Source organism: Selaginella moellendorffii, unplaced genomic scaffold, assembly GCF_000143415.4.
Source record: "Selaginella moellendorffii unplaced genomic scaffold, v1.0 SELMOscaffold_29, whole genome shotgun sequence".
In the NCBI taxonomy this organism is placed as follows: Eukaryota; Viridiplantae; Streptophyta; class Lycopodiopsida; order Selaginellales; family Selaginellaceae; genus Selaginella; species Selaginella moellendorffii.
In genome coordinates this window covers 528,699-630,576 of record NW_003314290.1, presented here as the reverse complement: position 1 = coordinate 630,576, position 101,878 = coordinate 528,699, and the positions used below count along the sequence as shown (strand labels likewise).

The 101,878-nt window shown below is 46.7% G+C and overlaps 13 protein-coding genes and 2 long non-coding RNA genes across 23 annotated transcripts; 4 read left to right on the top strand and 11 right to left on the bottom strand.

The window, feature by feature from the left end:
- Window positions 1–3,892: 3,892 nt before the first annotated feature.
- Window positions 3,893–4,526, bottom strand: LOC9645630. The gene is made up of 2 exons (XM_002975833.2): window positions 4,408–4,526; window positions 3,893–4,355 (listed from the first exon to the last, which is right to left on the bottom strand). Exons 1-2 carry the CDS (start codon window positions 4,499–4,501, stop codon window positions 4,078–4,080), a joined length of 372 nt encoding a protein of 123 aa, XP_002975879.1. The 5' UTR covers window positions 4,502–4,526; the 3' UTR covers window positions 3,893–4,077.
- A 45,810-nt stretch (window positions 4,527–50,336) lies between these two features.
- LOC112348471 lies at window positions 50,337–50,966 on the bottom strand. Its single transcript, XR_002993051.1, has 2 exons — window positions 50,917–50,966; window positions 50,337–50,858 (listed from the first exon to the last, which is right to left on the bottom strand). It is a non-coding gene; the product is annotated as an uncharacterized LOC112348471 (long non-coding RNA).
- A 54-nt stretch (window positions 50,967–51,020) lies between these two features.
- Window positions 51,021–52,803, bottom strand: LOC9645629 (alcohol dehydrogenase 1). Its single transcript, XM_002975832.2, has 10 exons — window positions 52,733–52,803; window positions 52,538–52,671; window positions 52,434–52,474; window positions 52,039–52,367; window positions 51,892–51,974; window positions 51,755–51,830; window positions 51,644–51,708; window positions 51,489–51,584; window positions 51,267–51,428; window positions 51,021–51,205 (listed from the first exon to the last, which is right to left on the bottom strand). The coding sequence occupies exons 1-10, from the start codon at window positions 52,764–52,766 to the stop codon at window positions 51,086–51,088; spliced, it is 1,140 nt and encodes a 379-aa protein (XP_002975878.2). The 5' UTR covers window positions 52,767–52,803; the 3' UTR covers window positions 51,021–51,085.
- A 6,163-nt stretch (window positions 52,804–58,966) lies between these two features.
- Window positions 58,967–59,365, bottom strand: LOC112348473. The gene is made up of 2 exons (XR_002993053.1): window positions 59,196–59,365; window positions 58,967–59,141 (listed from the first exon to the last, which is right to left on the bottom strand). It is a non-coding gene; the product is annotated as an uncharacterized LOC112348473 (long non-coding RNA).
- A 63-nt stretch (window positions 59,366–59,428) lies between these two features.
- Window positions 59,429–59,779, bottom strand: LOC9646013 (transcription factor bHLH140). The gene is made up of 2 exons (XM_024681057.1): window positions 59,697–59,779; window positions 59,429–59,647 (listed from the first exon to the last, which is right to left on the bottom strand). Exons 1-2 carry the CDS (start codon window positions 59,759–59,761, stop codon window positions 59,470–59,472), a joined length of 243 nt encoding a protein of 80 aa, XP_024536825.1. The 5' UTR covers window positions 59,762–59,779; the 3' UTR covers window positions 59,429–59,469.
- Window positions 59,780–64,877: 5,098 nt separating this feature from the next.
- LOC9645625 lies at window positions 64,878–67,583 on the bottom strand. The gene is made up of 8 exons (XM_024680776.1): window positions 67,491–67,583; window positions 67,090–67,425; window positions 66,424–67,035; window positions 66,183–66,365; window positions 65,620–66,126; window positions 65,398–65,460; window positions 65,222–65,242; window positions 64,878–65,003 (listed from the first exon to the last, which is right to left on the bottom strand). Exons 1-8 carry the CDS (start codon window positions 67,581–67,583, stop codon window positions 64,878–64,880), a joined length of 1,941 nt encoding a protein of 646 aa, XP_024536544.1.
- Window positions 67,584–68,529: 946 nt separating this feature from the next.
- Window positions 68,530–72,111, bottom strand: LOC9645624 (EVI5-like protein). The gene is made up of 18 exons (XM_024680966.1): window positions 71,901–72,111; window positions 71,775–71,844; window positions 71,235–71,705; window positions 71,013–71,180; window positions 70,846–70,959; window positions 70,732–70,790; window positions 70,607–70,673; window positions 70,508–70,559; window positions 70,360–70,452; window positions 70,220–70,303; window positions 69,782–70,161; window positions 69,665–69,726; window positions 69,546–69,615; window positions 69,410–69,490; window positions 69,254–69,355; window positions 69,029–69,198; window positions 68,859–68,982; window positions 68,530–68,780 (listed from the first exon to the last, which is right to left on the bottom strand). The coding sequence occupies exons 1-18, from the start codon at window positions 71,957–71,959 to the stop codon at window positions 68,613–68,615; spliced, it is 2,394 nt and encodes a 797-aa protein (XP_024536734.1). The 5' UTR covers window positions 71,960–72,111; the 3' UTR covers window positions 68,530–68,612.
- Window positions 72,112–72,255: 144 nt separating this feature from the next.
- Window positions 72,256–75,051, bottom strand: LOC9646012 (imidazole glycerol phosphate synthase hisHF, chloroplastic). Its single transcript, XM_024680967.1, has 18 exons — window positions 74,975–75,051; window positions 74,845–74,927; window positions 74,697–74,791; window positions 74,538–74,641; window positions 74,318–74,487; window positions 74,124–74,238; window positions 73,956–74,014; window positions 73,835–73,897; window positions 73,684–73,782; window positions 73,562–73,624; window positions 73,455–73,517; window positions 73,321–73,403; window positions 73,157–73,265; window positions 73,048–73,101; window positions 72,870–72,995; window positions 72,698–72,803; window positions 72,468–72,634; window positions 72,256–72,417 (listed from the first exon to the last, which is right to left on the bottom strand). Exons 1-18 carry the CDS (start codon window positions 75,030–75,032, stop codon window positions 72,358–72,360), a joined length of 1,677 nt encoding a protein of 558 aa, XP_024536735.1. The 5' UTR covers window positions 75,033–75,051; the 3' UTR covers window positions 72,256–72,357.
- Window positions 75,052–75,949: 898 nt separating this feature from the next.
- On the top strand, window positions 75,950–77,911 carry LOC9645623. 5 transcript variants are annotated; one of them, XM_024681026.1, is made up of 12 exons: window positions 75,950–76,021; window positions 76,070–76,134; window positions 76,188–76,263; window positions 76,322–76,394; window positions 76,451–76,502; window positions 76,550–76,608; window positions 76,671–76,743; window positions 76,800–76,851; window positions 76,920–77,006; window positions 77,075–77,168; window positions 77,244–77,642; window positions 77,687–77,900. In XM_024681026.1, the coding sequence occupies exons 1-11, from the start codon at window positions 75,957–75,959 to the stop codon at window positions 77,334–77,336; spliced, it is 789 nt and encodes a 262-aa protein (XP_024536794.1). In that variant the 5' UTR covers window positions 75,950–75,956; the 3' UTR covers window positions 77,337–77,642; window positions 77,687–77,900. The 5 variants fall into 5 exon arrangements, with proteins under 5 accessions (XP_024536794.1, XP_002976048.1, XP_024536793.1 ...); XM_002976002.2 differs by having other exon boundaries at window positions 76,550–76,611; XM_024681025.1 differs by having other exon boundaries at window positions 77,075–77,642; window positions 77,687–77,911.
- LOC9646011 (glucose-6-phosphate isomerase, cytosolic) lies at window positions 77,789–81,344 on the bottom strand. Its single transcript, XM_024681019.1, has 24 exons — window positions 81,187–81,344; window positions 81,012–81,099; window positions 80,891–80,956; window positions 80,749–80,825; window positions 80,606–80,687; window positions 80,503–80,550; window positions 80,285–80,440; window positions 80,107–80,203; window positions 80,014–80,056; window positions 79,890–79,957; window positions 79,753–79,837; window positions 79,649–79,697; window positions 79,525–79,597; window positions 79,405–79,465; window positions 79,289–79,355; window positions 79,182–79,238; window positions 79,073–79,126; window positions 78,887–79,015; window positions 78,762–78,825; window positions 78,634–78,707; window positions 78,527–78,580; window positions 78,314–78,472; window positions 78,142–78,249; window positions 77,789–78,085 (listed from the first exon to the last, which is right to left on the bottom strand). Exons 1-24 carry the CDS (start codon window positions 81,300–81,302, stop codon window positions 77,987–77,989), a joined length of 1,974 nt encoding a protein of 657 aa, XP_024536787.1. The 5' UTR covers window positions 81,303–81,344; the 3' UTR covers window positions 77,789–77,986.
- A 56-nt stretch (window positions 81,345–81,400) lies between these two features.
- Window positions 81,401–88,811, top strand: LOC9645622. Of its 3 annotated transcripts, none has more exons than XR_002993047.1 (17): window positions 81,401–81,513; window positions 81,569–81,899; window positions 81,967–82,342; window positions 82,398–82,469; window positions 82,525–82,587; window positions 82,644–82,844; window positions 82,899–83,438; window positions 83,493–84,251; window positions 84,302–84,616; window positions 84,664–84,819; window positions 84,866–85,170; window positions 85,222–86,065; window positions 86,132–86,839; window positions 86,893–87,255; window positions 87,310–87,348; window positions 87,407–87,765; window positions 87,814–88,811. XR_002993047.1 is itself a non-coding variant. In XM_002976001.2 (17 exons), the coding sequence occupies exons 1-16, from the start codon at window positions 81,456–81,458 to the stop codon at window positions 87,593–87,595; spliced, it is 5,319 nt and encodes a 1,772-aa protein (XP_002976047.1). In that variant the 5' UTR covers window positions 81,401–81,455; the 3' UTR covers window positions 87,596–87,605; window positions 87,664–87,765. The 3 variants fall into 3 exon arrangements, 2 of the variants coding, with proteins under 2 accessions (XP_002976047.1, XP_024536784.1); XM_002976001.2 differs by lacking the exon at window positions 87,814–88,811 and having other exon boundaries at window positions 87,407–87,605; window positions 87,664–87,765; XM_024681016.1 differs by lacking the exon at window positions 87,814–88,811 and having other exon boundaries at window positions 87,407–87,605; window positions 87,654–87,765.
- Window positions 87,658–89,018, bottom strand: LOC9646010 (ribonucleotide monophosphatase NagD). 2 transcript variants are annotated; one of them, XM_002975824.2, is made up of 6 exons: window positions 88,942–89,018; window positions 88,820–88,889; window positions 88,475–88,634; window positions 88,328–88,409; window positions 88,066–88,282; window positions 87,658–88,005 (listed from the first exon to the last, which is right to left on the bottom strand). In XM_002975824.2, exons 1-6 carry the CDS (start codon window positions 89,005–89,007, stop codon window positions 87,686–87,688), a joined length of 915 nt encoding a protein of 304 aa, XP_002975870.1. In that variant the 5' UTR covers window positions 89,008–89,018; the 3' UTR covers window positions 87,658–87,685. The 2 variants fall into 2 exon arrangements, with proteins under 2 accessions (XP_002975870.1, XP_024536789.1); XM_024681021.1 differs by having other exon boundaries at window positions 87,658–88,282.
- Window positions 89,019–89,041: 23 nt separating this feature from the next.
- Window positions 89,042–91,154, top strand: LOC9645621 (serine/arginine-rich splicing factor RS2Z32). Its single transcript, XM_024681020.1, has 6 exons — window positions 89,042–89,275; window positions 89,746–89,785; window positions 89,872–89,967; window positions 90,037–90,260; window positions 90,331–90,390; window positions 90,442–91,154. Exons 1-6 carry the CDS (start codon window positions 89,067–89,069, stop codon window positions 91,103–91,105), a joined length of 1,293 nt encoding a protein of 430 aa, XP_024536788.1. The 5' UTR covers window positions 89,042–89,066; the 3' UTR covers window positions 91,106–91,154.
- Window positions 91,155–91,192: 38 nt separating this feature from the next.
- LOC112348465 (pentatricopeptide repeat-containing protein At2g33680-like) lies at window positions 91,193–97,106 on the top strand. Of its 2 annotated transcripts, XM_024681017.1 has the most exons (4): window positions 93,584–93,687; window positions 93,751–93,812; window positions 93,892–93,961; window positions 94,017–97,106. In XM_024681017.1, exons 2-4 carry the CDS (start codon window positions 93,754–93,756, stop codon window positions 96,855–96,857), a joined length of 2,970 nt encoding a protein of 989 aa, XP_024536785.1. In that variant the 5' UTR covers window positions 93,584–93,687; window positions 93,751–93,753; the 3' UTR covers window positions 96,858–97,106. The 2 variants fall into 2 exon arrangements, with proteins under 2 accessions (XP_024536786.1, XP_024536785.1); XM_024681018.1 differs by lacking the exons at window positions 93,892–93,961; window positions 94,017–97,106 and adding an exon at window positions 91,193–91,295 and having other exon boundaries at window positions 91,350–93,687; window positions 93,751–93,808.
- A 21-nt stretch (window positions 97,107–97,127) lies between these two features.
- Window positions 97,128–98,852, bottom strand: LOC9645620 (peptide methionine sulfoxide reductase A1). The gene is made up of 2 exons (XM_002975823.2): window positions 97,657–98,852; window positions 97,128–97,548 (listed from the first exon to the last, which is right to left on the bottom strand). The coding sequence occupies exons 1-2, from the start codon at window positions 98,032–98,034 to the stop codon at window positions 97,297–97,299; spliced, it is 630 nt and encodes a 209-aa protein (XP_002975869.1). The 5' UTR covers window positions 98,035–98,852; the 3' UTR covers window positions 97,128–97,296.
- Window positions 98,853–101,878: the final 3,026 nt, after the last annotated feature.

The following is a 101,878-nucleotide window of genomic DNA, read 5'->3' as shown; positions in this document are numbered from 1 at the left end:
AGTGGGGCTCCCAAACCGACTTGAGGTTGGGACTGGGACCGAGGGGCCTTGGGCGGGAGTGAGTATGGACTTGGTTGGTGCCAAAGGGGCCATCCAAGGAAGTGCTCAAGAGCAGCTCCCACTCCCGAAAGGGAAACCGATTGCGGTGCTCCCGGCTCATGTGGAGTGGTGCCCCACTTGAGTACCATGCGGCTCATTGGTCCTCGCCCTTCCTAGGGGCTTGGGCCTTCCTTCGAGATGGAAGTGGGGGGGTAGAGGTACCCATACCGGGCCGCTAGGCCACGGTGTTTCGCCCCGGCGTCCCGAAGCAAGTGTTGCACTCAAGACTTGGGATTTAGAGGGTCCCATGATCAAGTCTTGTGGTACCAAGGGATGTTAGGAACCTAGAAGCTTGGTGTGCTTGGCTGCTTGTGCTTGCGGGGAGTGTAGCCGAACCTTAAGTCCAGTCTAACCCGGGGAGGGGGATTGGGAGAGATTGGGAATCCGTGGATGGATGGCTAATGCTCCGTTGCTCGTGCAATGAGTAGTTGAAACCAAGTAGGACCAAGTAGGAGTTGGTACCATAGGCGAGAACCTTGGCGAGGGAACTTAGCAAAAGCCAAGGCAGTGTCGGACGGATAGACGAGGTAAGCTAACAAATTGGAAAGGAAAAATTTATGGTTTACAAAGAACTCTATACACTCTAGCACCTTGTTATTGGGGATGACAATAATATAGTAATCCTTCACAACACTATGATCAGTTTATATGGTTTTATCCAACAGAAATTCTACAACATGGTTTGTTGTAACACAAATTATCCAAAAACCAGAATATATACCATGTACTTGGCCAATTGAAAAAGGGGTGAACTTGATGAATTTGGAGCTTCAGAATTTGGTTGAAGCATGCTTTAAATTTGAAGAGAACACTTTATAGCCACCTATTCTTAAGAAGTTATGAAAACAAGAAATAATAAATGTGTGAAGATTACAAATATTTGGTCAAAGGAAGCAAATGCAATATACTCAAAAACATTATAGTTGAAGGTAGAAGTTAAAAGTATCAATATCAAGTAGCAGTATCGTCATCATGAATATAAAATTCTCAGTTATGGAACTGATATTGTAAATAGGAAGGTTTACAACATCAAAATCAACCAATTCCCAAGTTGCACTTGCATATACTTCTTTCAATGTTAGACTTTTATCAAGTCTTTCATCCCTTGCAAGCATTATATTTTGTATATTGTATACTTCTTAGGATAGATCCAAATGTTTAACTTTGGATTTGTCTAAATATGAAATATTCATGATATTGAAAGAGAATTAGATATTGGTATTATATTCGAATTTAATATAAAATAAATAATTTTTTATTTATAAATTACATCTAAAATAACATATAGCATTTTTATAATAGGGATTTTATGTAATAATAATAGATTTAATATAAATATACATTATAAATTAGAGGATGCTTACATAAATAATTAGTATAAATACTAAATATTAAATATTAAAATAATAATTTCTTCTGTAAACAAGTTGATAAGGCAAAACGTCTATTAAATATCAACTATTGCTACTAAGATTAGATACTGGTAGTTTAGACAAATCTAAATATTAATAAAATTATTAATTTGATTTAAAATACCTATTTAATAAAAATATTACTACTAAAACCTTAATAGAATATTCTTTAGTGTGCCAGAATATTCACAAAATATTTTTGTCAATGGCAATGGCTCCCTTGGCATTGGCAGATCCCCCTGGGGAGATGGACAATGGAACATAGATTAGTCCTCACGTCCTGCACCCCAAAGGCTCCATCCCATCCCTCCTAGACATAAATCTATAGCCGGCACTGAATAATTCATGTTGCTGCTCCACAGAGATGACCTTGCTGCCAGGACACATGGCACACAACACCCCTAGCTTCCATATCTCAAGGTAGGGGTTGAGCTTGCCAACGGTCCAGCGCTTACCACAGTGCACATCTCGCAGTTGTTCCATGCCTGCCAGTCGAGATCGTTGTCGTGCTCCACACGTGCAAACACCGCTTCAAAAGATTACAGCATCCTCCTTAACTCAAGGCTCATCCGCTACCAGCCATGATCTTCAAAGCTCGAATTCATAACTTTGATTGTGAGACTCCAGAAAGAACATGAACCCAAGCTTCGTGAGAAAAGGTATTGCCAAAGATTATGCCAAATGGTCGACAGGCCAAACCACTTTTGAGCTCACGAGCTCAATGCATACCAGGAGATGCAAGGTCAAAACAGTCAATGTAAAGTCAATAAAAGTCGATAATGTCCTCAAAGCTTATTAGAAAAATACAAAAAAAACTCACTTCTGACCCTGTCGAGTTCAAAACAACTTGTTGCGACGGTACCTGAGAACCTAATCCTCGTATCTGAGCAAGCAATCTTTGCAAGGGCCTTGATGAGTTCCGCTGGATGATCTTCACCATCTCCGCCTTGTATCCATGCCTGGAAAAAGAAAAATCTTGAGACAATAGCAACAGGGATGGTCCAAAATTGAGCTCCACATTCTGTCATTTCCAGAATGTTCTCCTGTGCAGTTGTTCTGAGCATGATCGATCAAGCTGCCAAACCTTTGGCTCGTCCAGTCCCAGTATCGCTGCTTAGTTTGGTTTGACAATTTAGTTTGGAAACTAAAAAGAACTAGAGGTCAGGCAGAACAACACAATCGTCAAACCTCCAGTACCATGTTGCTGTGCTTCTTGGGATCGTGCAAAGGTTGAGCACTCACTTGTTGTTCCTGAAAGGTATTGTCCACAGTGCCAGACGCTGCCCGAGCTCCTCTCCTACAAGGACGCCTACTTCCATAGCCCCGACTCCAAGGTCCAGATCTTGCTGGCTCTCAAGTGCTACTTGAAGACGTGGATGAGGCAGATGGTGGCGGTGTTGTTCGAGCAAGACAAAGGTGATGGTATCGCTGCGAGAGCCATCTCGTTTGGGGACGGCGTTCAGGAGTGTGGCAACCATGTTGTACTTGATCTCTACTGCATCAAGACATAGTTCCAGGATAGCGCTGGCTATAGAGCTTCTTTAGAAAGCTCGTGAGGTTTGATATAAACCATTGAGGAATATATATCCAAAATATGCTTAGATGCTCTAGTTTTGTATAGCAAATAAAAAACTAGTTCACTAGGAGGGACAAAGTAGAGAGAAAATATTTGAGATATTCGTTAGTGTTGAAATTATATGATTTCATCATGACAGTAACATCTTAGAAGAAATATATAGTGTACAGAATTATAAATTTGATCTTTTGGAGGTACTACTCCCATTTTCCTTCACATAAGAACTAATTGGTTTCTCTTTGCTCTAGATATTTCCTTGAACACAACTCAAAGCAATGTGCCATCCAAATCTGTGATAGCATGGTTTTTCATTTTTGTCTTGGCAACTTTTTCTAATCACTAGAGCTAATATTACTGTGCCAAAACTATTTCTCATTAATGATCAGAATTAGAAGAAAAGAAAAGAAAAATTTCTGTCAGCAAACACCAATCCATTGAACATTTGCTCCTAAATATTGAAACAAACTCTTGAAGTTATTTAAAGACACTAAACATTCTAAACAAAATTAATCTGGACCGTCAGATAGAAAAATATACTGCTGATAAATATACAAGCATAGAAATATCTGTTTAAAATATTGCAGATTTTTCAATGCCAATTGTATCCTTGACAAATTTACTCACTCCTAGTTGAATTTGTCAGTATTTAGGATTTGGGAATATTGAGGGACCAGCTCCCTTTCCACCTCATTGCACGGATGCATAGGCCTCAATCAGCTTTTTATGAAGTCCCAGGCTTTGCTGGGAGCTGTGCATGGAGCCAATGTCAAAAAATTAATGTGAGCACATTCTTGGGAGATTTCTATTGCTTGGTATGATGGCTGTATGCCATGTATTGTAAGAGTGTATATGGAGCGCATCCACGATGAAAACATAGATACTGCATTTACAGATTCCACTATACGAATCTGGATTTATGTCACTACACACCACTTGTCTGGGATCCATGCCGTCAGATCTTATTCGAGGAACACCACCATGACCTTGTGATCACACGCCATTTTCCGATTCCATGTTGTCATCTATGGTGATTGGAAAACCAATTTCGTCGTCTGTTGGGAGAGCAATGTTGGCGTTGTATCGGCAAGTCTTATTACACCTGATGAAGCCGACTTTGCAACAGTAAGTCCCTTGCTCGCAACAATAGTTACAACCACCCAATTGATTACGGAGGCAACAGTAGTACTTCTTGTTGGGATTGCACTCCTCCACACAGGTTGCACCGCCAAGTGGGGTAGGTATACTGAGGCAGCAATCCTTCTTACCAACTGCGCATAAAGATTTCATTCAGAACAATGGCCAACATGAAATTATACTTACGTTTGAAAGGCGTGCATACTTTTGCTGCGTTAGAGAGCCCCACAATTACAAGTGCCATTGCAAGCAGCAAGAGAAGGCGGAATGAGGCAGCCATGAGTTGATAACAAAGAGAATGAAGAACAAAGAACGAAGTGCAAAGGTTCTTGCTCCCATTTAAATTCTCACTCGGGAGCCTCTGCAGCCGTTGGATATCTGGTGCAGCAGCCGTCAGATCCTGGACCATTGTCAAAGAAAAAGATAGATATTCTGTATAAAATAGTTTTGAATCAGACTGGCGAACCTCCATCTTTATCAACCAGTAAATGATTTTTTAACATTTTGTATGTTGGGTGCCACGCATGCCCTCCCTGCCATCATGTAAAAATTTATACGAAAGAGTGGTCCCAGATTGAGCATCTCTTGTCAATCAAACTCAATAGAACACTTAACCATTGATCTCAATTTGACACTAACCACAGGAATATTCCAAGAATATTCCATGATTGGTGGGATTTATAGATGCAACATCTTGAAGGGTTGGGAGGTTGGCGTAAAGTTCATTCTTTGTTTGTTTCATTGGTATTGAAGTAGCATGTTTTTTTAAGGATGGCAGAAGAGCAGAATATAAATCCTAATGAGGAATATACTGTTAGTGAGGAAGAATCTCTTAATGATATTATTGCGTGGCAAGGTTATTAGATTTTTGAGGTTTAAAGCAACATTAAGGAAGTTAAGGATTCTATCAATCTCATTAAGGATTTCCTACTTCACATAAACTTTTAAGAGTTGAATCAATTTTGTATTCATAATTAGTATTTGTACATTAAGCATGTCAAGGGATTATGGTATTGTGGAATGAAAGTCATCATTGGATGTTTGTGATAGCAAGGAAGTTGATTCTTGGTTAAAATTGTAAGAAAGTTGTTGCTATAAGGATAAAGTAAAAATTGATTTTTTTGTGATAAAGTTTATGGGCCATGCTTCTTTGTAGTGGAAGAACTACATCAAAGCTAATTTGAAGCTGACTCCTTAGAGTGAGTTGATAAAGGTTTTTCACACTTTGTTTGTCAAAAAGTTTGAAAAGGTTAAAACCAATTACTATAGATTATATAAGGGATTTTGTTTTTAAATGCATATTACTTGCAAGTTTTGTGATATTTGTGATATTTGCTTTAGTCTCACAAGCATCTATAATGAGCTGTTAAAGGTGCAATATTTCATCAAAAGTTTGAGCTCAATGGATGTGCAATAGAAGGTTAAGAGGGATTTTCTAGCAATGTTAATTGATATTATTATTAAGGCTCAAATCTTATTGCTAAAACCATCAATCAACTTGGTCAACTCTAATCAACAGGATGGTTTATAGGGTAGTCAACATGATGACTAGCTAGCCAATTCATCATATTCGGGGAAGAAACAACTATTGCTATATCATAGCTCGAAGAATGGAAATGGCAATGAGGCTAAAAAACTTCATTTGGATCAACGACGAAAGGATAAAATGGAAGGCAATTGTTTTTGTTGTCAAAAGGTTGGACATCAAGGCAAGGATTGTCCTCTTATGAAGGAATCCAAGAATGCTAAGGTGAATGTGGTGAAATCCATCATGGATACAACTTAAGCATCTGTTGAAATGGCTCTTCCATACCTTGTGGTGAAAGTTCAAGAACTTAAATCTTGAGTTCATATTAACTTTATAAAGTTTAATGGTTCTATGTGTAATCAACTTGTGAAAACTAAAGGGGACATTCAAGGTAGTGCAATTAGTATTCTTTCAAAGGGGACATTCAAAGTAGTGCAATTAGTATTCTTTTCAATCTAAGTGTTATACATAACTTTTTGAGCTCTAAGGTGGTGAAAAAAACTTGGTTTGCCTATGGAAAAGAGCTCAATAATCTATGAGGTGGTTATAGCATATGGATGTAACATTCATATTTACAATGAATGAGCTCCAAATGTTCTTTTGACTATTCAAGGGATTTTTGACTATCCTTTATTCCAGTTTATGTATTTTGGTCACACAGATGTTATTCTTAGGAAGGAATAGTTTTATGACATGAAGTTAGGGATCAATTAGGAGCATAATGTTCTATATATTGAAGTTGGTGGCATTGTGAAAGAGATTTTCGAGACAGACAATAGTGATACTCCATTGATTAATGCTTTAAAATTGGTGACATGCACACATAAAATAACTAACTCTTTTGTATTGTACCCGTTTCTTTCTAATATAATCATGTCTGATTTGGAGTATATTCATGGGCATAAGGCTTATATAAATTGCATTCAAAAGGAGTTCCATAACATTTTTCAAAATGAATTGCCTAATGGTTTGCCTTTCGAACATGGAATTGGTTCTTGGAACTATTCCTTATCAGTGCCAACAAATTCATACTAATCCCACTAAAGATGAGGAGATTAATAGGCAATTTATTAAGTACCTTTAGAAAGGGTGGTTATAGATAAGTAAGTCTCTTTGGGCTGCTCCAATAATGATGATCAAGAAGAAAGATGGTATATGGCATCTTTGTGTGAATTATAGGGGTTGAATATATTCCCAATTCCTCGTATTGATGATTTCCTTGATCATCTTCATGGTGTTTGATATTTTTTAAAGATTGATTTAAGGAAAATGTATCATCAAATTTATATCAAGCTAGAAGATGTTCTAAAGATTGCATTCCATATGAAGATGGGTCATTACAAGTTTTTGGTGATGCCATTTGGTTTGACAAATGCTCCTGTAATGTTTTAAAGGTTGATGAATCAAATTTTACAGTCTTACAAGGAAAGTTTACAATTGATTATTTTGATGATATCTTGTGTTCAACTCTTTATGGAGGAACATGAGATGCATATATGAAGTGTTTTGCAACTTTTGAGGGACAATAAGCTTTACTCAAAGTTATCTAAGGGTGACCTTTTTTTAGAGGAGATTGGATATCTTGGGCATTTAATTTCAATGCATGGAATGAGAGTTGATCCCACAAAAGATCCAAGTCATAGTTAATTGGCCTCATGTAAACCTTTATAGTAGTGATATAGGCATTGTTCGTAGTGTTGCTCGATTGATGATCAAATCATTATGATATTTATATTATATTTACGTAGTTGTGAGCAATGTGTTTACAACATTATTTAGTCAAATAATAATCAACCCCAAAGTGGTTGATAGTGATGCTAGTCTATTTGCAACAAGTAGCATTGAAATAACTTTGATTAAGTTCTCGATGGTGATCTATTATGCTAAGTTTAAGTTAGTACTTTAATTCCTTAAGAATTGCCCATTGAGTTTTGAGAAGGTTATAGCATTTATTTGTTGTAGTTTGTCGGTGGATTAATTAGCACTTAGAGTAGATTATTGCATAGGAAAAGTGTGTAATTAAGACATTAGTATTGTTAACACTTGTGTTAGTGGAAGTGACATTGTTATATCAAATGATGAGTTGTCTTTAGAAGTTGATTTTTCATGTTAGTTTTTTTCTTGTTGGTGTTTTAGCTTCATATTACATCTTGAAGATGAATGAAAAAGAGTGTTAGTGCAATATGGATATCCAAAGATATAATCTTTATAATTGAGTCTTAAATATTTATTTGCATTTTGCAAATGTCAGTCGAAACTATGGGCATGATGTTCAATGTTTAAGCATACTATTAGATTATGAGAATTTGTGTTGAGGTGAATCTTTTTGAAGTTGTAGGTAAGAAGTTGATTAAGTCTTGAAAGTTTGTATTTCTAGAATGAGAGTTATTTTTTTTCTAAGATGGAAAATTTTTCTACAAATTTTCTTAGACTTTTCCAAAGGCTGATCTATTAATTATTTTGTTTGAAAACCATTTCATTTTTATGAGTCATTGCAAGCTAGTTGAAATGGGTTAGAGTTGACTTCTATTGACTTAATCCTTAGTAGTTAATTTGTATGCTGTGGTTTGAAAGAGATATTGACTTTTGGGGATAAGCTCTATTTCGTTAAAGTGGGAATTGTCATTATCCCACTTGTAAAATAAGGTTTCCAAACCTTTATATAGTATATAAATATAACAAAATTCAACTGCATTGAGGCACATGCCATTTTATTTTAAACAAGGAAATGTCTACTCAATCACTTCTCCTCCCCCTGCCACTGCTTCACCTCTCTCTTCTCCTTGTCATCGTCGTCCAATTTCTTTCCATCCTTTTAATATTGGCTTAGTTGCTCTGAGTCTAGGTGGAGCCCAAGTCCCCATTCAATCTTTACTTTCCCCTTATTAATAAAACAACTTCGTAGACTTCCAATAACATGTTGTAACACTTCTAGTATAATGCAAATCCTCTCAAAGAATTGTCTTTTAATATTAATACAATGGCATGGAACCCCATGCCATAATAAGTTACATTTTTAAATAAATACATGCCATCTCAGACTGTTATTTTTTGCCTCCAACGCCTATACAATAATCTTGGAATTTCATCACTCTCCACACTATTAGGATTTAAACCCAATAGTAATGCCATCTCTTCTCTAATACGTCCACGCTCATGTTCAGTGGTCGAAGAACCCATCCGGTTGAGCAGATTATAGAGATGCGGATAGTGCTTGGCTAGACAATATACATGCCATAAATGATGACTGGTGTTTGTCCGATCAAATGGCTTCTGATATACCGTTCCATCTGCCATTTGGTTGATTTTTGCAGCCACCTCCTGGACTGGCCGGTTCTCTATCACCATCGCTTCAAGCCGTTTTGCAAGGTCCCCCAGAACATACGGTTTCTTCTCCCTAGTTTCCATACTGCAAGAGATGGGGTGCACTGCATATGTGTGCGTGTTCATTGCAGTTTTAATCGGCGAGTCATCGATGATGAGGATTTCACTTGACCTAGCAGTCCGGTTCATCACTACAGCCTCTGGCTTGACGAAGATGGGCTTGCTACCCCTCACATGGACCATAGTCAAGCAACCCTCCTGCATTAGGAGAAAGTCAAATGGTAATATTACTCGTGTCTGATCGTGCATCATCTATAGCAACGTTAATGCATTGTGGCGCATCATGGATGTCCAAACTCCTAATTGCAAATTGAACCCGGCCCTCTGTTTTAAGTGTCGCATGGTCATTATTAGATCCCGCAGTTTCTTCCGTGTGATTAATGTGAATCTGTCTCTTTTGACCAACTTGCGACCGCAGGTTTTGGAGGGTGCAGTGACATTCGAGGACGAGCCACGCTCATGGGAGAAAAGGACACCGTTCAGATCAAAAAAGATACAGTACTTTCGCCGTGACTCTGAAATGAAATGCGTCAGCATAAAAAATGGTACAAGTCAATTTTACCATCTACAATATTAGCGAATGGTGCTCCCGATGGTCGTTCAGAGGGTTTTGGTCGAGGAAACGTGAAGGGCGGAAATACTCTCCTTTGCAATGTGGGGTCAATCGCATCCGATGGCGTGTGGGCACATGCCATTTCAGCTGTAGACTCTGGTACAATTGGCTCAACAGTGGCATGGGGTGGTTCCGATGGCGTGTGATCACACGCCATTTCAGCTGGTGGCTCCGTTGGCAAAGTGGACATGACCGAACAGGCAGCAGGGGTGGTGTAGGGAGGTTCCAATGGCGCGTAGTCAGACGATTGGGCACACGTTGAGTCCGTTGGAAATGAGGATACGACCGGCTCGGCGGCTGGGGCGGCCTCATGCGGGTCCAATGGCGCCTGGTCACCGTCAGTTGGATACGTGGACAAGATTGACTCAGTGGTATGGGCAGCATCAAGTGGAGCGTGGTCAGCTTGCTTGGCGTTGATATGGATAGTAGCCTCCACCAGCTCTGATAACTCTTGCAGGCAAGTAGAGTCCACTGGCGGATCCATATGCATGTCCAAATATCTCCCTTCGATTGAGATGGTATCCTCCCTACTGGCTACTAAAAACAAACTCATTAGCACATTGAATCGACTATACTGTATTTACCATCAACTGCTATTGGGCGCACTGCTGATTTTGAAGGATTGGACATACGTTTCGACCCTTGCTTGGCACTATCCTTCCTCGACACTAAAGGCTAGAGTTTGTATCTTAATTCAACTGAATAATCTCTACTTACCATTTCTTCTGCGACCTACATGGACAATATTAGAAATGGTAAAAGGTTAGGAATGGATGTACTATTATTTACCTGATGGTTTGTCTTGTATGACCTTCCTCCGCTGCTCTTTGGCCACCTCAGGCTGGCTATCGTCGTCATCATCGTCATCGTCGTTATTGTGATCGTCACCATTGTGAGGACCATCCAAGTCCTCTTCGTCCTCCTCTTCTTCGTCCTCCTCTTCTTTGTCCTCCTCTTCGTCCTTCTGCTCTTCTTGCTCATTATCTTTCTCTGGCTCCTCATCCCCCTCCTGCATTTCTTCCATAGGCTGCTCAGGCTGGATGGCCTGTTTTTCCAGGACCATCTTGGGAAAATCATCTGGCCGAGTCTCCATATCAAAATACAAGACATCCATAGCCTGTTTTAGTGCTTGACCTAGGACCGTATCCTCACCCGACTGTCTTAACATGGTTTCTGCACATTCTTGCACCCTTCAAAGACGACGAGCTGAGAAAAACGTGGCCCTGACTTGAAAAGCATCCCTCATCCATTGTACCTCTCCATTGAGATTGGGGAAGGGGAGTCCGCCATAGGAATCTGAGTCAGGAGGTGGTGACTGGCTCCTTTCACTCAGCCCTTGATCTGCAATGAATGGCATGAGCACACACGCCATAACCGCGAGGCATTACCTATCATCTTTTCGTTGCCCTTCTTCCTTTTCGAATCAAACGCCTCGGATCCCGACGACTGTCCAACGTGCTTTCGCTTTTTATGACCACTGTCAGTTTGAGCTTGGCTGGTGCTTGCCTGTTTTGCCTTTGAAGAAGTGTCTCCTGCAAGGAATGGCATGAGACCACACGCCATTGCAAATATAATTTGTACCTCCTTTTTTCCTATTGCTTGTCTGTTTGTCCTTCTTCGACGTGCCACCAGTGCGCTTTTCAGTCCTCGTGTCTGAATATTCACAACGATCTATAATCAAAATGGCGTGAGGCCTCACGTGACCTTACCTTGTGCAGGTTGTGAGCTCGGCCTAACATCAGTAGCTGTTAACGCCGTTTCAGCATCTGGGGGTGGCCACGCTCCTGCATACAGAGCTTGTGAGATAACATTTAAACTTAAAGTGCGTACTCACCAGGTTCGCAGAGAAGATACTGTTTTTCTTTGGCAACTGTAATTATATGCTCCATTGAAGTCACCTCTTCAATAGAGTTTGTCATCGCAACACACGGAACACCCTTGAGTAGTGCGGCTCGAAAGAATAGTCTGCCGCAGTTGTACTCGACAACGCATTTGCCCTTGGAGTCACCCGCTATTGCGTTGAAGACCCAGCTGAGCATTTCCCATGCTGCACCTGGAGCTTTCATTGGATTCGAAAGCTCCATAGCCGTCTTCAGTTCCTCAGGCACGGGTAAATTGACCTCCCTCAGATCAATTCGATCGGCCTTGTTGAACGAAGTTGGGAAGTCACTCCAGTCCCACTTTGCTGCAGGACCAACAACAAGGGCGAGTGTGAAGATGCGGACATTCGTCGGTATCTTCTTTTTAGCCATTATCCCATGGATCTCCCGCATGTCCTTGCCTTTCAACCGAGCCTTCACCTTGTTCAAGGCCTTCCAGAACTTGTGATAGGATTCGGAGTCGTAGATCATATAGTGGACTGAAGATTCCACCTTTGCAAGTCCCACCATTAAGTCAATGATGGAGCTGACTTCGTCTGCATGAGTGATCTCTTCGTTTGTGAAGTCCATCACACAAAAGATGCTCTTGACCTGCTCATCTCCACGGGAAACGATGCTCCTCCACCTTTGATCCTCATCCGAATTCACGTATACCCGGTAAGGTTCTCGATAGGCCTCTGCTGCGGGGTCGAGCTGTTTCTGAAGCCGGCGGTCGACATCCCTCTTAATGAAATTTGGATATTGATCCAACTTCTCAGCTTTACTTTTCGTGGCATCCCGCAGCAGATCGATGAACTTGGGGGCCCCCTTCACGTACTCGTCGATGTCTTCATTTGACAAGTCCAGCTCTTCCATCATCTCTTGCGTGGTGTCGATGCTCACCCTCTCCACGGCCACTTGCTCGAAGATCCAATCCTTCAATAGCGCACGAGCTCTCAGAGTCGTGCACAAGTCCTCGTATGTCACAATATGGCCGGGAGTCATTTTGGTCTTGTTGAAGACTACCTCACCACGTAGAAGAGCATTAGCCACTGTCAGAAGGTCGTCGTCGTTTAGAGACCGCGAGAGACGCAAGGCGTTGAGCTTCAAATCATTGGGCTTCCGGCCGTCCTCCACACCCATTGAGTTTAGCAACTCCCCATCATGGTACCTCCTCAGCACATCTACCCATTTGTCAAAAACAACTTTTGTCGCGAGTAGAATGTTATGGATGCTGAGTGTGTCATTGACCCCCAGTGTTTTCGAGAGAAGACTCGAGAATTCCTGCAATGGAAATGGCGTGAGGCCACATGCTATGCCACATGCAACGAGGCTTACCTGCCAGGCGCTAGTTGCTAGTGCACGTCCTTGTCCTGGTTTTTGTGGCTTCTTCAGTTGAACCCAGAGCTTCCGTGTTCGTGCCAATGTCTCGTGCAGACCCGATTTGTAGCACGTTTCTTGCTTGACATTCTGCGCGTGGGAGATGGATATGATAGATCGGAGGGGCGAGTTGCCTTTTATCAGGCGGACAACTCTTGTCTTGAAGACTTTCTTCACCTCCTCGCCCACCATAATATCCAGAACTATCTCTTGCATCGCCAAGCTAGAATGCTGCCCGGAGACGGCATAGAACCGGATGTTCTGATCGTCTAACACCTTCCTATTGATCAAGTTTGGAAACCTCGTCTCGCCCTTCATTGTTTGGTAGTAGGGGATCACGTCTGCGATGTCGGGTGTTACTGGACTTGCCAGCATCTTCTGCTTCAGTTTCTCCACCCACTCATCAGATACTAGCCTGTGGTTGTATTTGCTTTGGATGTCGATACGGCTCACGTCGATTGTATATACTTTGTTGGAATAGTAACAAGTACTATTATCTGCGACGATTTTTGTTGCCTCTTCTTGCTCTTTCTGCTCTTTGCGGCTCTTCTTTTTGGTGGGTGTAGTGTTCGAACCCGAGGCAATGGCATCACCGAGTAGCTTCTTTTTTGGAGCAGCAGAGTCGGACGTCGGCTTGAGCTTGACCACCCTTTTCAGCTTCGGGGTAGTTTCCAGATCGACCCCCTTCCCCTTCGCTTCGCGAACTGGAGGCACTCTCAACGGCTCAATGTTGGAATATAGTTTTTGAACATCGCCGTAGGTGAGGTCCGTGGATTCCATGTGATCTTCATAGACCCGCAGCGTCTTTGAAATTGTGGGCCTCCTGGACAACCTCTCCCTAGCTCCCTCTAGGAATTCCTCATAGCCGCTGCCCCCCTCCGGGAAGCCGCTAGGATGTGCAAGGTGGATCTTGAAGGCGGATGCTGTCTCTACCACAAGTGCCAGTCCATATTCTTGCATGGAACTGCATGGAGTGTCTGTCACTTGGATGAGGATCCCCATGCATTCTTTTCTCCCACCATCTGTGTTGTACAGCATCAGATCCTCGCCTTCCATCCCGAAAGTCCAACTGGTGAGCTCCTCCCCCTTCTCTGCATCGACATTGACAGTGGCTGGAAGAAGAACGCAATTCCTCACCTGTTCAGAAATGCACAACAATTAGAGCTGACAGATGAAAAGCTAGCAGCTGGAAATAACGTGAGGCCACACGCCATTCACCACTGCATCAGATGTCTTGAGGCTGCATCCTAAGATGGCGTGAGGCTACACGCCATCTGTAACCGGACTGCACTCGAGAGCCCAATCGGTGCATGCCAATGTTGCTACTGAATGGCATGTGGCCTCATGCCATTTTCTACTTGGCCTAAAAGACTTACCATTTGAAGCCGAATGGAGGCCGTGACAATCGAGGCTGGACTCGCTGGCGAATGTGCACTGTGTGTGCAGCAGATCGTAGCAGCAAGGCTACTCTGCCACTTACAGTTGGAGAGTGGCGCTGAAATCTCCCGGGACGCCAAGTGGGCTGCGTGTGGGTGGCGGAGTGGGCGGCGGAGTTGGCGGCGAAGTTACAAACTGGGTGTGTCTTGAAGTGGACGCCGATGCACACGAGCGCGATGCAAGCGCGAGTGTGATGCAAGCGCGAGTGGACGCCGATGCACACGAGAAACCTGTAGAGAAGTGAGCGTGATCGCGAGTGGGAGCGCGATGCGAGCGGGAGCGCGATGCGAGCGGGAGCGCGAGTGTGATGCGAGCGCGAGCGCGAGTACGAAGCAAAATGCAAAACCTAACCTCACACGCGCGAAATGTCACAACGGTTGGTAATCCCGCCACGTCATCATTCCTCGGACTTGGGCGCCACCATTAATTTCTGGATTGCCGTGCGCATGCAAGCACGTAAAATCCAAAAGAAATCCGCAACGTCATCATTCCTCAGACTGCATGCACGCGAAATCCAAAAGAAAGATCATGATTGGGATATCATTTAATACCCTCGCTATATTTATACCATGCATGATTGGATATTCCAAAACATCTTGTATTTCCAAAAATGGCAGATGTTCAGCTAAATAAAGAAATTCTATCTGTTTCTATTTTTCTTTCAAATCAATATTATAGCATGTGGGCTCATGCAATTTTGAACCAAAGAAACCCAAAAAACGTTGGACCCAAAATATTTTGAAAAAACCCAAAAAACCCTAAACATTTTAAACCCAAAAATCCAGGCGTCTATTCCTTGAATGGCGTGTGGGCGCATGCCATTTTCAGGGCCAAATGCTGAATGGAGAAAAATTCCCTTTCAGTGCAAATGCTGCAAGAGGCAGATGCCGAGCACAAAGGACTGTAACTACCTCACATGACATAGATAAACTTTTCTCTATTTGGGAAAGATAAACTTTATAGCGTGTGGGCTCATGCAATTTTGAACCCAAAAAATGCACCAAAAAATTCTCGGCGTCATCTGGCGTTATCTCTTGAATGGCATGGGGCCGCATGCCATTTTCAGGGGCACATAGGAGTATATTCCTAGGATATTCTGACACGCGCGAGATTTTTTTGAGTTTTCTGGAGATCCAACCGTTAGATCGCAACTAGATTTTACAGAATAGTATACAATGTCTTTCTTGATGACCCTGCAAAGAAGCATCTCGATCGGACACCACATGAGACCACACGAGCCTTACAATGTTTCAGGGGCATTTGCCATAGATCCAACCGTTATTTTACTCCAAGATTTTACAGTTTGGTGTGCATTGACCTTTCCATCGACACTGCAAAGGGACATCACAATCAGATGCGAGATCACAAGAAACTAACTTCACTAACTCTGGTTTCACCAAGATCTACGTAAGGAGTTATGAAATAAAAGGACCCTCTCTATTGAAATGTGTTTATGGTCCTAGGGGCATTGTGACATATCAAAGGATTTTGCATTAAGTTCTGTATTTGCATGTTTATCAAGTTACTGAATTGCTAAACCCTAAACCCTAAACCCTAAACATGTGGCAAATGTTGCGTGAAGAAAGATGCCCTTTCTGGGCAAATGCTGTAAGAGGCAGATGCCGAGCAGATGTATCTCAGGCTAGCGAAGGGGACAAACAAAAGCTAGCTATAAACATGACGGGATGCAAATAGATTACTAGGCTGGTCCTGCGAAAATCAAAAACCATAATTGAAAACATTGAAAATGCAAAAAGAAAGGTTTATAATATTTTTGAATTTTAAGCAACCAAAGGAATGTAAGTAGGGCATGTGTTTGTAAGTTTAAAAATGCCTCAACCACTTAAATTCCCAAGTAAATAAAGCTGTTTCTATTTTTGGTACAGGTAAACTTTATAGCGTGTGGGCTCATGCAATTTTGAACCCAAAAATGCACCAAAAAATGCTCGACTAGCATTATTCTTTGAATGGCGTGTGGCCTTATATTGCCATAAATGGACGTACACACAGAGCATAATTATTCCTTTACACGGCGAATAATCTTGGCGCGGATCGCTGACATGGCATGGCAAAGTTCGAATCACTGACATGGCACAGCTGGATCGAGGCAAGGACATGATGTGACAAAGTTCAACCTCCGACAGCAAAGTCTAGAAGCTACTCAGTTTGAAATTTGTCAGAGGAGTCATAAGATCTGGTTTGTCAGAGGATTTGATGTGACATTCAAGCGTGTGTTATTTTTGAATTCTCGAACTCATTCCTAGGTCTATCATTTTTGTGCGCCGTGTTCTTGGTTCCGCTGAGCGCAGTGAGCGCTGCTTGTGTAAGCGGCGTTGTGGGCTGTGGTTTATGCGTCTACGAGCGGTTGCGGCATTGCGAGCGCCATTGCGAGCGGCAGTTTATGCGAGTGGCAGTTTGTGCGAGCGGCGCTACGAGCAGTTGCGGTGTTGCGAGCGGCACTATCTTTGGTGTGGCTACCGCTTCCTCTTGATATTCGGCACTTGTGCTTCCTGGTATGTTCGCCATGGACGCGATATTGACCACTTCCAAAGATAGCGTGAGGCCTCATGCCATTAGTGGTACTACTAATGGTATGAGGGCTCATGCCAATTTTGTGAATGCAAAATTTCACGTGGGTGTCAATAGCATGTTTGAATAATGGCATGTGGCCTCATGCTATTGAGGTTGTTTGGTATGTTATGATTTAGGCCATTCTCCAATCATTTTTTGTATGGTCTTAACTTCTTTTCTGCACTTTCAGAATGGCCTTCAGGGTTGGGGAAAAGGTTTACATTTTGAATGGTGGGAAGAGAGTTGCAAAAGGGACCCTTGTGTCTATGGATCGGAACTTTGTTATACACTGTCAAAGGCTTGGGGAAGGCAATGCTGCTGTATCAGTAGAGACTGTCTTCGATGGGAATGTGGTCGCTATTGAACGAGGAGAGATGGTCGTCGGGGTAAATGTTGTTGTTGCCTTGAAAAATCTTCAGAAGAAAGCAGATGTTGGGGACAGCGCAAGTGCGACGCATGTTCCCTCCGTGGATCTTAAGAACCGTGCTACATGGATTCAGGCGAACGTGTTTCTAAACAACCCCGAGGGGGAGGTGGTAGCTGAGGGCTTAGCCACAGTTGTCGATCCAAGAGATTCGGTTGCTAATCAAGAATTGGGCTGGGATGATATTGGAGTTGTGATTTTAGAGGTTGTTGACACAGAAGAAAACAGTCTAACTATTGGAAGCATTGTGCGGTGGAAATTGAGGCACTTAGTGTTTGAGAATGTGAAGGATTCACAATCAAACACCACTACAACTGATGACAGAACATCTCTTCATGGGAAAAGAAAGTACACCTTCCTAAAGCGCAGCCAAAGGGATCTGAGCAACGAACCGAAAAGGCAGAAAATGGCGATGGAGGTTCGAATGGTCTCGACAGTTGCTTGTTGCAAGAGGAGCTGCTGTCAACATGCTGATTGGGATGCTATTGAAGAGGAGAGAGCAAGATACAAAACATTGTCCTGGAAGGCAGCTCGCAATTTTGTGTATGAGGCATTACGGTCATCTGTTGATGCTTCAGAACATCAGGTGGGGGGCATGGTCTTCCAGAGGGGTTTGGTCTGCATGAAGGCATGGAGAATCATTTATGGAGTCCCTCGAACCACATTCTACAGAATCAAAACTGAGTTCGAGGAACAAAGGGTTCAACAGGCAGTCCATGGGAACGACGGTACGCACAAAACCAGGGGTCATGTTGTATATAGAGAGGCAATCTTCAAGAGGTTTGTTGAGACATGTAGCGAGCAGCAACCAGATAAAACCCGCCTCTTGGAAGATGGAACACGAGACACCCAACGAGTTCTCCCTTCCATGTATACCAAGGGGGCCATATTGGAAGATGTGAATCGGGAACTCCAGAGTAATGGCTACAGGAAGCTAAGCCAATCTAGATTTAGTAGATTGTGGAGCAACAGGTTCAGGGATGTGAGTATAGGAAAGTACTTCAGCTTTTCAAAGTGTGACGAGTGCACTGCTATGAAAATGGCTTTGTCAAAGAATTCTTGCAGCGCTCAAGAGCGAGAGACGTTGGTTAGAAGGCGGCTCGACCACAACATCGAGCAGAGAAGCTGCAGGACTGCATATTATCATAACAGGATTCTCTCCATGGAGAGACCTGACTCTTACCTCTGCATCATCCACGACAAAATGGACCAGAAAAAGACGTGCTTACCTCGACTCAATCCTGCCCCCAAGGCAATCTCTTCATCCATGCAGCTACCTGTGTCTCTGTTTGGCATAATCGCTCATGGGCATGGTGCCCAGAACTATGGGAACTTCTTTGTACCTCTATGGGGTGGCGGGGGTGCAAACATGATGATTGCGTCCCTAGCAAAACACTTAAGGTCTCTGCAAAGTGCGCAGACTGAGCTAAACGGCCAACCCTTGCATAAGGCCCTTGTCGATCGAACCCCATACAGGGTTCAGCTGGAGGAGGAGCAAAGGCTTGCAGTATCGCATGGGGCCCCATGCCATCCCAGTGAATATGTTGGCCGTCAGATTGTAGGGTTATCACGTGAGGCCTCATGCCATTCCGACGAGGCTGGTCGCCCGGTGAATGCACAGCCTCATCCAAACGAAGCAGAATCTCAAGGAAGTTCTTGCGGCCGATGTGGCCTTCCACCCCATCTTCTGCTCCAAACAGACAATGCTGGCAGTGAGAACAAAAACATGTACGTCTTCGCGTACTTGGCGATGCTTGTTGCCAAAGGCATATTTGAAACGGTTACACTTGGCTTTCTCATGGTTGGGCACACTCATGAAGACGTCGATGCCATGTTCAGTCACCTGGCAGAGTCCCTCCGGCGATCCAATGTCCTCACCCTCCCACAACTCTACGATGAATTCCAAAATTGCATCAAAGGCACTGTTGAAGCTGCACTTCTCACAGAGGTTCCAGACTTGAAGGGGTTTGTAAAAGGCTACATCAGGGACGGATCCGAAACGCTGATTGGCCACTCCAAGCCTCTTCAGTTTCATTTCAGCATGTGTGACGGTGCTCCAGTGATGAGGTACAAGATGAGAGAATGGGACACAGTGTGGCTGCCAGTGGACGGCATTGAACTCTTCAAGAGAGATCCCATAACTGGGGAACCTATGATTCCTCAGGGTTCCCCACGGCCGATGCACCCGGATGGACTCAAAGACCAGGAAAGTATAGTGGCCGGGATTAGACAGCATATTGCCTTCTGGAAGAGGGGGTTGGTGTTTGGTGGAGAATCCTATTTTCAGAGGTGCAAGCCTTTGCTCGAATACTGGGAGAAGATTATAAAATGGGCCGGTTGTATATGAAGAATTGGAAGAGTCTTTTTGGCCAGAACCCAGAGCACCAGATAGTAGCGGAACAATGTCGTCTGGAAATGCAGTGACAGATAACAATGTTGAGGATCACTATTGTGGGCCGAGGAACAAGAAGCCGGATTCAGCATTCAATCCAGTACAGGTCTGCAAAGGAATGGTCGTGCTTGTCAGACCCAGTAATAAAAAACAAATGATATGGGTGGGGCGCTGCATCACTGATGCAGAGGAGGACGCGGAAACTAACTCCTTCAATGTAACTGTGGAGTGGTTCAAGCCAAGTTCCGGATATACGAAGGATTGCCTAGAAAAGAGATGGGTGCTGAATCCAAGGGATCCCAGCATGAGCATATCGGTGGATAATATTGTGCATGGTTGGATGCGGAAGCAGAGTGCCACCATCACCTTGCCAGACCATGCAAGAGATGCAGCAAGAGCATTCATAACCCGGGTTCAAGGTGAGATTCATTAATATTCCTTTACTAAGTTTCTAATGTATTTTATTTCAAGGTGAACAATCCGAATCTGAATCAGAGGAGGCCTGATATAGTGTGTGAGGTAAAACAAAGATGATGTGACATATGCATTTACCAATCACACGTGCATAAATCTAATAATATGGCGTGTGGCCCATATTAATGGCACATAAACCCATATTGTGGGCTTACGTACTTTATGTACCATCATTCCCTTGCAGCATGTGTGTTGGTTTCCTTTTATAACACAACGAACTCCATATTTTAGGGTGAAGAGCGTTCTCATGGCAAGCATAAAATCTGTAAGTGAGGCAGAAAAGGAAACGGAGAAGGAGATAGGTGAAGATGTAGAATATATAAGTCTTCCAAACTCCCCGTACTATACTCCAGGTGATCATTTTTCTGAACAAACGGCAACATTAACAACTATCGAGAACGCCCCAGTAACGTCAGAGACAACAATCCAAAGCAAAACAACTGACCCGGAGAAGGATGATAGTACCGCTAAGAGTACCAAAAAGGAGGTGTCCACTAGCGCTTAGGCTTATAATAGCGTGTGCCCTCATGCCATTTACTTGATCACCAAATACCTTTTTCCCTTTGCACTAGTATATCTTAATACCGGTCTGAGAAATAGAATGGCATGTGCCCTCAGGCCTTTTACTAAATCACCTTTGAAAGAAATGCAAGCCTCTATGTTGTAAAAAAAAGGTACTAAAGAAATTCCTTAATAATATGAATGTTATTTAGTTTCATGAAAATACACTAAGGGTGGTCAAATGAGTTAAATGACTTCTCCAGACTAGCAATGCCTCTTGCTACACCTTCACAATTAGATTCGTTAGAAAAAGATAACATTGAATAATATCTAAATGTTCTCACCATTAAGTGATATGTCTGGCTAATAGGAATGACGTTCATCTTGGAAAGCTCACCACACGCTCAATGAACAAACAAATAGTGTGTGCGCGCATGCCATCGCTCTTCTTTAGCTTCAGATTCGGCTTGTTCACCTTGACAATGAGATTTATTATACAACCAGATGGACTCAGTCTGGACATAAAGTCACCGCGCTAGTCACCATGCCCCAGATATGTCTAGCCCCTGGACAAAAAACATATAATTTCACGTCATTTTCAAATACTTGAAAATTTGTACCTAGTCCCATTTTACTGAATAAATCCCACTTTAACGAAATAGAGCTTATTCCCCTTTAGTCACTTAACCACACTTTTGACCACTTAGAGGAGTTTCACTCACAACCTTCATAAGTTTTATTCCCGATTTGGGGATATGCTAGGTCCATAAATAGCATCTATACCACTAAGCTTTTGTACTTGGTCCATGTGCTCCACGTGTTTAATCCCACGATAGACACCCAAAGGTACCACTAATATATTAGCCTGTCATGCTAGGGCTATATCCATTTAGCTTTGTCTTGTGGGTAGTCTAAGACCACCTATTCTATAGGCTCATTTCCCAAAAATTGGGCCATCCATCAATGAGTGGTTATCCCTTGACCACACTTTAGCATCCTTAGGATGTCTGGAGACCCTTCCTTAATATCCCTTCTTTGCTCCCCACTAAGTCCCTTTTTGTCCATAGTCGTGCTTGTCAACACCACCACTGGGTTAGGGTTCAAAAGCCCAACCAGTAAGTCTCATTGACCTTTAAGACTTCTTTGCCATATGACCGTATCCTTGGTTAGTATACAAGAGGACTATTCCTTTTTTTTTTCACAGTCCAAGACTTTGGGATGACATTTCGAAACACTGTGGCCCAACACAAGTCTTGTGGGTACTCTCCCCACCTTCTGCCTTTGGGTGCTGTAGTTATGTGGCTAGAGTAAGATTTTGATGAGCCATACCAGGTATCCAAGTAAGTAGTGCCACCCACACTTGGATTGGGAGCACTAACCATTTGATCTTCCAAGGGAGCTAGAGCTCTTAAACACTTCACCAACTCAGACTTGGCCCCGGTCTTGGCTCTAGTCTCAATCTTGGTCTCTGTGTTGGTCTTAATTTTGGTTTTTGTCTCAATCCCCATTTCACACTCCATCTCGGACTCCTTCTCGGAATCCTTCTCACACTCCATCTTGGACTCTTTATTGAACTCCTTGGAGTCCATCTCAAACTTCTTCTCAGACTTAATCTCGACACTTTTATGTGTCATAACACTTGCCATATGTTAGTCCCTCTTGTGTACCTTTTTAGAAACTTGTTCACCAATTGCTTCATACTCATTCCTTGAGCTCTTTATTTGGAGTTTTACTCTTGCTCTCAACTTTCTAAGTCAAAGCTTTTGGTCCAAAATATTATGTTTGTTGGACTTCCACTTCGACCACTACTATATGGCACCCTTTTGCCTCCATTTTGGGGCTTAGGGATTTGTGTCTCACACTTTGCTAATCTAATATTTTATAAGGTTCTAGCTTCATGGTTACTTTTGAGGTGCCACCACACTTGAATACAACTTTTTATATTCACATCATATTCACAATGACTGTCTTTGCAAGTGTTATTCTGACACTTCATTATCCTTCATTCTATGTGGGTTATGTGGGCACTTTAGGACTATGCTTCCATATGATGAGAACATTTATTCATCCTTTGAATATACCCCCCAACTCCTAGTTATTCCAGCCTTTATTAAAAGTGGCCCTAGATACTATTTCAAGGACATATGTCCTTATTTGTATTTGACCTCTTATAGTCATTAACTCTAATCTTAAACTTATGAGCACCATCCTTAACCATATGAGGATACTCTTGTGACTCTTTTATTCTTTCGAAGTCTTTATCTTTCCCGTAATCCCAACTATAGTTGTTTACCACAACCATATTACCTAGTTTGCTTAGTCAAATGCTTATATAAATCACATTCTCAACTCTCTAAGGGAAATCTTTACTATTCCTAAGATCCCAAAATCATTCCCTTATTGGCCCTTTTCTATTCACGACATTACTCACATGTTCACGTATGAACTCAAGTTGAGAGTCATGCCCTCTTAATATGCTACTCCTCAAGGATAAACACACATTAAAACCTTCTTATGCTAATATTAAATGGTGATATATTTAACAACTAATAAAAGTTAGAATAAGGAATAGCTCCAATACCAAGTTGTAAGTGACTAAGTTTTCTATTCTACTTCTTGGAGGAGTCTCATTCACAACCTTCATAAATCCTATTTGCAATTTAGGGACATGTTAGCCCCATGAATGGCATTTATACCATCTAGCCTTTGCACTTGGTCCAAGTGCTCCAAGTGTCTGATCCTATAACAAATACCCCAAAAGTATCATTAATATTTCAGCCCATTACACTAAAGCCATATCCATTTACCCTTGTCTCATTGGTACTCTAGGACCACTTGTATTATAGTCCCATCTCTCAAAGATTAAGCCATATATCCATGAGTGGTCATCCCAGGACCACACCTTTACATCCTTAGGATGTTCAGAGACATGGGGAGCACCCTGTCCCTTCTTTAAACCCTCTAAGTCCCTCTCTATCCACAGCTATGCTTGCCAACACCACCACTCAATCAAAGCCCAAAGGCCCGACCACTAATTTTCACTAACCTTTGACTTCTTCACCACATGATCATGCCTTTAGTCACTATGCAAGAGGATTGCTCTTTTTCTTTTTTATAATCTGGGACTTTGGGATAACCTTTCAAAACATTATGACTTTATATGAGCTTTGTGGATACTCTCCCTACCTTCCACCCTTAGGTGCCCTAGCCATATGGCTAATGTGAGGTTCTAATAAGCTATGCTAGGTATCTAAGTAGATAGTGCCACCCATACTTGGACTAAGAACATTGACCATTTGATCTCCCGAAGGAACTAGAGTTGGCTCTTGAACATTTCACCAAGTTATCTCACTTATCTATCTATATACACTTTAGTCTTGGACTCCTTAATGGTTATATCATCACCTAATATATAAGTATAGCCTTCCTAAGTCACACTGGCCTTTCCTAGCTAAACTCCAAACTTGTTCCATTAGAGTTCAACCCCCACACTCACTATTATACTTTTGGAACCCCCCACAACCTAACATCCCTTGGTAAAACAAAATTTGATCATAAGACCTTTAAATTCCAAACTTTAGGTGCATCTCTTGCCTCGAAACCCCAAGGGAACACTATGATCTAATGGCTGGGTATGGGTACCCTTATTCCCCCAGTTTTGTCCCAAAGGGAAGGCCCAACCCCCTAGGAAGGAGCGAGGACAGATGAGCCATATAGTACTTAAATGAAGCACCACTCCACATAAGCTAGGAGCACCATAGTTGATTTCCCTTCAAAGAGTGGGAGCTACTCTTGAGTGTTTCCTTGGGTGGCCTCTTTGCCACCATTTGACCTATATTAATAATCAGACTTAGTCTTGGACTTGATCTTATATTTAGCTTCAGACTCAGTTTAAGACTCAGACTCCAACTTGGTCTTGGACCCAATCTTGGATCTTGGATCTTAGTCTCAGACTCAATCTTGAATTTGGTCTTGGAGTTTGTCTCGGACTCGATCTTGAATTTAGTCTTATCCAATGAACTCTTTATTATTTCGGTCGTCATTTCAAGGATCCTTTAGCCTGCGATACCTTGAGGAGTTGATTCCTTATATTGAGGTGTTACTTTTTTGTTGGACAAGTATATAACTCAATGATAAAAGTTTTATATTTTGGTTTTGTGAAGGCAAGTTGAAAAGTAATTGTTAATTGCTTTACAACTAGTGATTGTTTGTAATCTTCATTAAGGATTTGACACTTGTTTCACTCAATGATGATTTAGCAGTGATGAGTTTGTTTTACCAAATGGTATTATGAAGGATCGTATCGTTATCTTTACATGGTTTTCTATATTGGCATGTTAATTCTACCTATATCAATATCATTTGGTTATGTTTAATCTATGGTATTAGATTTTATTGAGTTTTGGTGATTCACTCCTTAATGAAGTGTTATTTATAGTTAAGTATTGTTAAAGGATTGGTTTTGGATACTAAACAAAGTATTTTTGACTTTGGTTAATTTGGTTGTTAAAGAGTTTTGAATGGTAATTCACTTTTTCTTTCTTCTAGTTTTATTTTGGTATTTATGGCATTGAAGTGATGCCTTGTTGTTGATATTATTAATATTCATATTCAAATGGAATAAGATGTCTCTTCATAAGATTAATATTGAATTTTATTAGTCTCAATACAGATAATATTAATGATTTACCTATGTGAGGTCCAAGTGTACAACTGATGCCATATACTAATCTTAGTGTAGTGGGATTTTGGTAGTTGTTGAATTGGTTTCAATTTGGACCATTCGCTCTTGTATATAAGTTAAAGTTTTTAGGTTAATTGATATGCACATTTTCTGTATTCCCTTTTTATATTCCATGCACTCACATTGGTGGATGTGAGGGGCACCTTTGATTATCCCTGAGGAGTGCTTGAACTTGGGATTTTGGTTTAGTTCTAACTTTTGCATTGTCTAGATCTACCTTTTTCATTTCTTTTCTTTTATTCTTTCCTTTCAGGATTTTGGTTTAGATCTAACTTTTGCATTGTCTAGATTTATCTTTCCTTCTAGCTTTTTTTCATTTCTTTTCTTTTACTCTTTCCTTTTCGTTCATCTTCATGGCAGATTAGTAGTCTCCTTTTCCTTTGACTCTGGAGTAACAGTTGGTACAATTGCTTAATGCTATGTGGTTGCAATTGAATGACCAAACTCAGTTGATGGTGGCATTCTCGGCACATGGTACAACTCCTCTTGCTCTTGGTGCCAATCCTCACATTCGGCTGGAGTTCTTTCACAAAAATTCTAAGGATGATATATACTATTGATTCAATCACTTTATGGTGATTGCCATATATCATTTTGAGGATGATGCTCAATGTTTGCGTGAGTTTCCTATGTGTCTTCAAGAGATGGCGTTGCAGTGGTACAATGGTTTGAGCGCAACCATTCGTGGGGATTGGAGTGTTCTTCCGAATGTTTTCGAATGCACATTTGGATATGCCGACGATTATGATGATGCCTTCTAACAATTATATCATCTTCATCAAGGGTCATCTGATTTGGTGATGCAATTTAGTGTTTGTTTCCGAAGCCTCTTGTTTCGTGTGGAGCCAAATATGTCGGAGTGGATCAAGTTAAGAATGTTGTGGCCAGCACTTCGTCAAGATTTTGTCGATCTTGTGTATGCACTTGCTCCCACCACCCTTAACAATGCTCCTCGCTTGGCATAACGTTATGAAACTGTGAGACACAAATCCCTAAGCCCCAAAGTGGAGCCAAAAGGGTGCCACGTGGTAGTGGCCGAAGCAAAAGCCAAACGAGCATAACACGTTTGGACTAAAAGGCTCCGACTTGAAAGGTTGAGAGTGGGAGTGGAACTCCTAACGGAGTGCTCAAAGAATAAGCATGAAGCAAGCAATAAGCGAGGCTCCAAAAAGGGACCCAAAAGGACCAACACATGACACGTGGAAGTGTCCGAGATGGAGTCCGAGATGGACCTGAGTTGGAGTCCGAGGTGGAGTCCGAGATGGAGTCTAAGATGGAGTCCGAGATGGACCCGAGATGGAGTTCGAAACGGAGTCCAAGATGGAGTCTGAGAAGGACCCGAGATGGAGTCCGAGGTCAAGACCGAGACCGGGACTGAGACCGGGACCGAGACCGAGACCGGGACCGAGACCGAGACCGAGACCGAGACCGAGGCCGAGGCCGAGACCGAGCCCGAGCCCGAGTCCAAGTCTGAGTCCGAGCCCGAGTCCGAGTCCGAGTCTGAGAGGGTGAAAGCCCAAAGCGTTCGTCTCCCAGACCCTGGGGGGTTTGGTGAGCTCCAAAAGTATAGTAGGGGGGAGGACTGCAGTGGAGCCAGTTTGGCCAAGAAAGGCCAATTTGGCCCAGGAAGGCCAGACCTAGTGTTGGGTGATGAACTGACCACTAGGAAGTCCAAGACTAGAGTGAATATGGACCGACAAGCGGGGTAGCTTGGTGAAGTGTTCAAGAGTCGGCTCTAGTTCCCCTGAGAGATCGATTGGCCGATACTCCCAGTCCAAGTGTGGGTGGCACTACCTACTTGGATACCTAGTGTGGCTCAACAGAACCTCACTCTAAGCCCATGGCTAGAGCACCCAAAGGCAAAAGGCGGGGAGAGTACCCACGAGGTTTGCGTAAGGCCACGGTGTTCCGAAATGTTGTCCCAAAGGCCCAAACTGTGGAAAGGAAGAGGAGTAGTCCTCTGGTGTAGTGACCAAGGATACAGTCATGCGGTGAGGAAGTCCCAGAGGACCGTGGGCCTTAGTGGTCGAGCCTATGGGCCCTGATCCAGTGGCAGTGTTGGCGAACACAGCCAAGGACTGAAAGGGACTTGGTGGGGACTAGAAAGGAAATATTGAGGAAGGTTATTCCCCATGTCTACGGGCATCCTAAGGATGCTAAAGAGTGGATCTGGGATGACCACTCACGAACGGATGGCCTAGTCTTGGAGAGACGAAATTGCAATGCAGATGGTGTTGGACCACTTATGTGACCAAGGTGATTGGGCATGGCCTAGGGTATGTTGGTGGTGCCTTGGGGTGTCGGTCATGGGACCGGACACGTGGAGCACTAAGACCAAGTGCAAAGGTTGAGTGGCATGGATGCCATTCTCGGGGCTAGCAAGCCCCAAATCCTAAGTGGGACTTATGGAGGTTGTAAATGAGACTCCTCGAAGTGGCCAGAGGTGTGGTTAAGTGACTAAAGTAGAATGGAAAAATTTAATCATTTACAATGTGGTATCATTGTTGTTCATTAGTTCAACTTTTATTGGTACTGAAGTATATTACCATCAAAAGGTCCTAGGAGTGGGCTTGTCCTTGAGGAGTAGCAAGTCGGGAAGACATGGCTCTCCACTATAGTTCATGTGTGAACTTGTAGGCAAGGTGATGGATAGAAAAGGGCCAATGATGGAACAACTTTGGGATCTTGGGAATAGTGCAAGGTTTTTCTCATTGAGTTGAAGATGTGATCCAGATGAGCGTTTGACTCAGCAAATTGACTAATGTAGTTGTGGTAAACAACTATAGTTGGGATCACAGGGAAGATAGAGACTCCAAAATGATAAAGGAATCACAAGATTACCCTCATGAAGTTGAGGTTGGTGCTCATGAATTTGAGACCAGAAGTAATAACCATGAGAGGTCAAATACAGAAAAGGACACAAGTCCTTGAAATGGTAGCTGGAGCTACCTCTAATAAATGCTGGAACAACCCAAGGAGTTGGGGGTGTATTTAGAGGATGAGTTGGTATTCTCATCACATGGACAAGTGGTCCTAAAGGGCAAAAAGTTGCCCCTAGAGAACAAATCAAGTGTCGGAGTAACACTTGCAAAATATGGTCCTTGTGAGTAGGACATTAATACAAAGAGTTGTATTCTAGTGAGTTAGCACCTCAAAAGTAGGACCTTATGGGTCGTCAGATTAACAAAGTCCAAAAAGTTGAATGACTCCAATAGAGTCAAGGAATAATCCTAAGGGCTTGAGGAAAGCATTTGGACTAAGGTGTGTGGTGCCCTACGAAGGATGGGGAGGATCTTGAGATCCAAGTATGAGAGCAGTATGTATCTCATTGATGGCAAAAGATGCCATGCTAAAGTCGTGGGAAAGAGTTTCTCGGAAGAAAACAACTTTGACACAAAGTTGTGCATGAACTCTATGGTGCAGTGCTAATGGATAATTGGCCTAAGAGACAACCATATTGGTCTTGGCAAAAATACCTGGACACAAGTAAGAAGTGTTATAAAAGTAGGCTCGTGGAGCCGATGGTGTGGAGACACCGAAGGTGCCAAGGCGTGCTGCCTTGAGGTCAAGTTGGTGGGTTCATGAGAACCCCTTCCAAAGGAATTCCAATGGAAATGGGAATAGCATAGCCTAAGCTGGAAAGCATGCGGTTAGAGTGTGGTGACCTAGATAATGATGGAGGTGTGGAAGCAACAACAATGAGTTGTAAAACTTGACAACTATGAGGCAACTAAGCAAAAGGTGCAAAATAATTCATAAACTGGTAGAAGGCAACTACCTAAGACTTCTTATTGGGATAAGGAAGTTTGATATACCCTTATAAGGGATAAATTGCTTATGTTGTGACATAGTAGGTCAATGTCGAAAAGGGGATGCTCATTGTCAGAGAGGCCATCATTGGGACACCCAAACACTCTAGAACACCAAAAGGGGGTATTTGGTGTCATGAGGATAATGGATAATGCCCAAGGGACAAAGTCTTTAGTGAATGAAGGATAGGAGGTGCTATCCAAATGTCCAAAGTTGTGGAGACAGAAGAAGTCTGTCTACCCAAATTGGACAAAGCCAAAGAGGGATTTAGGCAAGGCTAGTGATGGGCATATAAAGGCCCATAAGTAGCAACGGTGATCCTAGTGTGTGGGATTACAAGGTGAGCAAACTCAGATTGAGGAACCACTCCCTAGGCTGTCGGGTAGGTTCATCCCTATGAATACTTGCCAAGGCATGGTAGAAAGTGCAAAGTTATCTTCCTAGTCTGGAGGAGAATAACCGAAGGAAATGTATGAGGCCAAAAGGCAAGTAGTATAAGGATAGAACCGAACCATAGGAATTGACAGGCATGACCAAGGGTGGTTATGTAAATTGGGAGTGGAGAATCAAGTGAGTGCTCAAGCATGTTGTTACTAGCGACCGGGATGCCATAGAGAGTCTAAAACATGGGATTGTCCATGTTAGACTATATGGTAATTGGCAAGCTTGCGAAAGGAAAGGCCTTAGCAAGCCAAGGAATAGAGTTCCTTGAACGTTCCCCTAGGTAGATAAGTACCTAGTCAGCCAAGTGTAAATGGTTCATAGAACGCGTGAAATTAGAGTGGCACAGCAGAAGCATGGTCTTGAAGCTTGCCATGATACGAGACTATCAAGATTGGGGAAGTAGTTCCCGAGTGTTCAAAGAGAGGGTTTTGAACGAAAGTCGATGGTTAAAGACTTTCACGCTTATGTATGAACCATGTTACGGTGGCCGAATGACTTGCTAAGTGAGAGTGGCAAGTCGGGGGGAACAAATCCCTTAGTTGAAGGTGCTAACTTCAAAAGGGGTGGCCCATGGGGCCGAGCATGGAGGAGTCCATGCATAATCACAGACTTGTCAAGCGAGAGGACTTGGCAGTACAGAGGAACTAAGTTCCTAAGTTGTGATCTATAGCGCGCTTTAAGTATAAGTTGGTGCACCAGCGTGGGAAGTCACGCCAGGCATCTTGTGCGATGCCATCCGTAGATGCATATACGGAGGTTGGGTTCGAGTCCTGACCCTCTAGTGCTTGGGTTCTGTGAGACACAAAATCCCTAGGCCCCAAAGTGGAGCCGGAAAGGGTGCCACGTGGGAGTGGCTGAAGCGAGAGCCAAACGAGTGTAACACGTTTGGACCAAAAGCTCCGACTTGAAAAGTCAAGAGCGGGAGTGGAACTCCCAACGAAGTGCTCGAGGAACGAGCACGAAGCGAGCAAAAAGCAAGGCTCCAAAAAGGGACCCAAAAGGACCAACACATGACACGTGGAAGTGTCCGAGATGGACTCGAGTTGGAGTCCAAAGTGGAGTCCGAGATGGACTCGAGTTGGAGTCCGAGGTGGACCCGAGATGGACCCGAGATGGAGTCCGAGATGGAGTCCGAGGTGGACCCGAGATGGACCCGAAATGGAGTCCGAGATGGAGTCCGAGATGGAGTCCGAGATGGAGTCTGAGATGGAGTCCGAGGTGGACCCGAGATGGACCCGAAATGGAGTCCGAGATGGAGTCCGAGATGGACCCGAGATGGAGTCCGAGATGGGCCCGAAATGGAGTCCGAGATGGACCCGAGATGGAGTCCGAGATGGACCCGAGATGGAGTCCGAGATGGAGTCCGAGATGGAGTCCGAGATGGAGTCCGAAGTCGAGACCGAGACCGGGACCGAGACCGAGACCGGGACCGAGACCGAGACCGAGACCGAGACCGAGACCGAGATCGGGACCGAGAACGAGACCGAGGCCGAGGCCGAGACCGAGCCCGAGCCTGAGTCCGAGTCCGAGTCCGAGTCCGAGTCCGAGTCCGAGTCCGAGTCCGAGTCCGAGTTCGAGTCTGAGAGGGTGAAAGCCCAAAGCGTTCGTCTCCCAGACCCTGGGGGGTTTGGTGAGCTCCAAAAGTATAGTAGGGGGAGGACTGCAGTGGAGCCAGTTTGGCCAGGAAAGGCTAGTTTGGCCCAGGAAGGCCGGACCCAGTGTTGGGTGATGAGCTGCCCACTGGGAAGTCCAAGACTAGAGTGAACACAGACCGACAAGTAGGGTAGCTTGGTGAAGTGTTCAAGAGCCGGCTCTAGTTCCCCCGGGAGATCGACTGGCCGATGCTCCCAGTCCAAGTGTGGGTGGCACTACCTACTTGGATACCTGGTGTGGCTCAACGGAACCCGCTCTAAGCCCATGGCTAGAGCACCCAAGGGCAGAAGGCGAGGAGAGTACCCAGGTGGCTCGCGTAAGGCCACGGTGTTCCGAAATGTTGTCCCAAAGGCCCAGACTGTGGAAAGGAAGAGGAGCAGTCCTCTGGGGTAGTGACCAAGGACACAGTCGTGTGGTGAGGAAGTCCCAGAGGACCGTGGGACTTAGTGGTCGGGCCTGTGGGTCTCGATCCAGTGGCAGTGTTGGCAAACACGGCCAGGGGCAGAAAGGGACTTAGTGGGGACTGACAGAGGGATATTGGGGAAGGCTATTCCCCTTGTCGGTGGGCATCCTAAGGATGCTAAGGAGTGGATCTGAGATGACCACTCACGGATGGTTTGCCTAGTCTTGAAGAGCCAAAACGGTGATGCAAGTGGTATTGGACTACTAGTGTGGCAAAGGTGATTGGGCATGGCTTTAGCATAACGGGCTGCTATGTTGGTGGTACCTTTGAGTGTCGGTCATGGGATCGGACACGTGGAGCACTTGGACCAAGTGCAAATGTTGAGTGGCATGGATGCCATTCTCGGGGCTAGCAAGTCCCAAGTCCTAGATTGGACTTATGGAGGTTGTGAATGAGACTCCTCCAAGTGGTCAGAGGTGTGGTTAAGTGACTAAAGTAGAATGGAAAATTTAGTCACTCACAATTTGGTATCGGAGCTGTTCCTTAGTCCGACTTTTATTGGTGCTCAAGTATATCACCACTAGTGTTGGCATCGGAAGGTCCGAGGAGTGGGCCTATCCTTGAGGAGTAGCAAGTCGGGAAGACATGGCTCTCCATTACAGTTCATGTGTGAACTTGTAGATGAGGTGGTGGATAGAAAAGGGCCAATAATGGAACAACTTTGGGATCTTGGGAACAGTGCAAAGTTTTCCTCATTGAGTTGAGGATGTGATCCGGATGAGCATTTGTCTCAGCAAATTGGCTAAGGTTGTTGTGGTAAACAACTAAAGTTGGGATCACGGGAAAGATAGAGACTCCAAAACAATAAAGGAGTCACAAAATTATCCTCATATAGTTGAGGTTGGTGCTCATAAATGTGAGACCAGAGGTAATGACCGTGGGAAGTCAAATACAGAAGAGGACTCAAGTTCTTGAAATGGTAGCCGGGGCTACCTTTAATAAATGCTGGAACAACCCAAGGAGTTGGGGGGTGTACTTAGAGATGAGTGGTATTCTCATCGCATGGACAAGTAGTCCTAAGGGGCAAAAGTTGCCCCTAGAGAACAAAATCAAGTGTCGGAGTAACACTTGTGAAAATAGTCCTTTTGAGTAGGACAGGAATGCCAGAAGTGTATTCCAGTGAGCTAGTGCCTCACAAGTAGGACCTTAAGGGTCTGTGGATTAACCAAGTCCAAAACTGCTGATGACTCAAGTAGAGTCAAGGGATGGTCCTAAAAGGACTGATGGAAGCATTTGGACTGAGGTGTGTTGTACCCCACAAAGGATGGGGGGGGATCATAGGATCCAAGGATGAGAACAGAGGGTATCTCATCGATGGCAAAATGTGCCATGCTAAAGTTATGGGAAAGGTGTTCCCAGAAGAAAACAACTTTGACATAAAGTTGTGTGTGACCTCTATAGTGCAGTGTTAACGGATGGTTGGCATGAGAAAGAGCGGTGTTGGTTTTGGCAAAGACTTAGACACGAAGGGGAAATGTCATAGAGGTAGACTCGTGGAGCCGATGGTGTGGAGACACCAAATGTGCCAAGGTGTGATACCTTGAGGCTATGTTGGTGGGTTCATGAGAACCCCTTGCCAAAGGAATCCCAATGGAAATGGGAATAGCATAGCCTAAGCTGCAGAGCATGCAGTTGGAGTGTGGTGACCCAGATAATGATGGAGGTGTGAAAGCACCAAGCAATGAGTTGTAGGACTTGACAACTATGAGGCAACTAAGCAAGAGATGCAAAATAACTGGTTGAACGGGTAGAAGGTAGCTACCCAAGACTTCTTAATAGCATAGGGAAGTCGGATACACCCTTACGGGGGATAAGTTGCTTGTGTTGCGATATAGTAAGTCAATGTCATAAAAGGAAATACTCATTGTCAAGAAAGCCATCATTGGGACACCCGAACACTCTAGAACACCAGAAGGTGGTGTTTGATGTCGCGAGGGCAATGGATAAAGCCCAAGGGACTAAGTCCCTAGCGAATGATGGATAGAAGGTGCTATCCAAATGTCCAAGGTTGCGGAGACAGGAGAGGACTGTCTACCCGAGTTGGACAAAGCCAAAAATGGAATTTTGGCAAGGCTAGTGATGGGCATGTAAAGGCCCATAAGCAACAATGTAATCCCAGTGTGTGGGATTATAAGGTGAGCATACCCAGATTGAGGAACCACTCCTTGGGCTATTGGGTAGGTACATCCCTAAGAATACTTGCTAAGGCATGATAGAAAGTGCAAAAGCTATCCTCCTGGTCTGGAGGAGAATAACCAAAGGAAACATATGGGGCTAAAAGGCAAGTAGTATTGGGATGGAACTGAACCATAAAAATCGAAGGGCATAACCAAGGTTGGTTATGCCAGCTGGGAGTGGAGAATCAAGTGGGGGCTCGAGGGTGTTGCTGCTAGCAACCGTGATGCCATGGAGAGTCTAAAATATGGAATTGTCCATGTTAGACTATATGGCAACTATAAAGCTTGCGAAAGGGGAGGCCTTAGCAAGCTGAGGGACAGAGTTCCTTCAAGGTTCCCAAAGACGATTCTAGGTAGCGTAGTACTTAGAAAGGCCGAGTGTAAATGGTTCATGGAACGCGCGAAATGAGAGTGGCACAGCAGAAGCGTGGTCTTGAAGCTTGCCATGAGGCAAGGTTATCAAGGTTAGGGAAGTAGTTCCCGAGTGTTCAAAGAGAGGGCTTTGAACGAAAGTCGATGGTCAAGGACTTTCACGCTTATGCAGGAACCATGTTACAATGGTCGGAGGACTTGCCAAGTGAGATTGGCACGTCGGGGGAACAAAGACCCTAGTTGAAGGTGATAACTTCAAAAAGGGTGGGCCATGGGGTCGAGCATGGAGGAGTCCATGCATGATCACAGACATGTCAAGTGAGAGGACTTGGCAGTGTAGAGGAACTAGGTTCCTAAGCTGTGATCTGTAGCGCGCTTTAAAAATAAGTTGGTGCACCGGCGTGGGGAGTCACGGAGGTTGGGTTCGAGTCCCGACCCTCTAGTGCTTGGGTTCGAGTCCCAAATCACTAGGGCGTGGTGATGGTTTGGAATATGAGGACACTCATATTTCGGTGGTCATGGACTCTCAGTGGGGAGACTGGTTTGGGCACACCGCCAAGCGAGGGATGCCTTGGAGTCGTGATGCACGGTTAGATTGCTTAGTGTGAAAGCTCAGCATATCTAACTTGAACGCTTTGGTGCAAGTGGCACCAAGGACGTGGTGAGTGAGATGGGGACACCTAATCTCAGTTGCTATGGACCCTTGGCCGGAAGGGCTGGCTTGGGTGCACCGCCAAGTGTGGGGGATGCCCCCGGGGTCGTAGTTAACAAGTTAAAGGTCTGGAAGACCTAGTACCTATTGGCAAACCTGTTAAGGTGCTGAGGTGAGATCACTAGATGATCTTGTGGCCAAATAAGGACAAGGTCCTTGTTTGGGTTAAGGAATAAGGTTTCTAGTTCAAAGTGTTGATTTGAACTATTGATGATGGTGTGGCTGTGAGACACAAAATCCCTAGGCCCCAAAGTGGAGCCGGAAGGGCGCCACATGGTAGTGGCCGAAGCAAGAGCCAAACGAGCGTATCACGTTTGGACCAAAAGCTTCGACTTGAAAAGTCAAGAGCGGGAGTGGAACTCCCAACGAAGTGCTCGAGGAACGAGCACGAAGCAAGCAAAAGGCAAGGCTCCAAAAAGGGACCTAAAAGGACCAACACATGACACGTGGGAGTGTCCGAGATGGACTCGAGTTGGAGTCCGAAGTGGAGTCCGAGATGGACCCGAGTTGGAGTCCGAAGTGGAGTCCGAGATGGACCCGAGTTGGAGTCCGAAGTGGAGTCCGAGATGGACCCGAGATGGAGTCCGAGATGGAGTCCGAAGTGGAGTCCGAGGTGGACCCGAGATGGACCCGAAATGGAGTCCGAGATGGAGTCCGAGATAGACCCGAGATGGAGTCCAAAGTGGAGTCCGAGGTGGACTCGAGATGGACCCGAAATGGAGTCCGAGATGGAGTCCGAGATGGACCCGAGATGGACCCGAGATGGAGTCCGAGATGGAGTCTGAGATGGAGTCCGAGATGGAGTCCGAAGTCGAGACCGAGACCGGGACCGAGACCGAGACCGAGACCGAGACCGAGATCCGGACCGAGACCGAGACCGAGGCCGAGGCCGAGACCGAGCCCGAGCCCGAGCCCGAGTCCGAGTCCGAGTCCGAGTCCGGAGCCTGAGAGGGTGAAAGCCCAAAGCGTTCGTCTCCCAGACCCTGGGGGGTTTGGTGAGCTCCAAAAGTATAGTAGGGGGAGGACTGCAGTGGAGCCAGTTTGGCCAGGAAAGGCCAGTTTGGCCCAGGAAGGCCGGACCCAGTGTTGGGTGATGAGCTGCCCACTGGGAAGTCCAAGACTAGAGTGAACATGGACCAACAAGTGGGGTAGCTTGGTGAAGTGTTCAAGAGCCGGCTCTAGTTCCCCCGGGAGATCGACTGGCCGATGCTCCCAGTCCAAGTGTGGGTGGCACTACCTACTTGGATACCTGGTGTGGCTCAACAGAACCCGCTCTAAGCCCATGGCTAGAGCACCCAAGGGTAGAAGGCGAGGAGAGTACCCAGGTGGCTCGCGTAAGGCCACGGTGTTCCGAAATGTTGTCCCAAAGGCCCAGACTGTGGAAAGGAAGAGGAGCAGTCCTCTGGGGTAGTGACCAAGGACACAGTCGTGTGGTGAGGAAGTCCCAGAGGACCGTGGGACTTAGTGGTCGGGCCTGTGGGTCTCGATCCAGTGGCAGTGTTGGCAAACACGGCCAGGGGCAGAAAGGGACTTAGTGGGGACTGATAGAGGGATATTGGGGAAGGCTATTCCCCTTGTCGGTGGGCATCCTAAGGATGCTAAGGAGTGGATCTGAGATGACCACTCACGGATGGTTTGCCTAGTCTTGGAGAGCCAAGACGGTGATGCCAGTGGTATTGGACTACCAGTGTGGCAAAGGTGATTGGGCATGGCCTTAGCGTAACGGGCTGCGATGTCGGTGGTACCTTTGAGTGTCGGTCATGGGATCGGACACGTGGAGCACTTGGACCAAGTGCAAATGTTGAGTGGCATGGATGCCATTCTCGGGGCTAGCAAGTCCCAAGTCCTGGATTGGACTTATGGAGGTTGTGAATGAGACTCCTCCAAGTGGTCAGAGGTGTGGTTAAGTGACTAAAGTAGAATGGAAAATTTAGTCGCTTACAGTGGCTTGGTCAAGGTGACCAAGTGGGAAAAACACCTTAGGGAAATGAGTTATGTCATTGCGATGGCATAGTGTGTCCAAGGAAAGTAGTCTCTAAAGAGACCCATGGGAGGGTCATAAAGTTGAGCCATGGATAGAGCCCACAGCAGAAGATGCTAAAGAGACTTACGAGGGGTGAACACCCTAGTCTTGGCAAAGTAGAGCCTTTGCTATGGAATCAAAAGAATACCTCAAGGAGGGAGGTAGAGATTCAGGGTTGCTTGGTGCAACAATCAACGGATAGGAGCAAAAGATAAGTGGCCAAGATAGGGCCGTGGAATCCCTTGGAAGGAATCCAAGTGGCAAAGTTAGGCGAGGAACACTAATGTGTTCGATGCTAACAGCTTGTGGGAAAGGAAGTGGACTTCCAAGGATGGATTCCTAAGTGCTCCAATTTGGCGAAGTAAAAGCTCCAAGAGAGGGAGCGGTAAGGTAGCCAAAGGATAGGGCCATGAACAGCCCTAGCACAAAGAATGATAACTGGAACTTAGTGCCCCAGGGTGGCACGAAATAGAAGAGAGGATGATGGTGCCCTCGAGTAGAGAACTTCCTAGGATGGGAAGTGGAGTTGCACAAAAGGTGCAAGGCAAGGTGTCGGAGACACCTAGGAAATTGACTCCAAGAAGTCAAAATTCAAAGTTCCAAAGTGCAAAGGTTATATCGATGGAAATTGAGACTACTCGAGAAGGAGTAGTGGGATTGACTTAGAGAAGGGTCTCTAAGAGGTTTAGCGAGAACCACTACATGTGGTCCAATCAGTCTCTAAGTTGGGGAGACTACCCTCCTTAGAGGATAGGCAAGGCATGGTGAGCTTTTGGTGTCAAACCATTGAGGCATATGCAAAAGGCATGGTGAGCCTTTAATGTCAAACCATTGACAAATATTGGCTAGGTGCCAAGGATGGAAATGGTAACACATGCGAGTGTTACTTTACAAAATGGTTTACCGTTCGATGAGGACATCGAACTTCGTCTATGGGTGGTGGAGTTGTGAGACACAAAATCCCTAGGCCCCAAAGTGGAGCCGGAAAGGGTGCCACGTGGGAGTGGCTGAAGCGAGAGCCAAACGAGTGTAACACGTTTGGACCAAAAGCTCTGACTTGAAAAGTCAAGAGCGGGAGTGGAACTCCCAACGAAGTGCTCGAGGAACGAGCACGAAGCAAGCAAAAAGCGAGGCTCCAAAAAGGGACCCAAAAGGACCAACACATGACATGTGGAAGTGTCCGAGATGGACTCGAGTTGGAGTCCAAAGTGGAGTCCGAGATGGACTCGAGTTGGAGTCCGAGGTGGACCCGAGATGGACCCGAGATGGAGTCCGAGATGGAGTCCGAGGTGGACCCGAGATGGACCCGAAATGGAGTCCGAGATGGAGTCCGAGATGGACCCGAGATGGAGTGCGAGATGGTCCCAAAATGGAGTCCGAGATGGACCCGAGATGGAGTCCGAGATGGACCCGAGATGGAGTCCGAGATGGAGTCCGAGATGGAGTCCGAAGTCGAGACCGAGACCGGGACCGAGACCGAGACCGAGACCGAGACCGAGACCGAGACCGAGATCGGGACCGAGAACGAGACCGAGGCCGAGGCCGAGACCGAGCCCGAGCCTGAGTCCAAGTCCGAGTCCGAGTCCGAGTCCGAGTCCGAGTCCGAGTTCGAGTCTGAGAGGGTGAAAGCCCAAAGCGTTCGTCTCCCAGACCCTGGGGGGTTTGGTGAGCTCCAAAAGTATAGTAGGGGGAGGACTGCAGTGGAGCCAGTTTGGCCAGGAAAGGCCAGTTTGGCCCAGGAAGGCCGGACCCAGTGTTGGGTGATGAGCTGCCCACTGGGAAGTCCAAGACTAGAGTGAACACAGACCGACAAGTGGGGTAGCTTGGTGAAGTGTTCAAGAGCCGGCTCTAGTTCCCCCGGGAGATCGACTGGCCGATGCTCCCAGTCCAAGTGTGGGTGGCACTACCTACTTGGATACCTGGTGTGGCTCAACGGAACCCGCTCTAAGCCCATGGCTAGAGCACCCAAGGGTAGAAGGCGAGGAGAGTACCCAGGTGGCTCGCGTAAGGCCACGGTGTTCCGAAATGTTGTCCCAAAGGCCCAGACTGTGGAAAGGAAGAGGAGCAGTCCTCTGGGGTAGTGACCAAGGACACAGTCGTGTGGTGAGGAAGTCCCAGAGGACCGTGGGACTTAGTGGTCGGGCCTATGGGTCTTGATCCAGTGGCAGTGTTGGCAAACACGGCCAGGGGCAGAAAGGGACTTAGTGGGGACTGACAGAGGGATATTGGGGAAGGCTATTCCCCTTGTCGGTGGGCATCCTAAGGATGCTAAGGAGTGGATCTGAGATGACCACTCACGGATGGTTTGCCTAGTCTTGGAGAGCCAAGATGGTGATGCAAGTGGTATTGGACTACTAGTGTGGCAAAGGTGATTGGGCATGGCCTTAGCATAACGGGCTGCTATGTCGGTGGTACCTTTGAGTGTCGGTCATGGGATCGGACACGTGGAGCACTTGGACCAAGTGCAAATGTTGAGTGGCATGGATGCCATTTTCGGGGCTAGCAAGTCCCAAGTCCTGGATTGGACTTATGGAGGTTGTGAATGAGACTCCTCCAAGTGGTCAGAGGTGTGGTTAAGTGACTAAAGTAGAATGGAAAATTTAGTCGCTCACAGGTTCGAGTCCCAAATCACTAGGGCGTGGTGATGGTTTGGAATATGAAGACACTCATTTTTCGGTGGTCATGGACTCTCAGTGAGGAGACTGATTTGAGCACACCGCCAAGCGAGGGATGCCTCAGAGTCGTGATGCATGGTTAGATTGCTTAAAGTGAAAGCTCAGCATATCTAACTTGAACACTTTGGTGCAAAGGGCACCAAGGACATGGTGAATGAGATGGGGACACCCAATTTCAGTTGTTATGGATCCTTGGCCAGAAGGGCTAGCTTGGGTGCATCGCCAAGTGTGGGGGATGCCCTCGGGGTCATAGTCAACAATTTAAAAAGGGTCGGGAAGACCTAGTTCCTATTGGTAGACCTGTTAAGGGGTCAAGATGAGATCATCAGGCGATCTTGTGGCTAAACAAAGACAAAATCTTTGTTTGGGTTAAGGAATATAATTCCCAGTTCAAAGTGTTGATTTGAACTATTGATAATGGTGTGACTTGGTCGAGGTGACCAAGTGAGAAGGACACCTAAAGGGAAATCAATTGTGCCAATACGATGGTATAGTAAGTCCAAGAAAGTAGGCTTGGGGGGAGACCCATGGAAGGGTCACAAAGTTGGGCTGTGGACGAAGCCCGGAGCAAAAATTGCTAAAGAGACCTACTAAGGGTGAGCACCCGCTAGACTTAGCAAAGTAGAGCCTTTGCCATGGAACCAAAAGGATACCTCGAGAATGGAGGTAGTGATCCTATGTTGCTCAGTGCAACAATCAATGGATAAAAGCAAAAGACTAGTGGCCAAGTGTGGGCTATGGAGTTCATTGGAAGGAATCCAAATGGCAAAGTTAGGCATGGAACACTAGTGTGTTAGATGCTAACGGATTGTGAGAAAGGAAGTGTGCTTCCAAGGATGGATTCCCAAATGCTCCAAGTGGGCAAAAGTGAAAGCTTCAAGGGAGGGAGTGGCAAAGTAGCCAAAAGATAGGACTGTGGATAGCTCTAGCACAACTTACGATAGCTAGAACTTGGTGCCAAAAGTGGCATAAAATAGAAAGGAGGACAATGGCGCCCTCAAGTGGGGAGCTTCCTAGGATGGGAAGCGAAGTTGCACAATATGTGTAGTGAAAGGTGTCAAAGACACCAAAGAAATTGACTTCGAGAAGTCAAAATTAAAAAGTTCCAAGGTGAATTGGTTATGTCAATAGAAGTTGGGACTACTCGAGAATGAGTAGTGGAATTGAGTTAGAGAAGGTGTCTCTAACGGGTTTAGTGAGAACTAAACCAATAAAAGGGAGCAAACCACCCCAGGTGGCCGAATGAGTCTTTATGTTGGAGAGACTATGCTCCTTAGAGGATGGACAAGGCATGGTGCACCTTTGGTGTCAAACCATAGACAAATATTAGCTGGGTGCCAAGGATGGAACTGGTAATACATGCGGGTGTTACTTTATAAGAGTGTTTACCGTTCGATGAGGACATCGAACTTCGTCTATGGGTGGTGGAGTTGTAAGACACAAATCCCTAAGCCCCAAAGTGGAGCCGAAAGGGTGCCATGTGGTAGTGGCCGAAGCAAAAGCCAAACGAGCGTAACATGTTTGGACTAAAAGGCTCCGACTTGAAAGGTTAAGAGCGGGAGTGGAACTCTTAACGGAGTGCTCAAGGAACGAGCATGAAGCGAGCAATAAGCGAGGCTCCAAAAAGGGACCCAAAAGGACCAACATATGACATGTGGAAGTGTCCGAGATGGAGTCCGAGATGGACCTGAGGTGGAGTCCGAGGTGGAGTCCGAGATGGACTCGAGATGAAGTCCGAGATGGACCCCAGATGGAGTCCGAGATGGACCTAAGATGGAGTTCGAGATGGACCCGAGATGGAATCTGAAAAGGACCCGAGATGGAGTCCGAGGTCAAGACTGAGACCGGGACTAAGACCAGGACTGAGACCGGGACCAAGACCGAGATTGAGACCGCGACCAGGACCGAGACCGAGACCGAGGCCGAGGCCGAGACTGAGCCCGAGCCCGAGTCCAAGTCTGAGTCCGAGCCCGAGTCCGAGTCCAAGTCCGAGTCCGAGTCTGAGAGGGTGAAAGCCCAAAGCGTTCGTCTCCTAGACCCTGGGGGGTTTGGTGAGCTCCAAAAGTATAGTAGGGGGGAGGACTGCAGTAGAGCCAGTTTGGCTCGGAAAGGCTAGTTTGGCCAGGAAAGGCCAGTTTGGCCCAGGAAGGCCAGTTTGGCCCAGGAAGGCCAGTTTGGCCCAGGAAGGCCAGACCTAGTGTTGGGTGATGAACTGACCACTAGGAAGTCCAAGACTAGAGTGAATACGGACCGACAAGCGGGGTAGCTTGGTGAAGTGTTCAAGAGCTGGCTCTAGTTCCCCCGGGAGATCGATTGGCCGATGCTCCCAGTCCAAGTGTGGGTGGCACTACCTACTTGGATACCTAGTGTGGCTCAACGGAACCTCACTCTAAGCCCATGGCTAGAGCACCCAAAGGCGGAAGGCAGGGAGAGTACCCACGAGGCTTACGTAAGGCCACGGTGTTCTGAAATGTTGTCCCAAAGGCCTAGACTGTGGAAAGGAAGAGGAGTAGTCCTCTGGTGTAGTGACCAAGGATACAGTCATGCGGTGAGGAAGTCCCAGAGGACCGTGGGACTTAGTGGTCGAGCCTATGGGCCCTGATCCAGTGGCAGTGTTGGCGAACACAGCCAAGGACGGAAAGGGATTTAGTGGGGACTAGAAAGGAGATATTGAGGAAGGCTATTCCCCATGTCTGCGGGCATCCTAAGGATGCTAAAAAGTGGATCTGGGATGACCACTCACGGACGGATGGCCCAGTCTTGGAGAGACGAAATTACAATGCAGATGGTGTTGGACCACTGATGTGACCAAGGTGATTGGGCATGGCCTAGTGTAACAGGCTGGTATGTTGGTGGTGCTTTGGGGTGTCAGTCATAGGACCGGACACGTGGAGCACTGGGACCAAGTGCAAAAGTGGAGTGGCATGGATGCCATTCTCGGGGCTAGCAAGCCCCAAGTCCTAAGTGGGACTTATGAAGGTTGTGAATGAGACTCCTCCAAGTGGCCGGAGGTGTGGTTAAGTGACTAAAGTAGAATGGAAAAATTTAATCACTTACAGAAACGTCACCTCTTCCACTTCTTGCTGGACATTCTTCAACTCCACTTTCTATGGGTGATGGTCCTATTTCAATGAAGGTTGATGCTGCTATTGCTTGAGTCTAAGGACAAGGGTGAGGACGTGGTCATGGCTGTGATGTTCGTTGTTGGGCATATAATGAAGTTGGTCACACTTATTAGTGTTATTGGCATTTTCCAAATTGGTGGCCACCATTTCCTAGGTGGAGACCTTGGCGTCAAGAACATTCTGTTGGTGTTATTGCAGTAGAAGGTCTGGATACCAAGATGCATCCGGGAAACGAAGAGTCATGTGAGTAACTAAGGGACCTTGTGCAAATAATTTAATGACCTCTCCATCTTTCTTTCAGGAGTATTATCAAGGGGTTCACTCGGCACCAGTTCATCCAATGTTTACTTTCTAAACTTATTTTTATAACAAGTGGTCTCCTATTATTCTCTCTATGTTGGTTGATATAGGTTCAAGTTTATCTTCTAGTGCTCGACCTGTTGCCACATGTTGCTGTCTACACTTGTGTCGTGCAGCGGAGCTAGTTTTCATTCTTTATGTCAACAGTCGTATACATGCATGTGCACAAAGTGAGGCGGACTTAGTTGTGTATGTGGGTGATCTCGAGCTTGGGTTGCAGTCATCGTAGGTGGTGCCGAGTTAAGCTTTTGACCTCATCCTTGCTATGGGTTGGTTGCAGCACAACATGCCAAGTGTGACTTTGAGGCCTCTCCCTTTTGCCTCATACTTCCTTATATTTCATCCATTCCTCTCACTTTCGTACCTCTTTGTCCCTCTGCTTTTACCTCTGCTTCCATTACTTTTGTCCCTCCACTACTTCCTCCTATGTTTCAGTCATGTTCCGCTTTTCCCTTTTTTGATCCCTTCAATAGTCTTTGTGTTGTAGCGGTTGACCGATTCATGAAGAAATATTCCGATCTCTTTGAATTTGACCTATCGTCTGGGGCCAAGATTGCCACACGTCATCCGATTTCAACCGGGGATGCTCAAAAAATCAAGGTTCCTGTTCATCGTCGGTCACCCAAAGAGATCAAGATTTTACATGCAAATGTCAAAGAGATGTTAGAGAAGGGTGTTATTCAAAAGTCATGAAGTCCTTGGGCATGTGAACCTCATTTACCTGATGGGAGTATTCGTTTCAACATCAACTATTGTCCATTAACAAAGTGACAATTCCAAATGTGTACCCTCTTCCTCACATTGCTGATCTCTTGGATCGTCTAGGGCGAAGTCATTGGTTCACCAAGCTAGATCTTGCTTATGGGTACTGGCAAATACTGATAACTAAAGAAAATATTCCTAAGATTACTTTTTATACACTATTTGGTTTGTATGAGTTCTTAATGATGCCGTTTGGTTTGAACAATGCTTCAGCAACTTTTTAGTGGATGATAGACGAGATTCTTTGTGATATGCCAAAGGTGACTGCTGACTTCATTGATGATGTCTTGATCCACTTGGAGGGGATGTGGGAGGAGCACATCCATGATGTTTGTAAAGTGTTGGATTAGTTACATGACATTGGTTTAAAGCTGAAGTAGTCGAAATGCATGTTTGGGTCCAAAGACAAGGGTTTACAAATTGATCTTGATAAACTTATAGCTATTGTAAAGTTCCCTACTTTGAAGTGTGTAAATGATATGCAGCACTTCTTGGGTAAGGTGCAATATCTCGGTCATTTTGTGGATCATCTTTCTGATTGCATTGCACTATTGCGAGCGTTATTGAAGTCATCAACGTCATCTTTCATCTGGTCTCCAGATTGTGAGCAGGCATTCATCGATCTCAAAGAGCTATTGATGACTCCTCCAGTTTTGGCATATCCTGACTACACTCGACCTTTCATTTTGCACATAAATGCTTTTCATATTAGTCTTGGAAGTCTTTTGATGCAAAAAAGCCTAAGTGTGTTTGGTTAGTGCCATCCTATTGCGTATATAAGCTGTATATTACAATTAGGCGGAGGTGAACTACTCCATGACAAAGAAGGAGTGTTTAGCAGCAATTTGGGGTTTCAAGAAACTTCATGCATATCTACATGGTTCTCAAACATTACTAAAAGGTGATCATATTGTTATTACTTCATGTAGCGCACCTTATCTCTCTCCTCTTAAGCCAACTGGAAAAGGGGCAATTGTTTGTGAGAGAGCCCTTAGTGGCTATTTTATCCCCATTTATCCCCCAAGGTTCCAAAGATCCACGGTGACAGTATATCTAAATCTCATCCCATGATCATATGCGCTACACTCACCCCCCCTTTAGAGATGTCAATGTCTTCATTGACTATCGACTAACAACCCCTACTGAGCTAAGGGAACCAACACCTCCATTTCCGCACTGAATTTACCAATCCTTCCATTGTGTAGACCAGTTATTCCATGTGAGGCAATTAGTCATCCATCCATACCGCAGTCCCACGATACCTTCGTCCGTGAATACTCCACACAAGAGGAAGGACATACGCATGGATGCCAATATGTATGATTTTAAATTTAGGGGTAGGAATATACCTTGCTCAAGGGTATAATATATTTTAAGTAGCCACTAATCAATGGGAATCGAACCCATGCCATTTGCTCTAATACCAACTATAGCGCACCTTATCTTTCTCCTCTTAAGCCAACTAGAAAAAGGGCAATTATTTTATGAGAGAAAGCCCTTAGTGGCTATTTTATCCCTATTTATCCCCCAAGGTTCCAAAGATCCATAGTGACAATATATCTAAATCTCATCCCATGATCACATGTGCTACACTTCATTATTGAAGCGAAAGAACTTAGTTAATTGTATTACTCGATGGGCTTTGAAGCTTCAGATATATAATTTTGATGTTGTTTATTGCCTAAAGAGTTTTATGGCTAATGCTAATGCCCTTTCTTGAGCTTCTCTTCCTTCTCCACTCTCTTCTCATGTTTCTGACGAGCCTATTGTTCTAGCATTTGTGGATTTTCTAGACGAGGATTCTGTGCTATCGGCAATTGTTGTACTTGATGTTCAGTGTCCACAAGGTGTAGAGCAAGATCTACCTTCTCTTAATGAGGTCCGCGAAGTTCAAAAAATTGAGCCATGGATTTGAAAGCTTTGAGATGGGTTTGAGAATCTTATATCACTTGTTGATGACTTGCCATTCTGGTATTTATATCCTCAATATCACCTTGAAGATAGCCTTCTTTATTTTGTGGGGATGGATCCTGATGATCATTTATAGCTAATGGTGCCTTTTGTCTTTATTCCATAGTTTCTCTATGCCTACCATGATTCTCCTATTCTAAGCGGGCATATAGGACATCATTGTGTGACCGAGAAGCTATGCAAGTCTTTTTATTAGCTGGAGATGTGACATGATATTATCTGGTTTGTGCGTAGTTGCATTTGGTGCCAAACTTGTAATACTCCCTCTCGTGTTGTGAAAGGACAATTAAAGTCAATTGCAGTTTCCCATCTGTTTAAGTTAGTGGTATTTGATTTTATAGGACCTTTTCCACAATCGACTGCCGGCAATGAATATGTTATTATTGCTTCTAACTATTTGACTTGTTGGGTGGAAGTCGGTGCTCTTACTAGTGCCTCTACAACTACTATTGGATACTTCCTCCTCAATCGAGTGGTGTTCTAGCATTCTTGTCCGGAGCAGATTCTTTTAGATAATGGTCCCGCATTTATGGCTGAAGCATTTTATATTTTGACGTCTCGATTGGGGATATGCCACACTTTCACAAGTGTTTATCATCCACAGTCAGACGGTTTAGTGGAATAACTCATTCGGACATTCAAATAAATGATCGCAAAGTACGTGAACTTTTAGCATTTAGATTGGGATGGTTATTTGCCGTCTCTTCGGTATGCATATGTCACAGGGGTGCAAAGTTCTATTGGTGTTTCACCATATAAACTCCTATATAGTCATGATCTAATATTACTAGCAGAGCTAGGTTTACCTTTGAAATTGCCACAAGCTGCTAATGCTAGGTCATGGGATTAGTATTTGATGAGCATTCTTCCACTTGTCAGAGCAAAGTCTACGAAACACTTAGGCTATGTACAAGTGGGGCAATAATGGCACTACAACTGCTATCATCGTCCACCTGTGGAGTACAAAGTGGATGACTTGGTGTTAGTCTGTTTTTCCCATCTTACAGTACGTGGTTTATGTAAGCGGCTCCTTGCTCAATGGAAAGGACCGTATCATATATTGTGGCAAGTTGGACCACAAGTTTATGAGGTTCGGCATGATGTCCAGCAAGCCGATCCTTCAGAAATTGTGCATTTGCAACCATTAAAACACTTCATACAAAAGGATCAGAAACAATTGGTACCACCTAAATCCACCAATGCCTCCTCCTAACATTCCTTTAGATCTTGGCCTATCTACAAGAGAACTCTAATAGTCTTCCATTATTCTAAGAGAAGGGGATGATGTGAGGTCCAAGTGTATAACTACAATGCCATATACTAATTTTAGCATAGTGGGATTTTGGTAGTTGTCGGATTAATTTCAATATGAACCACTCACTCTTATATATAAACTAGGGTTTTTGGGCTAATTGATATATACATTTTTTGTATTCCCTTTCCATATTCTATGCACTCACACCTATAACTTTGTATTATTAATATTTGTGCATTTATTAGTTAGCAATTATATATTAACATTCTAATGAATTGAGTGTCAAATTTGAAGTAGTTATATTCTAGACAAGATTGTTTATTAGAAATTAAATTTTAACTTTTCATTAAAAAGTGATTTAATGATAAACTATACTAACTTTATAAAAAGTTTCTTAATGAAGAATATGTCTGCATCAATTTAAAATCCAATCACAATAAAGTTATGCTCTACAAATGATTACTAAATGATCTTTCATAAATCCATCTTTAACAAAATATAACTCAACACTCACACACTTGGAATACAACAAAAAAAAATGCAAAATTGCAAACCTTTTCTCTCTCCAAAAGATTGCACACCCATCCAGTGGCAGTGCCAATTCGACACTGATGGTTTCAGTACAAAAGAAGAGGGAACATACCTTGAACATCCTGGCATATCCTCTCTTCACTAGCTCGCCTTGCAAATCTGCAAAGCAATCGACCTCCTGAAAATATCATCAGTATAAACATGCTACAAGCAAAAAAACAAAACAAAGTTCTTTTAACAGTACCTGTAAACAAAGAATGTCTGGTGACCAGTACTCGATTTCTTGCACCAAGCGCACTTTTCTCCAGTCCCATTTCACATAGCGCATTGGGATGTGATAGTAGAGCTCAAGATAATGCTCCCGAGCATTGTCGGCAGCTAGAATGTTGTACAAGAGAAACATGAACCTTTCTGGAAGGAAAAAGATCCAAAAAAATGAGAAAAGAAAGGGAGAGAAAGAACAACGAAAGAATTACCTTGAAAGGTGCTTGGTTGAGCTTTAGAATGGAGCCAGCGTCAAGCATAGATGCCGGAAAACGTGTGAAACTTAAAAAACGTAACGTTTTAAATGCGTTCAAATACGCTGTTCTAAACTCCCAACGCGTTTGCACTATTTGCAAAAAGAGACAAAGGTTTCTTTAGGGTTTCTTCAGAGGAATTGGAGGACGCTGCGAATGCTGGAGCTGGAAGCATGTGATACGAGCAGAGTGGCACTGGACATTTAAGTATTGTCATGAGATTCACACTGGGGGAGCAGACCGAGTGCGAGCACATCTCGCTGGAGTTCGGGCAAGAGGTGTGAAAACGTGCAAGGCAATGAGGGAGATCCCTTATGAAGTTCTTAAAAAGGCTCGCAGCAGTTTTTCCGATTCCGAGCAGCAAACCGCACAGGGTTCAAGGGGGCCAGCAGAATCTATGGTGGCAAGCATGGAGAACTGGTCCAGTGCTGGGACAAGCAGAGCAGTGAAACATAGATCCTCGGATGGAAATTTGGTGACATTTTTTGATACTGCTTCGGCTGAGGCATTGGATGATGCTGTTGCAGAGTTCTTCTTTGCCGAGAACATCTCCTTCAACACAATCTGAAGAGACAACTTGAAGAGAATGCTGAAAGTTGCTGCAAAAGTGGGGTGTCTAGCGATTGACAACCTCATGGGATATAGAAGTTGTGAACAACTGAGTTACAACGAATTTACAACAACATTCAGAAGCGGCTTGAAGATGTGCGGCTAAGTTGGAGGACATATGGTTGTACCATTGTCACGGATGGCTGGTCTGATATCAAGAAGCGGTCTCTTATCAACTTCATGGTCAGTTCTATGAGAGGCTCAATTTTCCTAAAGGTTGTGGACAGCAAGAACGCAAAGAAAACCGGAGCATGGTTGTTTGAGCAGCTGAAACAAGTGATTGCCAAGGTTGGCACGGAAAACGTTGTGCAGGTGGTGACAGACAATGCAAGCAACTGCGTGGTCATGGGGGGGCTTTTGCAGCAGGAGTTTCCACAGATTGTACACGTTCGTTGCGTTTGCCACGTTATGGACTTGCTGTTCAAAGATATTGGAGCTCTATCTTAGGTGCAGTCTTTCGTCGATGGCTGTGCAAAGACAGTTACCTTCATCACCTCAAAGCCACAGGTTCTAGCTCTTTATAGAACTTTCTGCAAACGGGATCTGATAAAGCTTGTGACCACGAGGTTTGCTTATATTTTTCTCATGATGTCTCAGCTTCTGGAGATCACGAATCTCTCTGGGCTTCGAAGAATGGTGGTGAGCCAAGAATGGGAGCAACTTGACTGGTCTAAGAAGCCGGAGGGCCTGGAGCTGCGATCTCATGTTCTCGATGACTCGTTCTGGGAGCGGTGCGAGAATTTGTTAATTTTGCTCAGACCTTTACTTTGAGTTCTTCAGCTCGCTGATTGGGAGGGGGCGACTTCAAGCCTCATCTTTGAAGCTGTTGATCAGCTGATTGAGAAGATGGATGAGGGAGCTCGAAACAAAATTTATGCACATGAGGAAGTGGGACAAATTAAGGATTTCCTACTTGAATCACACGGTCTGAAGGAGGCAGGGTGGTATCAAATGCACAACTAAATCATGGAGCTGCTTTTGCTCTTCATCCTCTGTTTCTACCCGGAGAACGACAAGCTGGACAATGAGGCACGCGGGAACTGGCTGGAGTACATGCATGTTTATAGCGGAGGTGATCTGGACTTGCAGCTAGATGCACAGATGAGGATGCTAGAGATTGATATAAACAGGAGTTGGAGCCTCATTGGAAGAGGATTTTGGATCTACAAGAAGCTTTTGAGGAACTAAATCAGGCTGCTAAGGAGTTTAGCATCGATGAAGGAATGGAAGATGATTCAGAATTGGAAGACAACTAAAACAGCTTCTTCTTTCATTTGTTTTAGTATGTTATTTGGTTAGGTTTTATTATCAAACTTTAGTAAATATTAGTGTTTTCTTAATCATTTTAGGCTTTAACATGTAAACGTTGGATTGTCCTGAAAAGAAACGTTTTAAACAGCGTTTAAACGTTAACACGTGGGAACGTTTGCACGTCTAGCTGCAACTATGGCGTCTGAATATCATCCTGCCTCACAAACCTCCCACCTTACCAATTCCTATTGTCTCTTTGGTTCCACGAAAAGGCCGCCTTGCTCCAGTTCCAGGCCCTTGAGAAGTCCTGCGCGTTCCATCGCCAATATATCGCCAATATGTTTAGTGGCGCCTGTGGAAACTCGCGAGGAAAATCGTCTGGTTTTGATTCCTCCACTGCTGCTGCTGCTGCTGCTGGTACTGCTGCTGCCGCTGGTACTGCTGCCAGAATGGATGATTCGCATTCCTCCACTCGGATTGCTGTTGCTGCTGCTGCTGCCACATTGCTGCGGGATTCGCCGCCAAACCCTCTTCCAAGATAGACGAGTCTTCCCCGACGCTACATTCCAAGAGCCCTAGCGATGGATCGGAGCCGCGACGCCATGGCAACTGCGAGATCCTGGCTTGGAAAGAAGGAGCAAATTGGAGCTAGCAAAAGCGAATGGCGTCGAGCGTACCTTGGGCGTGGGCGCTGCGGTGGGGCGGCCTAGCGCAGAGAGACTAGATATCCCAATTAAGGGCAAAGGGTTTTGGGTTTTGCCACGTATGACACAACACCGAATGTTAAACGTGCTATTAAACCACGAATTATTAAAATCGCAATGTCAATGTCTATACAAAGATTTTTTACACGGCATTTGCGTCGAGCACGCATCTCAAACACTTCCCCTCCTCCATAAGAGTCACAGCGTCGTTAACTTTGGCCAATGGAAGCTTGTGTGTGATAAAATCATCGAGGTTTAGCTCCTAGATCAATCATGAATACTTAGCCCAAACCATGTAAACCACATAAACGATCAAATGTTACCTTGTTCATGTACTTTTCCACTAGTTGATTGAGCTCCGACCTTCCTTTGTAGCCCCCAAACCACGTTCCCGTGAGCCAGCGTCCAAAGAGGAAATTTTTGGGACTCACGGTCAGGACTTTGGTGCTTTCGTCTAAACCCGCCGCAACAGTGACTCCCCAGCCCTGTTATAGACAAAACCATAGAAAGCTACGTAGGATCTACTAACATCTCTGCAAATTCACCTCATGAGCGCTCTCCACAGCATCACGAATGAGATTTACATTCCCAACGCACTCGATGGTGTAATCAGCTCCTCCATTGGTCATTTCTCGAATCACCTTAAAAGTTTTGATGAGCTTTTTGTAGCGAGAAAGACATATAGCTTAACGCAAATTACCTCTTGCACTGGTTTGTCATGGTCTTTTGGATTGATCGCATCCGTCAAGCCAAACTTCGCCTTTCCTATATAGCATGGTGAAAAAACAATCTGATATTTCCGCTGCAATACCTTCTTCCAGCTTTGAAGGATTTATATCTATGCCAATAATGCGCGAGGCACCAGCGATCTTAGCACCTTGTGCAGCCTACACAAACAAAACATGACTCGTTTGAAAACCAAAGCCTCAAAAATGACCATTCACTCACAGCAAATCCAATAGTTCCGAGACCAAAAATTGCTACTGTGGATCCTTTCTCTACTTTCGCAGCTTTTGTCGCAGCACCAACACCTGAAAGAAAAAAATTAAAAAATTTTACTGCCTAGAAACATAAGCTAAAACTTCCAAGAGTTACCTGTAGTGACACCACAGCTGAGTAGACAAATCTTCTCGAGAGGAGCGTCCTTATTTACAACACAAATGCAAGCTTGATCCACAACAGTGTACTGGCTAAAGGTTGAAGTTCCCAAAAAGTGGTATATAGTCTTGCCATCCTCTGTAAGAAATCTGCTCTTACCGTCGCTCACCATCACCCCTCTCTCCGGATCGATTCCATACTTTTGGCAAACGTTGGTCTTCCCGGATTTGCAGTAGTCACACTCTTTGCACTCTCCCGTGAACAGTGTGAGTGCGTGATCTCCTGGTTGAACACCCTTCACATCTTTGCCTATGCTCTCAACAATTCTAGACCAAAAAAAAAAACCCTCCAAGTTCAAGGAAATCTCGAGAGTTTCGACAGAGTAGACTCACCCAGCTGCTTCGTGACCGAAAATGCGAGGGAATATGTTGCCCTGATTGAGAAGAGGCAAGATCAAGACAAGAAAAAAGGGAGGAGAAAAGGAAACTTAGCTTACATTCTTCCAGAGGGTGATGTCTGTGCGGCACAGAGAGGTGTGGACGATTTTAAGACGAACTTCGGTCGATCCCGGTGGCGCAACCTGGATCTTCTCGATGACCATCGGCTTCCCAGCTCCATGAGCCACAGCAGCTTTGCAAATGGAAAGGAAAGAAGAGTGTCAAGGATCAAAAAGGAAATGGAAGACCGTTACCATAGCAAGCGATCATCTTTCCTTCGCTTTCCATGGCGTGCTTGTATTTCGAATGAACAGAACGAAGAACTTTTTTGATAGACCCACCACGACACCACCACTGCCCATTTAACAGACCATGCACATTGACACGTTGCCTCATTTAATTAAGTAACACTTGGCCTATCTATGATTAATTATACGTTTAAAACCCTTGCCTCACACAATTAACACTATTGTTCTTCCCACGCCACAGTCACGGGATGGAGCGCTTCCTCCCCAAACGAGGCTCTAGAATCGCCATCTCGCTCGTAAAACATCACCACCATCTGCCTCAGCTGCGTCTTCACGTACAACTTGATCACCAGGAAGATCGGGACCTTGGAGCCGGGGCTCTGGAAGTAGGGGTCCGTGTAGGAGAGGAGCTCGGGTAGCGTCGGCACTGGCCGATGTCGAGGATGAAGCGCGAGCATGGGCGATTCGTCAGGTACTTCCCCTCATCGGGCTCGAGCTGGTAGAGATCGGCATGGAAGGCTTCCATGGCGAGGAGCTTGGCGAGATGGGCAAATGGAATGTAGAGTAGTCCCCACGTCCTGCGCCGCAGAGGCTCCATCCCATCCCTCCTGGACATAAATCTATCCCTCACGTAGCCGGCGACGAACGATTCCGCTCCACAGAGATGACCTTGCCCGCGGGACGCATGCACGACACCCCTAGCTTCCATCTCGAGGTAGCGGTTGAGCTTGCCGACGGTCCAGCGCTTACCCACGGTGCACTCCTCGCGGTTGTTCCACTCCGCCTTGCGCCCCACTGCCTCGAGCGCGAGCGCAAACACCGCTTCAAAAGATCGCGGCATCTAGTTTGGTTCGACAATTTAGTTTGGAAACTAAAAAGAACTAACAACACAATCGTCGATCACCTTAAAGGTATTTGTCCATATATTAGATTTCTACATATAATTTCATATTTATCATTTATAATTTTTTATTTGCTAAGCATATTTTGGACAATCTAAATACTTAATCTCTACACGAACTTTCTAAAGAAGCTCTATAGCCAGCGCTATCCTGGAACTCTGTCTTGATGCAGTAGAGATCAAGTATAACATGGTCGCCACACTCCTTTTGAACGGCGTCGACATCGTCACTGCCACCCTCATCTCGTAGCACGGAATGCCCGGTCGATCGCATTCCACTCCGCCATGCCCCACTCCAGTCAATGGAATCCCCTGCTCCTCCAGCCACGCCACAGTCACGGGATGAAGCGCCTCCTCCCCAAACGAGATGGCTCTCGCAGTGATACTCGCACAGTGGCCTCGCTCGAACATCACCGCCACCATCTGCCTCATCCGCGTCTTCAAGTAGCACTTGAGGGCCAGGAAGATCTGGACCTTGGAGTCGGGGCTATGGAAGTAGGCGTCCTTGTAGGAGAGGAGCTCGGGCAGCGTCTGGCACTGTCCAACGTCGAGGATGAATCGCGGGCATGGGCGATTGACGAAGCACTTCCTATTGGAGGGCTCGAGCTGGTTGAGAGCGGCATGGTACGCTTTCATGGTGAGGAGCTTGATGCTTCCCTTGGGCAAATGGAACGTAGAGTGTCGCCCACGTCTTGCGCCCCATGGACTCCCTCACGGGCTTCATCCTATCCTTGACGTAGCCGGCGACGAACGATTCATGTTGACGCTCCACGGTGATGACCTTGCCGCCGGGACGCATGACACACGACACCCCTAGCTTCCATATCTCGAGGTAGCGATAGAGCTTGGCTATGCTCCAGCCCTTACCCACGACGCACTCTTCACGCTCGTTCCATGCCTGCCAGTCGAGGTCGTCATCGTGCTCCGCTTTGACTGCCTCGAGCGCGCGCGCAAACACGGCTTCAAATGATCGCGGCATCCTTAAACCCGAGGCTAGGGTTTACGAGTTTTGTAACAGTTTCCCATCAAAGGCCTGGCTAAGGATCCCTCTATTAGCTATAGAGATTTCCAGTTGTTAGTCGCGATGGCCCCAAGAATGGACAGGTAAATGGACATGAAACTTTTCTTCCTTCACTAACTCGGTCAAGAGGATTATCGTAATCACTGCATCCTGATCAAGGTACCATAGCATGCAATTTACATTTGTTTTTTATATACTAACTCTGTTTGTTGTTCAGTCTTCGCAGCTCAGGACTTGCACTCTTTCTTAAGGACACAGGCCTCGACACGGACATCGTCAGCTTCTAGATTCTGTTGCCATCGCAAAATGATTCATGGTACACATTTGGTTCGTATTTATCCACATATCTATGTTTCTTACCTTAGAGAATCCTACGTCTGAGGAGCTGCTGCTTCCATGTGTACCGCAACAAGCTCGCTTGTGTATGAGAGTCTTTGTTTCACGGTACAGCGATATGAAACAATAATTCTTTGTTCATGTGTTCAAGATTTTACGTACATCATCACCGAAGGCTGGAGAATCCACACCTAGATCATCAACAGCGGCCTGGGCAAGGATCTCTGTAAATTCACCTCATGAGCTCTCCACAGCATCGGGAATGAGATAACGCACTCGATCGTGTAGAAGGCCTCCCCTGTTCGAATCACCCGAAGTTTTGAAGATATCGTAAGTGTTATGTAGCGAGGACATAGAGGTCGGACGCAGTTTACCTCTTGCACTCGCTTGCCACGGTCTTTTGGATTGATCGCATCCGTCCTTTCCTAGATAGCAAGGTGAAGAAAAACGTTGATGCATACCTTCTTCCAGCGTTGAAGGATTTATCGATGGCAATTTTTCGCAGCAATGTTAGCACCTTGTGCAGCCTACACAGACAATATGAAACTCCACAAACCAAAACAAAAAAGAATAAAAAAAGCCTTGAAAACACTTACAGCAAATCCAATAGTTCCGAGACCAAAATTCTACTCTCGCGGCTTTTGTGGGAGCACCAACACCTGGAAGAGAAAGACAAAAACCAATCACTCCCTGGAAGACAAGCAAGAAGTTACCTGTAGTGACACCACAACCGAGGAGACAAATCTTCTCAAGAGGAGCGTCCTTATTTACAACACAAATGCAAGCTTGACCCACAACAGTGTATGGCTAGACGTGGAAGTTCCCAGGAAATGGTAGATGGTCTCGCCATCGTGTGAGAAAATCTGCTCTTGCCGTTGCTCACCATCACCCCTCTCTCCGGATCAATCCCAGACGTTGGTCTTTCAGGATTTGCAGCAGTCACAGTCTTTGCTCTAAGGGAGTGAGTGCGTCATCTCCTTGTTGAACACCCTTCACATATTTGCCTATGCTCTCAGCGATTCCAGAACAAACTTCCGACTGTCAAACGTTAAAGGAAATCTCGAGAGCTTTACAATAGCTAGTAGACTCACCCAGCCGCTTCGTGACTGAAAATGCGAGGATATATGTTGTCCAGATCGAGAAGAAGCAAAGAAAAAAAGGAAATCATCGACAGCAGCCTGGGCAAGGATCTCCATCTCGTCCAAATGTATGCAAATGCGGAAGAGGCCAGGGGACGAGGCCATTGTCCACGACCATGATGCGTCCAGTAGAAAACGTTTGGAGGTTCCATCCTCTCGAAGAGATACCACTGGACGAAGCTCGACATGGTGGTGCTCCTCAATCTCGTCAGCGCTTACTCGAGCCTGGGCTAGCTCGGCTGGACCATGGAAAAGCTCAGATCCAAGCTCGGATCATGTACCGCAAGGCGGCCGGGAGCCTCGGCGACGCGACTTGAAGTTCTTCCAGGACATGGCTGGCGACCAGAGCCTGGTCTCGTGGACGGCTTGATCTTTTGCTCGTCACTCCTCTGCTACCATCTCCCGGAAGAAATCCAGCGCGAGGTCCTCACGGCCGTGGAGAGCAACTTTCGTCCGATCGAGATGGGGCACTGCAGCACAGCAGCCACCAAAAGCTTGGAGCTGAGGCGTTCGTCAACAGTCAAACCGTTAGTCAAGTGTCGTGATGCAAGAAGATATGTAAAACCCCTTTTGGGGCTCTAGGGTTTTAGGATGCCGCGCCAATCGTTCGAGGCTGTGCTCTATCGGGCGCTTGAGGCAGCGGAGCGCAAGGCGGAGCACGACGACGACCTCGACTGGGAGGCATGGAACAAGCGCAAGGAGTGTCTGGTAGGCACGGGCTGGAGCATGGACAAGCTCCTGGTCTACCGCGAGCGATGGAAGCTAGGGGCGTCGTGTATCGTGCGCCCCATCGGCAGGGTGATCGCGGTGGAGCGCAAGCACCAATCCTTCGTCGCGGCGTACGTGAGCAGGCGCATGGAGCGACCGGCGCCGTGGGTGTGGACGGTGCAGCGCAAGCGATTCGCCTATCCTCCCACTGGAAGCATCAAGTACGTGACCGTCCAAGCCCACCACGAGGACCTCTACCGGCTCGAGCCCCACGATGGCAAGGACTTGACCACTCGCCCATGCCCGCGCTTCATCCTCGACGTCGGACAGTGCCAGACGCTGCCCGAGCTCCTCTCCTACAAGGACGCCTACTTCCATAGCCCCGGCTCCAAGGTCCAGACCTTCGTGGCGCTCAAGTGCTACCTCAAGTCGCAGATGAGGCAGATGGTTGCTGTGGTTTTCGAGCGAGACGAAGTTGATGGCAGCAGCGTCACTGCCAGGAGTGCCGTCTCGTTTGGGGAGGAGGCGCTGAATCCCGTGACTGTGGGGTGGCTGGAAGAGCAGGGAATTTCGGTGTGCGGGGTCGGGCATGGCGGGATTGCGTGCGACAGCGAGGGCATCCCAAGCTACCAGATCAAAGTTGACACCACCAGAGTGCTCGAGGGTGCTGGCGACGATGCCGACGCCATTCGGAATCACTGTGGCGACTACTTCACGTTTGATCTCTACGCCATCAAGTATGAGCTCCTCACAACTAGATAGTCTAGACGTGTCTTTTCATCTCTACACCAGCTTAGTCTTTTACTCATACCCGTGTTTTGCTTGTAAGCTATTATCTATGTATCTTTCATACTCCTCTCTTGCCGCCAAGACATGAACAAAGGACAGACTCTCTCGATTCAGAATAAAAGGCGTTGCGAATGAATTGGATTGCAAACAAGCTTGGCTCTGCCGAGTCGCTTCGAGCTGAAGTCGTGAAAAGCGAAAAGAAAAGACGTAGGCCTTGGTCCGAATTCACTATCCATAGCGGTGGACTGCTCTCTGAATCCGGTAAAGATCGAACCGATACACCGCAGGGGGTACAGCATTGCCGAAGATCCACTGCGACAAGATAGGAACCGAATATATCGCCATCCCGGGTTGGGAGCACACGGGATCCCTGACCTCAATCCCGGACCACCTGTTGGGGTTTCTGGGCTTGAAGCCATGAAACGCCAAGGTCGCCATGGTCTCCCCCACAAGATATGTGGCATATGGGCCGAAGGAGTAGCCGTGAAACGGTTCGGCCAGGCCAAGAGCATCTTTTCGGTAGAAGACGCAGACCATTCTATCCGGGAAGTGATCCCAGACTTTAATGCCCATGGAGAATCGCATTGCTGGCTCGTTCTCGAGCGCGGATTCACATCGGTCAAGCAGGCTCTCGAGGCTTTCGGAGTTGGCGATCTGAAAAAACCAGTGATGGATGGCGGGACTTTTAGCGCTCTGCCGGCGACTGGATCCGGACTGGATGCAATCGAGATCCTAGCAACCCGCCGGGCCTTGGAAACAATGAGAGACGCCTCCGGAGTTCCAAGCTTCGAGACCGCTGCACGGAGAAGCGATGAAAGGCGGGCAGGCTCCGCGGTGATCCGGTAGCTCGAATCCGGCCTATCGCGCCATGGATATCTGGACTCGCCAAGCCTTGAAAAACGCCTCCGGAGTTCCAAGCTTAGCACAGCGCTGATCGCTGCCGGCGGACAAGTGATGAAAGCCGGGCTCCGCCAGTGACCGGATGAGATCCCGCCGCTCGAATCCGGTCTCGTCTAGCATGCGATAGTTGAACTCGCCGAGCCTCGGCAACGATGAAGAACGAGCAAAGCGCTCATCGCTGCGGGGAGAAGTGATGAAAGGCGGCGACTTTCAGCTCTCCGCCGGCGACTGGATGATCCGGGAGCTCGAATCTGGCCTAGCGACTGATATCGGAGTGCCCGCGGAGCCTTGGTCCGAAGCTCCAAGCCTAGCAAACCGCTGATCTCTGTGGTGAGAGGCCTACCAGACGCTAGAGAAGCTGGAGATGGAGCGCTGGTTCCTAACCACGCATTACCTTCCATACATTTCCACCCATACCTCCAACGCGAAGAGAGGAAGAACAAGAATCCCCAACGAATATGCTAAGATCCTTAAAACAGTTAAAAAATTTTAAGGGTCCTTAACTTCGAGATGAATGCTTTAGCTGCTTGAAGCACGAGCTGCCTTAGAAGCCTGTTTTCCACCTCCTGCTTGAAGTCCATCCGATCCAGCCTTTTCAGACACTAGGACGTGCTTCTTTGCCTGCACATCAATCGACATTTCAGTTGGATATTAGAAAGAGCTTTCGAGGCAAACCTTTGCGTAGAGAGGCAGAACACAACGCAGCGCAGACGTGAGTCGCCATTGCTGTGCTTGTCAGGATGGAACGCTACACTGGCTTCGCATCCCCTGCCTTTAAGTCCCAGCTCCATTCTTCCCCTGTAACTTCCCTTCTTCGAAGAACCCGAGTCTTCCACCGTGCTTATCACCTCGGAGAATCCTAAAGCCAAGGTAGCTGCATCTCCTCGTTTGGTGATGATGCAAGCTTTGAAGCGGAAAAATGGTGCGAAATCGAGAACAGAGCATCAGCCTACAGCCAGTTTGGCATCCATGGGTTCATGTTGGGCCCAAGGACGGATAGACGTGAGGCAGCCGTAGAGGAAACGGCTCCAGCATCGCACACCTTCTTGTGCCTTCTTGTTGCTTCGTCACCAGCAGCTTTGTAGATTGCAAGATTCACGCCGCCACCACCACCACCTTTGAGGCGCCTAAAACAAAAGATTTGCGTTCGAACACTAAAGCAGAAAAACATCTCACCAGTTTGCAGCGTGGGCCTCCAGTGGAATGGATGTCTCCATAGAGCAACGAACATGGGAGAGCATGCATGTCCGACCATCACAGGGCTGGGGAGTCACTGTTGCCGCGGGTTTCGACGAGAGCACCAAAGTCTTGAGCTTGAGTCTCAAGCAAGCAGTGGAAAGCGCTGGTCCAGAACTTGAAGAAGGTGATGGATCGGTATCTCAAGTTTCCGAAGAGGGCAAATTCCCTACAGCAGTAGAAATCAACGTCAGTTCTAAGAAGATATCTGTAGATTCACCTCATAAGCTCTCCACAGCATCAGGAATGAGATAACGCACTCGATCGTGTAGTAGGCCTCCCCTGTTCGAATCACCCGAAGTTTTGAGAAATCGTAAGTGTTATGTAGCGAGGACATAGAGGTTGGACGCAGTTTACCTCTTGCACTGGCTTGCCACGGTCTTTTGGATTGATCGCATCCGTCAAGCCAAACTTCGCCTTTCCTAGATAGCAAGGTGAAAAAAAAAACGTTGATGCATACCTTCTTCCAGCGTTGAAGGATTTATCGATGGCAATTTTTCGCAGCAATGTTAGCACCTTGTGCAGCCTACACAGACAATATGAAACTCCACAAACCAAAACAAAAAAGAATAAAAAAAGCCTTGAAAACACTTACAGCAAATCCAATAGTTCCGAGACCAAAATTCTACTCTCGCGGCTTTTGTGGGAGCACCAACACCTGGAAGAGAAAGACAAAAACCAATCACTCCCTGGAAGACAAGCAAGAAGTTACCTGTAGTGACACCACAACCGAGGAGACAAATCTTCTCAAGAGGAGCGTCCACAAATGCAAGCTTGACCCACAACAGTGTACTGGCTAGACGTCGAAGTTCCCAGGAAATGGTAGATGGTCTCGCCATCGTGTGAGAAAATCTGCTCTTGCCGTTGCTCACCATCACCCCTCTCTCCGGATCAATCCCAGACGTTGGTCTTTCAGGATTTGCAGCAGTCACAGTCTTTGCTCTAAGGGAGTGAGTGCGTCATCTCCTTGTTGAACACCCTTCACATGTTTGCCTATGCTCTCAACGATTCCAGAACAAACTTCCGACTGTCAAAATTTGAAGGAAATCTCGAGAGCTTTACAATAGTAGACTCACCCAGCCGCTTCGTGACCGAAAATGCGAGGATATATGTTGTCCAGATCGAGAAGAAGCAAAGAAAAAAAGGAGAAGAAAAGGAAACTAGCTTACAGTCTTCCATATAGTGACGTCTGTCTGTGCGACACAGAGAGGTAAGACAAACTTCGGTCAGTCAATGGAAGATCTCTCGCGCTTGGCGATGATCGTTGCCCATCGTCCAGGTCCCAGGATCGCGTTCCAGGATCTCATCGTGAATTTCCTCCGCGTCCCACAGATACCCGGCCTGGGCGCACGCTGTCACGGCCAGATTCCAGGCGACCTCGTTGCGCTGCGGCATGAGATCAAAGACGCGCTTCGCTCCATCAAATCGCCCGGATTTCCTCCAAGACCGTGGAGAAACCCTACCAAGATCATCGTCCAAGAAACCACGCTATTCTACGCGTTCTTGGCATACTCTGGATGCCTTCTTCGGGCAAATGCCGTGATAAACACACACAGGTCAAGATTAAGCACTACCACAAGAATCCCGAGCATTGGCAGCCATCCGCCATCGCCTTCCTCGGGAGATCAATCGCAGGAGCAAGGTAACAGAAATTTCGTGAGTACTAATCGACGAACTAACTGAAACGACAATGGAGAAGCTCTTGGAGGCAATCTGTAGACCTCGTGGTACCGGAGAAATTCAATCTTGATCCAGTAGAGATCAAGCGTCCACAGTGGTTGAGAATGACCTCCGTATCTCCGCCACCCTCGACCACCTTGGGGCCGATTCAAGAAACAATGATCACAGTAACATAGCATGCTGTTTTTCTTTTTTATCTACTAGCTCTGTTTGTTGTTCAGTCTTTGCATGTACTCTTTCTTAAAGACACAGGGACATCGTCTGTTGCCATCGCAAAATGACTCTTGGTAAACATTTGGTTCGTATTTATCCCCATATCTATGTTTCTTACCCTAGAGAATGCTAGGAGCTGCTGCCTCCATGCGTACCGCAACAAGCGTGCTTGTGTATCCAGGACTGAAATCTTTATTTCTTCCTTTCAAGGTATAAAACCGTTCTTTGTTCATGTGTTCAAGATTTTACGTACATCATCACCGAGATCTTCGACAGCGGCCTGGGCAAGGATCTCCATCTCGTCCGTTTGGGGAGGAGGCGCTGAATCCCGTGACTGTGGGGTGGCTGGAAGAGCCGGAAATTTCGGTGTGCGGGGTCGGGCATGGCGCGATTGCGTGCGATAGACCAGATCAGAGTTGACACCACCAGAGTGCTCCAGGGTGCTGGCGACGATGCGGACGCCATTCGGAATCACTGTGGCGACTACTTCACGTTTGATCTCTACGCCATCAAGTGTGAGCTCCTCACAACTAGATAGTCTAGACGTGTCTTCTTATCTCTACGCCAGTTTAGTCTTTTACAGTGATCCCAGACTTTAATGTCCATAGAGAATCGCATTGCAGGCTCGTTCTCGAGCGCGAATTCACATCGGTCAGGCAAGCTATCGAGGCTTTCGGAATTCGCGGTTTCAGCAATTCCACGGGGGGAAAGTGCTTCGGCTGCGAGGGAAGAACAGACATCTGGTTCCTTGTGAGTGTCGTTGAACCACGACACTTCCAGTGCCACACCAAGGTCATTCGTGAGGATCTCAAAGTCGCGGCAATATCCTCATGGAGTTGGTCAGGCATTTCAAAGCGCGTCAACTCCCGGCCAAGCCTCAAAACCAGTGATGGATGGCAGACACTCTGCCGGCGACTGGATGATATCGGGCAGCTCGAATGCAGCCTAGCAATCGAGATCTGAATCCGCCGGGCCTTGGAAACAATGAGAAGTGCCTCCGGAGTTCCAAGCTTTACCGCTGCACGGAGAGGTGATGAAAGGTGGCCTCCGCCGGCAGCTGGATGATCTGGTAGTTCGAATCCGGTCTATCGCGCGATGGATATCTGGACTCGCCAAGCCTTGAAAAACGCCTCCGGAGTTCCAAGCTTAGCACAGCACTGATCGCTACGCGCGGAGAAGTGACGAAAGCCGGGCTCCACCAGTGACCGAATGAGTTCCCGCCGCTCAAATCCGGTCTAGCAAGCAATATTTGAACTCTGCTGAGCCTTGGCAACAATGAAGAATGAGCAAAGTGCAGATTGCTACGGGGAGAAGTGATGAAAGGCGGTGGACTTTCAGCTCTTCGCTGGCAACTGGATGATCCGGCAGCTCAAATCTGGCCTATCGGAGTGCCTGTGGAGCCTTGGTCCGAAGTTCCAAGCTTAGCAAAGCGCTGATCTCTGTGGTGTGAGGCCTAGCAAACGCTAAGCTGGAGATGGAGCACTGGTTCCTAACCAAAACTTGCCTCAACTCTCCATCACCTTAGATGATTTACACTGTAATTCATGAGCTTGCCATCCAGCCCCACTATTGATTGCATTGCTTTGCATGGCTCCTCAAGATTGTAATTCACAAAAGTATTGTAATAGTTCGCAAATGTGATTGCAATTATTGAAAATTATTTATTAATTAGTCTTTTAAGATATTCTTCTTTTATTGCCATAGTATTGTTAGACTTTTTATCATTCTCTGCACAAACTACTTGATAAACTGTTTAACACATGTGCATTTATACCCAAAAGGCACTAAAGAATGAAAATTTAAGTTGTTATTTAACAAAACTCATATTGTTAGTTTTTATTTGCTAGTGTTAAGAGCTCCCATGATATATTTATAAAATGTAAAAATTATTATAAATATAATTGTCAATTTAGCACCGTTCCATATTTTCTGAATATACTTATAGTTAAACCACTGTTCAATTTGATGTAGCCAGTCTTACAACTTGATAATATCATTCTCCATACTCTAGAACATTGAATTTACCTTTTTGTGTCAAGAATGACAGCACAGAGTTAGCTAGTGTTGGTGGTGCCAAAGGCTGAATAAGTGGCAAAATATTTCTGTAGCAAAATATGAGATCCAATACTCTAAGTGGGACAAGGAATTGAGAGAGGATTCCCCACCACTGGAATTCCATTAGGATGGATGGAAAATTAAAATCAACCAGCACATGTGGCCCATCTCCATTCCCACATGAGAGCCTACCATTGCTATCTTCCCTGGAATGGAAGGCTCTGATACTATGTGAATCTAACTAAATATCAATTGATAAGGAAAGAGAGGTAATGAGAAGGTGGAGTGTATGGAAAATCTAGCATCCCCCCTCCACCTTAGTGAGGCCTTTTATATCTGGTGGAATAAGTGCTTAGCATTGTTATATGTGAGTCAGACATCAAGCACCTCACATATCCCCCTGTGTGGTGGTAAGGAGGTCCTCTACCTCTAGCCTGTTGGCACCTTCCTCATACTTCACGTCATGGTCTAGGACATGGAGCTGCTGGCTACTTCACCCCTAAGAACACCTTCATGCTTATCAACACATACTCTTTAGGAAGAAACCCCGTGTTGTGGGATAACCTGCTCAAATTTTGGCTAGAGAGGTTCTAAGAATCCACCATGAGAATCAAGGTGATGGCGTCCTCGTTGCTATTTGATCCAGAGTACTAGATGGTGTCCTTTGGAGAGGCTTCTTTGGGGACATGCATGATGTATGGTGTGTCCACTCTGGTGTATGCATTTGAGTGGGCGAAGCACATGAGCCTGGCATATAACAGTGTGATTTTGGACAAGCCACTCAAGCTCATGGCAACACCTTGGCTAGCACCACTGACTGGCTCTGTACGACACGGGGGCCACATGCCATACAGGAAGAGAGGCAAAGACAATGTAGCTTTAGCCTTTGGTAGCATTTTTTATTTGTAAATGGTGGCCGTTGATGGTAGGGTTCCATTTCTGGTCGTCCAATTCCAATGGTCAAAATTTAAAATACTTGGCCGTCTGATTTCAACGGTCACATTTTCTTAGGTTTCGGAACTAGCCAATGGGACTTGAGAGCTGTGCATGGAACAACGTTTGAAATTGAGGGAATCGGATCGTTTATCTCTGTGGAGGTTTTGCTTGACGAACACTGTGGATTGGATCGGCTGAGTTGAAGTTCATGCTCTCTGGATCCATTGCGTAGTTTTTCTAGAACTTATGTTGATCACACAGCTTTTGGAACGCTCTTGGCTGCAACACAGTGGCAAAAACTTTATGTGGGGGCTTGATGGAGGCGATGTTCATGGCCGCAGCTCTATCTAGCGTCAAGCAAAGCTGACAAAACAGTTTCTTTCGCTTACTGTTATTCCTTTCATTTGTAGATTCCAGGCCATAACCAGGGCTTCACACACATCCTTTCTCAGCCTTTGGCATTAGCGGTGACACAAAGCTACTAGAATTGTAACTATTGCTTCCTTCCATCGATTTGCTTCTCACACAGGGTAGTAACTCATCTCGTGAACAGGAGGTGATAGTGTTACTTCTAGTCTTACCAAGCCTCTAAAACTGTTTTTCTGAATCAGCAAAGTTTAAAAGCTACAAACACTCAGTATATGATCATCCTTCCTAGCTTGCAATTACACCATCAATCGGTGTAGAAAGTTGTGTATGACCAAACAAACCTCTGGAACCACCAGCAACCTCTGTTTTGTAAGATATCTCCACTCACTTCTTGCCTTGATGACGTTAGAGCCACTGTCTCTCCAGCCGATAAAAATCTGCCACCGAAGTTCTATCACTCCGGACGGAGATCATCACGTAGTGTTAAGCCACCGGCTTCAAGCTTTGATCCATGCCTGATCCCGTCCACTGCACATCCTGATGCATTTGCATCGAAAGCTGGAACTCAATGAGGCAGGAGCCCTCTCTTCCTCCACCTCCTCCTGATCACCGAGAGGAAGTAGAGGAAGAAGAGGAAGAGCAACGCAACCAGCAGCCCGGCAAGGATTGGAAGAAGCAGCGGGGTTGCCGCCACAGCCGTCGCTTGCAAGTTGAGATCACTGGAGGAAGCCTGTTGAAGATCCACATTGCCGCTGCTGCCGCCACCTTCGACTTCCAACAGCGAGTTCAGGAAGGCATCACTGCTGCTAATGCCTTCTCCTTCAAATAACTCGATGAAATCACTGGCACTGCCGCTGCCGCTGCTCACCCCGATGTCATACACTAAACTCTGAGAGCTCGATATTGAAGTCCCTTCAGCTTCTTGAAACGTTTCGGTGTTGATCCTCTTGGCCTTCCCGCCATCCTCGCCCAAGCTTCGAGGGAACCACCGCCACATAAAAGGTGGTGGCGATGCTGGTGGTGGTGAAGCATTGCTGCTAGCCTCCTTAGTGTCACCAGTGCCGCCAGCCAGTAACTTCTGAGATGGAAATCCTTTGGCTGCATGGGACTTTAGCACCTGTTCAATGTCCATCTTAGTACGAATATATCTGGTTCCTGTCAGCAGAGGCATACCTTGTAGGATGACTCGTCGGCCATTGCTGCTGCAAGTTCTTCTATATTCTTGTATGGAAGCCTCCTGTGCATTCCCACACCATCACCTCGCAAGCTCCGCCAAAAGACTGAAGCTGGTGGCGATGAAACATCAGCTTGCCTCAACAACTTTCGAGATCCTGCTGCTGCATGAGACTTTAGCACCTGTTCAGTGTAGATCTTAGTACGACTACATATCTGATTCCTGTCAACAGAGACATACCTTGTAGGATGACTCCTCGGCCATTGCTGCCACAAGTTCTTGCCCTTCACTATTCTTGTCTGGAGGCCTCCTGTGCTTTCTCACGCTGCTGGTGCCATCGCCTCTCAGCCTCTGCCAAAAGACTGAAGCTTGTTCTTCTCCATCTTGTTGTGTGCGCAGTGGAGCTATGAAGCGGAACAGAGAAGGTCCATTCTCGTTGGAGACGAAGATAGGAGGACCTGGCGCTGCTTCCAGAAGCATCCGTCGGGAACTGATAACTGGGAATCGATGCCACCCCAGGAAGTTTTTGAGTTCTTCCCATAATTCCTGGGACGTCACCTCGTCCTCCTCCAAGCCCGCGTTCAAAAGCCTACTCCACATTTCTTCTTTTATCGACTGAAGAGTGGTCGGTAGCTTCCAAGTCCACTCTCCAACTAGCTTCTTGAGTTCCTCCACCTCCAGATGCATTTCGGCTCTGGACGGTAGCTGCACCGACGGGAATGTCCAGGTCCGAAAGTAGCTCTGGATATCCTCCCAGCTCAGGTTGTCGTCGTCGTCGTCGATTGCAAGCGTCTTGCCACCGAGAGAAGTATACCGAACTGAATCCACAGCGCCAACCATGACCGCCTCTAGCTGCAAGAGAAGGTTGGTGCGGTTCCAGGCAAAGCATCTAAGCTCTCGAGTTACCTCTTGCAAATCATGGTTGTCATCCTCGAGCACAGGTAACGGTGGTGGATCATACTCGGGAACACTTGATGCTGCTCCGGCTATAACTGCCTCGAGGTGCGAGGGTGGTGCTGGCGAGGACGAATCCTCCAGCTCGATTGGAGCAACCGGCTGCAAGAGAAGATTAGCTACATCTGGAGTTACCTCTTGCAAGTCATGCTCGTCATCCTCCTCGAGTACAGGTGCATCATACTCGGGAACAGTTGATGCTGGTTCACTGCTGGCGATCACTGCCTCGAGCTGCGAGGACAGTGCTGGGAAATCCTCCGCTTTCTTGTCCGCTGTTGCGGCAGGAGTCTGCCCGCACGCGAAAAATGTCAAGGAACAAGAAAAAATGACAGAAACGAGCGAGCTGTGCACACCTCAAGGAGGAGGACCTTCAATCCTGTTGCCTGTGTGCTTGCCTGTGCTGGAGCGCGTCGCAACCAGGAGAACGCCAATGCCAGAGCTTCCATCGCCGCCAATATAATAGGGCAGGGTTACTATGTAAAGTATCGATTTAGAAGATCGTGAGACAAAGAATATTATCGAAGGAATATATGTATAGAGATTTGCTCTCAAGAGCAAATCTGGAGAAAATTCCAATCGTGAAAGTTAAAGGAAATCTCGAGAGCTTTAAAATAGTAGACTCGCCCTGGACCGAAAATGCGAGGGAATATGTTGTCCTGATCGAGAAGAAGAAAAATCAAGACAAGAAAAAAAGGAGAAGAAAAGGAAACTTTGTCTGTGCGACACAGAGACGTAAGAAGATCTCGCGCGCTTGGCGATGCTCGTGGCCCCTGCAGTGGAGATCGTCCAGGAGATCACGTCCTTTGCCGGCATTCTCTCGAATCTGGCCTCGATCCAGGTCCCAGGATCGCGTTCCAGGACACGCTGATGCATCGCATCAAATAGCCGATCGCCCTGGCCATGGGCGGATCATCTCGTTCCAAGAGACGAGATGATCTCATCGTGGATTTCCTCCGCTTCCCGCAAATGCCCGGCCTGGGCGCACGCCCAGATTCCAGGCGACATCGTTGCGCTGCGGCATGATATCAAAGACGCGCTTCTCTCCATCGAATCGACCGGATTTCACAAACCATGACAAGATTATCGTCCAAGAAACCACGCTATTCCCGGACATTCGCTCAAAACGCGTTTTGGGCATACTCTGGATGCCCTGTTTGGGCAAATGCCGAGACAAGCATATTTCACACCACGACGTCGCGGATGGGCATCCTATCAAACCAAACAGTTTTTCATGAGAGAAGATTTAGATCTACTCTGGAAAATCAAAGCCGATGGACGTGCTGGTATGATCTTTTCCTGGCTATTATTTTGGTGTTAAGATCTTAGCGCTTAACATCCTTCTATCTCGCGGCGAGCGCTATTGCGGAACTCGATCCTACTGCATCAAGCGTAAGCATGCCAAAACTGTAATAACTATCTATTGCTCAATCAATTCTGTACAAAGAAGCTTCGAAACAGAGAATGTTGGAAGGTTTCTAAGCCTTGACATTGTCACTCACCTCCCCTGCCTTGTCCTCGGCACCAGCACTAGTTGCCGTGTCCTCCTCTTCGCAAGGCTTGGACAACGTCGCTTCCTCTTCCGCTGGTTTCTCCTCGCGCGCTCGATCACCACTTGGCTCGGGAGATGCCTGGTTCTTTGGTAGCTGCCAGGGAACGAACAATTCAATCTCTCTTTCGAGCCGGGAGAGAAAAAAAAAAACGAAAAAACAAGAAAGATATACCTTGCTCCAGCTGATCCGCGAGAAAAGGCCCGGCTTGCGCGCTGGCTCCTCCTGAGAGTCTGTCGATTTCCCAGACTCTACAGGGCTGCTGGGCTTTGGCTTTGATGTAGCAGCCTCGGTGCTCCTGTAAGGAAGACAACTAAATTCACGTACTAAATGTTGGTGTTTACCTTGGTGAGGAAAGAGGCCAGGACCATTTAGAGGGCTCCTCCTCCTTCTGGCGTCGGAGGTTTCCGGTCTGTCCGGCCTCGTACTGTAGAGTTGCTTCCAGCATTGTCTCGGCCATCACTGCTCTCTTTTCCAGAGCCGCAAACTTGTCCATCAGCTGCTCATATTTTTCCTGTGAATTTAAAGATTCAGTAAAACTGGACGACTTGCTAGCAATCTGGTGTTACCTGCATTACTGTGGCAGCATGCCGTTGTGCCGCAGCATCTTGCTCGGCAAAACACCGCGCGTCTTCAGTAAGTTTCTGCTCTTGTTCAATTCTCAGCATAACCTGCAAAGACATTACGGAATTTCAATTTCTCTTCCAGTTTCTAAGATGACTGACCTGCACCATGGCCTTTTCTTGCTCCTGCTTGTCAGATAGCATCTGTTTAACAGTAGAAAGTTCAGCTTCTAGGCTTTCCACCTATACACGAGCTGAAGTGAGAGAGAGAAAAAAAGAAAACTTGGATCTCTCGAACCTTTGCAGACAATTCTCGCCTGTTATCGTCTTTGACGATTTCCATCAAAGCCACGTCTAATTCCTCTGCCCTGTAAAACCACTTTGTACACTCTTGGAAAAGTCTAGGCAGGCACTCACCTGGCCGTTGCTCTTTTCTTTTCCTCGAGCGCGAGACACAGCTCATTTTTCAGCCAGGCCACCTAAACACCATAAACAGTTAGTAAGAAAATAGGTATTAAAAGAAATCCAGCGTACCTGCTCTTCCAAGTCAGCAGGATCCTTCTCGTCAATTTCTTCGTCTTCCTCGTCTATTTCTTCAATATCACCTGACTCAGCAATGATTTCCGCCGTGGTGATTTCCTTGGTAGACGTGTTCAGTGAGCTAAATTTCCTTGAGAGCTTTTTGACAAGAGCGCCTTGGGAACTCCTCCATAAACGAAGCTCGGCTGCTCGTTCATCAAGAGTTGCTAAAACGATTGGCCGGTATTTGGTCCGAAGCGCCTCCAGCCGTTCGATTTTTTGAAAACCCATGCAAGCGGTCAAGACAAGCTGACTGCTATCAAATGTTGCACCGGTCACTGTTTGCATCACCGAGATACAATCGCCAGCGTCACGTGAGGCCAGAAGAGCAGGAGCTGAGACAGGTTAAGAGATTAATAACGTTGATATTCATTACAGAAAGCAACTTCTAACCATGCAGCTCCAAAAGAGCAAGAGCAGTGCGAAAAAGCATAGTTCGGTTGCCTTCAAAAAGCAAGACATCCCATACTCTCAAAACTGCACAAGTTAATTTTCATCAGCGGAAAGAGGAAATGCATTTAAATTGTACTGACCACTTTCCCAAGGTAGGACGTTCACAAATATAGATAGGAACCAGGGTCCACTCATCCACGATATTTGAACACCAAGGGATTCAAAATGCGAAACTGTAAAAGTGCCACTTGGCTCAATACCCGAAGAGAATAAAGCTCAAACAAGTACTTAGCCTCGGAAACTGTTCTCGAGCAAGCTCTTCAAAGACAAGTTGGTCCACCTGCAAAATTCTGTTATACGGTGCACCACGATTTCTGTCATAAAAACCTGTGCTTCTAAAAGCTTTTCGGAGTAGTAGCCTTGGAAGTACTCGTCTATGATACCGGTCAATGTCCTGGTACACATGCATAACAACTCGACTTCTAAATCGAAATTGAAAGAGCTGAACATACCAGAACGCATTTTCCTCCGGCATCAGCAAAAGAAGCAACCCAGCAAAAAAATTCATGGCCTGCAAGTATTCAAGACGATCTTTTAACACTTAAGGCTACTAATCTTCAACCAACCTGACAGTATCCAACATCAGGATTATGTCGTGCGTATGCAGTCAAAAGCCTGCGCAATGCGTTCCGACCATCTTCATCTAGAGCTGGATGACCAGGAAAAGTTCGCGGTAAGTCCTACACCAGAAAACATCGAACTGAATTTACATTATACTATCATGGTATAGTACCTTTTCAATTTGGTTCACATATTTTTCTTGTGCTGGAACAGAGGGAGGTTCGTCATGGTGTGTATAACCATTAGCATTCCCATTTCCATTGCTTGATGGCTTTTCCAACAAACGCTCATAGTGTCCTTCAACTCTCCTTGTCTTGGTGCGAACAAACACTTGCCAAAGCTGCCCGAAAGCAAAACGAAACTGAGAACGTACGAAAACAAGAAACAGAGTTACCTCCCCTCGCAGAGCCATAGGAACGCCGCCTCGAACAAGGAACTGCAGCTCTTCTCTCCATGGACTTTCTTTTCCATGAATGGCCGATTCGCTGTCTGACTGGTCACTGGAAACTAAAGAATCAGCAACAGCATCCGACTTGTCCACGTCGTAAAACTCATCGTCCGAGTCATCAATATCAGATGCTCCGCTATCTGTTTTCCGGGTCTTCAAAACGTCCCCATTTTCTAGTGGTTTGGTTGCATGCTGCTGCCTGCCGGCATTAGTCGCAATTCCTTGTTCCACAATGTTGAGAGACGGCCTTAATTCACCCCACCTCTGGACAACTCTATTTTCACCGTCAGGCTTCGCATTAACTTCACCGTCTGATGAAGCGTCCTTTTCAGCTCCTTTGGTGGCTGAAAAATCCGCAGCATCACCGTAAGTTCTCAGGAAATGCTCCCAACGCTCAGATCTTTCGGCTTCTTCTTCCTACACAACTCGCTAGGATAAGTACTTTGAAAGAGTAAACTAGAAAAACGCGTTAAAACTACAAAGCACCTTGTAAATCGATGTGAACTCCCGATACCTTTGCAAATGCTGTGGCCTCAAGATGAATCCATACATATCCCTGGATCAAGAAGAGTTCATGAGAAAAAATCGATATCTACCTGCATTGCCACATACCTGCTCAGTTCCAAGGGCGCGGATCCCTTCTTTCGCGCCCTGCTCATCGCCTTCCTCATTGCAGCCTCCTCCTATAGCTGCATTTCCCCGGAATTCCTCTCCGCAAGCGCCGGAAGAGCGAATTCCCGCGGAAGAACACGAAATTTCCCAGATCCGCTACTCTGCCATCGCTAGCGGGCACACCATGGCCGGCGCAGCTGCAATGCGGGGATGGATTCACCTGGAGCGAGCTCTAGAAGGACGAATCCGGGCTCCAAGACGCCGGCGATGGTGATGGATAGAACCCTAGCCCTTGCCAAGCCCGTGTGATGAATGGCGCTGGCTCTAGGTAGAAGGCAAAATACTCGCAATGGTCTAGTGTAAATGGGCGTGTCCTCAAAACGAGGGCTTGTAGGTAAACAAAGCAAAGCCTACTTTTAAGATAGTGGCTAGCTAGCAAAAAATGCGGCGACACACTTTAAAACCGCGTTTCGATTCCTGCCCGTGACATATGCTCTTTCACCAAAGCTATTGGAACCTGGAACAAACACCTCGTTGGAGACAAAGCTTTACAAAGTAAAGACTTACTTCCTTTCTGTGAAAGATCCCTGCGGCCAAAGCCGCCGACGCTGGCGTCTCGGAGAAAACATCTGAGAAGTGATCCACAGTCCCGGCACCGCTGCTTGCAATCACCGGGATTTTCACGGCCTCGGAGATTAACTTCACGAGCTCCAAGTCGAATCCTTCACCTCGGCCTGTTTAAGCTTAAGTTGCGTATGAACATCCGTTCAAAGAATAAGAATTCTCTCGGTACTTACCGTCGCAGTCGATGCAATTAAGAAGGATCTCTCCGGCGCCGAGTTCCTCCACCGCTTTTGCTAGCTCGAAAGCTCCGATCGGCCTGCCTTCCCTGCCACCATTAACCTGTGAAAACCAGCTTTGTAAGTACGAAAGATACGAAGAGATGGAAGACTAATAAAAAAGGCGTACCGTGCACTGGTACCAAGCGAATTGCTCGCCGTTAGGCCCTGGACGAGCCACTTTGACAGTCTTGTAAGGTACTTCGCTCGGACTTTTAACAAAAACCTTGCGTGGATCTATGCTGACCACCACTGCCTGCAACAGTATGAAAGATTCGTCCGACCGTCACGCTGAGAAATTTTAATACCTGGTTGCCGTAAACATATGAAATTTGCTCCAGGCTTGTGTTTCCGGTCTTTTGCTGGGAATGAAATGGTGTTAGCAGATAAATGAGTGGATTTATGCAAGAAAATCACCCCAGATTTTATGTACTCCTCAGCGGCGTAAACGGCATCGCTCCCGATGGATATTTTATCCGCGCCGGATCTAAAGTATTCCGCTGCAACCTCTAGACTGGAATAATATCTGAAAAACCACAATCCAATGATTCTGTGAAGTTTTAGAAGCACTGAAATTTTACCTTCCATCCTTGTCGGTAAAATCCTTGATTCCTCCCCCAACTGTTAGAGGAACAAAAACCTTCTCAGACGCTTTTCGTAAAACCTGGTCCAATGACATAAAAGTTTGTTGTCAGTTTGCTGTTTCGTATTTTACCTCCAACATTGGTAAGTCCCCCAGAGGAGAATTTCTGAAGCCGGTTATGTTCAAAAATGTTACCTGAAAGATGAATGAAAACGTATAATTCATCGCAGGCAGCTTACTTCATCGGCCCCATCCATATAATAAGAGCTGGCCAAATCTACGGGTTTTCCCAAATTGCGCACCTAAACCCAGCGTTGATATCCCGTTTTCAACAAAACAAACTTTCAAACACGAACACTACCTCTCGTGTTTCAGTGTGTTCTCTCACATCGTATTGATCACCCTTCGTGACCACAAGATCACCTCTATCATTCGTTCGAACGTCAAGGCAAGCAATCACCTGTTAAGTGAAGAATGATTAGAATGATATCCTAATGGCTTGTCTACCATACCCGTTTGGCCAATTGCACCGCTGTCTTTCCTGGCTCTGCTTCTTCTGCTTGTTTCGCGACTCTCTAAAACAAACTCTGATGTAAGAGCTGCTTAAAAGTAAGAAAACTTGTTATAAGTCACCTCTGCTGCTTCAGACTGCCCTCCTCCAAGAAATCTTCGAATAATGTTAAGCCCGGTTACTGCAAAAGAGACATTCGCAAATCTGAAAGTCAAAATGCCCACTCATCGCCTTAGAGACGAGGGCGCTCGGCGTTACACGAAACCCGTGCTCGAAAGAATGTAGCTAACCTCCACTCTTCTCGGGATGGAACTGAGTGCCATGCACATTTCCTTTTCTTACTGCAGCAATAAAGTCTGTTCCATACGTGCTCGTAGCGAGAACCCAGTCTTTGTTCTCGGGAGTCTGTAAAAAGAAAAATTGAAGTTGCAGAAAGACAAGAAGAAAACATGGCTAAAAGAATAAAAAAGAGTGCAAAGAATACCTCGACTGCTCGGTACGAGTGCACAAAGTAGACATGGCGACCTTTGACGCCATCCAGTATCGATGCATCTTGCTTTAAGTGAAGAGCATTCCACCCGATGTGTGGAACTTTGAGGCCCGAGGATTCATCGAAGCGTTTGATGCCACCGGGTATGACACCAAGCCCCTCCACTGTCATGCATCGTGTTTAAGACTGAAAGCATGAATTTTGAAAGACTCACCGTAGCCAGTTTCTTCTCCATACTCAAACAAGAGCTGTAAGCCCAGGCAGATGCCAAGGAAAGGACGATCTTCCTGGACATACTCGCGTAGAGCTTCGATTAGACTGCAAGATTTTAAAGAGATAAGTCTCTAGATTTCAGGAAAAACACGAAACGTACCCTCTGTTTTTGAGAGAATCCACTGCAGCCCAGAAGGATCCGACTCCTGGAAAGATCAAACGCGTAGCTTTCTCGATGTCCTTGGGCCCAGTCACCTAAATTCGCAGAGAAAATAAGGAAATGCTGGCCGTGAAGGAAAAGTCCTTACGTCTTTGATGTGAAATCCCATAAGCTGGATCGCATTCCGGACGCTTCTAACATTCCCGGCCCCATAATCCAGCAAAGTAACCTCTAGCAGAGCGTTTGCGTGAGCTAGCTTGACGATGGATGAGGCTTACCGGGACGATTTTGGCCGATTGGCGTAGCTCCAATGGCGCAACGCGCGCCTAGCGCCATGCTCTGAGACTTAGGGTTCTTCTTTCCCAAGGGTTTATGAGGTTTGTTTAATGAAACACGCATTTTAATTTATCAGACACTACTAATAAATTTTCCAAACTGTGCCCTAAGCATGTATTCTACCAATTAAATTAATTTTGCTCTAATAGTGATTTAATGCATAAACGCTCGAGATCTATTGGAGGGATTTTTGCATAAAAAGTTGAATCTCTCAGTCTTATTGCACCACTCGTATCATAATCTATATGAAAACAATTGATTCCACACGCTAAAATCCGTGATTTTTTTCATTCGCAACCAAGAATTAAAATATCTTTAAAACTAGAAACACCAATTTGCAACCTCAAAGCTTCTGCAAAGCCCAAAATCTTCAGGAGGCACCCTAGCCTTCCAAAGATTATAGATAATTGTTATTTTTATTTGAAAACATTTTTATTGATAGAGGGAGCTAGCTATCAAACTCCATCTAGCAAGGCACACAGCCAGAGCAATTGCAAGAGAGTGGCCATGGATTGCAAACTCCCGCCTGACATTTCATGCACCTGTAGGCATTTGGAGCCACAAGCTCAGGATGGCAAGACTGGCAGTATGCAGTGCATATCCCATTGAGCTTTGGGCAGAAATCCACCTGATTATTACATTTTGGTGGCGGTGGTGGTGCCTGAGCCATGACATTAGCCACAAACATAAAGCACACCAAGAGAGTGGTAGCAAGCTTGAAGAAAGAAGCCATGATTTTCGTAATGAGAATTCCAAGCAAAACACTTGCATTTTATTCTCGATTATAGGGTCTTATCGATCTACCACAAGATTCAATCGCATCCAGAATAATATTTCTAAGATCTTTTAAAATTTCAAAATTGAAGTAAAGACCTTTACTTTACTCCATAATGCCCTAGTGAAGAGCCCTAATTATTTCTCGCGATGGATTGGCAGTGGCGCTTCCTGATGGTTGCATTTTTGGTGTCGCTCAGCCACGGAGAACCTTTGTAAGCTCTTCTATGCACCTCTCTTTGCGCTTGAAGTGTTTTCTCCAGAGGCGATTCATCGTTTAGCTGCAATAACACGGTCCAAGGTCCTCATCTTCTCGCTGACAGCCAAGGTATGGCATTTTCTCTCGTTTTTCTCTTTAACTTCTTTCTGGTTGGGATGTAGGATATGTTTGTAGCGTTAGAAACATTGATTTTGGGAGAGGATGCTGTCCAGAAGAGGGGCAACAATTCTCTTGCTCGTAAGTGGTGTTTCCTTTTGATTTCTCAATATCTGGATCCTTGAATTTGCTACGACAGAGGCTGTAACTTAGTTTCTCAGTGCTGTAACACTTTCGAGTACTGCGTTTCTTGCTGCTTGGATCCCATTCATGTAAGACCAAGCGGAGGTTTTTCGCCTTTCTTTCTTATTATCTATTGTGCTTGCAGACGTCCAAGGAGTTTGCGCTGAGCTCCAAATCCGCGAGGCAACTTACTGCTGGTAAGACTAATTTGTGTCAAGAGGATCTAACGTTTTCCTCTCTATAGCAAATTTTGTATCAGTTTTTGAGTACTGTACTGGAAGATGTCGCCACAATTCTGGAAGTGTGGTATTTCATTTCTAAAACTTTCCTCGATCTCTTCCAGTACTGATCTCGAAGTGCTACAGGTGCATGAGAATGCGTACACTAGTGAGTATCATCACTGCTTTTTTACTCAAACGAACTTATCATCTGGACGCGGTAAAAAATTATTTACTTTGCAAAGAAATGTTTTGAGAACCTTGATGTTTTTGTAGATCACGGAGTTGAAGCAGGCGAGAACACAGATTATTCACTGATAACTGGCAGGTAAAAAATCCTCTTTGTTTTTTTTTGCCGATTGTTATATCAACTTTGTGTAAATACTAAATACACAGACGTGGTCAGTCTTGCGATGAAGCATGTCGTCAGAGAGGCAAGAAATGCAAGGCCTCTATCCTTCCTTTGATCAACGAGTGCTCTGTGTAAGTCCTCCATAAACCTTCTCGAAGCTCAAACTCTTGTCGCTCTAAATTCTTAATTCTTGAAACAGGCTCCAGAAGAGCATGAATTGCAAGGGCGCTTGCATCTCCGGATCGGGACCAGACCTGCCATCGGAAGTTGTGAGCTCGGCTCCAAGACACCTCGTAAGATCTTTCCAAAAACATCTTTTTTGTTTGCTCGTTTTTTTTTTTCTTCGTTTTCAAAAATTTTCTTTACAGCATCCAGGAGCATGCGTATTCAATTCCAAGAACACATTGCTTTCATGCCAGGGTGCTCATCGTTACACAAAGAGGTTATGCCCGTGTGGATAGATAAAGGGACGGGAATGGTCCCAGAGCGTTCTCTTGGTCGGGTTGAGGTGCTACTTGTGATGGAGTTGTAGAGAGCAAAGCCGCGCCAGTCGGAGACGCTATAGAAACTAGGCAAAGCAGTCTCGCCACAAGGTATCTGTTAAGTTCCAGAGGTTGCAGCAGAAAAACAAGCCTCTCCGTCGAGAGCTCCCTTCACTTGGACTCCTGCTAGTGTGGAATTCAGCGCGGTGCTCCATGGCATAGCAGCATGAAGAGTCCAAGGCATCGTCTCCATAGCTCCACCAGAAGGCAACTCGCGCTCTTGAGGTAAGTTGCATTTCCTACTATTCTTCTAACTCGGTTGTCCACAGTTCAGGGTCTGAGCGAAGGACTACCATGTGGATATTGAAGCTCGCTCTAGAGGTACTTTCATTTCTTACATGGAGTGGCTCATTTTGAGCGGTGAGAGCAAATCACAACAACAAAAATCTTCTTATTTTACAGGAGAAACGAAATGAAAAGCTTTCTCCATTGCTTTTTTTCTGTAAAACAATGAGCCAGCACTCCGTTCCTTGATGAAACTTACGTGATGTTCTTTAATCTTCTTTCTCAGAGAACAGCAGAAATCGTGCACTGCTTCATTCATCTGGTTTTGTTTGACGTGATGTTGTTTAGTCCTCGTCCTCGAGAGCCACGGGAGACTCCGGGCCGACGAGAATGTTGGAAGGAAATACATCCTGTGGTTCTGGGTACAGTAGCTGGGTTTTCCCCTGAACAACCACCCAACAAAAAGTTATGGTGTCATGCTTAATCCAAGTCCTCTCACCTTTAAATAACGGTTGAGCAGCGTTGTGGTACTGTGATTAAATCCTTGTACGGGCTTTCCTTTCGTTCGTGAAGCGTTCATCTGTGTGCGAACTCGGGATGCAAGCACCTGAAAATGAAAAGGTCGGATTTTCGATTGGTTTCAGTCGAGAATGATGGGAGGCCAAGTGTACCTTGCCGAGTTCCACGCCCCACTGATCGAAGGAGTTGATTCCCCAGATAAATCCCTGCACTGCGATCCGGTGCTCATACAAAGCTAGAAGCTGGCCAACTGTGTATGGCTTTAGAGTTGGTAGCAGCATGCTCAGGGATGGACGGTTGCCGGTGAAAGTCTGCAAGAACAAGGTAACTGTAGAGCCGCAAGGAAAGAACCTTCAGGAACTTACTTTGTGAGGAATCAAATAATCCGGGACACCTTCCGCTCGAAGTTCCTCGGGGGTCTGAAGAAGAAACATTTAGACCGTGAAAGAAACACGAGAGATTCCTTACTGACCTTGCCATAAGCCAACGCATCTGCTTGGGCGAAAAAATTGCACATAAGCTCGTCGTGGTTACTGACAATCTCATCTGAATGTTTGAATCGTCAGCCTGCGGTAACGAGAGTAATAAAAATCTTCTTACTTCTCAAAAACACTGATTGCTGGCTTTTGATGATTCCAATGAAGTCGCATGGAACAACTCTACCCTGGGACGCACGAGAACAAGTCAAAAGGGCAAGAACATACTACTTGAATTTTATAGCATACCTGGTGGATTAATTGGTAGAAGCTATGCTGACCATTGGTCCCTGGTTCTCCAAAGTCAATCTCTCCTGCCTCATAATCGAGTACTTTTCCATCAATCGTGACTCCCTTGCCGTTGCTTTCCATGCTCACCTGTAAAAAGGCAAGGCACAATTGTTTACTTTATAAACATGGAGAAGAAGTACGTACTTGCTGGATATGTGGAGCCAATTTTTGCAAGGCTTGACAATATGGCAGGATAGCCTACATGGTTGATCATGCAGCAATTTAGCTCACATAGAATGCTGTGGGACCGTACCAGTGCGGGACATCCAAGAAAACTCGCATTCCATACGCTCAATAGACCCAATAGAACCTGAAAATGACACTTCATAAGTTCTACACTGATATCAGCAATATACTTACAGGCAAGTTATTCTCAAAAGGTGCGGTACGAAAATGCTGGTCAATGCTCCAAGCTCCCTCGAGGAACCTATAGTGCAAGTTTGTAAAACCCTGTTGACTAGACAATGATAGCATACTTGGTAATGTTCTCAAATCCATATTGTAGAGACAATGGGAGCACCCCAACAGCACTGCATACTGAATCGACCGAGACATTAGTTAAAAGCACAGGAGGCTTCTTGCTCAGATTTACTCACCACTATAGCGACCTCCAACCCAATCCCAAAAAGCAAACGCATTTTCAGGGTCGATGCCAAACTCTTTCACGAGCTGTCACAAGATCACGCTACAAAGTTCGCAAAAGGAAAATTTTAATCGCACCTTCACGTTTGTACTGACAGCAACCATGTGCTTAGAGACTGCATTTGACCTGTAACATCAGACATCAACCAGTCACACAATCCAGCCAGTGTTAAAACACATACCCAAGCGCCGATGTGATCCAGGACCGCACAGTCCTTGCATTCAACATAGTTTCCGCGGTTGTGAAGGTTTTGGAAACGATCACCACTACAAAGTGAGAGAATAATTAACTATACAAACTTCAACAAAACGCACATACCAAGGGTTGTTTCTTGCTTCAAACCATTCAAAGCCCGTGCAACGTCAATAGGATCTACATTTGAAAGGCTGCGCTTAAACAAAAAAGAAACGCTTAAAAATCTTAAACGCAAGAACATACTTACAATCGAAGTTTTCGATTACGCGCAGCTTTGGCAGTCTCAGGCTCTGCACGGACACAGCGTTAAAAAGGGAAGCTTGAAGTTGGTTCAAAAGACCTGTTTGCAAAGCTGTATGAACAAAAAGAGGGCCCAAAAAACTTCCACCGATTCCTATCGCTACAACATCTGTTAGGGGCTTCCCTGTAGCTCCCACCTAATAGATAAACGCAGATTAGCAAACTACCTCAAAAGAAAGAAAAAAAAGACAAAAAGAAAAAGTTTTGGGGTCACTTACCCAAGTGCCACTTCGCACTCTATCTGAAAAATCCTTGATTTTGTCCAGTACTTCCCAGACGTCTGGAACAACATCCCGACCACTCTCGAAAATGTGTTCAGTTCTTGGAGCTCTAAGCGCCACATGAAGAACCGCCCGATCCTCGGTGCTATTGATCTATAACAAAAGAATGGTGATCATCAAGATTTTCAAGATTAGGAGGAGCAAAGGCTCTTTACGTGTTCTCCGATAAACATCTTCTTTATTTTCTCCTCCAGCTTTGCTTCCTGTCCAAAACAAGAATGGGGATAGAGCCAAAAAGAAAGGAAAAATGCAACCAACCTTGGAAAGCGAAAAAAGCTTTTCCATGGTTTTTTGCGTTGCTCGCTGCCTAGAAAAGTCTATCAATATCCCGTCATGCTCCCTGCGCCACGAAAAACAAATTTTGTCATACAATCATTTTCTATATTTTTGTCAAGGCTTACTTGATCATCCCCTCGCATCGAGACGTATCAGTCAAAAGCTCCCTCAAATGCGTCTTGTTGATCTCCGCGACATGATCCTACACACATTGTCCGATCAATCAGCTCGCGAGAAGAAAAGGTAAAGAGAAGACGCTACACTCACCTTCAAATCGATCCAAGCCTCACTCTCGGATATCAATCCAGTAGCCGCCATGATATCGCCAATCGCCTGGAAAAGCACTGCTCGATTGAGAATATTTCTTCCAAAATATCGATCATAGAACCTCTACAGTGACGCCGCAGCGAGTATTCCTGGCGATGCTCCCGCCGGCGTGAGATAAGGCGATCAAGGATTTCTTGCAAATCGGCGCTCTGCGCATCCAAATCAATCGATGGAGATGGAGATTGGGGTTTCCAGAGGCGCGAATTGCCTTGGGAGGAATCAAAGAGATGGATTACCTGCTTAGGGGCAGCGCCGATGGCGCAGCTCCACTGGAAGGCGATGGAAGTCGCTGCTCCGGCGAGGCCGAGAGGGGCTGGTGTGAGGAAATGGCAGCATGGACTGACAACACCATAGCTAAATTAAATTTCTCCCAGTCTCTAATGACATGCCCGCTTTAAGCCCACTCAAATGCCGCCACGTAGCAGCCTCTGTTTAGGGTAGGAGATGGAATATTACACTCTTGCGCTTTCATCGCTAGGGTTTTGAAAGGAGAGAGCGCGCGGGCATGGCGGACAAGCTCGTCGCGGCCGCGCTCCAGGAGATTGCGGCCGAGGGAGAACAAGGTTAGTGATGGCCGGCATTTTTCTTCTTCTCCAGCCGATCGATCGCTTTGCGCAGGATGCCTTCTCGCCAAACTCTGGGCCTTCCTCCAGGCCACGCCCGCGGGGCTGGAAATTCACGTCGACGATCACGTCAAGCAGGCGGTGTGGCGGGGATTGCTCGCGGTGCCGGGGCTGAGCTTCAAATTCTCGGGCCAGTCCAATGCAGCAGCAATGCCGGCCTCGGATCCCTCGATTCAGTCTTTGCAGAGCGCCGAGAGCTTGGAATTGGTCGTGGTTGCCTCTCAGGACATCCGAGATGCGTGCTTGGGTCTCTACGATATCAGGCACGCCGACACACAGCCTTCTCAGATTCAACACTCCATTCTCGAGCGTCTTGCTAAGGCACGGTACGTGAAATTCGCGATTGTAGAGAACTTGAGTTGATAGCTTAGTCTTTTCGGATTTTTCTTCCAGGACTGAGGGAGTGACACAGAATCAGCTCGGTAAGGATTTCAAGGTGGAAGGAAACAAGCTTTTTTATATCCTCCGGAGCCTCGAATCGCGTGGCCTGGTCGTGAGGAGGTCCACGCTTGTGAGGAATAAGGACACAGCGAAGGGTGGAGGCTCGATAGTTTTGACAAACTTGGTCCATCTTACGAGATACGCCAGGCATTTAACTTTGAATTCGCACCAGCGGTTTGAGATATCCAATGGTGCCGAGGACGCTGCGTTTCCAGAGGATCCCGACGACGCTGATGACAATCACTCCAAGGGGAAGCATTTGATGATCAACGACGACTTGCCTGCCATGAAAGCTATCTGTGATAAGCTGCAACAAGCGGAGGGCAAGGTTCGCTAGAGGATTTTGGACTTTTGGCTCGCTAACTGTGGAATTTTCTGTGAAGGTTCTTGTTGTCTCTGATCTGAAGCTTACACTGGGCTATCGAATGTCTTCTGGACACCGTGCTTGGCGGAGGGTTAGTGGTGTTTTTCCTCTTCACAAAGATTGCATGCTTAATTATGTTTAAACAGCTGATGAAAAGGCTGAAAGAGGCAGGTTTTGTCACCATTATAGAGGCAAAAGTGGGCCGCAAGGTAAAAATCTGCACTACATGTTCCATGTTCATGTAAACGCATTGTGCTATGTCCAGGTAAGATCCTGCATTCAGCTGCTGAAGGCTTTCAACGAACACGAGTTTAGCGCTTCTACCTCTGTTGAAGCGGATACCGAGCAACAGTTGAAAGGCCCAAAGAGAGGTCAAGTTACGGAACAGCTTGTGGAACTTTCTGTTGATCAACAGATTTATGACATGATTGATGAAGGGGGGAGAGAGGGCCTGATGATGATGGAGGTAAGGTAGGACATACATAAACTTCAATAATTGTAACCTTCTGTTGTTGCATAGGTTTGGAAGAGGATTGGACTTAATAACAAGAGAAACTATTACCGGATTCAAAACATGACCATAAAGAACGGCATTCTTTTCGAAGCGGAGAATCACAAGCGCTCAACATTGTATCGACTGAGAACCACTCACCGCACAAGAGAGGTCCCTGCAGAACAGGATGAAGATACTCAAGATCCACTTGAAAATATGGAAGAAGCTACGGTGCCTTCGAGTGACAGCCTCAAAAGAGTTCAGAAGCTTCCTCTGATTCGCAAGAACGCGAAGAAGGTCGAAAGCGATTCATTGACAGAGTCCATGGTCAAGATTGATACCGAGACGGATGCTGGAAACACAGTCATTACAACCCTGCCAGCTACGGAGGCTCTCAGTCCAGCTATTAACGAAACTCCCGAAGGGATGGATATTACGCCGGTTCCTACTACGCCAGCCAGCAGCTTTCCGCCTCCATCTTTGTTTCGAATCGGGCAACCATATCCTTGCTTGACTGTAACGACTACGAGTTTACAACGAGAGCAACGCATTCTGGAAAGGTTACAGGTAAAGAACGCTCTTTTTTAGTATACTATCGGCCGACTGACGATATTGTTTTAGGAGGAAAAATATGTAGTGCGAGCTGAGCTTCACCGATGGCTTGAAAGCATAAGTAACCGGAAGACCATGATGGACAGAAAGACATTGACTCGAACTCTTCAGAAGCTCCAACGTGAAGGCCGATGCAAGTGCATTCTGCTGAGCATGCCCGGGTCGACGAACTGCGGTCGCAAGAGAACTGCGGAGGTCGTTCTTCTTCCGTCAGTGAAGGTGGAGCCTGACTTGCTCAGCGTTATTCACGAACGTATTCGAAAGTTTGACATGGAAAGCCGTGGTCACGGGTTACCCCGCGAGAAGGCGTCAGTCAACACGGTACCTGTTCTTACTGGCTTGAGAAGGATGAAGGTGAAACACAAGAAAGCGCCCTTATTATCACAGATTGATGCAGCCAAGACAGTGGCCCTTCAAGCTAACGGGTTCGTGCCGGCAAAAATGGTCAGAGCTCGGATGCTGCATTATTTCCTTTGGAACTACACCAATGACTTTTTGGACGAAGATATGGGCCTCGAGTTTGGTACACCACGCTTGACGGATGGGAGAGGGTACCGAGTCTTCGGATTGATGGCTGCAGTACAGTCTATGCCGCTGGAGTTATTTCTCCAAATGGTTGGCTCGAATAGAGTGATCGACAACTTGACAGAGCGTTGCAGACAAGGCATGCGGCTTCGTGACCTTCCCGAAGGTGAACAAGTTATTTTGCTGGAGAATTCTGCTGGAGGACGTTTGGCATGGCTCGTGGATATTCTTCGTCGTCTGAAAGTAAGTTTTTTTATTCTCCTGCATACTATCTTATCTCGTTCATTCTGCAGCTTATACGGATTGTTATCGGGCATGGTCCGGTCGTTTTACAAGACCGTTGGCATCTTGGCAGCCTCTCTATATCAATGATTGAGGCTTCTCTTACATATGCCATGGAGGAACATATGTACATCGAACAGCCAGCACCGCAGCCCCTTCCATCTCTTACGAGGGAAACTTATGACTACAATCCGCGAGGCCGCCACGAGTTTGACATCAATACGAAAGAAGGCCTCGATAATTACTGGCAAACTTTGGAGTACTTCTTTTCCGGTGCAGAACCTGGTATTGCGAGGCACGCCTTCCCTGGTTCAAGTGTTCCTGAGGTTGTTTGATCTGAATATTTTGCTGGCTCTAATATTCTATCTGTCAGCTTTTTGGCTTGCGGTCTTGGACCTCACTTCGAATCATGACAATCGATCAACGTAATGATCTTGTGAGAAGAATGAACGAAGGTGGGCCAGAAAAGCGGAAGTCGATACAGGAATGTGCAAAAATTGCTAAAGATCTGAACCTTACACTTGAACAGGTATTATATTCAAAATTTCAAATTTCGAACTAAACTTCATACGCAGGTCCTACGAGTCTCTTATGAAAAAAATCGTCGTGTCCGACTCCAATCGTTACAGAAAACTGAACCTAGTTTTATGGACACGTTTGCCAGCAGTCATCCAGCGCCTCCACAGGTCTTAGTTACTGAAGACAATTCCAGACATGAAATGGGACAAATGTTTACGTCCGGAATCTCCGAAGCAACACAGATGGAAAAAGAAGTGGATGATGCAGACGATATGGGGGACCATGTTAATCATATAAGTATCGTAACCAAATTGAAGCCGTCGAGATCAAGAAGATTTCCGTGGTCGGACAAGCTGGACAGGTAAGCTTTGTGGTCTTTCTCGCTATTTTAATTCTCTGTTTTTTTCTGCAGAGTACTTTTCTTTGCTTATGCGAAACAGCGGGCTTTATTGGGTGCAAAGATGAACCGCGTGGACTGGAATTTGATTCCCGGTCTTCCAGCAGCACCATTAGTCTGTCGCAGGCGGATTTCCATTCTGAAGTCCGAGGCAACCGTGAAGAAGGCCATTTTGAATCTATGCTCGCTACTTTCAGCGCGGTATGAGAAATACTGCCAGTTGATGGAGAGTATCGAGGATCAAGGGACCAGTAGTACATGTGAAGAACAAGTAGTGGAAGACGGAGAGCTTATTCCGCCTGCACCTATCAGAGTTCTGCACGAGCAACCGGAGTATTACTGGGATAATCCTGAAGACGCGTCCGTGGTCTCGGCGATCGACGAAATCATCAGATGCAAGAACTTAGTACGATCGTGCTACAACAAGCCGTGCCACAACAAGCGTATCGTTGCAACATCGCTATACAATAGTGCAACTGAGACCGTTGAAGCTTCAACAAGTGGAAGCATCACAGTCGATCCACTACACCTGTCTTCTGCTGCTGGGCTTATGCAAGTAAGCAAACGGCCTCCTATAAAACCGAACAAGACTGGTGGTGTTATCGCCCTTCGCTCACGACGGGTCAGAAAGAAAGTGAAGAAAAAGCCGGCATCGCTTCAGTGTCTGACCACTGAGCAACTTGTGCACGGTTCGGTTGGAGTTGCCAACGCGATCGAGTTTATCAAGCTGGTATTCTTGAACACGTCGGTAAACAGTGACGACGTGCAGTTGCCGAAGGCTTTTATGGATGCACTTCATCAGTTCAAAGAGGCAGACGTGTTTACAGCTTTTAACTTTCTGAAGGATCACGGGATGGTGGTAAGTCTCCTTATTGTTTATGATTCGTTTGTTCGAGACTTTCGCTAATTTCATAATGTTACACAGGCGTCCGGTCAGGGTGCTCAATCCTTCGTTCTGTCCGATACTTTCTATCAGAACGCGTTTGCAACGAGGTTTCCTGGCTCAACTGCCGAAGAATCCTTTGCAATGTCTAAATGGCTTCAGGAGCGCAGAACTGACATTGATCAAGAATGGGTTCCATACTCAACCGAAGACACTTGTGGCAAGCTTCTACAATTATTTGGGAGAGTTACCACAGGAGAACTTACATTGAAACCGAGCGTACCGGCTAATGGGATTGGCGAGAGCGAAGACCCGAGATCAATCGGTTGCGGTTTCAAGCGCAAGCCAGACAACCAGGAACAAGGTGCAAGAACTGTAAAGGCGAGACTCGAAGACAAGGACGAAGTCTACCAAGCAGTTCGTCGTGAGCGAGGATTTCCTGGCATCGATGTTCTTTTACACCGAGAGACCTTTACTCTTCCGGATTTGCTCTCTAGATGCCAAGGCGAGCTGGAACCGGGTCCATCAGAAACACCTTCTTTCGAAGTTCCAGGCGCAGAAAATCTGGAGAAGGTTTCTGGCACGGAAGGTGACGAAATTCTCGAGCCTGGTTTACTTGCGGCAATGCAAACCGAAATCGAAAATGCTGGTGAGGAAGGTGTAAACATCAAGGACCTTGGCCAACGCCTTGGTACGGATCTCGTGGAGAAATATGTGGACTCTCTGGAGTCCTCTGGCGTTGTGAAGAAGGTAAATTCTGAGTTTTCGATGTTTTTATATTTTGTCTGGCTTTTTTTATGTAGGTGAACGCGTTCGACCACGTTCGTGTTCTTTCTCAGGCCTTTGCTGGCCGGTACTTTCTTCAGTTTTCTACAAAGAAGACGGACAGGGGCTCGCTTCTGCTTTCCAGTCCAGGGAAAAGCATCGAAAAGAGCGACGTTTTCATGGGAGATGGTGCTTCCACTTCGACATTCATGGACATTGATCCCATTGAAGGAGGAAGCAACGAACACAAGGCATGCAACACGGCTGACGTAGCCGATTTGACCAGCACGCTTCCAATCCTTCCTTGGATAACGTCTAACGGAAGTCTAAACATGAAAATATTGAAGGGACTAATCCGTCGCGTTATGGGCATTGTAACACTGAACCCCGGAATCACTGAGGTCTGTATTGACTTTTGGCACTTGGCTGTTTCTAATGCATTTTTCTTTTTCCAGGACAATCTGGTCAAGCGGATGAACGTCCTCAATCCACAGGTACTTATACTCAAGGCTCCTATTACTCGATTTTGAACTTCCAACTTTTTTGGCTCAGACTGTAAAGGAGCTCCTGCGCATGCTCTTGCTGGATGGTAAACTAATCGTCCGCAGTGTCACGTACCCTCCCGTGTTCGCGCCATCTCTTTTGAGTGGTCTGCTCCACACGTCGAGCCAACCTGAAGCAAGTGCATATCCACAACAAAAGCATTACTACGCAAATGCTCTGTGCACATCCGCCTTGTAAACCTGATCAGGTAACATCATTGTATATTGGTTTTTTTCCTTGTTTAATGTCGAAACAGAAACTTCCAGCAAGAAAAACAGTGTTATTTTATTACCAGGAAAACATCGGAATAACATACGACGGATCCGATCCGTGATTGTGCAAAACAGACTTCAGCGCGTCTGGAGATGGTTTGTCACCTATGTTTTCAATTTGCAACTCACCAGCATGAATTCCAGCTGCTACAAACACAGACTGTATTCCAGCGGCCTGTGCTCCTTTTATATCGTGCGCCAACGAGTCCCCAACGGCAATGCAGCACGAAGGCGCGACGTTGGCAATCGTTTGAGCAGCACGGTAGATAACCGGGTCGGGCTTTCCCATCCATCTGACGTCGCCGCCGAGCTTCTCGTACTCGAGGCCCAGCATTCCTGGACAACGAGCACGGGTTACTACAAGCTGAGAGAAGAGCCAGCAGCAGGAACTTTTACCAGGCATCGCTCGGAGCTCCCTGGCTTCCACTGTGACAACGTCCGGATTGGCAACTATCATGGGGAGATTATACTTCATTCCAACCTCCAGGAACTCGCGAAGCTGCTCTAAGGTTGCTGGCTTAGGACTCCCGTGCGACGTTCCCAGTGCCTCGGTCCCATGCACGAGAATGAAGTCGGCAAGCTCGGGCTTCTCTACGACTTCCAGATCCAACTCCTGCAACCAGCGAGCTTACGACTATCAAACTTGGGAAGACCAGACCTCGAGTGATATAGCACCCCGAGCGCTCCATGTCATGTGTAAGCATCGCTTTCCGAGCCGAGCAAACCAAGGGTCTCGTCTCCTGCAACAAGAGAGCGGCAAAACAGTGACAGATGATCCAGCAACAGGGGCAGGAAAGAAGCTCACATGAGGAGGTGGTCGTGAGTTAATTCTCCGCTGGTGATGATTCCAGCAAACAGGCCCGGATCAAAGCCCAACTCGCTCATCTTGTTCTTGGTCACCTCGGATCGCCGGGACGAGTTGCTGAGCAGGAGGAGCTTTGCGCCGGTGGAAGCCAGGCACTCCACTGCGAAAGAGAAAGCAAACTTTGCACTCTCAGCCATGGAGGAACAAGAAGAACAAAGAATGGTATAGTATCGAGCTTTGGAGCTTCGAGAATGGATTAAGCAAACCAGGACGAAAAGATTCAAGCTCGGGGAATTTAGCGAGCGAATGGAAAGAGATCGAGAAGAACTTGGAGAGATGTTTTACGAGTAGCAATGGCGCCTGGGTATGGCTTTCTTCCATCGTGGAGCACTCCAAATTGATCCAGCAGCCATGCCTGTAAGCTCTAAACTCGTCCCTCCTCGTTTCCTTTGCTTTTCCTTTCATACCTTGTAAGTTGGTGTTCCAGCGAGCTCTTGAAGCCCTCCAAGCATCCGGTAAGACAATGCGGCCATTTCCTGGAACAACGAGCCCTATTGGAAAGGTTGACCAAGTAGATTGACCGCATTAGTCAATGGTGGTCAAGTTTCTCGTGCGATCAAGACCGTTGGACTGGATTTGGACATCCAACGGTAATGGGTCTTTAGGGAAGAGCCCTAGCCCTAGAAGGGAAGACGGGGAGATGCCGCGCTACGACGATGGCCAGACGCGCCTCTACGTCGGTCGCCTCTCCACGCGGACGCGCAGCCGCGACCTCGAGGCGATTTTCAGCAAATACGGGAGGTAAGATCTCTCTCCTTTCGTTCCTGCGAGGTAGAAATTTGTGCTGGATTTCGTGGGGGGGAATTGAGAGTAGAGGCATCTTCGCTGCTAGATTCGCAGTTCGCAGCTCCACGGGATTGGGGGATGTGTATTGCCAATCCCTGGATTGGAGAAGTGGAAGTGAGATGGAAAGAGAAAACCATTTCGTTTCGTTCGTCTCTAGCTCTAGTGTTAACTTTCATTCATTTTCATTTCGTTTTGTTGAAGGTTTTTGGTGGGTTTTCTCGTCCCAAGTCTGGTGGAGGCCCGTGATGATGTTAGAGAGTGGCTTTTGATGCTCGTCGGAAGGGGAAAAAAAGTTCATGGCGCATCCATCTCTAGGAGTTCTCTCTCTTTCATTGTCTCTTTGGATGGAATGCCCGGGGTGCTTTTAACTTCAGCTGACCGAGGTGCCATGACGATTGGTTGTTTTGTTGCGCGCCTTTCCGCAGAGTCCGAGAAGTGGATGTCAAGCACGACTTCGCCTTTGTTGTACGTAGAAACTCTTTCTTTTCTCTCTTTTGCTCGCTCTTTGTTTTCTTTTTCTATTCATTTCTCTCTTTCGAGTTTCGCTACAGGAATTCAGCGATCCCCGGGATGCTGATGAGGCGAGGCATTATCTCAACGGACGGGACTTCGAGGGACACCGCATGATCGTCGAGTTTGCGAGAAGGGTATTTCCATTCCTTTACTAGTTTTACAGGAATTTCTCACAGTTCTTTTTGGATGTCTCTGTTTGACAGGGTCCTCGCAGCGGCAGTGGTGGTAGTGGTGGTGGAAGCATCAGGAGGGAGCGCGAGCCCTTGAGAGGCCCGCCTCCAGGAACTGGAAGGTGTTACAACTGTGGGAACGATGGTCACTGGGCTCGAGACTGCAGAGCTGGTGATTGGAAGGACAAGTGCTACCGCTGCGGGCAGCGTGGTCATATCGAGAGGAACTGCCGCAACAGTCCACGCTCGTTTAGCAGGTGTCTCGAGAAAAACTTTAGCCGAGAGTCTCGTTCATCGCTGATTACAATTATGTTTGTCTCTTGACAGGCACTCTAGATCGCGTTCTCGATCAATGGAACGTAGGAGAAGCCGTAGCAGATCGCCCAGGTTGGTGTTCTCTCTTTTCTTCTCCTCTTCGCTCAAACTTGTTATTCGCAGTCGCTCTCCGAGAAGAAAGTATAGCCGGAGTCGAAGGTACAGCGCGAGTCCCGTCAAAGACGATAGAAGCCGCTCGCCTGCCGCACGAAAGCGCAGCGTCTCTCCAGATGGGAATGCTCGCAGGTCACCACCACCAAGACGCCGCAGCTTGTCTCCGGAAGGCCACCGCCGCGGTTCACCACCATCAAGAGGCCGTAGCTTGTCACCGGATGGCCACCGTCGTCGTGGATCACCACCACCAAGAGGCTCTCCGGAAGGCCACCGTCGTCGTGGATCACCACCACCAAGAGGTTCTCCGGAAGGACGCCGTCGCGGGTCGCCAGCACCACGGCACCGCAGCCCATCTCCGGATGGAAACCCGCGCAGCCGATCGCCAATGGAGACGCGAAACCGCAGCAGCTTGTCTCCGGACAGAAATCCTCGCCGAGAGGAGCGCTCGCCGGGAGCTCGAGGCCGCGGCAGCTTGTCCCCGGATGGCAATCCCCGACGCTGGTCGCCAGAGGCGAGGGGCCGGAGAAGCCTGTCCCCGGAGGAGAATGCTCGCGAGAGTCCATCGCCCAAGAGGAGAGTGGCGAGCCCAATGGAGAATGGCAGCCATGGCGCGGGAGGAGATCGCGGTGGAGAGTCTCCGGTGAAGAACGAAGAGGACGAGGAAGAACAGTGAAAGAGTTTGTGAAGTGTTTGAACTTTAAAATCTTAATCCCGCGCACGAATATTCTTGAAAAGATGCAGATGTTAGCGTTTAGGGTTTATGGATGAAAGCGGTTCAGCGGCTAGAAAGCCACGACGAATGCTGGCGATGGCGGAGGTTTTTCAAGGATCCTTCTCTCTGGCGGGACTACCGGCAATGCAAGGTGGGTGTGCAAGGGATGGAAGGCCAAATGCCCCTTTTTTCCTTCTCTGTGTAGGAAGAGCCGAGCTCTCCAGATTTCGTCCACGAAAGCACTGGAGAGGCGCTATGGATCGACCGGAGTTCGTGCTGGCTAGAGCTCAAACTCAGCAATTTGGAGGGATTTTCTGGAGCTGGGACGAGGGCGCGGTACAAAAGAAATGATCAACAAAGCTCCGGCGATGGTGCTGCTCAGAAAAATGCCACTCTCGCCGCGACGCTCTCGTCGATCATCACCAAGGTGGAGGGAAGAACAGAAGCTCTAGAACTCTACGAGAGAGCGCGAAGAGATGGAAGAGTTCCTCCGGTGTCCGTGTCCCTGGCGGCATTGAAGTCGTGCATTGGCAGCAAGGACTTGACAACTGGGAGGAGGATTCACTCGGAGGTGGCCGAGAACCAGCAAGAACTACACACTCACGTCGCCAACACGCTGGTGGATATGTACGCGAAGTGTGGAAGCATGGCCGAGGCGCGGCGAGTTTTCGATGGGATCAAGCTCCACAGCGTGGTTTCATGGAACGCGATCATCATGGGATACGCTTCCAACGGTGATGGAGCACAGGCACTCGAGCTTTTCTCTGCCATGCAACGCAAAGGCTTCGTTCCCGACTCGAGGATCTTCATCGCTGCGCTTAAGGCCTGCACGGACTTGGCCACCAAAGAAGAAGGGACGCTGGTTGGCGAGAAGATGATCAAGCTCGAGTGCCTGGAAAGAGGGAGAGAGATTCACTTGGAGCTTGCAAAGCGAGGACATGAAGGTGATCTCTACGTCGCGAGCACGCTGGTGGACTTCTACGCGAAATGTGGCAGCATGGCGGACGCACGCAAAGTTTTCGACAAGATGGAACGCTACGACGTCGTCTCGTGGACCGCAATGATCCTCGGCTATGCCGCGAGTGGCCAAGGCGAGCTCGGTTTGGAGCTCTACTCGCGGATGCTACGCGAAGGCTTTAAACCCGACTCGAGGATCTTCGTGGCGGCAGTGAAAGCTTGCGGCAGCGTAGCTTCTCAAGACGAGAGGATGGATTGGCAGAAGAAGTGGCTGGAGAAAGGGGTGGCGATTCACGCTCAAGTGGCAAAGGCTGGCTGTGAGAACAACATTTACGTCGCTGCAAGCTTGGTGGACATGTACGCCAAGTGTGGAAGCCTGGAAAACGCTCGCCGGGTGTTTGAGAGAGTTCGTCAGCGCAACGTCGTTCACTGGAACTCCATCATCGCGGCTTACGCTCAAGGCGGACAGGAAGAGGTGGCTATGGAGCTCTACGAAAGTATGAAGGCTCAAGGCTTCGTTTCAGACGCTCGGACAACGGTGGTTACTCTCGCAGCGTGCGCTGCTCTAGCAGGAAAAGAGGAAGGGAAAGAATCTGGTGGAGTGATCGTCAAAGGTACGAGCTTGGAGAAAGGAAGAGCTCTTCACTTGGAAGCCGTGAAGAACAGGCACGACAAAGACGTATATGTGGCGAGCACCTTGGTGGATTTCTATGCCAAGTGTGGCTGTATGGCGGATGCAAGGCAAGTTTTTGACGAGATGGAGCAGCACAGCTCGGCTTCCTGGCAGGCAATTATCTCGGGGTATGCTCACAACGGAAAAGAAGACACGGCCTTGGAGCTCTTCGAGCGTATGAAGGCCAAAGGTGGCGTGGTTCCGAGTGCTCGGCATTACATTGCTGCGATCAAGGCTTGCGGAGGCCTTGCGGCCCTGGAAGTTGGGAGGAAGACCCACGAAGAGATCCGGGAGGCTGGATACGAGGACGACATCATGGTGACGAACTCGTTGATCCATTTTTATGGGAAATGCGGGGCCATGGCGAGCGCTCAAGAGGTTTTCGACAAGGCTCGTACGAAGAGCTTGGTCACTTGGAATGCCTTGATAGCTGGGTACACTCACCAGGGAGACACGGCGAAAACTTTCGAGCTCTTCGAAGGGATGGAGAAGGAAAAGGTGCTGCCAAACGAGATAACTTTCCTTCACGTCCTCAACGCTTGCACTCACGCCGGGCTTGTGGAGAAGGGAAAGGAAATTTTCGAGGCCATGCGCGAGAAGTTTTCTCCGGCTCGAGAGCACTATACGTGCATGGTGGATCTTCTGGGACGAGCAAACCACTTGGAGGAGGCGCTGGCTATGGTGAAAAGCATGCCTTTTAAGCCGGATCCAGCGCTGTGGAGGGCAGTTCTGGGGGCTTGTCAGAAGTGGAGCAACGCAAAAGTTGGGAGGATTGCCTTTGAGTCTTTGCTGGAGCTCGACGAGGGAGACGCGACGGCGTACGTGCTCCTGGCCAACATATACAGTGGTGCTAAAATGCTGGACGAGAGTGCCAAGATACAAACCATGAGAAGAAGTCGTGGTGCTTCTTGAGGTATAAGTTCTTCGTTTTTTTCTCTCAACTTGTTGGGTTTTAAGTAGGGTTCTTCTTTTGCAGTTCATGAGTCTATGGATCAAGGCAGGACGCGGATGCTGTGAAGAAAACTGTTTAAGACTTGGGTGAGTATAAACTCGTGCACCCATTGTCTATTTCGTTTGCATTTGCGCCATTTCTTTGCCTGATGATCCTTCTCTTCAGGCTGGCAACAGGCACTCGTCTGGCTTCACCTTGGATACCTCGCACTCGTTTTTTCTCGATCGCACTCGAGGTAAAATTCACGTTGTTCAAGCTGCGAATGCCGGCTCTATCGTTTAATTCCGCAGGAAGAACAAAGTTCTTTGGACAAACCAACCAAGTTGAGACCAAAGATTGGGATTTACGAGCTTCTCGATCAGCTAAGAGTGTGCTGCATCGCGAAAGACTTGACACGAGGAAGATCAGTGCACGCCAGAGCCAATGAAACCGGTGAAGCCTCAAATCTCTACGTCGCGAACTGCTTGATCAGCATGTTCGCAAAATGTGGCAGCCTGGTGGACGCGAAGAACGTTTTCGACGGCATGACATACCGGGACGTTGTGACTTGGAACTCGCTTCTGACGGGATACGCCGAGCAAAACGAGGGAGAGCTCGTTTTGGAGCTCTTTGCAAGCATGGCGATGGCGGGGTGCTCGCCAAATGCTAGAACTTTCGTCGCAGCACTCAAGGCCTGCTCAAACATCGCAGTCAGAGAAGAAGGAAAGAAGATCAACGGACAGTTTCTCAAAGAGAGAGCCCTTGAGAAAGGCCAGGAGATCCACGCGCAGGCTTTGGCGAGTGGCTGTCCCTCGGATATATTTCTTGCAAGCACGGTGGTGGACATGTACGCGAGCTGTGGAAGTCTGGACGACGCCTACGCCAACTTTTCGAGAATGCCCCGGCACAACGTCGTTTCCTGGTCGGCACTGATGATGGGATGCGCGGAGAACGGGCAGCCGGAGCTGGCCTTGGAGCTCTTTCTGACGATGAAGCAGACCAACCGAGCTCCAAACTCTCGGGCATTTGTAGCGGCGCTCAAGGCCTGCGCGAAGGTGGCAGTGAAAGAAGAAGCTACTCAAGCAGCCGACGGCCGGGTGATCAAGAAACGAAGCTTGAGAAAAGGAGTGGCAATCCACTCGCAGGCAGCCAAGCTCGGCCTCGACTCCAACTTGTTCGTGGCGAGTGCATTGCTGCTCATGTACGTGAAGTGTGGGAGTACTTCCAACGCTCGTAGAGTTTTCGACAAAATGCCCCGGCACGACTTGGTTTCGTGGACGTCGATGCTGCTCGCCTATGCCGAGAACGGGGAGGAAGAGCTCGCTCTTGAGTTCTTTACGGAGATTCCACTGGATGGCTGCGAGCCTGATGCGGTGGCCTGCGTCGCTGCTATCAAGGCTTGCACGAACCTTGCAGCTAGAGAAGAAGGCAAGCTCGTTGACGGGAGATCGATGAAGGCGGTGGCTTTGGAGCGAGGCTGTGCTCTACATTCTCGAGTTGTGAGCTGCCGGTGCGAGACAGATATGGCCGTGGCGATCACTCTCGTCGACATGTACTCGAGGTGTGGAAGCGTGGAGGATGCCCGGCGAGTTTTCGACAGGATGGTCTACAGAGAAGTGGCGCTGTGGAACTCCCTGATGCTGTGCTACGTCGACAATGGCGAGGCTCAGCTTGCTCTCGAGGCCTTCGTGTTCCTCCGGCCCGAGAACAGTGCTCCGAATCCTCTCACTTTCGTGGCGGCGATCAAGGCTTGCACGAGCCTTGCGGCCGCGGAGAAAGCATCGCCAGTGATGGAGCTCGGGGAAATGATGATGGTTAAGTCCGAGTCCCTGGAGAGAGGGATGATAGTCCACTCCAAAGCCGTGGGATATGGCTGTGATCGTCAGCTCTTGGTGGCCAGCGCTGTCATGGACATGTATGGGAGGTGTGGGAGCTTGCTCGACGCTCGCATCGCCTTCGACAAGAGTGGCTCTTGGAACACTGTCTTGTGGAATGGACTCATGTTCTGCTACGTCGAAAATGGGGAGGCCGAGATGGCCTTGGAGCTTCTCTCGGCGATGCACAGCAATGGGTTGGAACCCGACGCTCTGAGCTACGTCTCGGCATGCAAGGCCTGTGCCAGCCTCGCCTCCAAAGCCAAAGCCACAGCCAACTCCGCGACGGTGGCGAGATCCTTGGAACGAGGCCGGGAGCTCCACTGCGAGGCTGCCAACTTTGGCTTCTTTTCGGAGATTTTCCTCGCAAACTCGGTGGTGGACATGTACGCGAAGTGTGGGAGCATGAGAGAAGCTCGCCGGGCCTTCGACGCCATGGCTTTCTACAACGTCGTCTCGTGGACGACGCTCATACTCGGCTACTCGGACAACCAGGAGGAAAGCTCCGCTGAGGAGCTATTCCAGAGAATGAGGAAAGAGTGCGGGGAGTACTGCGAGCCGGATGCGTTGAGCTACGTTGCCGTGCTGAAGGCCTGTGGAACTTCCGCGGCTGTGGAGACTGTCAAGCTTCTACACGCGGAGATCTCCCGAAACGATCGCCTCCAAAATTCTCTGGTCGCAAGCCTGGTGGACGCGTATGGAAAGTGTGGGAGCGTGACAAACTCCCAGCTCCTCTTCGACTCGGTGGTGGCGAGGGACTTGGATCTGGTCACCTGGACAGCGCTTCTCTCGGCTCACAGCCGCGGGGGTGACGCTCACCGGGTGCTCGAGCTCTTCCAGGCGATGCAAGACGATGGGATCGCTCCAAACGGCGTGACTTTCATCAGTATTCTCGCGGCTTGCAGCCACGCCGGCCTGGTGGAGCAAGGAAAGCACTACTTTGAGGAGATGAGCTCGAAGTATGGGATTGTTCCAGAGGTGGAGCACTACGTGTGTATGGTGGACATGCTGGGACGAGCAAACAAAGTGGAGCTAGCCATGGAGATGGTTTCCAGGATGAAGGTGGAACCGAACGATGTGGTGTGGAGAACGGTGCTGGGAGCTTGCAAGAGATGGAAGAACTTGGGGGTCGGAAAGGCTGCTTATGAGTCGCTGCTTGGGATCAAGGAAGACTCTGCGGCTTACGTGCTAATGGAGAGCATTTACAAGCAAGAAAGGGAGGATCAAACGCAGGATCTAGAACACGAGGGGCGGCGGCCGACTTTGCTGGATTCTTGACAAGATCTTGGACAACGGCACGACATTCTCTCCGACACAAGTAGATCCAGCCAAGGTTGACTTCTACGGTGTTTGAGAAGCTTCCAAAGCCGTGGACTTGTCAAAGGCCGACACGACTTGGAACTCGGCCTTAGATAAACAAGTAGTTTCGTGGATGTCAGGGAGTTTCTTCGCTCACCAAGTGGATTTTTTGGCAGAGAGACTTGACTGAACTACCAAGCGGAAAAAAACGTTTTTGGATTGCTCGGATATCGAAGAAGCAAGCTTAAATCAGTGAAGCTTTCATGGATTGCGAACAAAAGCTTCCTCTAGAAGACGATCCAGAGCGATCATCAACAAAGTAAGCTTGAAAAACTTGCGTTTTCATAGATCTCAATGTTTACTACCTATAGAAGCTGTGGAAAATCCGGAGGAAGAAACAAAAAGCTCTCTTTTTGCTTCAGCCATAGGCTCGGATCACGTCTGAGCAATTCTTGGCAGTAGATTGCTTGAATCCAAAGCGGCCCCCTTTGGACAGATACTGTTGGTGGTATGGCTCCGCTTTGTAAAACTTCTTGGCCGGGAGTATCTCGGTGACAATCTTAGCGTCGAGTTTCTGCTGGAGATTTTCCATCGACTCCCGAGCAATTCTCTCCTGTTCTTTGTTGAAGAAGTAAATTCCAGATCGGTACTGGGTGCCAACATCGTTCCCCTGGAAAGAAAGAACAATCCAATAAGAAATGGGAAGAACACAAAGATCGAGAAAGATATAGCGAAGAGCTAAGAAATAGATCCAAAAAAAGAGGAAAAAGGAACTTACTTGGCGGTACATGCTCGTTGGATCGTGCATCTTCCAGAAAACCTCCACCAATTTCTCGTAGCTACAAACGCTGGAGTCGAAAACCACTCTCACAACTTCGCAGTGGCCAGTGATCCCATCGCAAACATCCCGATAGCTCGGGTTGTGAAAAATTCCCTGCGAGTATCCAGCCTCGGTCTTGGTCACTCCATACACTCTCTGGTACGCGAGCTCCATCCCCCAAAAACATCCTCCTCCAAACTCTGCAAACTCGAGACCAAACTCCGCTCGGTCATTGTCCGGCCCTTGAGCAATCTTCAAACCATCGCTGGAAGTGATCCTTCTCTCTCGAGACCGGCTGAAAGCTAGCGGATTAAAGCAGCTGGAACTCCTCCCCATACTTGTGTCCCAGAGGTTCTTGAGCTTCCTCGTCCTTGGAGATGAGGGAAAGTAGAAAAGGAAAGAGAGCTCTACTTGGAGAACTCGCTGTCGTTGTCTTTGATCTTGGTAAAGAATGTAACCTCGGTGGAGAGCTTATATACTCCAGTGGGAAAAAAAAAACGTGGTCGCAAGTTCTGCTTAAGTGCTCCGCAAGCTTCCTGACTTATCTTGGTTTTCTATTCCTCTGTCCAAAACAGTAGCGTAGCGTCTCTCTACTTAGCCGCCATAGCCGCCGTCATTGCTTCTTTAGTGACCCCCGTAAGTCGTCAGAGAGAAAAATCATAGGCGAAAAACTCGCTACACACGCCTTTGAGATCCACGCTTCCGTGTTTCTTCGCCACTTTTCCTGATTCCCCCTGTTAGTCAATCCCGTTTTTTTTCTATCCCGCACGCTTCCCATGAGCTTCGCTCCACACTTCCCACGTAGCTATCGTCTCGCCCAAGCGAGAGATAAGTAGAACGCGTCCCAAAAAGTTCTACACTTGCAACACCCTTGCAAATTCTTCCTGTTTGCTGCGAAGATTTGTGATGCTAGAGCTCCGTACTCTAATCCAAAGTTCCACCCAAACCAAAAACCCAGCCACTTCGTGGGACCTGCGAGAACCTGCGAGAATGAGAGAGCCCGTCTATACAGTTCTGTCCACTTGTCAAAAGCTCGAAGTTGACGTTTGGCCCAGCACACTGCTAGTGTGTGTGTGTGTGTTTTTTTTCCTGCCTTGCTGGTGACCACAATCCCCAGACGAAGAAATCATAGACCCCGATATACGATCACTGTTGCTCTTTCCCTGTCGGTGATCATGATTAAGTGCGAACGAAGGAGGAAAGAAAAGTTTGCTTGGTATTTGCTTGCCTGAAATTTGAGCTTTGTTTGTCGCTAAGTTGGTCCTATCACGGCCCTGCCGCCATGATTTGCTGCGGAAGGCTGCACGAATAAGTGACATACTTTACCCCGTCGATGGCCACCACGACGAAAACTTCACCACCTGTAGGCCCCGACATGGATTTCTTTGGCAAAACCGAGACCACCATCGGAGGAGGCACGACTTTGTTCTTGGTGAGTTGGATCCCGGGTCCCGGACGATCGTTGAGCTGTTTCTTCCGGATCATGCGGGACCCTGCTACATTCCCCTCGGAGCTGGATCGAAACTGGAAGACTTGGGTGCACTTTCCAGCCGTAAAGACTGCTCTAAAACAAGAACACGAGAGTTTAGCCAGTCCAATGGATCAAAAGGAAAAGAAAAAAAAACGTTCTTTCTCACCCGAGTTGTCCCACTGCTGCATGAATGGAGCGTCTTCACCAGTAGCAGCAACTTTCGCTGTGTTCGTAGAGTCATTAACCTTGCTGCTCGGAGAAGAAGCGCTCGAGCCTTCGTCTTTTTTCTCACTGCCCACGCTGGTACCCCGGCCCGGGATGCTGGATCCCTCCACACCACCGCGGGTAAAGCGTGGAATCTCCATCCCGTGTATTCTCGAAGCATAAGTAGAAGGCGGCCATCGCTCGTGATCGCGAGAACTCATCGTCGACCACCTCTGCGTCGCGGGTGATGATCCTCCAAAACTCTGGGAGCTCCCCAGGCCTTGGATCCCGACTTTGATCGGGAAGAAGAGCATCACCAGGCAGAGAAAAACCAAGAGAAGAGCGCTGGCCGGCCTCTTGATCATCCTCCTCGCCTCTTTAAATCCAAATCCTTTGCTGTGGTCGCGCTTGGGGAGCTTGCTCCTCTTCGAACGGATCGTCTTCGCGCCGCTAGCACCTCCCGGAAGCGGGGAAGAGGCAAAGAAAGAAGGTGGTGGCGGCGGCGGAGGTGGCGGCGGTGGCACCGCTCCCTGGTGAAGGAGATAAGAGTTTCTCACCACCTTAAACTTCTTGTCCCCACCGATGAGATTGATGGCGCTGTTTAGCTCCTCGATCGCCGTCGTCATGGATCCCAGCTTCCTCTCCAGATCGCCCACGAACACCTTCTTCCGCTGCCGGAGGGAATCGTGATGCTTCCTCACGATGAAATCCTCGCTCTCGTCCGACACGATGACGGAGGAGCTCTTTCTCTTACCCAACCTCTTGAGAATCCTCCTCTCGCCGCCGGCTCCGGCGGAGCACGATGGCGGCGCCACCACCACCATCTCGCCGCCGCCGCTCGAAAATTTGGCGGGAATGTCGCCGCCGCGCTGCAAGAGATCCCTGCTTTCGTCCTGCTCCGGGTAGAGGGCGATCCATTCCGGATCATCCAATTCCCCAAACAAAGAGGGCTCCTGCTGCATTGCCAGCTTTGGAAGAGCCATCGATCCTGAATCCTTGGCAAGGAAGACAAACGCACACAAAAAGGAAGATCACCCATCTGGAGGAGACGAATCTTGCAGAAGATTACTAACCAGAGAGTTCTCTCTCCCAAGAGTCCTAGAGATCTCTGCTCAAACGTTTAGGGTTTAACGTTGCCCTAATCGAAACGGCACAACTTTACAAAAAGGATAACGGTTAAAGATATTAGATATTTAACATAATAGAGCTCTAAGTATGACAGAATTTCTGTAGTAAAATTTAACATTTTTAATAAATTTTTTAGTGATTCCTTTAAATATTAAAATAATGGTTGAAATGTCAAACTACTAATAGTTGTAATAGTTTTAGTGTATGGTATAGATTTAAAAATTTATACTTTTGAAATAATGTTTTGTGCCAATAAGCTTGAATCATATTAAAAATATAAAAATAATATTATAGTACTATTAGTTTTTGCAAGGTATAATTTTACTTTTAAAAACTTTTATATAGATATGAAAATGGAAAAAAATATTATATTTTTAAACTTTATAACCATAGCTTACCTTAATTTTATGTATAGTTTATTAAAATTTAAAATTATTTTAAAATTTTAAAAAATATATATACTAGTATTTTTATTTTATTTAAAAATAAATCAAATTTTAAAATTAAATTTCTGCAAGTCCCAAATAACTTACCTAATCAATTTGGTCTTTGAACACATAGCATCGCAAATAATCTTCCAACTACTTATTTATTCTTTTTGTTTGCCCATCTGTCAAAAAGTGTCATTGTTATCATACTTGATTCAATACTTGTCTGTAGGTGATAAGCTGTATTGAATTTTAACTTGGTGCAATATTGCTCTATAAGTACTGTATGAGACACAAATCTCTAACCCCCAAAATGAAGCCAAAAGAATGCCATGTAGTAGTAGCCGAAGCAGAAGCCAAACGAACATAACACATTTAGACTAAAAGCTCTAATTTGAAAAGTCGAGAGTGGGAGTGGAATTCTCAACGAAGTGCTCAAGGAACGAGCACAAGACAAGCAATAAAAGTCTGAGATGGACCTGAAATCTTTCGACCTTTCAAGCCGGAACTTTTAATCCAAACGTGTTACGCTTGTTTGGCTTTCACTTCAGCCACCACCACGTGGTGCCCTTTCGGCTTCACTTTGGGTCTTACAGTTATGTGGAATGCAATAAACTTATTTATTATAAGCAAATGAGGGTGTATGTTCTATAAAAGGAACTAAGGAAGACAGCCTTAAAAGAGTGTCATGATAGATATCTTGCAAGACATGGCAGAGTGCCTAAGACAATGGGTTTACTTAAAAGAAAGTATCATTAACTAGACATGACTAAGAAAATTTAAGACTATGTAAAGATATATCTAACACATCAATAGGTTAAGGCCATGACTAAAGCTAGTGGGGGCTTGTTGCAAAGCCTCCCAATTCCTACTTGTCTGTGGAAATATTTTATGATGAACTTCATCATAGGATATCCCCACAGACAAGTAGGAATTGGGAGGCTTTGGA

What these genes read in the sequence shown, in the direction of transcription:
- LOC9645630 (XM_002975833.2), bottom strand. Translation starts at nt 4,501, where the DNA reads ATGGCTGCCTCATTCCGCCTTCTCTTGCTGCTTGCAATGGCACTTGTA. An exon ending in AGTATGCACGCCTTTCAAAC is followed by an intron (nt 4,356 to 4,407) that starts GTAAGTATAATT and finishes CTTTATGCGCAG; the next exon opens with TTGGTAAGAAGGATTGCTGC.
- LOC9645629 (XM_002975832.2), bottom strand. Translation starts at nt 52,766, where the DNA reads ATGGAAAGCGAAGGAAAGATGATCGCTTGCTATG. An exon ending in CAGCTGTGGTGTCACTACAG is followed by an intron (nt 51,975 to 52,038) that starts GTAACTCTTGGA and finishes TTTTTCTTTCAG; the next exon opens with GTGTTGGTGCTGCGACAAAA. An exon ending in TCGGAACTATTGGATTTGCT is followed by an intron (nt 51,831 to 51,891) that starts GTGAGTGAATGG and finishes TTGTTTGTGTAG; the next exon opens with GCTGCACAAGGTGCTAAGAT.
- LOC9646013 (XM_024681057.1), bottom strand. Translation starts at nt 59,761, where the DNA reads ATGCTCTCCCATGTTCGTTGCTCTATGGAGACATCCATTCCACTGGAG. An exon ending in GAGGCCCACGCTGCAAACTG is followed by an intron (nt 59,648 to 59,696) that starts GTGAGATGTTTT and finishes CTTTTGTTTTAG; the next exon opens with GCGCCTCAAAGGTGGTGGTG.
- LOC9645625 (XM_024680776.1), bottom strand. Translation starts at nt 67,583, where the DNA reads ATGGAAGCTCTGGCATTGGCGTTCTCCTGGTTGCGACGCGCTCCAGCA. An exon ending in ACAACCATGATTTGCAAGAG is followed by an intron (nt 67,036 to 67,089) that starts GTAACTCGAGAG and finishes CTTCTCTTGCAG; the next exon opens with CTAGAGGCGGTCATGGTTGG. An exon ending in AAAACAGTTTTAGAGGCTTG is followed by an intron (nt 65,004 to 65,221) that starts GTAAGACTAGAA and finishes CTGTTTTGTCAG; the next exon opens with CTTTGCTTGACGCTAGATAG.
- LOC9645624 (XM_024680966.1), bottom strand. Translation starts at nt 71,959, where the DNA reads ATGAGGAAGGCGATGAGCAGGGCGCGAAAGAAGGGATCCGCGCCCTTG. An exon ending in AGAACAGTTTCCGAGGCTAA is followed by an intron (nt 70,453 to 70,507) that starts GTACTTGTTTGA and finishes GCACTTTTACAG; the next exon opens with TTTCGCATTTTGAATCCCTT. An exon ending in TGGCCTCTTTCCTCACCAAG is followed by an intron (nt 68,983 to 69,028) that starts GTAAACACCAAC and finishes TCTTCCTTACAG; the next exon opens with GAGCACCGAGGCTGCTACAT.
- LOC9646012 (XM_024680967.1), bottom strand. Translation starts at nt 75,032, where the DNA reads ATGGCGCTAGGCGCGCGTTGCGCCATTGGAGCTACGCCAATCGGCCAA. An exon ending in CCATCCCGAGAAGAGTGGAG is followed by an intron (nt 74,015 to 74,123) that starts GTTAGCTACATT and finishes TCTCTTTTGCAG; the next exon opens with TAACCGGGCTTAACATTATT. An exon ending in GGATCTTTCACAGAAAGGAA is followed by an intron (nt 72,418 to 72,467) that starts GTAAGTCTTTAC and finishes TGTTTGTTCCAG; the next exon opens with GTTCCAATAGCTTTGGTGAA.
- LOC9645623 (XM_024681024.1), top strand. Translation starts at nt 75,957, where the DNA reads ATGGATTGGCAGTGGCGCTTCCTGATGGTTGCATTTTTGGTGTCGCTC. An exon ending in CGCGAGGCAACTTACTGCTG is followed by an intron (nt 76,503 to 76,549) that starts GTAAGACTAATT and finishes TCCTCTCTATAG; the next exon opens with CAAATTTTGTATCAGTTTTT. An exon ending in TATTCACTGATAACTGGCAG is followed by an intron (nt 76,852 to 76,919) that starts GTAAAAAATCCT and finishes CTAAATACACAG; the next exon opens with ACGTGGTCAGTCTTGCGATG.
- LOC9646011 (XM_024681019.1), bottom strand. Translation starts at nt 81,302, where the DNA reads ATGGTGTTGTCAGTCCATGCTGCCATTTCCTCACACCAGCCCCTCTCG. An exon ending in TCATACAGCTTTGCAAACAG is followed by an intron (nt 80,057 to 80,106) that starts GTCTTTTGAACC and finishes GTGTCCGTGCAG; the next exon opens with AGCCTGAGACTGCCAAAGCT. An exon ending in TGGCTCCACATATCCAGCAA is followed by an intron (nt 79,016 to 79,072) that starts GTACGTACTTCT and finishes GCCTTTTTACAG; the next exon opens with GTGAGCATGGAAAGCAACGG.
- LOC9645622 (XM_002976001.2), top strand. Translation starts at nt 81,456, where the DNA reads ATGGCGGACAAGCTCGTCGCGGCCGCGCTCCAGGAGATTGCGGCCGAG. An exon ending in TGCGGCCGAGGGAGAACAAG is followed by an intron (nt 81,514 to 81,568) that starts GTTAGTGATGGC and finishes CGCTTTGCGCAG; the next exon opens with GATGCCTTCTCGCCAAACTC. An exon ending in GCATTCTGGAAAGGTTACAG is followed by an intron (nt 83,439 to 83,492) that starts GTAAAGAACGCT and finishes ATATTGTTTTAG; the next exon opens with GAGGAAAAATATGTAGTGCG.
- LOC9646010 (XM_024681021.1), bottom strand. Translation starts at nt 89,007, where the DNA reads ATGGCCGCATTGTCTTACCGGATGCTTGGAGGGCTTCAAGAGCTCGCT. An exon ending in CTGGAACACCAACTTACAAG is followed by an intron (nt 88,890 to 88,941) that starts GTATGAAAGGAA and finishes TAGAGCTTACAG; the next exon opens with GCATGGCTGCTGGATCAATT. An exon ending in CCCAGGCGCCATTGCTACTC is followed by an intron (nt 88,635 to 88,819) that starts GTAAAACATCTC and finishes TCTCTTTCGCAG; the next exon opens with TGGAGTGCCTGGCTTCCACC.
- LOC9645621 (XM_024681020.1), top strand. Translation starts at nt 89,067, where the DNA reads ATGGTGGTCAAGTTTCTCGTGCGATCAAGACCGTTGGACTGGATTTGG. An exon ending in ATTTTCAGCAAATACGGGAG is followed by an intron (nt 89,276 to 89,745) that starts GTAAGATCTCTC and finishes GCCTTTCCGCAG; the next exon opens with AGTCCGAGAAGTGGATGTCA. An exon ending in TCGTCGAGTTTGCGAGAAGG is followed by an intron (nt 89,968 to 90,036) that starts GTATTTCCATTC and finishes TCTGTTTGACAG; the next exon opens with GGTCCTCGCAGCGGCAGTGG.
- LOC112348465 (XM_024681017.1), top strand. Translation starts at nt 93,754, where the DNA reads ATGAGTCTATGGATCAAGGCAGGACGCGGATGCTGTGAAGAAAACTGT. An exon ending in GAAAACTGTTTAAGACTTGG is followed by an intron (nt 93,813 to 93,891) that starts GTGAGTATAAAC and finishes CCTTCTCTTCAG; the next exon opens with GCTGGCAACAGGCACTCGTC. An exon ending in TTTTCTCGATCGCACTCGAG is followed by an intron (nt 93,962 to 94,016) that starts GTAAAATTCACG and finishes TTAATTCCGCAG; the next exon opens with GAAGAACAAAGTTCTTTGGA.
- LOC9645620 (XM_002975823.2), bottom strand. Translation starts at nt 98,034, where the DNA reads ATGGGGAGGAGTTCCAGCTGCTTTAATCCGCTAGCTTTCAGCCGGTCT. An exon ending in CAACGAGCATGTACCGCCAA is followed by an intron (nt 97,549 to 97,656) that starts GTAAGTTCCTTT and finishes CTTTCTTTCCAG; the next exon opens with GGGAACGATGTTGGCACCCA.